The sequence below is a fragment of the Phyllobates terribilis genome, unplaced genomic scaffold (genome assembly GCF_046119375.1).
Source record: "Phyllobates terribilis strain yellow unplaced genomic scaffold, ASM4611937v1 Scaffold_7__3_contigs__length_470593459, whole genome shotgun sequence".
NCBI classification, from domain to species: domain Eukaryota; kingdom Metazoa; phylum Chordata; class Amphibia; order Anura; family Dendrobatidae; genus Phyllobates; species Phyllobates terribilis.
Genome location: NW_027362767.1, coordinates 442127452 through 442271630, shown reverse-complemented (window position 1 = coordinate 442271630; position 144179 = coordinate 442127452).

Genomic DNA, 144179 nt, shown 5'->3' with positions numbered 1-144179 from the left:
GGACATGGTAGTCACTTCAGTACCTTTTACTGGTGGAAATTCAGGCACATCCCGGAGCACTGTAGGGTGAAGGGTGCATATCAGGATCCTCCCCAATGAGCGGGTGTAGGGCCTCCTGTTTCTTGCCTCTGCGTAGTAAGTTTCTGACCTGCCGGGAGCTAGGCCTAACTTTGTCTCTGTCCTGCGCTGGCTGACCTTGTGGTAGGGCCTTCTCTTGGAGTTCACGCTCCCAGTATGCGGGGCCTAAGCGTCTCCTGGCTCTGTTACATATCAGCACCTTAGCGATCCTGGGACTTGTAGTTCTCCAGGGATTCCGGTTATGCCTTACTGGGTCATAGAGATACCGGTAAGCTCGGATCCTGTGTCCGGTAAATGCTTCGGGGTGAGCTGGTTAAGCTCCTGTGACCCTTATGTACTAACTCGCCACTCGCCTTCGGCCTACTCGGGCCCTCACTAGGCTATACACACTAACAGCAGCTTGCCGCACTTCACTGATCTTACGGCAGCGGCACACCTTAAGCTCTATCTGGGCTCCCTGAATCTAGCAAGCAGGAGCCTCGTGCTCCACTGCTGAACTATTAACTGCGTTCTCTAGACTAGACTGAGCTCCACTGCAGACTGACCTCTCTTAGGCTTCTCTACTGCAGGAACTCTTCAGAGGAACTGAACTGCCTAGCTCCACCTTCCCTATTTATATCCCTAACGGGCTCCCTCTGCTGGTCTGAGGTGGAAGGTGGAGATGTGTGAATGTTTATGGGGGCCTCTTGTGGAGGATTCCATCAATGCACTCTTGTAGGATCTGTGATACCAAGCGCAGCGGGGCATCACAGATGCTATTGACGACGAGGTTAGGTTGCGCCTTCCTGAACAGAGACGGAGTACTGGAAGCACGTCAACAACTGCATGCTCAACCACAACTCTGCCTCTGACCACAAGTCGTAGTGGCTCTTCAGGTCACATGGGCTCTAAGCCTTGCATAGCCTGGGCATTTATTCAGATCGATAAGGATGACCCAACTCGTGTTATCTGTAATATTTGTCAGCAAAAGCTAAGTAGAGGCCAAAAAATACAAAGTTTGAGTACTTCATGCATGTACCATCACATGGATATGAAGCATAAGTTGCAGTGGGAAGCTCACTGTGCTACAATGCGGCCTAGCCGGCTGGGCCAACCACCGTCTGCCCCATCTTGTGCATCCGCAGCCTCTTCATCCTCTGTGACTGGGGGGACAGCAGTCACACATGTTTTTGGACGCAGACCTGCCACCTCTTTACCCGCAACAGCCAGTGTGATTGGCAGGTCGTCAGTTCATTGGGAAGTGGAAACACCTGCTAGTGTTGAGCGCTCTCCGACATCGAGAGCACCACCTTTGGATCAAGGCAACCTAACATGTCCGCCTGCATCTTCCTCACAGACCGGCAGTTGCCGGGGACACCCTACTCAACACCGTCTAAGCACAACAGCCAGCCCTCGGTCCCTCAGATGTGGAAAAGTAAAAGACCATTTCCTCCTAGCCATGAGAAAGCTAAGAGGTTGAATTTCACCATCTGCAAGCTGTTGGCTACAGAAATGCTGCCTTTCCACCTGGAGGACACAGAGGATTTTCAAGACCTTATGTCCGTCACAGTGCCCCAGTACCAGATGCCCAGTCGGCACTACTTCTCAAAGTACACAACATCACCGCTTCTTTGAGAAACTCTGTGTGTGACAGGGTGCACTTCACCACAGACACTTGGACGAGAAGGCATGGACAGGGGCGTTACATGTCGCTGACTGGGCACTGGGTAACTATGGTGACAGCAGGACAAGGGGCTGCTGTCCAAGTCTTACCGTCCCCAAGAGTTGTGTGTTAATCCTCTTTATCTCGAACTTCCTCCACTGCTTCTGCCTCCTCAACCTCCTCTCGGTCCTCCACCTGCACCCAAAGCCTGTCTGGTAATGCCACCTGCTTTCTAACTGCGCAGAAGGAATCCTGCACACCTCCTTACTATGCTGGCAGCAGGGCTCAACGCATCAGTGTTTACTTTGAAATGTCTGGGAAATGTGAGTCACACAGCTGAGGAGTTTTGGTCAGCTCTGGAGACCCAGTTTCATGAAAGGTTGTCTCCACTGGACCTGCAACCAGGGAAGGCCATGTGCGACAATGCTGCAAACCAGGGTGCGGCACTTCGCCGGGGCAATGTCACACACGTGCCTTGTATGGCTCACGTGTTGAACCTGGTTGTCCAGCAATTTTTAGCCCACTATCCCGGACTAGATGGCCTTCTGCAGAGTGCACGGTCGCTGTGTGCTCACTTCTGCCGTTCGCATCCCGCAGTTCAATGACTTACATCTCTACAGAAGTCGTTGGGCCTGCCAGTTCACCGGCTGAAATGCGATGTGCCGACACGGTGGAATTCAACTCTGCACATGTTGCAGCGACTGTGGCAGCACCGACAAGCCCTGGTGCAATACGTTCTGACGTATAGCCTGGGCCAACGAGATCCAGAGGTGGGGCAAATCACGCTGGAGGAGTGGTCTCAGATCAGGGACCTATGTACCCTTCTGCACAGTCTTGAAATGGCGACGAAGATGTTTAGTGCTGACGATGCCATTATCAGCATGACTATTACGGTGATTTACATGCTGGAGCACATGTTAAACAGAATTCGGAGTCAGGTGGTGGGACAAGAGGAGGTGGAGGAAGTAGAGGAGGAGTCGTATGCGGAAGGGATAACATCTCCAAGGTCCAGACGGTTGGCAGCACCAAGGCGGCAGGCATGGGAGGGTGGGGGAGAGGGATTAACCAGGGCGCATGGTAGCAGCCAAACTGTTGAGGAAGGTGCAGGAGCCGAGGAAGAAGTGGAGGACGAACTGGCAATGGGCATGGAAGACTCATCAGATGAGGGAGACCTTGATCACATTTCTGTTGTGCGAAGTTGGAGGGAGAGGGCAGAGGAAGGAAGCATGATTCTTACCTCGCTACCAACACAACAAGGACTTGGTCCTTCTGGATGCGCAAGACACATGAGTGCCTTCTTGCTGCACTACCTGCAACATGACCCCCGGATTGTCAGAATTCGAAGTAATCCCGACTACTGGGTTGCCACACTCTTAGATCCCCGGTACAAAAGTATATTTGCCGAAATAATTCCTGCCATAAAAAGGTATTGACGAATGCAGGAGTATCTGTTGCAGAATCTTACATGTGCTTTTCCACAAAACACCAGTGGTGCACGTAGTGAATCTCACAGTTCTAACTTGCCAACGGTGGGACTGTCGAGTCTTATTCACTCAAACAGTAACAGTAACACAGTATCTGCTGGTAACAGCAATTTTGTGGAATCGTTTCACCACTTTTTTAGACCATCCTTTGCAAGGCCACAGGAGACAAGAAGTCTGACACATAGTCAATGCCTAGAGAGGATGGTACAGGAGAATCTCCAAGTGAACATCGAAGCCATGACTGTGTCACTGGACCCTTGCTCATTTTGGTATTCCAATCTTGAAAAATGGCCGGAGCTCGCCACTCACGCCTTGGAGATCTTGTCATGCCATGCAGCCAGCGTTCTCTCTGAACGTGTGTTCAGCGCTGCTGGTGGTGTACTGACAGATAAGCGCACGCGGCTGTCCACTGAGAATGTAGACAGACTCACGTTCATAAAGATGATCAAATCATGGATTCGCAAGGACATTTCTACCCCTGTGTCATCCTTGGGAGACTAAAAGCTTGGGGATTTGGTAAAATCACCTCACCAACCGTTTTAAGCAACAGTGGGGCAATTGATGCCACTTAACCCTAGAACGCATGACCATAAAAATCTACACTTTCACATACCTGGGGCCCTTTAGGCCCATGTGCAAATAACATGGAATAACTCAAACTCAAATGACAAACAACTATATACATGAAGAATACCTAGAGTTTCAAAATTCTAACTAAAGCAATCTTGCAGAAAATAGAAAACAATTAACTGGGCGGGCCTGCAAGGCCACAGGTATGCGTTCTAGGGTTAAGTGGTGTCTGTGCCACAATTTTGGGAGTCCCCTTGCTGTGTCTTATGTGACGTTGGCATCGTCAATTCCAGGTGGGTTGGGTCGCACCCCCCCTTTTTAACTGTAAGAAACTACATACACTATGGCTTGGGGTAACACAGATGGTTGAGTCTGAAGAGCTGTTTACTCAGAGGTCTGCTCCAAATCTTCAGTGTCTGCTAGTCAGCGTAGAATTTTTAACTGCATCTAGCCTAGGCAATACTTTGGGCGTAGTAGCCCAGCTGCGAAGCAAGCTGCACCGCCTGTGTATCTAATAAGAATTTTTAAATTAATCTAGCCTAGGCAGACTGTGGGGACCCCCAACCAAACCTAGATGCTCAGCCCCCCTACCGCCCCCCTTTCATGGACAACCCAATAATGTAACTCTTACAACTGGATGGGTGAGGATCGGTCACAGCTTTATTAACTCTTTATACTCATTCCATTAGAAAGGCATTTTATTTCTAAAATAATTCAGCTTGTTGCAGCATGCCCTGGGTCCCCACTCCGGCAAGTTGGCCAACAAGTGTAACTCTCCAACATGTCCTTTCTATTTCCAGGCCACGGAGGATCCAGCGTACTCGTATGCAGGACTCTGACCCCCACCCATCACTCTTAACGCTTGTTCCACTCCGTCCTGGAGTCCTGACAGGAATATGTCCAGTCCAATATCTATTAAGTGAACACCGTCGGGCCGTATGAGGCCTGCTTTATCTCCTTCCAGTTGTCGGTGTCGTATCACTATACTGCCTCTGTCTCTTCTAAATTTTGCCATCCGAATATTTATTACCCGCCTTGTCCATTCGATGGCCGTGATGTCTCGCGCACCTTGCCATACCGCTATCGGCACAATCTCTGACCATACTATAGCTAATTTTGTGAAAAATTCTCTGAAGCGCTCAGTGTCTAGTTTCATTATTGCCATTAGTTATGCGCTCTTGTGATGACCTAGGTTGTTTTCCCCGGCCTGTATAACTAAGATGACCGGACCTCTTGCCTCTCTCCCTACCTTGATTACCTCCATTAGTACCTGTGGCCATAGCAGGCCTCTAATACCTCTCCAGTTGAAATATGTGTTATGAAACTCTAATTTCCTCCCGCCTGGGTGGACTTTCGCCCTTTTTTGTGCCCAATATATATACGAGTGGCCTATCACTCACACTGTTGGCTTAGCGTCACCTGTAAAAGAAACAAACCACGTTAGGATAACAAGTCCGGTCTTATGTATCTCGCCAAACACATGGATCGCCATCTCCCTATCCTCTGAACTTCCGTTTCTGACAGTCCTGCTCTTGCTGCTTCCGTGGCCGCACCTATGCGGAATGAGTGTGTCCCGTAATCTTTGGGGTGGTTCCCTGCCGATGTTATGCATTTATTAAATATAGCTTGGAACAGGTATCTTGATAATGGCGTTCCATCAATGTGTGATACGAAGAAATTACTTTGTGATCTGATGGTTAGATATGTTTTTACTATTGTTACCCGACTCAGTGTACCGTTTGTGGGTTGTAGAAGTACCCAAGTACCCCTGCCCGCTGGAACCGTTTTCGATTGGTGTATGCGTACACGTATTGCATTATTGGCTATGCCTACTTCCTGGTGTAATAAGCGTCCACTGGTGGTAATTTTGGATTGAGGGACTAATTCGCTTATACATAGCGCCCCGAAGAAGGCGATCACAAATGCAGTAGACATTAGTGTTGCTTCAAATTGTGAGTGTCATGTTAATGGTGTTAGGGATAAGATGTGAGAAATCAGTTTTAGTGACACGGGACGGGACGTCTACATTCCTGACTTGGCTGACCCCTTTTCCATCCTTTTATGGATTGTCTGATGATGAATCTTTGTCACATCTCCCCAATTCAGTAGTTGGAAGTGAAATGCTACTCCGGTCAGACACCGCTGCGCTGACACCCCTGATATGCCCCTCATCATTAGCTGGTGGAGAAATTCTATGGTGACTTGTGATCTGGCTTGTTCACATTGGTCAACCCGTCTGCCTGCTACTAGTCGTGTCCACTCTTCCCATGCCTTACCGTATGCTTGCCACGTTGACGGGGCAACTGACGCTCTGATTAATGGCATCAACTATTCGCCACTAGATCCCATAGGGAGGGTGGGCAACTGTTGCCCGATGGGTGGGCGTTGTGGAAGAGCTCTGTGAAAATCTGCCAATTGAATTGTTATAAAGCGTTAGCAGCAGCTTTATACCCCTCAGCATAGTGGCTCGCGCGGACCCATACATTGTGTTTTAGGCACAGGAATACTAGCCTGCATAGTAGGCCTAGCACTGGGAGAGACGATGATGCCATCTTATTAATGCAGTGCGCTAGGCTGGTGTTTTGTGTTATGAAGCGTATATTTTTGTTAGCCAGGCGCGCGCCCCATATTTCTATTGCTACCACTATTGGGAAAAATTATTTTCAGGGCTAGATGCAGCTAAAAATTATTATTAATTTCAAAGCTGGTGGAGCTTGGTATAGATGGCCTAATACAATGAGTCCCACACACTGCTAGAAGCCCAAATATTTTTTCAGACGTAGATGCAGATAAAAATTATTTTTAATTTGCAACCTGATGGAGGTCAGTATAGATGGACTAATAGAGAAAGTCCCACACACTGCTAGAAGGCTAAATATTTTTTCAGAGCTAGATGCAGATAAAAATTATATTGAATTTGCAACCTGATGGAGGTCAGTATAGATGGACTAATAGAGAAAGTCCCACACACTGCTAGAAGGCCAAATATTTTTTCAGAGCTAGATGCAGATAAAAATTATATTCAATTTGCAACCTGATGGAGGTCAGTATAGATGGACTAATAGAGAAAGTCCCACACACTGCTAGAAGGCCAAATATTTTTTCAGAGCTAGATGCAGATAAAAATTATATTCAATTTGCAACCTGATGGAGGTCAGTATGGATGGACTAATAGAGAAAGTCCCACACACTGCTAGAAGGCCAAATATTTTTTCAGAGCTAGATGCAGACAAAAAATTATTTTGAATTTGCAACCTGATGGAGGTCAGTATAGATGGACTAATAGAGAAAGTCCCACACACAGCTAGAAGCCCAATATTTTTTCAGAGGTAGATGCAGAAAAAAATATATTCAGTTTGCAACCTGATGGAGGTCTGTATAGATGGATTAATAGAACAAGTCCCACACACAGCTAGAAGCACAATATTTTTTCAGAGGTAGATGCAGAAAAAAATATATTCAGTTTGCAACCTGATGGAGGTCTGTATAGATGGATTAATAGAACAAGTCCCACACACAGCTAGAAGCCCAATATTTTTTCAGAGGTAGATGCAGAAAAAAATATATTCAGTTTGCAACCTGATGGAGGTCAGTATAGATGGAGTAATACAACAAGTCCCACACACAGCTAGAAGCCCAATATTTTTTCAGAGGTAGATGCGGAAAAAAATATATTCAGTTTGCAACCTGATGGAGGTCTGTATAGATGGATTAATAGAACAAGTCCCACACACTGCTAGAAGCCCAAATATTTTTTCAGAGGTAGATGCAGATAAAAATTATTTTTAATTTGCAACCTGATGGAGGTCAGTATAGATGGACTAATAGAGAAAGTCCCACACACTGCTAGAAGGCCAAATATTTTTTCAGAGCTAGATGCAGATAAAAATTATATTCAATTTGCAACCTGATGGAGTTCAGTATAGATAGACTAATAGAACAAGTCCCATACACAGCTAGAAGCCCAAATATTTTTTCAGAGGTACTGTAGATGCAGATAAAAATTATTTTTAATTTGCAACCTGATGGAGGTCAGTATAGATGGACTAATACAACAAGTCCCACACACAGCTAGAAGCCCAATATTTTTTCAGAGGTAGATGCAGAAAAAAATATATTCAGTTTGCAACCTGATGGAGGTCTGTATAGATGGAATAATAGAACAAGTCCCACACACAGCTAGAAGCCCAATATTTTTTCAGAGCTAGATGCAGAAAAAAATTATATTCAATTTGCAACCTGATGTAGGTCAGTATAGATGGACTAATAGAATGATGCTTTGCCCAAAAGATTTTACTTCACTAGGTGCAGTAAAAAAATTGGTATTCTATACACAGGTGGTATATCTTGCAACACAGATAGGCTACTCCACTGACTAACACACTCTGCAATAGGCCAAAAAGGATTAGCTTTGCTAGATTCAGCCAAATGCTGTGAAAAAAACTTGCACAGCACTGGCACAGACCTGCCTGGCAAAAACTGATAGGAACTGATGTAACCTAGTCCTGAAAAGGACTCCAATTACAATTATTCTTTACTCCCACAACCTATTTAAGAGCACAGACCTGCCTGATAAAAGTCATAGGAAATGCTGTAACCTAGTCCTTAAAAGGACTGCAATCACAACTATTCCCTGCTCCCAAGCTATCTGTAGACTTGTGCGAAAATTGGCTTGAAATTAACAAGGTATAGCGCACACAGCAACAGCGGTGCCGTCTAACACGCAGCTGCAGCAGTGAGAAAATGGTGGCGACGGGGAAAATGGCTTGGTCTTATAGGGCAAGGACATGTGACATACACTGCCAATGACACATGCCCTTGCTTGTGTGAAAAAAAGCACTTCGCTCCGTGTGTGCGCTGCTGATAGGCTGACAGATTGCACCTCCCCACTGCAAATGCGGGAAAGAGAAAAAAAAATGGAGATCTTCATTGTTCCTGCAGAGATCCATCCCCTGCCCCTCCCCCCACCCCGCTGTACACTCAAACTGCGTATTAACATTAATTTTCATCATTGCTGAGAAAAAATCCAGTTATGATTTTGGTGCACGAACAGTTATTGAACATAACCTCGAACAGCCGAATTTTTCTCAAATTGTTCGTGTTCGCCGAACGGCTCGAACACCGCCCAAAACAGCTCGAATTTGAGATTGGCGAACAGTTCACAAGTTTGGGGAGGGTCTTAAATAGTCAGAAAAGGCTGGCAAAAGAGATCTTTAATCCACACATGTGAAGCTCATTATTCTTGGTGCCTGAACTACTTCTTAATACTTTAGGGGGACCAAACAGAATTCTTGTGGTTTGAGGGGTTGAATAATAAATGACACTCTGAATTAACTTTTAACGTTTAAAAAAAAAATAAATTTGCTGCTGTGCATTTCCCACTTCCAGGCTGATCTACAGTACAAATGTCACAATGCCAAGTTAATTCCGCATGTGTCAACCAGCTAAATCTGCAGGGGGTTGAATACTACTTGTAGGCACTGTATGTAGTAGCGGCTAGGCCTTAGGTGGTCCGCGTTTTGGCGCATATCCTACCTCCTCCGAGGATTGCTGGATGTTTTCCTGCTACTATCCCAGTTCTATGACTCCCGTTTAAACAAAGCTTCAGGTGATAAATGATGGATGAGGTGGTGGCAAAGGAGAAAGAGCAGGAGGAACAGGGACGATTCACATCAATATCAGGCCAGTCAACCAGATATGTCTTGTAGGATATGTTTCTGTAACAAAAGGAGCGGTTCGGCTACACAGTTATAGGGCATACAGTGAGTGCAATGCCTACCAAAAATTTCGAGCCACTCCAATGCCCCTTGGAAATGACATGGAGGTCAGAGGGCGTTAACTAAACCTTTTTTTCGATTTATAGCAACTGGGTCTCCCGTGCACTGTTGGCCTAAGCAGTGAATGGAAGGCTTTCCAAAAATTATGAGGAACTGCAATGCCCCTTACAAGAGCCATGTGTGGCACCCCAGGGGTCTGGTCACCACAGTAATAGAGATATTACGTCGGAGAGCAAGTGGGAGGTTTCCTGGTCAGGATCCCTTAAACATGCAACATCCTCCTGCCCCAGTCCTGGGAGGGGAGAATTCTGCCCTTATAAACTGGATCTGGGGCGGGGTTGAGTGAGTCAGAGAACAGTCAGAGTCAGAGTGAGAGCAAGGGAAAGTAACAGCAAGGAGCTCTGTAGGAGCTAGGAGCTAAAGACCAGGGGCTGGAAGCTGAGCAGAGCTCGCCCTGGCAGAAGACAATAGGAACCGGACACAGGAGTCCGAAGCTGTGAGGACTTATATATCCAGCAGCAGAAACCAGCTGGCAGGGGATTTCAGGTCCTCTGGCCATAGAAGCCCGGAGGCTCAGTCACAAGCAAGGGACCAGCACCGCCGTCGTGGAGCGGAGGCTAACAGAAGGCCCCAAGTCACCAGCCATACGGGTGAGCACTACACGGTACACTCAGGGACGTGGGCTACTTCTACCCGCTTACAGCAAGGTAGCCAGGAAGAGTGCAGACAGACGGGGGGGCCTACAACTCCACCTGGCCAGGGGAACTCCTGCTTGCTCACAGACTGACTAAGCCTCTTATGCTAGCCAGTACTCCCAGGAGGGTCTACCTTATAATCATCAGTAAAGACCCTGAACTGCACTGCAAAGACTCTGAGTCATTCCTGCTGCGCTCGTGCACCATCACCCCCATCATCCACACTCACTGCCCTGAGGCTATACTCCTCCCGAGGGGAGTTATCCCATTCTATGCTGCGCACACAACACCAGCCTCAGCGGTCTGCCTCGCAGCGGTGGTACTCCCTGACCGCAATCCACGGGTGGCGCAGTCGGACAATTAACCTCAAAACCTAAGAAAGACTGCCACTGGTTTGACCAGCCTGAGCCACGGGACCTGGTCACCGCCACGGAGACTACAGACCCCAGAGACCCGGCACCGGGTATCCCACACACGTGTACTCACGGCCCAGGGGGGCGCGTCACATGCAGTACAGCATATTACAAACATAAGTCCCATTATTGGGGAGTGGGTGTCCCATAGTATTTGCTTATGCCTTGCAAGCAAAAGCTGCCAAAAATTAGGACGGAGCAACTTGCAATGCCCCTTACAAGAGCCATGCAGTACAGCATATTACAAACATAAGTCCCATTATTGGGGAGTGGGTCTCCCATAGTATTTGCTTATGCTTTCCCAGCAAAAGCTGCCAAAAATTAGGATGGAGCAACTTGCAATGCCCCTTACAAGAGCCGTGCAGTACAGCATATTACAAACATAAGTCCCATTATTGGGGAGTGGGTGTCCCATGGTATTTACTTATGCTTTCCCAGCAAAAGCTGCCAAAAATTAGGACGGAGGAACTTGCAATGCTGGCACCCTGGTGGTATAGTGGTGGTGGAGGCTGAGGATAAGGAGAAGAAGATTAAACAGCCGAAACGAGGAAGCGTATACCCATGTGTGGGTGTGAAGCGGTGCATGTGAATACACCTCCCGAAATAATACAGTGGATTTGACTTTATGTTACTCTGCTGTCATTTGGTGGTGATGAGAAGTCTGGCCCAATCCAGCCCTTGTTCATTTTGATAAGGGTCAGCTTGTCAGCATTGTCAGTTGACAGGCGAGTGCGCTTATCAGTTATAATTCCCCCAGCGGCACTAAAAACACGCTCCGATAACACGCTAGCGGCAGGGCAGGCCAGGACCTCCAAGGCGTACAGAGCGAGTTCATTCCAAGTGTCCAGCTTGGATACCCAATAATTAAAAGGCACAGAGGAATCACGGAGGACGCTGGTACGATCAGCAAGGTACTCCCTCACCATCTTTTGAAACTTTCCACTCCTTGTGAGAGTACCCCGCGCCTCAGGGCCTGTAAGCTGGGCGGGTGTCAGAAAACTGTCCCAGAACGTTGACAGTGTTCCCCTGCCTCTGCTGGATTGGAATTGCATCTCTCTCGCCTTTACGCCTTGGTTGGGCAACGAACTGTGACCTCTGCCGCTAGCGTGTTCAGATGGGAATTTTTTTAAGAGTTCTGCAGCAAGTGCCTTCTGGTATTGCCCCATTTTTTTAGACCTCTCCACCTCAGGAATAAGAGAGTGAAAGTTCTCCTTGTAGCGGGGGTCTACAAGTGTCACCAACCAGTAATGACTGTCACCCAACATTTTGACAACGCGAGGGTCACGGTTAAGGCAGCGTAACATAAAGTCAGCCATGCGTGCCAGACTGGTAACGGGCAAGATTTCCATGTCCTCTCCAAGATGACGACTGACCATGCTCTCCTCCTCCTCTTCCTCCTCCCCCCTGTCCTCAGGCCACCCACGCTGAACCAACGGTATGACACTTGTACAGGTACTACCGTCTACAACGCATGATAGCAGCTCCTGCTCTTCCTCCTCCTCCTCCTCCTCCTCTGCCTCATTGTCCCCCAATGCACGTTGGGATGAGATGAGGCTGGGCTGTGTGTAATCGCCCACTACGGCTTCTTGATCCATCTCATCATACTATGGCTGCAATGCCTCCTCTTTAATTCTCTGCAGAGAGCGTTGCAAAAGACAGACAAGTGGGATGCTGACACTAATGATGGCGTCATCGCCACTCACCATCTTGGTGGCCTCCTCAAAGTTTGTCAGGATGGTACATATGTCAGACATCCAGGTCCACTCCTGAGGTCTTATGTGTGGAGTCTGACCTGGATATCGACGGCCTTGTTGCAGCTGGTACTCCACAACTGCTCTCTTCTGCTCACAAATCCTTTGCAACATGTGGAGGGTAGAGTTCCAACGTGTGGAGACATCACACACCAGTCGGTGTGCCGGAAGCTTCAAACGTTGCTGCAACACAGCAAGGGTGGCGGAAGCTGTAGCCGACTTGCGAAAATGAGCTGACAGGTGGCATACTTTCACGAGCAGATCTGGCAACTCGGGATATGATTTAAGAAACCGCTGAACCACGAGGTTAAGCACATGAGCCAGGCATGGTACGTGTGTGATCTCACCTCGCCTCAGAGCCGCCACCAGGTTACGGCCATTGTCACACACGACCATGCCGGGATGTAGGTTCAGCGGTCTCAGCCACAGATCTGCCTGCTCTTTCACAGCTGTCCACAACTCACAAGCAGTGTGAGGTTTATCACCTAAGCTTATGAGTTTCAGCACAGCCTGTTGCCGTTTGGCGGAGGCAGTACTGCAATGCTTCCAGCTTGTAACTGATGTGGTGATATCTGAGATGGAGGCTGAACATGAGGAGGAGGAGGAGGAGGAGGATGCGCAGGAGCTGTACACTGTGGGGGCAACTCTGACTGACATAGGGCCCGCAATCCTCGGTGTGGGGAGGATGTGTTCCGTCCCAAGGTCCGACTGGGTCCCGGCTTCCACTATGTTTACCCAGTGTGCCGTCAGAGAGATGTACCGTCCCTGGCCACAAGCACTTGTCCACGTGTCCGTTGTCAGGTGGACTCTCCCAGTAACTGCGTTGTTGAGGGCACGGCAGATGATTTGGGACACGTGCTTGTGTAATGCGGGGATGGCACACCGGGCAAAATAGTGTCGGCTGGGGACCGAGTACCGAGGGACGGCCACCGCCATAAGATTGCGGAAGGATTCCGTCTCCACCAGCCTAAAAGGCAGCATTTCCAATGCAAGCAGACGTGAAATGTGCGAATTTGGGACTGTGGCCTGTGGGGCGTTAGCTGCGAATTTCCGCTTTCGTTCAAAGGTCTGGGATATGGACAATTGAACGCTGCGTTGGGACGTGGACGTGGACGTTGATGCTGTTTCTTGAGAAACTGCCATAACAAGTGAAGACTGAGAGGAGGGGGCATCTTTACATGCAGTATGGACAGGGGATTGCCTTGCACACACAACAGGGGGTTCTATTGCACGCACAACAGTGGAAGAAGCTGTGGTGACACCCGCTGACATTGGTTGTGGACCCTGGGTTTCGCCCCACAAAGTCGGGTGCTTTGCTGCCATGTGCCTGATCATGCTGGTGGTGGTCAGGCTGGTAGTTTTGTCACCCCTGCTGATGCTGGCATGGCAGGTGGAACATATGGCCTTTTTGGGGTTATCAGCAGAGTCTTTAAAAAAATTCCAGACTCTGGAAGACCTACCGCTTGTACTGGCAACGTCCCTCGTGTTGGTGTTACGGGGAACGGTTGCCTGCCTTCTATCTGCGGCCACCACACTGCTTCTTCCTGCCTGTTGGGGTTCTCTGCCTCCCTCCCCCTGTGTGCTGCTGGCCTCACTCTGCATGTCCTCCTTCCACGTTGGGTCAGTTACTAGATCATCCACCACCTCCTCCTCTTCCACTTGCGCACCACGATCCTCCTCCTCACTTCCTGGCAATTGTGTCTCGTCATCGTCCACCTCTTGTGACAGATTGCCAACGTCGATTTCCTGTGGCCGTGGCTGTTCAAATATTTGGGCATCGCAACATGGGATCTCCTCTTCCACCACTTCAAGCGTATCAGGCGAGGGGCCCAAATATGGAAATGGACCAGTGAACAGCTCTTCAGAGTGTCCAAGTGTGGGATCACTTGCTGTCTGACGACACTCGGCATGGTGGGAGGAAGGAGCATCAGGGTGAGGAGGAGTATGCGGTCGAGACTTACGGCTACTAAGAGTTGACCGTGTGGAAGGCAGACCGGAGGTGGTGGTGCCCAGGTAACTGGAAGTATTGTCTGCTATCCAATTAATAACCTGTTCACACTGATCAGTTCTCAATACTGGTGATGTTCTGTGCTTCCCTAGTAATTCGGTCAAGAAGTGGGAGCGAGAAGATGTGGCTGTTGGTTGTGGCACATTTTTACCTTGGCCACGGCCCCGTCCTCTGCACGAACCATCACCAGAACGTCCACTTCCACGTCCATTGCCACGAGCCTTGCCCATTGTAAATTAAGTAAAATAGCTTACACTTGCACTATCAATGGAAAAAGGGTAATAAAGAGTAGATTAGAACCGTGGAAGAGGAAAACCACAGTTATTGTTTACTGGTGTATACCACACTTTTTTAAATAGAGATATTTGCAGCTGAACAGTGAGCGACACACTCAAACTGCTTTTTTTTAAGATACCAAAGGCCCAAAACTGGATAGTACAGCGATTTGACCCGTGGAACTGCGAAACCACACTGGGATGTCGGGCCTACACAAGACTATTTTCAACAGATATATTTTTGTGTCACAACAGTCAGGAGACACTACTGTTTTTCTTTACGGAAAAAACTACCAAAACCTGAATAATAGAGATTTTTTACCGTGGGATGGCAAAACCACAGTTATTGTTTACTGGGGTATACCACACTTTTTTAAATAGAGATATTTGCGGTTGAACAGTGAGCGACACACTCAAACTGTTTTTTTTAGATGCAAATGGCCCAAAAGTGGATAATACAGAGGTTTGAACCATGAAACTGCAAAGCCACACTTGTATTTCTCGGGCCTACACCAGACTATTTTCAACAGATATATGTGTGTCTGAACAATCAGGAGACACTATTTATTTTTTACGGCAAAAAATGTCAAAAGCAGGATAATAGAGATGTTTTACCGTGGAACAGCAAAACCACAGTTATAATTTACTGGTGTATACCAGACTTTTTTGAATATATATATATTTGCGGCTGAACAGTGAGCGACACACTCAAACTGTTTTTTTTAGATACAAATGGCCCAAAAGTGGATAATACAGAGGTTTGAACCGTGGAACTGCAAAACCACACTTGTATTCCTCGGGCCTACACCAGACTATTTTCAACAGATATATTTGTGTCTGAACAATCAGGAGACACTATTTTTTACGGCAAAAAATGCCAAAAGCAGGATAATAGAGATTTTTTACTGTGGAACAGCAAAACCACAGTTATAATTTACTGGTGTATACCAGGCTTTTTAAAATATATATATATTTGCGGCTGAACAGTGAGCGACACACTCAAACTGTTTTTTTTAGATACAAATGGCCCAAAAGTGGATAATACAGAGGTTTGAACCGTGAAACTGCAAAGCCACACTTGTATTTCTTGGGCCTACACCAGACTATTTTCAACAGATATATTTGTGTTTGAGCAATCAGGAGACACTATTTATTTTTTACGGCAAAAAATGCCAAAAGCAAGATAATAGACATGTTTTACCGTGGAACAGCAAAACCACAGTTATAATTTACTGGTGTACACCAGACTTTTTTGAATATATATATATTTGCGGCTGAACAGTGAGCGACACACTCAAACTGTTTTTTTTAGATACAAATGGCCCAAAAGTGGATAATACAGAGGTTTGAACCGTGGAACTGCAAAACCACACTTGTATTCCTCGGGCCTACACCAGACTATTTTCAACAGATATATTTGTGTCTGAACAATCAGGAGACACTATTTATTTTTTACGGCAAAAAATGCCAAAAGCAGGATAATAGATATTTTTTACCGTGGAACAGCAAAACCACAGTTATAATTTACTGGTGTATACCAGGCTTTTTAAAATATATATATATTTGTGGCTGAACAGTGAGCGACACACTCAAACTGTTTTTTTTAGATACAAATGGCCCAAAAGTGGATAATACAGAGGTTTGTACCGTGGAACTGCAAAACCACACTTGTATTTCTCGGGCCTACACCAGACTATTTTCAACAGATATATTTGTGTCTGAAAAATCAGGGAGACACTATTATTTATTTTTTTTACAGCAAAAAATGCAAAAAGCAGGATAATAGAGATTTTTTACCGTGGAACAGCAAAAGCACACTTCTGTCTCTCTGGCCTACACCAGACTATTTTCAACAGATATATTTGTGTATGAAAAATCAAGGAGACACTATTATTATTTTTATACAGCAAAAAATGCCAAAAACAGGATAATAGAGATGTTTTACCGTGGAACAGCAAAACCACAGTAATAATTTACTGGTGTATACCAGACTTTTTTAAATATATATATTTGCGGCTGAACAGTGAGCGACACACTCAAACTGTTTTTTTTTACATAAAAATGGCCCATAGAACTGCAAAACCACACTTCTATTTCTCTGGCCTACACCAGACTATTTTCAACAGATATATTTGTGTCTGAAAAATGAGAGGCACACTTTTTTCTTTTGGGGGGGACACAAAAAGGTTAATAAGATGGGTATTTGGACATTGTGAAGGAGGAAAAAAAAATGAGGATTTAGATAAAAAAAAGGATTTTTCCTGGCCCCTGGGACCTGGAGCTAAGTCCAGCAATTTCAGCAACAGGAGCAGCACACAGGACTGTAATGCAGCGTTTGCTGGTATAACCACTGCGTCTCCTATACAGCCTGCCTGCCTGCCTGATATACCTGGGATGGATATTAGTCCTGATAAGGACTGTTTGTTTGTTCTGACAGCCTTTACAGACCCTACACTAACTATTTTGCAGGATATATCTCTCCCTAAATCAGCAGCACTGTCCCTACACTGTCTGATCCGGAGCGACTGTGTCCAAGATGGCGGCGCCCTGTTTTAAATACTCGAGGTGACGCTGTGCGGCCAGCCAATCACTGTAATGCCCACAAACAACATGGCTGCGGCATTACAGTGACTGGCTGGCAATCCCTGCATGTTCATTGGCTCTGTAAAGAGCGCCAAACATGCAGGGCGGAGACCCGAGCTCCCGCCCGAGTAACCCGAAAATGCTCGGTGCTCGCCGAACATCCCGAGTAGCGTGATGCTCGGGCGAGTACCGAGCAGTGTCGAGCATGTTCGCTCAACACTACTAACCACCCATATTTCCTGACTGCTTGCCCTGGAAATGTTGTCATTTAGGCTTGTGGAGATGAAACTTTCCACAACCTAATGGTGGCGATCGTCCCTCGGAACTCGGTCCCCACCCAACACTATTTCTCCTGGTGTACCGTCCCGACTTACACAAGCACGTGTCTCATAACAAAAGCCATGCCCTGAACAAAGCAGTCACTAGGAAGGTTCACTTTACCACGGACATGTGGATAAGTGCTTGTGGCCGGGGACGCGACATTTCCCCAACGGCACACCGAGGATTGCGGGCCCTAGTTCAATCAGGGTTACCCCCACCTTTTACAGTAGTTCCTGCACCTCCTCATCATCCTCCTCAGCCTCCATCTCTGAGACATCAACTTCAGTCGCAAGCTGGAAGCACTGCAGTACTTCCTCAGACAAGCGGCAACAGGCTCTGCTGAAGCTAATGTGCTTAGGTGACAAACGACACACCACTGCAGAATCGTTGAAAGGTCTAACAGACCAGACTGATCTGTGTCTCTTGCCCCTGAACTTACAGCCAGGCATGGTCATGTGTGACAATGGCTGTAACCTGGTGGCAGCTCTGAAGTTTGGCTGTCACGGGTGTGTCAGATGTGACAGACAGTCGCCCTGCAGTTGGTTGCAGAAGATCTCTTCGTTTGGTGTTACAGACACCTTCTTAGCTCTTTCACTCTAGGACCTAGTGGCTACCTCCTTCCTGCTAATTGACACCCTGACCTGGGTGTTTAAATAGTTCCACTTTGCAGCAGGAAGGTGCCGGTGATACTCACATGTTACCTTGTGAATGCTTGGAGCTCTCAGACTGCTATCTTCCTCTGTGGTGCTATGAGGACGCTTGGCGTTATCTCTCTGAAGTCAGCTAAAGCTAAACTACTTTCCCTCGTGTTTGTCTCCCTTTTTGTCTTTAGTCGATAGTGGGGATCGACTTGTGCTCTTCCCCCCTTCCCTATCCAGGGTCAAGCGCTAGGGAAATACAGGGTTTAGGTTCACATGCGGCGATTGGTGAGGATTCGGAACCAATATAGGGACATTAGTGGAGACAGGGTGATATCAGATCAGCCTAAGAGGTCTCCACTCCCCCTTTCCCTAGAGTCTGGGCTCCCTTCCCCCCTTTCCCTTTGTGTTGCACTTAGTCTTTCACACACCTTGCGTGACATTATCACGAGCCGTGCACATTTAGGAAAAGAAAAAAAAAAACTGACACTTGGGTTTAATTGTGTGGGGTTTTTTCGGGCTTGTTTTTTTTTCCTTTCTCCTTGGTATGGGTTCAGTTGCAGAGCTCGCAGAATGGCTGCGCAGTCTGTCTCTGGAAGTTAATTACCTCCGCTGTGAGGTTCAGCAAAAGCACCAGTGGCTACAGGTCACTAATGTGGGGGTCTCTGCAAACAGGCCTGTCCATCTCAACCCAAGGTTGCCCTCCTGGACAGGTTTTCAGGAGGTAGGGACAAGTTTTTTGTATTCAAGGAGGCCTGCAAACTGTATTTTAAACTTCGTCCTTACTCCTCCAGAAGTGAGGAGCAATGAGTAGGAATTGTGATCTCTCTACTGCAGTTTTCTTTACCGCAGGATTCAGATTGTCTACAATCTGTAGAGTTTTTTTGGGGGCTCTAACCCTCATCTATGATGACCCTTACCGAGTCGCCTTGGCTGAGTCTAGGCTACATCGCCTTGAGAAGGAGAATTAGTCAGTGGAGACGTACAGTTCTGAATTCCGTAGATGGGCAATGGATTCTAAACGGAATGTCTCAGCCCTTAGAAGCCAATTTTATGAGGGTCTTTCTGAAAGGTTGAAGGATGCCTTAGCAATGTATGAAACCCCTCAGTCTTTGGAGGCTGCCATGTCGCTGACCATACTTCTTGATAGACGCCTTCAGGATAGAAGGGTGAGACCACCTTCTCCGGGGCCTTCTAGTCAGGGTTATGTATCTCTGCCGGGGGAGTGGTCTGGTGGTGAACCAGTACTGGGGGAGGTGGAGGAGCCCATGCAGTTAGGGGGTGCCTTTACATCATACATTTCCCCGGAGATTCACAAGAAAAAGGCATATATTTTTTGTGGGAAAAAGGGAAATTTTATTGGGACCTGTCCTTCAATTCCTAAACAAAAAGAGACTTGATTAACTCTTGGTAGTCTGGAGTTGGATAAGCAAGGGGTGTATTTTTTGCCAACCTGCAGTTCCCGGTTTGTCCTGACAGCGGATGTGGTGCTAGAGAGCAAAATCGATAAAATTTCTGTGTTTGTTGACAGTAGAGCCAGAATCAGCATGATTGATGCTGAGTTTGTAAAAACTCATGGTCTTGCTTGCTGTACTTTAGCTAAGCCTATTTCCATCTTCGCCATCCACTTGGCGCCACTTGCACAGAAAGCATTTACTCAGATTGTACATAATGTAAAACTGAGGATGGGGTCAGTTCATTGTGAAATAAGCCCTTGCTATGTCCTGGACAGTTTTCCCACCCCAATTGTTTTGGGTCTTCCGTTTCTGGTGAAACATAATCTGTTGGTAGATTGGCAAGCCGGGGGGATTATTGAATGGAGAGATTACTGCCATGAGAACTGTTTAGATATTTCCCTTGCTACAGTCTTTACTGAAATATTACCTGCTTTTTTGTCTGGGTTTGAGGACATTATTTTCTGAGAGGGGGTGTCAGGATTTACCTCCTCATCATTCATATGACTGTCCTATTAACCTGACCCCCGGAACTAAACTACCGAAGTCCAGACTGTATAATCTTTCTGGCCCTGAGAGACAAGCCATGAAGGATTTCATTGTGGAAAGTCTGGAGAAGGGACACATTAGGCCTTCATATTAGCCTGTGATGGCAGGGTTCTTCTTTGTGAAGAAAAAAGATGGCAGTCTACGTCCCTGTTTAAATTTCCAGGAATTAAATCAAATTACCATCCGAGTTTCATATCCTCTTCCTCTGATTCCTGATTTGTTCAGCCAGGTTGTAGGCGCTAAGGTATTCTCCAAGTTTGATTTGAGGGGAGCCTACAATCTGGAAAGAATCAGGGAAGGGGACGAATGGAAAATAGCATTAAATACACCTGAAGGGCATTTCGAGCTTCTGGCAGGGTTGCTTGTGTTCCTCCACAGTTTGGTGCTGCCACATACAAAAAAACTCTTTTCAGGGCAGATTCAAATCTATTCTATTCTCTACAATATTTTTATATTACCTCTTGTAACTGCAATTTGTGTATGGTGAGCTATCGCATAAGGGATAGCATATTGCAGGCATCTAGTGAGGGGTTATTGCCTTATAGTCGTTGCTCCTGCAACTGAGAAAAAAAAAAAAGTCTATTCTATTCATTTAGTATAAGGACAGGGGCTAGGTATTATCTGCTCAAAATTTGTGTTCATTCTGGCCACATACATCTCTTCCACTGTCAATAATTTGATTGCTTTTTTCAAAAAATGTATTGACAGATTTGTGATTGTTACGATGACCTGTACTCAGAAATTCATCAAAGCAGGCAAAATTAACTGATTTAATGTGTTCATTCACAGTTTCTCTGCAGCTTCTGTATGTAAGAGGTAGTGGTGAGAGACTGTACGCTACTGGAGCTGGAATTACCACTTCAGAAGTCTCAAGTGCTTTGTTTCTATCCATTTTTAGGTGCTTCTTGAAGTATGTTTGTAGTCATTGTCCTGTTGGAAGATCCATGACCTAGGATGCAAACCCTGCTTTCTAACACTGGGCACTATATTGTAAACCAAAATACTTTGGGAATTTTCACATTTCATTATGCCTTGCACACAATCAAGGCACCCAGTGCCTTCATTTGTAGGCCTCATTTCATTTTCAGTAAACAGTTGAATGATGTGCTTCAACAAAAAGTTCTATGGTCTCATTCTGTCCACAAGACGCCTGCTGGCAGTCTAAAAATAGTGGAGGCCGCCTGATGGCACTTTATAAATTTTGAGGGCTGCCTGTTGGACCTCAAAGTTTCAAAATTTACAGAATATATACGAAAAATAAAATTTGACCACCTCAGATGGATACATTATATTGCAGTAGCAAAATATGACTATGCAAAGTATAGCCGGCTGCTGGCCCTCCTAAAATGCTTAGTGAGGGCTGGCTGCTGGTCCTCTAAAAATGTTGAGTGAGGGCCGACTGCTGAACCTCAAAGTTTCAAACCTTACAGAATATATACGAAAAAGAAACTTTTACCACCTCAGATGGATTCATTTTATTACAGTAGCAATATACGGCTATGAAAAGCATAGCCGGCTGCTGGCCTTGAAAAAATGCTTAGTGAGGGCTGGCTGCTGGCCTTCTAAAAATGCTGAGTGAGGACCGGCTGCTGGACCTCTAAAATTTGAGTGAGTGCCGCCGAATGGCCCTTTGACGATAGTGAGGGCCTCCTACTGGTCCTTTAACAATAGTAAGTGCCGCCAGATGGCCCTGAAAAAAAAAGGGACTTTCAGAGTCACTTTTTCATAAATTAAACAAGATGTGTCTGATCATGTCTCAAACACCGCATGGCCACATAAGTTATTAAAAAGTTCAAATTACATTTAGTGGTGAATGATTTTTTTACCATTGAAAGCAATGCAAACTTGCAAAAACGCAGCAAAAACACTACGATTTGCTCGACATAAGTAACGAGAGCCCAAGCATTTTAGTGCTCACCCATTACTAATTGGGAGCACTTCCATAATTTTGGTAGGATATCCCCTACACCTTTTGCAGTATTTCTGGTTTCCTTGCCATGGTCTCTTATGATGTTTTTCCATTTGACACTGAACCCAACTAACATTTTTTTACGCTGGGTGCTGTCTCGACAGTTTGGTAAATAGTACCCATTATTAGTGGATCAAGGAGGCAGCGCAAAATGTGAGTTCATCCACTAATCTCCCAAAAAACGACAAGATGGCACTTCCAGTGCTATGCCGACATACCTACAAATTCTTTTCATATTGCTGCATGACCATTCCCACATTTGTCCACCTCTTGGAGGATCTACCACCTGGGCTTCCGTTCAATAATACAAACATGCCGAGATGTATTTCTGCTGAAGAACGTCTTCTCGTCACCTTGAGGTATGTTCACACTGCCTGAATTATATCAATTTTTGTTGTTTCCTATCTCCGTATCTTCATTGTAAAATATAGACTTCCAAAAACAACACACAATGTGTCTATCTCTGTGTATCTCTGTGTCTCTGTGTTTTTCTCAATACCATACTGCTTATTCATTATTTTATTTTGCTGTTTGAAAAACAGGAGGCATGCTTAAGACTACATCATGAAACAATGTGGCATCTGTGTATTTGCACAAGACCAAATCTCAAAGGTTACCTAATGTTACCCGATGCCACCAAATATTATTTTTGCCAATCCCATTTATAAAAACATCACCCGTATTACTGATGTCACAATGGTCAATGGCATTTTTTATGCATTTTTCAGTTACTAAAAATTTACAAATCTACTTATCTGTATTGTTTTTGTTGATACTCTATAAGTTTCTGTCTATCATATGCCTGCTTACACCTTGAAATCCTCTCCTGGGCAAGTTCACCATTAAGGAAATTGTTAGAAAAACATGTGGTGAGATCTGAACCAAACTCCAACCCATAGTGGTGACAGAGCCCAGGCCTCATGACTGGAAATGGATTTCCATTGGATTTATGGAAAGATGCCAGTTCCCAAACTGCATATGGGCACTGGATGGGAAACACATCTGCATGAAGAAGCTGCCGAACTAAGGTTCCCAATATTTCAAATACAAAATGTATTTTTCTGTTGTGCTGTTACCAAATGTAGGTCACAATTGGCCTTCTTTGCCTTTGGAAAGTGTAATAGTGGGGAGGAATTGGAGGTGGTTATGGAATTTAAATCACAACACTCTTCTCAGTCACAAATGGATGATGTTACCCCTGACAGCGACACCATCAGTTTGTATCAGTGTTCTGCATCAGAATGGTCTGACTGATGACTGACGGAAGTTAATAAGAGAGATAATCTTTAGACCATTGTTAAATTAAACTTGATTAATCTGTCAGTGCGCTTTGTTATGAAATAGTGTCAAGGATGACACCGGAGAGATCACGCAGATCCTACCACTTGCCACCAATTGTCAAGGATTACACTGGAGAGATAATGCAGATCCCACCGCTTGCCACCAATTGTCAAAGATCAAACCCAGGGAATTCACACTGACGCCCCCACACTGTTATCTTTTTGTCACGAACAGCCCTCTGCTACCCCCAATAGTCAGGACAATTATATAATTGGCCGATGATTAGCAGATGAGGCTGCGGCTGTTACCACTTATAGGCCAGTTATTGGAGTACCAACAGTGAGCGTATGGTACATACACCTCCGATTCCAATGCATGGAATATACACACGTGGTCAAAATTGTTGGTACACCTCGTTTAATGAAAGAAAAACCGACAATGGTCACAGAAATAACTTGAATCTGACAAAAGTAATAATAAATTAAAAATCTATGAAAATGAACAAATGAAAGTAAGTCATTGCTTTTCAATGCTGCTTCCACAGAATTTAAAAAAAAATTAAACTCATGAAACAGGCCTGGACAGAAAAGATGGTACTCTTAACTTAATATTTTGTTGAACAACCTTTTGAGGCAATCACTGCAATCAAACGATTTCTGTAACTGTCAATGAGACTTCTGCACCTCTCGACAGGTATTTTGGTCCATTCCTCATGAGAAAACTGATCCAGGTTGGCTTTTCCAGACGGCATGTTTCAGCTCTTTCCAAAGATGCTCAATAGGATTTAGGTCAGGGCTCATAGAAGGCCACTTCAGAATAGTCCAATGTTTTCCTCTTAGCCATTCTTGGGTGTTTTTAGCTGGGTGTTTTGGGTCATTAGCCTGTTGCAAGACCCATGACCTGTGACTGAGACCAAGCTTTCTGACACTGGGCAGCACATTTCTCTCTAGAATCCTTTGATAGTTTGAGATTTCATTGTACCCTGCACAGATTCAAGACACCCTGTGCCAGGTGCAGCAAAGCAGCCCCAGAACATAACAGAGCCTTTTCCATGTTTCACAGTAGGGACAGTGTTCTTTTCTTGATTTGCTTCATTTTTCCGTCTGTGAACATAGAGCTGAAGTGCCTTGCCAAAAACTTCAATTTTTGTCTTATCTGTCCATAGGACATTCTCTCAGAAGCTTTGTGGCTTGTCAACATGTAGTTTGGTAGTTTGGCAAATTCAAGTCTGGCTTTTTTATGATTTTTTTTCAACAATGGTCTTCTCCTTGGTCATCTCCCATGAAGTCCACTTTGGATCAAACAACGAAAGATGGTACTATCTGACACTGATGTTCCTTGAGCTTGGAGTTCACCTTTAATCTCTTAGAAGTTTTCCTGGGCTCTTTTGTTACCATTCGTATTATCCGTCTCTTTGATTTGTCACCATTTTTCCTCCTGCGGCCACGTCCAGGGAGGTTGGCTACAGTCCCATGGATCTTAAATTTCTGGATAATATGTGCAACTGTAGTCACAGGAACATCAAGCTGCTTGTAGATGGTCTTATAACCTTTACCTTTAACATGCTTGTCTATAATTTTCTTTCTAATCTCCTAAAACAACTTTTTCCTTTGCTTCTTCTGGTCCATGTTGAGTGTGGTACACACCGTGTCACCAAACAGCACAGTGAGTATCTGCAGCCCTATATACAGGCCCACTGACTGATTACAAGATTGTAGACACCTGTGATGCTAATTAGTGGACACAACTTGATTTAACATGTCCCTTTTATCACATTATTTTCAGGGGTACCATCATTTCTGTCCAGGACTATTTCATGAGTTTAATTTTTTTTAAAACTCTGTGGAAGCAGAAAAGCAATGTCTGACTTTCATTTGTTCATTTTCATAGATTTTAATTTATTATTACTTTTGTCAGATTCAAGTTATTTCTGTGACCATTGTGTTTTTTTCTTTCATTAAACGAGGAGTGCCAACAATTTTGACCACGTGTGTATATATATCCCGGTACGGTCACTGCTAACTTCACAATAATCCAAGAACTACTCGCTGCCACCACCAGTAGTTTATTAGAGGCCGATTGGACACCTGGGTTCTGGTAGTGTATGGTTTTCAGGAGTGTGGTTTACAAAACAAAAGGAACAGAGCTATTAAATTTTATATTTAATCCAGAACGATAGGCAATGTTTATAAAAAATATACAAAAGATTTTACAAAGGGAACAAAAGAATACAGAATACACTATGTGCAGAATTATTAGGCAAGTTGTATTTTAGAGGATTATTTTTATTATTGATCAACAACTATGTTCTCAATCAACCCAAAAGACTCATAAATATCCAAGCTTAATATTTTTGGAAGTTGGTGTGTTTTTTTTTTAGATTTGGCTATCTTAGGAGGATATCTGTTTGTGCAGGTAACTATTACTGTGCAGAATTATTAGGCAACTTAATAAAAACCAAATATAATCCCATCTCACTTGTTTATTTTCACCAGGTAAACCAATATCAGTGCACAAAATTTAGAAATAAACATTTCTGACACGCAAAAACAAAAAGCAAAAAAATTAGTGATGAATATAGCCACCTTTCTTTATGATGACACTCAACAGCCTTCCATCCATAGATTCTGTCAGTTGCTTGATCTGTTTTTGATCAACATTGCATGTAGCAGCCATCACAGCCTCCCAGACACTGCTCCGAGAGGTGTACTGTTTTCCCTCCCTGTAGATCTCACATTTTATGATAGACCACAGGTTCTCTATGGGGTTCAGAACAGGTGAACAAAGGGGCCATGTCATTATTTTTTCTTCTTTTAGACCTTTACTGGCCAGCGACGCTGTGGAGTAGTTGGATGCATATGATGGAGCATTGTCCTGCATGAAAATCATGTTTTTCTTGAACGATACCGACTTCTTCCTGTACCACTGCTAGAAGAAGTTGTCTTCCAGAAACTGGCAGTAGGTCTGGGAGTTGAGCTTCACTCCATTCTCAACCCGAAAAGGTCCCACAATTTCTTCTTGGCCCATTCTTGATGTTTTATCTTATGTTTCTTGTTCAAAGGTGGTCGTTTTTCAGCCTTCCTTACCTTGGTCATGTCCCTGAGTATCGCACACCTTGTGCTTTTTGATACTCCAGTAACGTTGCAGCTCTGAAATATGGCAAAACTGGTGGCGAATGGCATCTTGGCAGCTTCACGCTGGATTTTCCTCAATTCATGGGCAGTTATTTTGCGCCTCTTTTTGGCCAACACGCTTCTTGCGACCCTGTTGGCTATTTGCCATAAAACACTTGATTGTTCGGTGATCACGCTTCAAAAGTTTGGAAATTTCAAGACTGCTGCATCCCTCTGCAAGACATCTCACAATTTTGGACTTTTCAGAGCCCGTCAAATCTCTCTTCTGACTCATTTTGCCAAAGGAAAGGAAGTTGCCTAATAATTAAGCACACCTTAAATAGGGTGTTGATGTCATTAGTCAACACCCCTCCTCATTACAGAGATGCACATCACCAGATTTACTTAATTGGTAGTTGGCTCTCAAGCCTATGCAGCTTGGAGTAGGACAACATGTATAAAAAGTGTCATGTGATCAAAATACTCATTTGCCTAATAATGCACACAGTGTATACAATTACATAAAATAAAAAGATAAACAAGAAAAACTTACTACGCTGGTCACAGAGATGGTTCAGCTTTGCAAAGGTGGGCACTTTGATTGGAAACATCCAATAAATGTTGATCATGGATTCATTGATATGTAACTCTCTGCATGGAACACAGATCATAATTTACCTTGTCCTTTTATCCGCACCTAAGTAATGCCCACACACCTCCACTTGATGACTCACAACAGGGCTGGTCATGGGATGTGGTTTCAGTTTCTGAAAATTATGATATTCCCAAAATTCACAATATTTTCACTCCTGATGATCACAGGAATTTGATATTGTGGTCAAATTTTTTATCGAGATGTTACCTTTGCATAGATAGGAAATATGGCATGGCTATTGTCAGCGATGCATGTAATATTGATTTGGGTCTTATAGACAGGTGTCACAGTTATCAAAAGATATGCATAATCTTCCCCGATTAGTCCTGAAGTTGAAAAATGTACGTTCAATCAATATCTGATCTATACAAACCCCAATATTCATAACTACACATTTTAGACGCAAAGTCTGGGAAAGTTCTTTCATCATAGCAGCTCATCATGGAGAAGAGCCTACTGCTCCTCCTCTAATCAAACAAACACCAAAATTCATGTCAATTCACACAATAGGTATCTTGCCTTAATTGTTTGGCCGCCACAGGCCGTCCTTACGTCAAAGCAGATTTTAATTTGTTTCGTCACTTCCCATCCATACGTAATTTCCTCACTTACCTATCTTAATTATGTGGTTCTACTTCAAGGAGGCTGGTAGATTGTAAGTTCTTTCTCCTACTGCAGTTCTGTGTGAGAGAGGAGGAGGGTGAATGTCCCCTCGCCAGAGATGTGTTATAGATTTTAATGTTTTCTATGATAAATAGGTTGTTAGTAACTATCTGGTTACCATCTATTTCTAGGGTGACATCACTTTGATTTTACTAAGGTTTATTATTTAAGACTTTAAAGTATTGTGATTCACAGAAAATTATTTCACTGAAAATCAAGTTTTTTGTAAAAATGAACCCAACTTGACAAATTTGAATTTCCAAAATTTGATCATCTCTACTAAATAGGATATTAAGAAAAGCAAAACAGCCTTTCTGATTTAAAATTCCAATTCCTTTTTAATGCTTTTTTTCCTTTTTTTTTCTATTTCAACATACCCCTGAAAAAATATTTTTATAACCTTATAGGGGCAGAAATTGGAAAATAAAGAAAAAAAACAAACAAACGAGAATCTGTCAGCAATGGTTCAATTCACCTGCAGTGCTTCCACAGGGAAAGTGCAGCATGACATGATACCAACTATAATCAACGTTCTGACAGTGATATTTGCACATGTGCCTGATTCCCAGAGAATGTACAAGAATTTTTTAGTTATATAATAAATAACATAATGAGTGTCTCCTCTCCGAGAGTCTACAAGAGAGAAGGAACTTGCTGTCATCTGTCTGATGTGGTGATAGTAGAGAGTCCTGCAGACTCTAATGGATCTACATACAGTACAGACCAAAAGTTTGGACACACCTTCTCATTTAAAGATTTTTCTGTATTTTCATGACTATGAAAATTGTACATTCACACTGAAGGCATCAAAACTATGAATTAACACATGTGGAATTATATACTTAACAAAAAAGTGTGAAACAGCTGAAAATATGTCGTATATTCTAGGTTCTTCAAAGTAGCCACCTTTTGCTTTGATGACTGCTTTGCACACTCTTGGCATTCTCTTGATGAGCTTCTAGAGGTAGTTACCGGAAATGGTTTTCCCTTCACAGGTGTGCCCTGTCAGGTTTAATAAGTGAGATTTCTTGCCTTATAAATAGGGCTGGGACCATCAGTTGTGTTGTGCAGAAGTTAGGTGGATACACAGATGATAGTCCTACTGAACAGACTGTTAGAATTTGTATTATGGCAAGAAAAAAGCAGCTAAGTAAAGAAAAACGAGTGGCCATCATTACTTTAAGAAATGAAGGTCAGTCAGTGCGAAAAATTGGGAAAACTTTGAAAGTGTCCCCAAGTGCAGTTGCAAAAACCATCAAGCGCTACAAAGAAACTGGCTCACATGAGGACCGCCCCAGGAAAGGAAGACCAAGAGTCACCTCTGCTTCTGAGGATAAGTTTATCCGAGTCACCAGCCTCAGAAATCGCAGGTTAACAGCAGCTCAGATTAGAGACCAGGTCAATGCCACACAGAATTCTAGCAGCAGACACATCTCTACAACAACTGTTAAGAGAAGACTTTGTGCAGCAGGCCTTCATGGTAAAATAGCTGCTAGGAAACCACTGCGAAGGACAGGCAACAAGCAGAAGAGACTTGTTTGGGCTAAAGAACACAAGGAATGGACATTAGACCAGTGGAAATCTGTGCTTTGGTCTGATGAGTCCAAATTTGAGATCTTTGATTCCAACCACTGTGTCTTTGTGTGACGCAGAAAAGGTGAACGGATGGACTCTACATGCCTGGTTCCCACCGTGAAGCATGGAGGAGGAGGTGTGATGGGGTGGGGGTGCTTTGCTGGTGACACTGTTGGGGATTTATTCAAAATTGAAGGCATACTGAACCAGCATGGCTACCACAGCATCTTGCAGCGGCATGCTATTCCATCTGGTTTGCGTTTAGTTTTACCATCATTTATTTTTCAACAGGACAATGACCCCAAGCACACCTCCAGGCTGTGTAAGGGCTATTTGACCAAGAAGGAGAGTGATGGGGTGCTACGCCAGATGACAGTCACCAGACCTGAACCCAATCCAGATGGTTTGGGGTGAGCTGGACCGCAGAGTGAAGGCAAAAGGGCCAACAAGTGCTAAGCATCTCTGGGAACTCCTTCAAGATTGTTGGAAGACCATTTCCGGTGACTACCTCTTGACGCTCATCAAGAGAATGCCAAGAGTGTGCAAAGCAGTCATCAAAGCAAAAGGTGGCTACTATGAAGAACCTAGAATATAAGACATATTTTCAGTTGTTTCACACTTTTTTGTTAAGTATATAATTCCACATGTGTTAATTCATAGTTTTGATGCCTTCAGTGTGAATGTACAATTTTCATAGTCATGAAAATACAGAAAAATCTTTAAATGAGAAGGTGTGTCCAAACTTTTGGTCTGTACTGTAAATGGACTCCAAAATGATTCCTGGAAAAGGAAAAATCATCAACAGAGTCCAATACCATTTACTGATGTGGGAGAATCTGCATCAAAGAAGCAACATTGTATAAACCATAAAGGAAGTTGCAACATTGTATAAACCATAGTGTAACATTGTACAAAGAGCAGAATTCTGTACACTGGGATAGATACGAGCTTTACATGAGTATATACAAACAACCCGGACCAGAGTGTTGCCCCAACCACATTACAAGCCAAGGCTGATGTTCTCTCCACACCCCATGTATATGCGAAAATCCCCCTCTACAGCACAGATATTTCCGCCACTGAATACAATTGATACTTAATCCAATGGAGACAAAAGCCGCACATTTCACTTACAGCTATATATTTTTAATAAATGTAATATCTGGGATTCCTTGACACAGCACCATTGTGTCTCCTAAGTCATTAACCATTAAAATTTAATATCCTAAAAACTGAATTCACCTGTATGGGAAGCCTGAATTATATTACACGGAAGTAGAGCGCACATTGAAATTAGATAGATCTCACAAGCCGGCTTAATACAGTCAAATTCTGAAACTTTAATGCCCAGGCTGCATTTTTTCTGAAAATATCTGAGTAATGTCCCCGAGCAATAGAAATTCTCCTTTATTTTCCCCTCCAGGAATTACATCTGTAATCGGCAGATAAAACAAATCTACACCAAGAAGCAGAACCTAATCAGAACTAAAGCCTCCCTCCGGACCAAACACCGGCAATGGACCTGAATGCCGTGATCAGAGTGATACACCATATAGTATACCGCAGTCAGAAGAGATAGATAGGTAGATAGATACAGTGGCATGTAAAAGTTTGGGCCCCCCCCTGATCAAAATGTCTGCTATTGTGAACAGCAGCAAGTTGAAGATGAAATGATCTTTAAAAGGCCTAATTTTAAAGATAATACATTTCATTTATATTTTAGGCAAAAAAAATACATATATTATCTTTTTTTTTTTTTTCATTTTAAAAATTACAAAAACGGAAATGGACCTATGCAAAAGTTTTGGCACCCTTGGAGATTTGTGTGCTCAGATACCTTTCACCAAGGTTTCAGACCTTAATTAGCCTGTTAGGGTTCTGGCTTGTTCACTATCATCGTTAGGAAAGGCCAGATGATGAAAATTTCCCAGCTTTAGAAAAACCTCCGCTAACCTTGTGCCAAAAACCAGCTATGGGTTTTTCTAAGCAGCTGCCTAGTACTATGAAAATGAAAATGGCCCTCACATTAGCCCCCAAACTGTATAATTGCCCCTGAATTAGCCCCCAAGCTGTATAATAGCCTTCATCATATACTCACCAAATCCAGGATCCTGATGACACCGGCGAGGCTCGGGCAGACCAGCGCACTGTCATAGTGCCGATACACGTACAGGACATCAGTTTCTCGTTGCGGCGCAATAATGTCACAGTGCTGGGACTTTGACATCCTGCGCGTGCGTCGATGTAGACCACAAGCTTAAAGCGACCTGCGGTTTACAGAATGGAGAGCAGCAGTGCAGGGACATCGTGTCTTCCTGCTCTACCTCGGGCTGCACGCGCCGATACAGTTAAGGGTAGTGTATGATACAGTTAAGGGTAGGGTAGCTTTGGGTGGGTTTCTCTGAGCGTGGGGTCCGGGGTGATCACACCCTCTGCTCCCTCCCTCCGTAGCTACGCTACTGCTTTGGATGCCATAATACACACCATGTTTGTAGGTCAAAGGGCACTGCATTTCACCCCCAAAACACCATACCAACAATGAAGTTTGGTGGTGAGAACATCATGATGTGGGGCTGGTCAAATGTACCTAGACATTCTTGATAAAAATCTGTTGCCATCTACCAGGATGATGAAGATAAAATGAGTGTGGACATTTCAGCAAAACAATGATCCCAAACATACAGCGAAGGAAACTCTCAATTGGTTTCAGAGATAGAAAATAAATCTGCTAGAATGGCCGGGCCGATCACCGGATCTGAATCCAATAGAAAATGTATTGAAGGAATTAAAGCTCAGAGTTGATAGAAGGAGCCATGGAAGTTTCAGGATGTGAAGAGTGTTTGTGTGGAAGAATGGGCCATAATCACACCTGAGCAATGCCTGCGACTAGTTTCTCCATACAGGAGTTGCCTTAAAAATGTCATCATCAGCAAAGGTTTTTACACTAAGTATTACATTTCAGTAAACGTGTTCAATACTTTTTCACGGTGTCATTTCTCATTATTAGGCATAACTTAATTTATGGACATCTATGGATGATTTATTTGCCTGTGTGGATTGGGTTGCTTGTTACTGACATCTAGTGAGAATTCCATGTAAATAGCACCTTTACAAACACATTTAGCTAGAAAATTGGTGACGTATTCAATACTTATTTCACCCGCTGTAAATAAGATAGGGTAGTTAGTAAAAACAGTTTTTTGATCAAAAAGCGTATAAGCCATCCCACCACTACAAGGTGTACCAAAATCAGGATCGTCCTGTACAATTTCTAATTTTAAAACTTTATCATGTGTCAAAAATGATCTCAATGTGAATAAGGGCAGAGAAGGACCGGACCGTGGACACCCAGCCATTGTAAACTATATATATGTATTGCCCAGCTCAAAGAAAGGGAAAACACACCCTCGTTGTAATGAATATAAGAGCCTAAAGCCAAGCAAAAAAAAAATGAGGCAAAGTATTAGTTGCTATGCATCAACATATAGAAGCATGTTCATACTGGGCATTAAACAAAACAAAACCTAAGATAGAAACAAAATGAGCAAATACCCTGCTGTAAGTAAAAAGTAATAGTACATATAAATAACATAGGGTACTTAGTAAACACTGTTTTTGATGAAAGAAAGAGTAAAAGCCATCCCACCGTGACAAATCCTATACCTGGTCCTATACCAATACTATCTTTAAAATTAAAACAGTGTTTACTAAGTACCCTATGTTATGGACCCATGAACTTTAACATTAGATAATGTGAGAGAGGCCTTTAGTTGTTTACAAATGACCTTGGGTCCCTTTCTGACCTTGGGAACTGTTTTATACCTTGCTCATGGAGTGATTTTGATGGTTAAACACTCCTAGGGAGTGTTAAAATGGTCTTGGATTTCCTCAATTTGTACACAATATGTCTTACAGCAGATTGGTAGAATCCAAAATCTTTAGCTTTAGTTTTGTAACTTTTTAAAGCCAAAAGAGCATCAACAACTCTTCTTCTGAGATCCTCAGAAATCTCATTTGTTTGCGCTGTGATACATTTCCACTCCATCCGATGTTCGGCATTGTGCTTGGTGATGTACGGCTGCATGCAGCTGCTCGGCCATGAACCCCCCAGCTGGGGTGCAGCGTTTGTGCTGATACCAAAGGAGGTCTGGACTATGCGGTTATGGGGTCAGGAGAGCGGTGGTGACTTTTCTGCCCTCGGCTCCTCAGCACTCCGCTCTGTAACGGTACGTGGTTTCCACTTCGTGGCTGAGTTACTGCAGTTCCTTCCACTTCCTAATAAGATCACTCATAGGTGATGAGGGAAGATTAAGGAGGAAGAAATATCATGAACAGACTTTGTTACCCCGGTGGCTCCTATTACAGTGGGCATCATTGAAAAAGCCATAAATTTCAGCCTGGAACAAAAGTGTCCACGTTTTACTAAGTCCTAGTGGAAAATGTCACCCTTGAGGAGCGGCTGTAGAGTTGAGCTTTATATAAGGTTTGGTTTAGTCCTAATTTAAGCCCAAAATATGTTGTTTCGTCAGGACCTAAAATATGCAATCCTTACAGGAAAATCTCCTGTTCCAATGTATCTGAAATGAAGCAAAAATTCCTATTTTGTTCCCGCATGTCAGGATGGGGTTATTTTTTTAATTCTGTTTTGTTGATAATAATAATTAACACGTGTGAAGAACCATTCCAAGGCTGTAAATTTTAATCTTTGCATTTAGGAAGATTCATTGCGCTTTAGCCGCGTCTCCGCGTAGAAGACGTCTCGTCTCCGGTGTAACATTCAGATCTTTACTCTCTTCCGTTGACTTTATTTAAATGCAATTGAACAGATTCATAAGGAAGGAATATGAAATCCTAAGCCCTGGGCGCCTTTACATTTCATTGAGTTTGGTTTCCTTTTAATTTACAAGAATTGAGAAGTTTCGAGTTTTGACAGTTTCTTAGCCCTGAGTACTTTATCAAGTTTGTCATTGCTCGTCTGTTCATTGCCAAATGATAAAGCTTCGCTGTCGTAGCACCTGCCTATAACATGTGTCACCAGATGTTCCCATCTCCTGCATGAATGGATAACCCATTTATCCTTTGGAGGGAGATAATGCTCCACCAATTGCTGCTGGATCATTTCAATGAAGTGTAACAAGCACTTTCCTAAACTGTGCTGCGGTTAAAAGCAAAAGAGCAAGAGCGAGCCGAATATTGATTTCTTTCCTTATTGATTGGAAATATAGATTAATCCAGCCCAGCAATTTCATTAAAATGAAATTATTTTACCTGTGCATGTATTTTTCATTATCTGGATGTTTACTTGGCATTTAAATAATTAATTTCTGTAAATATTTCACAAAGGTTTAGTGCTTCAGAAATTATGATGTAGTAAAGTGGAGGTTCTCCAGATCTGTCCCGCCATCATGGTCCAATAAGATGGCAGATGCACGTGCAGTGGACATGCAATTCTCTGCTATTTATTAGGACTTCAATCCAGGAAAAAAGTTTAGAATTACTGTTTTTTCAGGTTTTTTTGCTACTGCTGTGTTGTCTTTTAGTCTCTTCTGTATAAGGGTTTTCTTACTTTATTAGTAAGATAGTAAAGCATTACCAGCTGTAACTATTGGGGGTAAAGGAGTCAGTACTATCTGTGCTTTTACCATTTACAGGGGCAGGGGGAGAAGACTTTGCTATCTTTACCTACATCATTTCCAGGGAAGACAGGGAGGCAGTTGTATCTATCCCAACATAACTTACATGGAGAGATAGGGAGGCAGTATTATCTGTACATACATCACTTACATGGGGAGACAAGGAGGCAGTACTATCTGTACAAACATCATTTACACGGAGACACAGGAAGGCAATACTATCTGTACCAACTCAACTTACATTGGGGGACAGGGAGGTAGTACTATCTGTACCAACATCATTTACATGGAGACACAGGAAGGCAGTACTATCTGTACCAACATAACTTACATTGGGAGACAGGGAGGTAGTGTGTCACCCAAGGCCTGGATGCCACAAATAATAAAGGCTGTGTCTGAGAGCAGGAGGGAGGTTCCCTGGTTAGGGACAATTAGCATACAGCACCTCCTGTCCCAGGCCAGTAGGGGGAGCTGGCTGCCCCTTTAAAAGCTGGAGCTGGGGGCAGGGTTAGAGAGGACTGGACGACTTAGCTCAGGAGTGAGACTAGTCCCAGAGAAGGAGGGACAGTTCAGCTGTAGCTGAGGAGGTCGTGAGGCAGTGGAGAAGCCACGAGCCAGGGACGTACGGCGCGGAGAGCCTGTGCTGGAAGATAGAGAACTTCCTACCGGACATTGGGGTCCGAGGCTGTAAAGACTCTAAGTCCAGCAGCAGAGAACCAATCCGCGAGGGATTTCATGTCCTTTGGCCTAAAAAGCCCGGAGGCTCCTCCACAACAGAAGGGACCAGCAAAGCCAAGAGAGGTCAGAGGTAACAGGAGCCCAAGTTGCAAGCCATACGGGTGAGAATACACAGCACGCTCAGGAACGTGGGCTATTTTAACACTAAAGGGGGAACTAGTCAGAAAGAGCATAGAGAGCACGGTAGGCCTACACCCTCACCCTGACCAGAGGGGCTTCCCGAGTGTTCTCAGACATCCAGGCCCCCTTCTAGCCGGTACTGCTGTTGGGTCATTACCACCTGTTACAATAAAGACCCTGAACTGTTTAAGCGGATTCTGCATTCTGACTATCGCGGCCGGAACTATCACCCCCCAACATCCACCTACACTGCCCTGGGGTTACACTTCTCCCGTGGGATGTTATACCATTCCTGTGCTGCTCACCAACATCAGCCCCAGCGGTCTGTCCTGCAGCGGCGGTTATCCCTGACTGCAATCCACGGGTCACATGTCCATATATATAAAGAGACTGCCACCATTTTAGCTTGACACCCTGAGCACGGTGCCGGGTTGCCACTACTACCCCCATCAGCACCGCGCAACCTAGAGACCCGGTCTTGAGTACCCCACGGCCCAGGGGGCGAGTCAGTAGTACTATCTGTACCAACATCATTTACACAGAGACACAGGAACGCAGTACTATCTGTACCAACATAACGTACATGGGGAGACAGGGAGGCAGCATTATCGGTATAAACATAACTTACATGGGAAGATAGGAAGGGAGTACTATCTGTACCAACATCATTTACACGGAGACACAAGAAGGCAGTACTATCTGTATCATCATAACTTACATGGGGACACAGGGAGGCAGTATTATCCATACCAACATAACTTACGTGGGGAGACAAGAAGGCAGTACTATCTGTACCAACATAACTTACATGGGGACACAGGGAGGCAGTATTATCTGTGCCAACATCATTTACACGGAAACACAGGAAGGCAGTACTATCTGTATCAACATAACTTAAATGGGGAGACAGGGAGGCAGTATTATCTGTATCTTCATCATTTACAGGGAGAGAAAAGGAGGCAGTGCTATCTGTGAAAACATCACTTACATGGGGAGACAAGGAGTGTCAACACAATTTACAGAGAGAGACAGGGAGGCAGTACTATCTGCATCTATATAACCAATAGGGGCAGGGAATTAGATAGTACTATCTTTAACTACCTAATTTACAGGGTATACAGGCAGGCAGTATGATTTGAACTAGCAGCATTTACAGGGGAAGACAGGGTGGCAGAATTATCTGTGCCAGCATCATTTACTGAGAGAGGAAGGTAAAGCCATATGTACAGTTAGGTCCATATATATTTGGCCAGAGACAACATTTTTCTAATTTTGGTTCTAGACATTACCACAATGAATTTTAAACAAAACAATTCAGATGCAGTTGAAGTTCAGACTTTCAGCTTTCATTTGAGGGTATCCACATTAAAATTGGATGAAGGGTTTAGGAGTTTCAGCTCCTTAACATGTGCCACCCTGTTTTTAAAGGGACCAAAAGTAATTGGACAGATTAAATAATTGTAAATAAAATGTTCATTTCTAGTAGTTGGTTGAAAACCCTTTGTTGGCAATGACTGCCTGAAGTCTTGAACTCATGGACATCACCAGACGCTGTGTTTCCTCCTTTTTGATGCTCTGCCAGGCCTTCACTGCGGTGGTTTTCAGTTGCTGTTTGTTTGTGGGCCTTTCTGTCTGAAGTTTAGTCTTTAACAAGTGAAATGCATGCTCAATTTGGTTGAGATCAGGTGACTGACTTGGCCATTCAAGAATATTCCACTTCTTTGCTTTAATAAACTCCTGGGTTGCTTTGGCTTTATGTTTTGGGTCATTGTCCATCTGTAGTATGAAATGACGACCAATGGGTTTGGCTGCATTTGGCTGGATCTGAGCACACAGTATGGCTCTGAATACATCAGAATTCATTCGGCTGCTTCTGTCCTGTGTCACATCATCAATAAACACTAGTGACCAGTGCCACTGGCAGCCATGCATGCCCAAGCCATCACACTGCCTCCGCCGTGTTTTACAGATGATGTGGTATGCTTTGGATCATGAGCTGTACCACGCCTTCGCCATACTTTTCTCTTTCCATCATTCTGGTAGAGGTTGATCTTGGTTTCATCTGTCCAAAGAATGTTCTTCCAGAGCTGTGCTGGCTTTTTAAGATGTTTTTAGCAAAGTCCAGTCTAGCCTTTTTCTTCTTGATGCTTATGAGTGGCTTGCACCGTGCAGTGAACCCTCTGTATTTACTTTCATACAGTCTTCTCTTTATGGTAGATTTGGATATTGATACGCCTACCTGCTGGAGAGTGGTGGTCACTTGGTTGGCTGTAGTGAAGGGGTTTCTCTTCACCATGGAGATTATTCTGCGATCATCCACCACTGTTGTTTTCCGTGGGCGCCCAGGTCTTTTTGCATTGATGAGTTCACCAGTGCTTTCTTTCTTTCTCAGGATGTACTAAACTGTAGATTTTGCCACTCCTAACATTGTAGCAATTTCTCGGATGGGTTTTTTCTGTTTTTGCAGCTTAAGGATGGCTTGTTTCACCTGCATGGAGAGCTCCTTTGACCGCATGTTTACTTCACAGCAAAACCTTCCAAATGCAAGCACCACACCTCAAATCAACTCCAGGCCTTTTATCTGCTTAATTGAGAATGACATAACGAAGGGATTGCCCACACGTGTCCATGAAATAGCCTTGGAGTCAATTGTCCAATTACTTTTGGTCCCTTAAAAAACAGGGTGGCACATGTTAAGGACCTGAAACTCCTAAACCCTTCATCCAATTTTAATGTGGAGACCCTCAAATGAAAGCTGAAAGTCTGAACTTCAACTGCATCTGAATTGTTTTCTTTAAAATTCATTGTGGTAATGTCTAGAACCAAAATTAGAAAAATGTTGTCTCTGTCCAAATATATATGGACCTAACTGTAACTACATGTATCTACTGCTGCAGGGCGAGATGATAGTAATATCTTTACCTACATGATTTACAGGGAGTGACAAGGAGGAAATACTATATGTGCTAACAACATTTAACCCCTTTACTCCCGAGGGTGGTTTGCATGTTAATGACCGGGCCAATTTTTACAATTCTGACCACTGTCACTTTATGAGGTAATAACTCTGAATGGATCCCACTGATTCTGAGATTGTTTTTTGTGACATATTGTACTTCATGATAGTGGTAAAATTTCTTTGATAGGTCTTGCGTTTATTTGTGAAAAAAACAGAAATTTGGCAAAAATTTAGAAAATTTCGCAATTTTCAAAATTTTTAATTTTATGCCCTTAAATCAGAGAGATATGTCACACAAAATCTATATATATAATCGTATTATCCCATCTGTCTGTCTGTCTGTCTGTCTGTCAGTCTATCTGTCTGTCTGTCTGTCCTGGAAATCCCGCGTCGCTCATTCCATCAGTGCCGTGGGATTTCTGAAAAAAGATGGCGGCCGTTAGCGGCTCATCTGCGGGACAGAGCTTAGCGGCGATGCAGCCGGGAGATGACCGGCACGAGGCGCTCATCTCCCGGCCGGTAGCAGCGGAAGGACCTCGACCGCCGGACCCATCTGCGGGACGGAGATGCAGTCGGGAGATGAGCGGCGCCAGGTGCTTATCTCCCGGCCGGTAGCAGCGGAAGGACCGCCGGCGCCGCTGACCTCCATGCGGAAGGGAGGACCGGGGAGCGGCATTGCGGGTCGGGATACTTCTGCTGCGAGCGCCCGCTCATGTCCCGGGTTCTCGCAGCGGAAGTACCCGCAGAGGCAGCGGCGCTACCCGGTCCTCACCAAGACGATTCGATGATTGGTCGCGGTCTTCAGACCCGCCCAATCACTGATCTTACCGCAAAAGTTAAACACCGCTGTGCTGATTGTTCGCGGATGCGACCAATCAGCACAGCGGTGTTTAAATGTGGAGCCGAGATCGGTGATTGGTCGCGGCCGATATTTAAATTTGGCTCCCAAATCGGTGATTGGTTGCGGGCAGCATCCGCGAACAATCAGCATAGTAGTGTTTAACTTTTGCGGCAAGATCAGTGATTGGTCGCGGGCCAAGACCGCGACCAATCATCGAATCGTCTTGGTGAGGACCGGGGAGCGGCGCTCCCTGTGCGGCTACTTCCGCTGCGAGAACCCGGGACATAAACGGGCGCTCGCAGCAGAAGTATCCCGACCCGCAGCGCCGCTCCCCGGTCCTCCCTTGACACGCTAGCCGCTGATGTCCCCACAGTATCCGCATGGTGTTACAAAGGTCTGGATATTTGTGTTTAAAATCGCTGATTGGTCGCTGGCGCTGCCCGCGACCAATTACTGATTTGGCCGCCACATTAAAATATCGGCCGCGACCAATCACCGATCTTGGCGCCACATTTAAACACCGCTGTGCTAAATTGGTCGCGGACGCTATTTAAATGTTGCGCCCAAATCGGTGATTGGTCGCGGTCTTGGCCCGCGACCAATCACTGATCTTGCCACAAAAGTTAAACACTACTGTGCTGATTGGTCACGGATGTTGCCCGCAACCAATCACCGATTTGGGCGCCAAATTTAAATATCTGCGGCGACCAATCACCGATTTGGGCGCCAAATTTAAATATCGGCCGCGACCAATCACCGATCTTGGCTCCACATTTAAACACCGCTGTACTGATTGGTCGCGGACGCTATTTAATTGAGGCGCCAAAATCGGTAATTGGTCGCGGCCGATATTTAAATTTGGCCCCAAAATCGGTGATTTTTAACACAAATGTCCGGACCTTTGTAACACCATGCGGATACTGTGGGGACATCAGCGGCTAGCGAGTCAAGGGAGGACAGGGGAGCGGCGCCGCGGGTCGGGAAACTTATGCTGCGAGCGCCCGCTCATGTCCCAGCTTCTCGCAGCGGAAGTATCTGCACAGGCAGCGGCGCTCCCCGGTCCTCACCAATACGATTTGCTGATTGGTCGCGCTCTCCACCCGCGACCAATCAGTGATCTTGGCGCTAAAGTTAAACACCGCTCTGCTGATTGGTCGCGGCCGCTACCCGCGACCAATCACCGATTTGGGCGCCACATTTAAATAGCGGCCGCGACCAATCACCGATCTTGCCGCCACATTTAAACACTGCTGTGCTGATTGGTCGCGGACGCCAGCCGCGGCCAATCAGTGAGCTTGGCGCCAAATTTAAACAACAATCTGCTGATTGGTCGCGGACGCCAGCCGCGACCAATCAGCGAGCTTGGCGCCAAATTTAAACAACGCTCTGCTGATTGGTCGCGGACTCCAGCCGCGACCAATCAGCAAGATTGGTGCCAAATTTAAACAGCGCTCTGCTGATTGGTCGCGGCTGGCAACCGCGACCAATCAGCGAGATTGCCGCAAAATATAAACAACGCTCTGCTGATTGGTCGCGGACAGCAGCCGGGACCAATCAGCGAGATTGGCGCCAAATTTAAACAACACTCTGCTGATTGGTTGCGGCCGCCAGCCGACCGCGACCAATCAGTGAGATTGGCGCCTAATTTAAACAGCGCTATGATCTCCCGACGGCAAGTGTGAACGGAGGACCGAGGAGCGGTGCCGCCGGTCGGGATGCTTCTGCTGCGAGCAGCCGCTCATCTCCCAGCTGCTCGCAGCGGAAGTACCCGCACAGGCAGCGCCGCTCCCCGGTCCTCACTAATACGACGCTGATTGGTTGTGGCCGCCGGCCCCGACCAATCAGCGATTTTGGTGGCAAATTGAAACACCGCTCTGCTGATTGGTCGCTACCGCCAGCCGCGACCAATCAGCGATTTTGGCACAAAATTTAAACAACGCTCTGCTGATTGGTCGCTGACGCCAGCCGCGACCAATCAGCGAGATTGGCGCCAAATTTAAACAATGCTCTGCTAATTGGTCGCGGTCGCCGGCCGCGAACAATCAGCAGTATTGGCGCAAAATTTAAATCCCGCTCTGCTGATTGGTCGCGACCGCCGGGCGTGACCAATCAGCGATTTTGGCGCCAAATGTAAACCTCGCTCTGCTGATTGGTCGCGGTGGCCGGCCGCGACCAATCAGCAATTTTGGTGCCAAATTTAAACAACGCTCTGCTGATTGGTCGCGGTCGCCGGCCCCAACCAATCAGCAATATTGGCGCCAAATTTAAACCTCGCTCTGCTGATTAGTCGCAACCACCGGCCGTGACCAATCAGCGATATTGGCGCCAAATTTAAACACCGCTCTGCTCATTTGGTCGCGGTTACCGGTCACGAATAACCAGCATTATTGGCGACAAATTTAAACACCGCTCTGCTGATTGGTCGTGGCCGTGACCAATCACCATTATTGGCGCCAAATTTAAATACCGCTCTGCTGATTGGTCGCGACCGCCGGCCGCAAACAATCAGCATTATTGCCGCCAAATTTAAACCCCGCTCTGCTGACGGGTCGCGTTCGCTGGCCGCGACCAATCAGCATTATTGCGATATAGGCGCCAAATTTTAACACCGCTTTGCTGATTGGTCGCGGTTGTCAGCCTCGACCAATCAGCGATTTTGGCGCCAAATGTAAACACCGCTCTGCTGCTTGAGCCCGGTCGGCCGCATACCTATTCTAGAATACCCGATGCGTAAGAATCGGGCCACCATCTAGTAGTTAGTAAATAACATTTCCCACATGTCTTCTTTACATCAGCACAATTTTGGAACCAAAATTTTTTTGTTAATAAGTTGTAAAGGTTAAAAGTTGACCAGCGAGTTCTCATTTTTCCAACAAAATTTAGAAAATCATTTTTTTGGGGACCACATTACATTTGAAGTGACTTTGAGGGGCCTTTATGACAGAAAATTCCCAAAAGTAACACCATTCTAAAAACTGCACCCCTCAAAGTACTCAAAACCATATGCAAGAAGTTCATTAACCCTTCAGGTGCTTTACAGGACTTTTTGGAATGCGGAAGAAAAAAATGAGCATTTAACCTTTTTCACAAAAATGTTACTTTAGACCCAAATTTTTTTATTTTCGCAAGGGTATCGGGAAAAAATTGACCCCAAAATTTGTTGTGCAATTCCTTCTGAGCACGCCGATACCCCATATGTGGGGGAAAACCACTGTTTGGGCGCACGGCAGGGTTCGGAAGGGAAGGAGCACCATTTGACTTTTTGAATGTAAAATTTGTTTGAATAATTAGCGGATGCCATGTTGTGTTTGGGGAGCCCCTGATGTGCCTAAACAGTGGAAATCCCCAACAAGTGACACCATTTTGGAAATGAGACCCCTCAGGAAACTTATCTAGGTGTGTTGTGAGCACCTTGAACCCCCAGGTGCTTCACAGAAGTTTATAACATTGAGCCATAAAAATAAAATGTTCACATTTTTCCCATAAAAATGTTTTTCAGCCTCCAATTTTGCATTTTCATAAGGGTAACAGGAGACATTGCACCAAGCAACTGGTTGTGCAATTCTTCCTAAGTAAGCTGATACCCTTTATGTGGGGGAAAACAATTGTTTGGGGGCACGGCAGGGTTCGGAAGGGAAGAAGCACCATTTGATTTTTTGAATGTAAAATTTGCTTGAATAATTAGCGGGCGCCATGTTGCGTTTGGAGAGCCCCTGATGTGCCTAAACAGTGTAAACTGCCCACAAGTGACACCATTTCGGAAACTACAACCCTCAAGGATTTTAACAAGGGGTATAGTGAACATTTTGAACCCAGAGGTACGACACAGAATTTGATAACATTAGGTCATCATATTGAATAAGTTGTCATTAGTCTTGAGCGCAAGTGCTCGCTACTTGAGTTTGCATTGGCTACTCGGGTATGCACCAAGTATCGCAGGTGCTCGAGTGACATGCTCGAATCCCCGCCCACACGTTTCTCAGTTGTTAAACACCCAAAAAAAAACATGTGGGGATCGCTCGTGCATGGCAGGCAATCCCCGCAAGATTTTTTTGGCTATATGACAGCTGCATATGGGGCGGAGACTCGAGAATGTCAATCGAGCACCCGCGATACTCGGTGCATACCCGAGCACCCGATGCAAACTCAAGTAGCGAGCACTTGACCTCAACACTAGTTGCCACATCGTCATCATTTTTTTCTCTTTACTGTTGAAAAAATCACAACCTCAACACAACTCCAAACCTAACCCTAGCCCAACCCTAACCCTAGCCCAACCCTAACCCAACCCTAACCCTACCGTAACCCTAGCCCAACCCTAACCCAACCCTAACCCAATCCTAACCCTAGCCCAACCTTAACCCAACCCTAGCCCAACCCTAACCCTAGCCCAACCCTAATCATAACCCTAGCACAACCCTAACCCTAGCACAACCTTAGCCCTAACCCTAGCACAACCATAACCCTAGCAGTTTATTTTTTACGCCTTTCATCGTGCGGTATAAGTGATTAGACGACTTTATTTTTCAAGTCGGTGCGATTACAGCGATACCAGATTGATATTGAGTTTTTATGATTGACAGCTGTCACACACTAAAAAAACAATTTTTTTTGCAAAGACTGGTTTTCGCATCGCCATATTTTGAGAGCTATAATTTTTCAATATTTTGGCCGAGAGAGTCATGTGACAGCTTGTTTTTTGCGGGACGAGTTGGCGTTTTTATTGATAACATTTTCGGGCACATGACATTTTTTGATCGCTTTCTATTCAGATTTTTTGGAGGCAGAATAAACAAAAACCAAAAATTCAGGAATTGTTTTTTTTTTTTTTTTTATGCCGTTCTGCTTTTGGTAAAATTGATAAGGCAGCTTTATTCTTCAGGTCAATACGTTTACAACGGTACCACATTTATATTATTTTTTTATGTTTTGGCACTTTTACACAATAAAAACTATTTTATAGGAAAAATATTTTTTTTGTATCGCTTTATTCTGTGAGCTAGAACTTTTTTATTTTTCGGCTGATGGAGCTTTATGGTGTTTTTTTTTTTGCGGGACAAGAGGACGTTTTCAGTGGTACCATTTTTATTTACATTCGTCTTTTAAATCATGTTTTATTCCATTTTTTGCTTGGCGGTATGATGATCATCATTTTTACTTCTTTTTTTATTTTATTTTTTACCGTGTTCACTAAAGGGATTAACTAGAGGGACAGTTTTATAGGTCAGGTCGTTCTGGACACGGCAATACCAAATATGTGTACTTTTATTGTTTTTTTTTTATAATAATATTTATTTATGGGTACATTATATTTTTATTTTTTTGGATTATTTTTTTCATTTTTTTAAATATTTTTACAATTTTTTTTTTTTTTCACTTTCTGAAACATTTCTTACTTTTACACATTGTCCCACTATGGGACTTTCACTTTTTTCACTCTGATCGCCTAAATAGCATAGAGTAGAGATGCAGCAGCAGCATCTCTATGCTATCCAGGCTGTCAGAGCTGCACAGGGAGAAGATACTTTGATCGTGCACTGCGCATGATCAAAGTAGCTTCCTCCTGTCTGGTGACCCGGATGTCGTCATGATGACATCCGAGTCACCATGGCAACCATTGGGATCCGTCTCAGACAGCGTGGGATGCCAGAGAGGAGGTAAGTATCGGCGCTTACTTCCCCTTGCCACCGGAATTCTGCGATCGACTTCGATAGCAACATTTCGGGGGTTAATGTGCAGGGAGCGGTGCAGGACTGCTCCCAGCACATATCACCGGGTGTCAGCTGTGACAATCAGCTGACACCTGGCACCGATCACCCCGCATCGCTTGTGTGCGGGCGCGATCACTTTCCGCGTAATAGTACGTCCCTGGCCCAATAGGCCCAGGGCACAAGGACGTACTATTACCTCATACGTCAGAAAGGGGTTAAAGAAAGAGCCAGGCAGGCAGAACTATCTCTGTAACTATCATTTACAGGGAGAGATAGCAAGGCAGTACTAGATGTAGCTTCACTATTTACAGGGAGAGAAAGAGTAGCAGCAATATCTGTATCTACATAATTTTAAAAAGACAAGGAGCCAGTACTATCTGTCACTACATAATGTAAAGAATAGACTGGGAGTAGTGATGAGCGAGTGTATTCGTTACTGTTAGCTATTTGCATGAATAGTACGGTATTCGGGTTACTTGTTATTCTGGGAGTATTTATGTACTCGTCTCGCTATATTCAGATGTCCCTGCAGTTTTGGCGCCTCCTTTGCAGCCACGAAACATGCTGGGCTTCTTAACCAATCACAGTAATGCAGTAGACATCTTGGTTGTGGCATTACTGTGATTGGCTGGCCGCCCAGCGTCATAGGGTCTATTTAAGCCCTGCTGCCACCATTTTGTGCACATTGCGTCTGGAGCCTGCGTTCTATAAGCATAGGGAGAGATCGCTGAGCTGCTAGGGAGAGTGTTTAGGCCTCTTGATAAAACAAATGCCCTTTTCAGGGGTACCTGCAGTGTATACTAGTTCAGTGTTTAAAGGAGCTGCTCACTAGCTCCATAATACCACCAAAAAATAGCTCTTTTCAGAGATGAAGACTCACAACAGTCAGAGTACAAGGAGGGAGAGATTGTGTATTAGGTAGGGAGAGGATAAAGTGTTCTTCCAGTGTCCATCTTAAAACAGCTCTTGTCAAAAGCAAAGCAATATTTTCCAGCACAGAAGTTTGATTGTGTGCTGCCTTTTTTTTAGCACTGGTCTATTTTCCCTGCTGTTTTAGGGGCCAGAGCCTGTATTAGTCTATGTAAAAAATCTTTGATTTCCCTGCACAAAGCAGTAGCCCAAACATTTCCTACTGCCTGCTACAAACAAGCACCAGGCCATTTTAACCACTATTTTGGGATGTCAGTGTGGCACCCCAGGGGTCTGGTTACCACAGTAATAGAGATATTATGTCTGAGAGCAAGTGGGAGGTTTCTCTGGTCAGGAGCCCTAAGCATGCAACACGGCCCACCCAGACCTGGGAGGGGAGGAATCTGCCCTTATAAACTGGGTCTGGGGCGGGATTAGGTGAGACAGAGCTTGGAGAGGGAAAGATACAGCAGGAGCTCTGTAGGAGCAGGAGCAAGTGCCAGAGGCTGGAAGCTAGAAAGCTCGCCTTGGCTGAAGACACTAAACCCGGACACGGAGTCCGAGGCTGTGGGGACATCCAGGTCCAGCAGCAGAATCCAACCGGCAGGGGATTCCATGTCCTCTGGCCTTAGAAACCCGAAGGCACGGTCACAAGCAAGGGACCAGCACCGCCATCGTGAAGTGGAGGCTAACGGAAGGCCCCAAGTCACCGGCCATACGGGTGAGCACCACACGGTATACTCAGGGACGTGGGCTACTTCTACCCACATAGAGCAAGGTAGCCAGGAAAGAGTGCAGATAGTCGGGGAGGCCTACAACTCCACCTGGCCAGGGGAGATCCTGCTTGCTCACAGACTGACCAGGCCCCTACTGCTAACCAGTACTCCCGGGAGGGTCTGCTTTATACCATCAGTAAAGACCCTGAACTGCACCACACGTCTCTGTGTTTCATCGCCGCACCAGCACCATTACTACTGGGACGCTCACACCATCACTCCCATCATCCACATTAGCTGCCCTGAGGCAATACTTCTCCCGTGGGGAGTTATCCCAGACTCGGCTGAGCAAACTACATCAGCCTCAGCGGTCTGCAGCGCAGCGGTGGTCCCCACTGACCGCAATCCACGGGTGGCGTAGTCGGACATTTTTATTACTTAAGACTGCCACTGGTTTGACCGCTCTGGGCACGGACCGGGTCACCGCCACACGGAGAACTACAAACCCCCAGCGATCCGGCTCCGGGTATCCCCCTGCACAGCACAGGCCCAGGGGGCGCGTCAACTTTGGCGTAGTCGGCAGGATTTCGTGCCCGCAACCACCGGGTACTGCGTGCCTGAAAAAAGACTTTTATATTTACCTGTGGTGAAGTTTCCCGCCGTCCGGAGTCGTTTCCCGCCATCGGAAGCCATCTTGGACCCTTTCCCGCTGTCTTCTGCCTTCTTCCCGCCATCCGCAGCTGCTTCCTGCCTTCGGACGCCATCTTCGGGACGCCGCGCGGGAAGAAGAGGGGCGTGGATGCCTAAAGCGCGCGAGATCCGAAGCTCCGCCCCACGCTCCGTTCCACGCTCCGACGCTGCGTAAGGTCCTGGAAGGAAGGAAGAGCGACGCTGACGTCATCGCGACGCCAGGTCCTCAACCCCGACGATTGACTGCGGAGCCGCGGCCTACGGAAGAAGAGCATCGCAAGGTTGGCCACGGTCCACTAGGGGGGAAGGAGGATGTCGGACACCGAGGGGAACTCCACCGCCACACCGGCCGCCAGCACAACCGCTGCAGCGGTCATGCCATTCACCATGCCCTATATCCCGGGGGCAACCTGGCTACCCCAGTACTCAGGGGAGTCACATACCCTAAGTGACTTTAGGGAAAGACTTGATAGCCTCTTCCAAGTATTCCCCCTCACAGAGGAGCAAAAAGTGAGCATTCTGGTGGCCCAGTTAATCGGGGCAGCCCAAAGGGAGGTAAAGTCCTTGTCACCTGGGAAGAAGAGGACTGTCAGAGAAATACTAGCCCGGCTGAAAGACACATTTGATACCCGAACCTCAGCCGAGATAAAACTAAGATTTTACGGGTGCAAACAACGGGCACATGAAAGTATAAGAGACTATGTCCTAAACCTACAAGAGGCCCTGAGAGCCATTAAGCAGGCAGACCCTGACAGCGTGGGAAATGAAGACAAGCTGTTGACCGAACAATTTATTGAGGGTCTACTGTGCAATGCCCACCGAACCCAGTTGCGGGCAATGGCCTTACAGGACCCTGACCTGGACTTTGCACAGTTCAAGGACAGAGCCATCCGGGTGCTCCGAGAACCGGCACCAGGTGGCGCTGTGACCCACAGGCGCCCTGCTATCAATTATCACCAGGACGCGGCGCCCTTGTCTGCAGGCCCTGTGGGAGCTGATGCGCAGGCTTTGAACAATAACCCGGCTACAGACCTGCACCATCAGGCCCAAGAGCTGACTAAGAGCGTTGCCGCGCTAACCAGAACTGTGCAGTCTTTACAGGTTTCTTCTCCAGGAAAGATCCAGCTGGCATCCAGACCGGAGGATGTCCCGTGGCGCCGACTGAGGAGGACCCCACCGGCCAGAGGAAGACCCAGCGACCAATACAATGAGGACGGACGACCCATCTGCCGCCGCTGCAATCAACCCGGACATATGGCAAGGTACTGTCATTTAAACGGGCACAACCTGGGGTAGAGGGCCAACCCCCAGGCATAAGATCATCAGGCCCATCAAACTGGCGTGACAAATACGTAGGGGGACGTCCGGTCTTGCCTGTGGTACTGGATGGCATTCCTATGAGTGCCCTACTAGACACCGGGTCGGAGGTCACCACCATCCCGTACGTGCTCTTCAAGCGGTACTGGAATGACTCGGACATAACCCGCTACCCAGATGACGACCTGAGCATTATCGCCAGCAATGGTCAGCCCGTGCCACAGATAGGATTTAAGGAAGTGACCATCAAGGTCGGTAAAGTTGAACTGCCAGCACAAGGACTTATCATTGTGGACATTGACCGTCGCGAGAGTCACCCAAAAATAACACTAGGTACCAACGTAATTGAAAACTGTCTTGCAGAGGTGATTCTTATTTTGCAGCAGGTTGCCAAGAACGCCAGTTCCAGCCAGCAGCGTGTGCTCCAAAAAGAGATCCGGGCACTGATGAAGCGGCAACAAGTGGAATTATCTGGTGGTGAGATAGGTAGCGTGAGAATGTGTGACCCGTTCCCTATTGCCATGCCCCCGAAAAGTGAGATGATGATTTGGTGCAGGGCAGCTATTGGTCTAAGAGGTACAGACTACCAAGCAATGGTAGAACCCGTCTACTCAGACAGTAGGCCCACCATTTTGACAGCACGGGGGGTGGTCGATGTACGCCATGGGAGGGTGTCCGTCCGCATCATCAATATCGGGGAGAGAGAAGTATACCTGCCCCGGTATGCCACTCTAGCCAAATTGTTCACCATAAACCAGAATTCTGTACAGGCCGCGGAACCCTTGCCTCCATCTCAACCAGAGGAAGGTAACGGCTCTAAGAAACCAATGGAGGACTGGTGTCAGCAACTGCATTTGGGTACTGACTCCACTCCCTCACACCAAAAACAGGGAGTCTACCGGGTGGTTCAAGAGTACGAGAGAGTGTTTAGTAAACACCCGCTAGACTTTGGGCGAGTAAAGGGGGTAGAACATCACATCCCCACGGGAGACCATCCTCCCATAAAGGAGAGATACCGACCCCCTGCACACTATCAACACGCCAAGGGGATGCTAAAAGACATGAAGGAGGCTGGGGTAATTAGGGACAGCTGTAGCCCCTGGGCAGCTCCACTACTCTTAGTGAAAAAGAAAGACAACACCATGATAATGTGTGTAGACTACAGGAAGGTCAACCGTATCACACACAAAGATGCGTACCCGTTACCAAGTATAGAAGAGTCCTTAGCTGCATTAAAATCTGCTAACTTCTTCTCTACTTTGGATCTCACTAGCGGGTACTGGCAGGTTCCTGTAGCAGAGGCGGACCGTGAGAAGACCGCATTCACCACCCCGATGGGACTCAGCGAATTTAACTGTATGCCGTTCGGGCTCTGCAACGCACCAGGAACCTTCCAACGGTTGATGGAATGCTGTCTGGGACACCGGAACTTCGAGACGGTCCTACTATACCTGGACGATGTCATCGTCTATTCCAAGACCTATGAGGACCATCTGGAACACCTGGCAGAAGTGTTTGAAGCCCTGGCAAACTATGGCCTAAAGGTAAAACCCTCAAAGTGTCATCTACTGAAGCCAAAGGTTCAGTACCTGGGACACGTGGTGAGTGCTGACGGAGTAGCCCCCGACCCTGACAAGATCACCGTGATTAAGGACTGGCCAAGACCATCCAGCATAAAGGAAGTGCGGCAGTTCCTCGGGTTGGTAGGCTACTACCGAAGATTCATTCCCGGTTTTACCAAGAAGGCAGCTCCTATGCAGGACCTCCTGATAGGCCAGTCCAGGAAGGCCAAAAACCAGAAGCCACCCTTCAAATGGGAAAAGCTGGAAGAGGAGTCCTTCCGCCAGCTGAAGATGGCCCTCACGGGGGATGAAATCCTGGCGTACCCTGATTACAGCCAGCCCTTTATCCTCTACACGGACGCAAGCAACATCGGGCTAGGAGCCGTACTGTCCCAGATCCAGCAGGAGAGAGAATGGGTATTTGCTTACGCCAGCAGAAAACTGCGACCCACGGAAAGAAACCCTGAGAATTACAGCTCGTTCAAGCTAGAGTTCCTGGCAGTGGTGTGGGCAGTAACCGAACATTTCAAGCATTACCTTGCCTCTTCCAGGTTCACCGTGTACACGGACAACAACCTGTTGACACACCTGGACACTGCAAGACTGGGTGCCCTGGAGCAGAGATGGATGGCCCACCTGTCCAATTTTGAGTTCACGATCAAATACCGGGCAGGACGTTCCAATACCAACGCAGACGCCCTGTCCAGGATGCCAAACCTACCGGACGAAGGGGAGGATCCTGAAGAATTGGAAGAGATCGAGCTCCTCGCAGTTCACCGTCATGGGATTACCCAGTATTCCCACCGTGTGAGGGGCCAGCGATCCGCTACATTCAACCACTTACCCCACTACAACTGGGCGGAGACGCAAGACAGTGACCCCGCAGTCCATCTGGTGAAGGAGATGCTGACCCAGGCTGACGCCCGCCTGGACCCAGACGCTCCAGAAGAGACCAAGCAACTGTGGACGGAGAAGAGCAGACTGTTCCTCTACATGGAGAAGTTATGCCGCAGACTGGTCAATTCCCGGACACATGAGCTAATCTGGCAGGTGGTGGTACCGAGACGGGACGCAGCTATGGTGCTGGAGGCCTACCACAATGGGGCAGGGCACTTCGGATGGAAGAAGCTGGAGTTCCTGCTGCGTGAAAGGTTCTACTGGATAGGCATGAGAGGAGCCATTGAGAGGTGGTGTAGAGACTGTGGCCTGTGCAATCTAAGAAGAAGGGACCGTGCCAGCCAGAGGACTCCCCTGCAGCCCATCATCACCAGGCAGCCGCTGGAACTGGTCGCTCTGGACCATGTTAAACTGACTCCAAGCAGAAGCGGGTATGTCTACGCCCTAACCATCGTGGATCACTACTCCCGGTTCCTGGTGGTGGTCCCTGTCAAGGACTTAACGGCTCAGACAGCAGCACTTCCAGCTGCACTTCTGCCGCCCACACGGGTACCCGGACCAAGTGCTGATGGACCAAGGACCAGCCTTCGAAGCGGAGGTCTTCCAGGAGTTCAACAACCTGTATGGCTGCAAGAAGATAAGAACAACGCCCTATCACCCCCAAACCAATGGACTCTGCGAGAAGATGAACCAGGTGGTGATAGATCTGCTAAAAACATTGCCCCTGGAAGAACGCAGTCTGTGGCCTGAGAAACTGCCCGATCTGGTGGACCTGTATAACCACATCCCGGTAGATTCCACGAACTGTACCCCGGCTTACCTAATGCGAGCAAGACCTGGTAAGCTGCCTGTTGACCTGGATATGGGAGTCCTGATACCCGAGGACACCTCGCCAGAGACAGACTGGGATACAGAACGGCAGCAACAGTACCGGAAAGTACAGGAGAGCGTCGAGCGAAGTCTCTGTCAATCAAGAGAAAGGCAGGAGAGGACTTATAACCAACATGCTCCCGCTGTTCCCCTGGTACCTGGAGAGCAGGTCTTGAAAAGAAAAAGGCGGCTCCATAAGTTGGACGACCAGTGGGAAAAGGACCCGTACACCGTACTGCCCTCAAGCCACAATAATCCAAAGGTGTACGTCATCAGCAAGGATGGAGGAGAAACCACAGCCACTGTCTCCAGAGACCACCTGAAAAAGTGCCCCGAGAAGTTGCAAAGCACGGATGAAGATCAGGAAGACCCTCAACCCGTAGAGGAAAAGGAGGAAATGATCAGCACCGTACACGGAGACTTTCCCCGGTCCTGGACACAAGTAAACAACGCTATCGTGGTGCCCGTCCTCACCTTTCTCCAGCCAGCCCCTCAAGTGCCTACAGAAGACCAGGTAGAGCTGGAAGAGCAGCCGGCCCAGGAGGCAGAAGAGTCCACACCAGCAGCACAGGAGGATCAACCCTCTGCTAGTAGTGAGCCTGCCGTGCCCCTAGTGAGCCAAAGAGTGCGCAGACAGCTGCCCAGCTTGCCCATAACACCTCCTACACCTTGTAGTGCAGGACCAGTTAGTGAGCTCCGTAGGTCCACTAGAGTCACTAGAGGTCAGATGCCCGCTCGCTGGAAAATCTAAACTAATGCACTGTGAATTTATCTGTTTAACTGTTTATGGTATATGTTTGTTGCCTGTTATTAATTATGTTTCTCAGTTGCCCTGCAGATTTCTATGGACTAACAGGTTATGGACACTGGATAACCGGAACAATTTTGTACATAGTTGCACCTTGGTGCCTCTTGCGAAGACGGCCGCGGAAGAGAAAACCTGTCTGGCGTGGCCTACTTTCGGCCCAAAGTAGCTAGTTCCAGCCTTGCAGCCACGCCCAAGGCCAACGCAAGGGGTTTGCTTTGGACAGGTCCCCTACTTCGCTTAAAACTTCACCTTGGGTGATATGGACACCCGGTTGCGGACACGCCGTGACCTTTAAAGAAATAAAGCTTCTTGTAAATATGTTTTTGTGTTATTGTTATACCCTGCATTTATGTTTCTTTAAAAAATGTGTTTAGTCCCGGAGTACTAAAATTTACTAGGGGGGAATGTGGCACCCCAGGGGTCTGGTTACCACAGTAATAGAGATATTATGTCTGAGAGCAAGTGGGAGGTTTCTCTGGTCAGGAGCCCTAAGCATGCAACACGGTCCACCCAGACCTGGGAGGGGAGGAATCTGCCCTTATAAACTGGGTCTGGGGCGGGATTAGGTGAGACTGAGCCTGCAGAATAAGCAGAGCAGTCAGAGCCTGGAGAGCAAGAACCAGGAGCTCTGTAGGAACAGTAGCTGAATACCAGGGGCTGGAGCTGAGCAGAGTTCGCCCTGGTTGAAGACACTAACCCGGACACGGAGTCCGAGGCTGTGGGGACATCCAGGTCCAGCAGCAGAATCCAACCGGCAGGGGATTCCATGTCCTCTGGCCTTAGAAACCCGAAGGCACGGTCACAAGCAAGGGACCAGCACCGCCATCGTGAAGCGGAGGCTAATGGAAGGCCCCAAGTCACCGGTCATACGGGTGAGCACCACACGGTATACTCAGGGACGTGGGCTACTTCTACCCGCATAGAGCAAGGTAGCCAGGAAAGAGTGCAGATAGTTGGGGAGGCCTACAACTCCACCTGGCCAGGGGAGATCCTGCTTGCTCACAGACTGACCAGGCCCCTACTGCTAACCAGTACTCCCGGGAGGGTCTGCTTTATACCATCAGTGAAGACCCTGAACTGCACCACACGTCTCTGTGTTTCATCGCCACACCAGCACCATTACTACTGGGACGCTCACACCATCACTCCCATCATCCACATTAGCTGCCCTGAGGCAATACTTCTCCCGTGGGGAGTTATCCCATACTCGGCTGCGCAAACTACATCAGCCTCAGCGGTCTGCAGCGCAGCGGCGGTCCCCACTGACCGCAATCCACGGGTGGCGTAGTCGGACATTGTTATTACTTAAGACTGCCACTGGTTTGACCGCCCTGGGCACGGACCGGGTCACCGCCACACGGAGAACTACAACCCCCAGCGATCCGGCTCTGGGTATCCCCCTGCACAGCACAGGCCCAGGGGGCGCGTCATCAGCCTGCCTTCTGTATGTATCAGTCTACGTAAAAAATCTTTTAACCACTAATTTGGCAGTGACAGCTAGCTTGGCTTGTGCCATCAACATCTGAAAATCTTTCAACAAAACCCAAAATGTCAAAAAAAACTGTTGTTAAGGGACGTGGATGTGGTGTTGACTGTGGTGCGCAAGAAGGCACTCAGTCTGTGTCAGGTCAGAAGAAGCTTGATGCATTCACTATGTTCCTGGAAAGAATTACCGGTCTGGAACGTAAACGTGTGTGGAAGCCAGAAGAGCGAGAGCAGATTCTGTCTTGGATAGCAGACAAGGCCTCTACGCATTTGTCAAGCAGCAACAAATCTTCCACGACCACACAGTCTACTGTGGATACACAGAAGGCTGGCCCATCCAATCCTGAAGCTGGTTCTCCTTCCTACCGCCATTATCAGTCACAGGAGACATATGACCCCAAGCTTGGTCACTCCGAGGATCTGTTTGGTATGTATCCTTTGGTTGGCTCTGGCCTATCACAATGCAGCATTGAAGAAGGTCAAGAGGAGATGGCATGCGTTGATGCTCAAGTATTTGAGGACCTACGGACAGAAGAAACCAACTTGGCGGAACGTCATTTACTGTCTCCAGAGGTGGAGGCTGATGATGATGAGACACAGTTACCATCAGGTCAGCCTACAATGTCAACTGGGAATTACGATGAGATGGAAGACGAGGTGGTCAATGATGAGTCCACTGATCCGACTTGGACCATTGGCATGCATAGCCATGAGAGCAACACAGAGGAAGATGGATATGTAGCATAAACAGAGGCACCAAGGGGTCGTGGTTTTCCCAGAGTGAGTACTGGGTCAACTGTTCCCAAGAGCACCCCCGCTGTGCGCCAAGTTAGGGCAAGGGGGCGTTCAACTGCTGTATGGAATTTTTATTTTCTGAAAGTCCTACAGAGAAAAACATTGTAATCTGTAGCATCTGCCATAGCAAGTTGAGCAGAAGCCAGGGCAAAGGCAACCTAAGCACCACCAGTATGCAAAACCACATGGCAGCCAAGCACCCCAGAAGGTGGGCAGAACACCAGGGTACCAAATCTGCATTTGCGGGTCAAACCAATGCCGTGTCCCCAGGGCTATGTTCTTCAGAATCTGCTGTTCAGGAAGCAGGCGCTCATACCTTCTGCCAACAAGCTGCGGTTGCTCACTCACCACAAATATCAACCACATCCACTTCCTTGTCCCAGCAAAGTGTCCAATTGTCCGTGCCTGACAGCTTGGAAAGGAAGCATAAATACTCAGCCACGCACCCACAGGCACAAATACTAAACTCGCAGATTGCCAAATTGCTAGCTGTGGAGATATTGCCATTTAGGCTTATGAGAGCACAGTCTTTCCATGATCTCTTGGCTGTGGCTGCCCCACGATACAATGTTCCTAGCCACCACTATTTTGCCCGGTGTACGTTACACAAGCACGTGTTAAACAATCTGAACCGTGCTCTCAACAACGTCGTAATTGGGAAGGTACACCTAAGAACAGACACCTGGACAAGTTGTTGTGGACAGGGACGATACATTTCTGTTACGGCACACTGGGTGAACTTGGTGGAGGGTGGGACAAAGGCGCAAACTGGAACATCACACATCCTACCAACGCCAAGAATAGTGGGCCCAACTTCTGTCAGGGTTTCCACCTCTTTGTATTCCACTTCCTCTCTCCCCTCCTCCTGCTCCTCATCCTCTGCTGAATTACCCTCCCCATCACTGCCAAGCTGGGACCTGTGCAGCAGAGCATCAGCAAAGCGGCAACACGCTCTGCTGAAGCTAATCTGTTTAGGTCAGAAAGCACACACTGCAGCAGAGCTGTGGCAAGCTTTAAAACAACAGACCCATCAGTGTCTCTCCCCGCTGCACCTCCAACCTGGTCTGGTCGTCTGCGATAATGGGCATAACCTGGTGAACGGCTTTAAAGGTCGGCAAACTGGTACATGTGCCATGCATGGCTCACGTGCTGAACTTAGTTGTTCAGAAATGTCTGGAAACTTACCGTGACTTGCCGTTCCTACTTGAGAAGGTGCGCCGTATTAGCGCCCATTTCCGCCATTCCTCTACCACTTTTGCTGCTCTTACAGAGCTGCAAAAGCGCTTGAATTTGCCAAGTCACCAACTAATTTGCGACCTGCCCACGCGGTGGAACTCAACCTATCATATGTTGGCGAGGATTAGTGAACAGCAGAGGACAGTAGCTGAATACCAGATTCAACATGCCCTTCAGACTGAGAGTCAGCCACCACACATAACTGTCGAGTGGGTGTGGATCGCTGACATTTGTGAGGTTCTTGAGAACTTTGAGTACTGCACCAACCTGGTGAGCGGTGATCATTTTATTATCAGCGTAACCATCCCACTGCTGTGTCTCTTGAAGCAATCACTGCAAAATCTCAAAGAGGAAGCTTTGAGTGCCCAGTATGTTGGTATGGAGCCAAATTTCCCAATGGGTGATACTACCCAGCCTAGCCAATATTCTCAGGCAACATTGGATGATGAGGAGGAAGATGAGGAGGATGAGGAGGGAGAGGACTTGCTTTTCTGTTCTACTTAGGGGACTCGTAATGCTACAGAGAGGACACCCAACCCAAGCTTCATGTCTGTCCAGCCTGGATGGGTTGGAGAGGAGGAGGTGGAGGAGGAGGAGGAGGCCAGTCAGCGTGAGGAGAGGATGGGTAATGTTTCTACTGTTGGGGACACAGAACATTTGCCTTTTTGCAGCTTGGCCCACATGGCATAGTTCATGTGTAAGTGTCTTTGGCAAGACCCTCGCGTGATACACATTTTATCCAACAACCTATACTGGTCGGCCACCTTTCTCGATCCACAGTACAAGGAGAAATTTCCTTCTCTTTTTTGGAGTCACCAAAGAGTTTTACAATGGAATTGTTCAAGAGGACCGTTGTAGATCAGCTGCTGAAAACATCACCCTCAGACAATGCTGGTGGCAGAGGTACCGACTCTTTTCAACACCAAGGGATAATGGGGAGGGACACAAACACCAGCTCCAACAGAGGTGGGGGGAAAATGTGCACAAATTGGGAAATTTTCAATAGACCAGCACAGCAGTAAAGGCTATCTGTGCCTGTAACAATGCCAAGGAGGGATAAGTTGCAGAACATGGTCAAGGGGTACTTAAGTGACCATACATGCGTCCTTTCTGACGCTTCAGTTCCCTTTAATTATTGGGTGTCTAAGCTGAACACTAGGCCCGACCTCTCCCTATATGCCTTGGAGGTGCTGGCCAGCCCGGCTGCTAGTGTGGTGTCTGAGCATGTTTTCAGTTCCGCTGGGGCAATCATCACTGATAGGCGCACACGCCTCTCCACGGAAAATGCAGACAGACATACTCTGATTAAATTCAACAAGGACTGGATATCTCCACAGTTTGTAATCCCTCCAGATGACAGCAAGCCAACCTCAATTCACCAAAAATGCAGATTCATGCTACTGCTGTTAACATCACCCCCTTCCCATAAAAAATCGTTTCCTTCCTTCGTCAACCATGACCCAGCCCATAGGACTAATTTTTAGAAACCCTATGCACATTGTGCAGTGGACAAACCAGGACAGTATTCCTACTCCAGCCTAACTACTATTTGTGATTGGAGGCCCTTGGGATGGTGGCTTCCTGCTTCAACCATGACTCAGTCCAGAAGGCTAATTTTTAGAAACCCTATGCACATTGTGCAGTGGACAACCCAGGACAGTATTCCTACTCCAGCGTAACTACTATTTGTGATTGGAGGACCTTGGGATGGTGGCTTCGTGCTTCAACCATGACTCAGACCAGAGGGCTAATTTTTAGAAACCCTATGAACATTGTGCAGTGGACAAATCTGAAATGTAAGTGGTCCTACCAAACTAATATTTGTCATTGGAGGCCCTTGTCACAGGTTGTGCCACATTGTGACTGAGATAGGGAATACATATTCAATAGAAATTTACACTGACTGTTGATGACCGACTGATGGCCCTCTGAAAATTTGAATTGAGGGCCACAACTACTACAGTACTCCATCGAACATAATGTTTGACAAGGGAGGCCCTTGTCATGGAATCTCCCTGCACCTATGACACAGCCTCCAGGAGTAATTTTTGGAAATACGATGCTGCACATTCTGCACTGGACCAAGTAGTACAGTATCAAGAAGTCTTCTCTTCCTATATAATCGGTGGAATATTGACAATCAAAATCTCTGAGCCATTTGGAGAAGCTTTTCCAACCCATCCTGGTGGGGGGCACCATATATCCTTTGTCCTTTGACTTGCACAAGTGATATATTTGATATAGCATTTTTGGCCTGTTACATGCAATTTAGGTTAGGTTTGGTAGTTGCTCTTGTGTGTCTGTAAAAGTGGCGACAAACTTATTCCCAGAAACCATATGTGAGTCAGAAATGCATGCAGGCACATTCTCCAGGCTCTTCCCATTCTCTTTCATCACTTTCCCATCCTTTTCCTCAGGCCCCCAGACCCATTTGTAGGGTCCAGCAGAAAATTACTCGCATTTCCCTTTGACTTACATTGTACTCGCTATTCAGAACGAATACGCGATTATTACAAAGTACTCGTTACAAGTATAGCGATTACCATAATTTTTAATATTTGCCAAATGCCAGAATAATGAGAGTGAGAGAATGTTTTAAGGCATTTTTTTACATGCAGTAAGCTTATTATGCCTTTAACCCCTTCATGATGTGGTACGTAAATATATGCACCACGTCATAACCCCTTGTTCGGTGCGGACTCATTGCTGGAGCAGGGGGTTATGACGTGGTGAGCGATCTATACAGCTGACATGTGCCCGCAACATCCGCGGGTGGAATCGCGATGCACCCGAGGATGTTAACTAGTTAAATGCCGCTGTCAATCTCTGACAGCGGCATTTAACTTGAGCAAACAAGATGCGCGTCACTTATCCCACCCATCGGCGACTCCATCACATGATCGCGGGTCACCGATGGGTTGGCATGATAATACGGGAGACCCGAGACCCCTGTGGTTTTCACTGCCAGATTGCTATAAGCCCCACCCAGTGGTTGGCGCTCATGGCAAGTGAGCAAATATGTTACACAGAGTCGATCTTCTCATCGCCTGTATGTAGCAGAGCCGATCAGGCAAGTGCTGCTTCTAGTCTCCTATGGAGACTAATGAAGCAAGCAAAAAGTGTAAAAAAAAATGTTTTTAAAAACATTAAAAAAATATAAAAGTTTAAATCACTCCCCTTTCGCCTCATTCAAAATAAAACAATAAAAAAACCACACATATTTGGTATCGCCCCATTCAAAGTCGTCCGATCTATCAATATAAAAAAAGAATTAATCCGATCGGTAAACGTCGTAACGAGAAAATAATTCTAAAAGCCAGAATTACTTTTTTTTGGCCACCGTAACATTGCAATAAAATGCAATAACGGGTGCAATAAAACATCAGATCTACCCCAAAATGGTATCAATAAAAATGTCAGCTTGACACGCAAGAAATAAGCCCTCACCCAGCCTTAGATTCCGAAAAATGGAGACATTACGGGTCTCGGAATGTGGAGCCTTTAATTTTTATTTTTTTTGCAAACTTTGGATTTTTTATTCACCACCTAAATAAAAAAGAACCTATACATGTAAGGTGTCAACAAACTCGTAATAACCTGGAGAATAATAATGGCCAGTCAGTTTTAGCATCCAGTGAACGTGGAAAGAAAAAAAGCAAAAAACAACTGTGGAATTGCACTTTTTTTGCAATTTCACCGCACTTGGAATTTTTTTCCCATTTTTCAGTACATGATATGGTAAAACCAGTGATGTTGTTCAAAAATACAACTCGTCCCGCAAAAATAAGTCTTCACATGGCCATATTGACCAAACAATAAAAATGTTATGGCTCTGGGAAGAAGGGGAGCAAAAAACGAAAATGCAAAAATGGAAAATGCTCCAGTCATGAAGGGTTAAAAAATTCAGGACTGCCCATATGATGGTGTCATGTGTTTGGAAGCTTCTGATAGGTTTTTTGGCAACATCTGAGTTAATTAGAGACACACCTGTGGATGTATTTTAATGCACACCTGAAACACACTGCTTCTTTGTGTAGCATCATGGGAAAGTCTAAAGAAATCAGCCAAGAGATCAGGAAGAGAATTATGGACTTGCACAAGTCTGGCTCATCCTTTGGTACAATTTCAAGATACCTGAAGGTGCCTCGTTCATCTGTACAAACAATTATGCGCAAGTACAAACAAGATGGGAATGTCCAGCTATCATACCGCTCAGGAAAGAGACAGGTTCTGTGTCCCAGAGATGAACATTACTCCAAAAGAAACATAAAAAAGCCAGATTAATGTTTGCAAATAAACACCGGAACAAAGACCTTAGTTTTTTGAGACATGTCCTGTGGTCTGATGAAACTAAAATTGAACTTTTTGGGCATAATGACCATCGTTACGTTTAGAGGAAAAAGGGAGAAGCTTGGAAGCCTAAAAACACCATCCCAACTGTGAAACACGAGGGTGGCCGCATCATGTTGTGGGGTCTGGTACACTTCACAAAATACATGGCATCGTGAGAAAAGAAGATTAAGTGGCAATACTGAAGCAACATCTCAAGACATCAGCCAGGAAGTTAAAGCTTGGGTGGAAATGGGTCTTCTAAATGGACAATGACCCAAAGCATACTGCCAAAATGGTAACAAAGTGGCTTAAGGATAACAAAGTCCATGTTTTGGAGTGACCATCACAAAGCCCTGATCTCAATCCTATAGAAAATTTATGGGCAAAGCTGAAAAGACTGCGAGCAAGACGACCTACAAACCTGGATCAGTTACACCAGTTCTGCCAGGAGGAATCGGCCCAAATTCCACCAACTATTGTGAGAAGCTTGTGGAAGGAGATCCCAAACGTTTCACCCAAGTCATTCAGTGTAAAGGCAATGGTACCAAATACTAATGAAATGTATGGAAACTTCTGACTTCGCAGTAAGTAATAAAAATGCCTTAAAACATTCTCTCTCTCTCATTATTCTGGCATTTGGCAAATATTAAAAATGATGGTAATCCTAATTGACCTAAAACGGGAAAGGTTTATTCTGATTTCATGTCAGATATTGAGAAAAACATGCAGATGTGTCTTATTATATAGTGGATGGAAACTTCTATTTTCAACTGTAGATATCAGAACGGGAGTACAAACCTTAACAAATATACATCAGGTAGAGTTAAAGACAGGGGCGGAACTACCACCCGTGCACCCGGTTCATTGAATGGGGGCCCCGAGGGAGAGGGGGCCCCTCCAGCCTTCAGCAGGGCCGCCATCAGGGCATGACTGCCCTGACTCCAGTATGGGGCCCGGCCGGTAGGAGCCCCCTTGGAGCCCCCCTCTTGTGCGTCTCTCTCCTCATGGGGCCCCCGGCCCCATGCAAAGCACCGGGTCCAGGACATCTCATAATTCCTCTGACTTCCGATCATGTGACGGCGCCGTCACATGACCGGAAGGCAGGAGAACCTGGTGTCAGCGATTTGGACGAGCGCCAGGATTCTGCAGGGATCGCATGGGGGTAAGTATAACAAGTTTTATTTTTTTTTTAATACAATTAACTAGGAGTGGGGGGAATGGGAGATGCACATGGGGGGAGGGGAGAGATGAGAGATGCACATGGGGGAGGGGAGAGATGAGAGATCCACATGGGGGGGAGGGAAGAGATGAGAGATGCACATGGGGGGGAGGGGAGAGATGAGAGATGCACATGGGGGGGAGAGGAGAGATGAGAGATGCATGTAGCACCCTGAGGATTCGGCTGCTACAGGGGTATTGCACCTCAACCCAGAGGTGTGATATTCCACTCCCGGGCAAGGATGGAGAGTGGAACTGAGCTCGGTAGGCTGCATGCACTACACACATCCCATTTCCGAGGAGCAGACCGACGGTACTCCCACTTAGAAATGTGCAGGTACGACCGAGTCTGTTCCTGGCTGGAGTGGGAGGGGGGTGGTACATCCCAAGTAGTGTAGGGGCAGATAGGGGGAGCAGCCTGGGTAAAGATAGGAGCTCATTGGGTGCTGGTCACCTGAGCTCACACATAGAGGGTGTATATAAGGTGGGCACCAACTAAGATCAGGGTCAGATGCAGAGAACAAGTCAGCAAGCAGAGGAGAAGAGAGACCCAGAGTGAGAGAGGAGAAGAGAGACCCAGAGGGGGAAACAGAAAAGAGGACTCCAAGAACCCAACTTAAATCCCCGGGTGAAGAGTCGGCACAGGGTACCGGATCCCAAACTGGCGGGGGCAGAAAACACACCCTAGCCAGAGACCGGAGACCGTGGGCAGCGTTTGCCACGGTCACCCACCACATCCACCAAGAAGGCATACCACGTGGAGGGTCAGGGAACCCGAGGCCAAGGGTCTCCCAACAGAAGGCCCGAGGGAGCTGGACCTGGGTGGATCAATAGTGGGGACGGCCAGAGAACGGGACAGAAGGAGAGCTCAGGGCCACGCTCCGGACTTGTTTGGGGGTTGGCTGGATCCAGGACCTGGTGGACGCAGCACGGCTCGGGTGGTCACTCGAAGCTGGAGTGACCAGTACAACATCTGCAGTAAGTAAACACCCTTAACTGCACAACCCGACTCTGTCTTCATTGCCGTCTGCACTGCACCACCACAACCCCCATCCTCTGCACCTGTCCCCCCTGAGGCTATACCCCTCCCGTTAGGGGTTATCCCACCAAGCTGCGCACCCACCATCAGCCTCAGCGGACCCTGCTGCAGCGGCGGCCACAGTGACCGCATCACAACGGGTGGCGTAGTCGACACAAAAGAACTCTTAATAACATCTGTAGGACTGCCACATAACACTGAGCTTGACGCCCTGGGCACGGGCCGGGTCACAGCCGCTCGGAGACTACAACCCCCCATCTGATCCGGTGCCGGGTATTCCCCTCAAAAAGGAATATGTCCCAGGGGGCGCGTCAAGTTTGGCGTAGTCGGCAGGATAACGTGCCCGCAACACCCGGGTACTGCGTGCCTGAAGAAAAGAACAAGTTTACCTCAAAAAGAAGTCTCCCGCCGGTCCCGGAGGGTCCCCGCCATCGGACTCCATCACAGATCGATTCCCGCCGGTTGTCCGCCATTAACAGCTTTTTCCCGCCATCTGCAGAGTTTCCCGCCACTGGGAGACGATTCCCGCCATTTCCGAAGATTTCCCGCCTTGGAAGAGCGGACGCCATTATGGGCGTGCCAGAGGGTGGCAAGAGGCCGCCTCCCATCGTGGGCCAGGACCGAAAATGGCGCCAAAAGTGGAAACCGCCCCCACCAACAGAGACTGTGATGCTAGAGGTGTCTGTCAGCGTGAAAGAACTGCCCCTGGAGCTGACAATCACCAAGTGGCCCCGGGATCGCCCTCGAAGTGGGAGGACTGAGAACAAGAGAGCAAAGATGGGTGTCGCCTGGAGCAGTCTGGAGCGAGCGCACCCGGAGACAAGAAGTCTAACGAGGAGTCTGGAGCGAGCGCACCCGGAGGCAAGAAGCCTGGAGAGGAGTGGCGGAGGAGCTTGCCCGGAGATGGAGAGAAAGCAGAACAGCACCGGCCCGCTGGCCAGGAGTCTGCTAGAGACCGAGGAAGGAGAGCAGATCAGCACCGACCCGTTGGTCAGGAGCCTGCTAGAAACCACGACCCCACTAGGCCTAGTGGAGGTCCTTGCACAGCTCCCCCGAGACCGGGAGTGTGCACAGACTGCCCTGGAGGGCCTCGCACGGAGGATGGCCCGGGTACAGCGAGAGACATTGGCGGAATGGAGCCGGGAGATGGCCCAGCAAGCTGAGACCAGTCAACGGAGCACGCTACCCTGGAAGAGGAAACAGACCGCCTCTGAGGATGGCGCGGGAGGACCAAAGGCCGGAGACGGCGCCGAGAAGGGAGCCGAACGCATGGAGGCAGGTAAAGGGGACGCCTATACCCCAAGCCGGGAAACCGCCCACCTGCCCCAGCTCCCCGTCGCAGAGCCCGAAAGTCCCCCTGCTGTGCCCGTAGCCGCCATGTCACCGCTATGGACTAAGCCCCGACCGGAAGCCGCCGCAGCGACCCCTGTGACGTCACGCGCCTCGACCCGGAGCGTGACAAAGCAGGAAATACCACCAGCCTGGTCGCAAGGCCTAGTACCCCCGGGCGCCGCATCACCAACAGCGCCCCCTACCTCCGCGGAGCCTCCGGCCTGGCCGCAAGGCCAGGTAGCCCAGGGCGCCGCCGTCCTAACGGTGCCCTTCACCTTCCAGGTGCCCCAGGCCTGGCCGCAAGGCCTGGGCAACCAGGGCGCCACCACCACCGCGCCCGCGCCCGTAAAACCAAGGGTGCCACACCTGGGGGAGGACTTGTTCAGCCAGCTCACATGGCCGGACGGGCGGCCCTTCATCTGGCCCGAAGAATTCCATGAGCTGGAACGGCAGCAGAGACTAGGGCCCTTGTGTGAGCCCCTGATTCCGGCTCCGAAGCCCGTGGCACGGATCTCGCCCCCGCTTGAAGAGGCCCAATTTGAGTGGGACCCCACCGGAGAAGACCTAATGGGGTTCACTCAGGAAACCAGGGCAGCTGCAGCGGAGCGTGCTGAGTGTTGCCGACAGCAGCTCGAAGAGTTTGCGAGGGAGCGGAGAGAGAGGCGGGTCCGGGAACAGCAGGCCCAAGTACGGAGTGCCGAGCAGAAGAGCCGGACCAGGAGGGACCCCCGTGCAGCGCATTGTCCCCGCACCATCGGGACAGTGATCAAGTTCAACCAGCAGCATGGGTGGGGCTTCATCCGGGACAACAACACCCCCGGCGACGTCTTTGTCACGCGCAGAGACGTGGAGTCCCATCTGCCGGAGGGGCACAGAGGTCGTGACCTCTACATCGGAGACGAGGTCACCTTCACCCGGCACAAGTGTGCCAAAGGACCTTACGCCCTCCACGTACACCGCCTGACGGAGGAGGAGTTGCGGTGCGAGGAGGAGGAGCAAGAGGACCCGGACGGGTCTGAAGTTACAACCAGCTACAAGCAAAGAGCAGGAGGAAGACGCCGTTGAGTGCGGCAGAGCAGTAGATGTAAATAGTTACCTGACCGGGTACCAAAGAAACTGTTGCTTCATATATATAGTCCCCGTTGGGACCAGCATGAGTGAACTGTTTACCCGTTATTCCGTATCCATACCAGGCTGAGGACTGTGAGCAGCCATTCCCTTCCCTTTACCTGGCCGAGGACTGAGAGCGGCCAACTTCCCCTGTATATAGTTGCGCTTCCTAAAGCGCCCCCTACTGGTTTTATAGGAAAACCAGTTTTCCAGAGAGACTGTCGCACTTTACCCGGTCACACGTTGCACAGTGACCGGAGGAGGAGCCAGAGGCGACGAGAATGTTTTATTTGCTAATATATGTTGTTTTATATGTTTATGAAAAAAAAATGTATGTTTTGGTGTTATGTCTTACAGCCCGAGGACGTGCTGTGATTTACCAGGGGGGAATGAAGCACCCTGAGGATTCGGCTGCTACAGGGGTATTGCACCTCAACCCAGAGGTGTGATATTCCACTCCCGGGCAAGGATGGAGAGTGGAACTGAGCTCGGTAGGCTGCATGCACTACACACATCCCATTTCCGAGGAGCAGACCGACGGTACTCCCACTTAGAAATGTGCAGGTACGACCGAGTCTGTTCCTGGCTGGAGTGGGAGGGGGGTGGTACATCCCAAGTAGTGTAGGGGCAGATAGGGGGAGCAGCCTGGGTAAAGATAGGAGCTCATTGGGTGCTGGTCACCTGAGCTCACACATAGAGGGTGTATATAAGGTGGGCACCAACTAAGATCAGGGTCAGATGCAGAGAACAAGTCAGCAAGCAGAGGAGAAGAGAGACCCAGAGTGAGAGAGGAGAAGAGAGACCCAGAGGGGGAAACAGAAAAGAGGACTCCAAGAACCCAACTTAAATCCCCGGGTGAAGAGTCGGCACAGGGTACCGGATCCCAAACTGGCGGGGGCAGAAAACACACCCTAGCCAGAGACCGGAGACCGTGGGCAGCGTTTGCCACGGTCACCCACCACATCCACCAAGAAGGCATACCACGTGGAGGGTCAGGGAACCCGAGGCCAAGGGTCTCCCAACAGAAGGCCCGAGGGAGCTGGACCTGGGTGGATCAATAGTGGGGACGGCCAGAGAACGGGACAGAAGGAGAGCTCAGGGCCACGCTCCGGACTTGTTTGGGGGTTGGCTGGATCCAGGACCTGGTGGACGCAGCACGGCTCGGGTGGTCACTCGAAGCTGGAGTGACCAGTACAACATCTGCAGTAAGTAAACACCCTTAACTGCACAACCCGACTCTGTCTTCATTGCCGTCTGCACTGCACCACCACAACCCCCATCCTCTGCACCTGTCCCCCCTGAGGCTATACCCCTCCCGTTGGGGGTTATCCCACCAAGCTGCGCACCCACCATCAGACTCAGCGGACCCTGCTGCAGCGGCGGCCACAGTGACCGCATCACAACGGGTGGCGTAGTCGACACAAAAGAACTCTTAATAACATCTGTAGGACTGCCACATAACACTGAGCTTGACGCCCTGGGCACGGGCCGGGTCACAGCCGCTCGGAGACTACAACCCCCCATCTGATCCGGTGCCGGGTATTCCCCTCAAAAAGGAATATGTCCCAGGGGGCGCGTCATGCACATGGGGGGGGAGAGATGAGAGATGCACATGGGGGAGGGGAGAGATGAGAGATGCACATGGGGGAGGGGAGAGATGAGAGATGCACATGGGGGGGAGGGGAGAGATGAGAGATGCACATGGGGGGAGGGGAGAGATGAGAGATGCACATGGGGGGCAGGGGAGAGATGCACATGGGGGGAGAGGAGATATGAGAGATGCACATGGGGGGGAGGGGAGAGATGAGAGATGCACATGGGGGGAGGGGAGAGATGAGAGATGCACATGGGGGGAGGGGAGAGATGAGAGATGCACATGGGGGGGAGGGGAGAGATGCACGGGGGGGATGAGAGATGCACGGGGGGTGGATGAGAGATGCACGGGGGGGATGAGAGATGCACGGGGGGATGAGAGATGCACGGGGGGGATGAGAGATGCACGGGGGGGATGAGAGATGCACGGGGGGTGGATGAGAGATGCACGGGGGGGTGAGAGATGCACGGAGGGGGATGAGAGATGCACGGAGGGGGATGAGAGATGCACGGGGGGTGAGCTGCACATGGGGGGGTGAGAGATGCACATGGGGGGGGGTTATGTTTACATAACTTTGTTGCCTTATGAAGGGCGGGGGGGCCCCCAAAAATTTCTTGCACAGGGGCCCACTACAGTCTGTGTCCGCCCCTGGTTAAAGAGACACTATTACTGTAACCTTATCATCATCTACAGGGAGAAACAAGACTATTAGTATCTACAAATACAGGATGGCAGTGCAGTGTGTAACTACTGTACATCATTATCAGGCAGAGACAAGGAGACAACACTACCTGTGACTGCATAAATATTAGGAGAGAAAAACTCAGGAGGCAGGACTATTTGTAGGTACTTCCCTTTACAGGGAAAAACATGGAGACAGTACTATCTGTATCTATATCATTGACAACAACAGATACGAAGTCAATACTAAATGTACTGCATTGTTTACAGGAAGAGACAGGGAGGCAGTACTATCTGTAACTGCATTGTTTACATTAAAAACAGAACTGTAGCACTCTCCTTAGCTATATAATTATCAGAAAGAAACAAGAAGGCAGTGCTATCTGTATTTACCTCAGAGGAAGATGCAGCGAGGCAGTACTATCTGTACTTACCTCAGATATAGGGAGAGACAGGGAGGCAGTACTATCTGTACTTACCTCAGATATAGGGAGAGACAGGAGTCAGTGTTATCTGTACTTACCTCAGTTATAGTGAGAGACCGGGAGGCAGTACTATCTGTACTTACCTCAGTTATAGTGAGAGACCGGGAGGCAGTACTATCTGTACTTAACTCAGTTATAGTGAGAGACCGGGAGGCAGTGCTATCTGTACTTACCTCAGTTATAGGGTGAGACAGGGAGGTAGTACTATCTGTACTTATCTCAGTTATAGGGAGAGACAGGGAGGTAGTACTATCTGTACTTACCTCAGTTAATGGGAGAGACCGGGAGGCAGTACTATCTGTACTTACCTCAGTTAATGGGAGAGACCGGGAGGCAGTACTATCTGTACTTACCTCAGTTATAAGGGGAGACCGGGAGGCAGTACTATCTGTACTTATCTCAGTTATAGGGAGAGACAGGGAGGTAGTACTATCTGTACTTACCTCAGTTAATAGGAGAGACCGGGAGGCAGTGCTATCTGTACTTACCTCAGTTATAGGGTGAGACAGGGAGGTAGTACTATCTGTACTTATCTCAGTTATAGGGAGAGACAGGGAGGTAGTACTATCTGTACTTATCTCAGTTATAGGGAGAGACAGGGAGGTAGTACTATCTGTACTTACCTCAGTTAATGGGAGAGACCGGGAGGCAGTACTATCTGTACTTACCTCAGTTATAAGGGGAGACCGGGAGGCAGTACTATCTGTACTTACCTCAGTTATAAGGGGAGACCGGGAGGCAGTGCTATCTATACTTACCTCAGTTATAAGGGGAGACAGGGAGGCAGTACTATCTGTACTTACCTCAGTTATAAGGGGAGACCGGGAGGCAGTACTATCTGTACTTACCTCTGTCAGAAGGGGAGACAGGGAGGCAGTACTATCTGTGCCTTGCTAATTTCTGGAGAAATGATTGGATACAACTTTACAGCACTATCTTCTGTATTCTTTACATGAGGTTACTAGAGCAGGATCTTGATACATCTGCACTGAGGCCGGATCCTGTAGACTGTCACCTGCAGGGGCAGGGTCCTCCTCCCTCTGTACCAGTCTACCCTTGTTAGCTCAGTTACTATAAGTGACATCTGTATCTGGTATGTAACCCCTTCTCATGTACAGCACCATGGCATCGATGGCGCTATAGAAATAAATAATAATAGTAACAATAACAATAATAATGTGAATGCAAAATGGGAATTTCACAATTGACTTGTTCTGAAGACAAATATTCTGAGATTCGCTCAGGTGTCGCGTCTGTGATTACTTTCTCTGGTTATTGCTGAGCAGCTCCCGGTGAGCGGACACAGTCAGCAGGTTGGTATCACAGACCCCGGACTTACATAGCTTTGCACATTTTGCATTGTCACATTATGTAGGATCTACTAGATTCGAGTAATTTCTGCTCTGTACAAGGAAATTGCTGATTGACGCCTCCATAAACAGGTGAATTTTGGTACAGATATTCCTGGCTGCAGACAGAAGACTTCACAACCCTCCCTCCCATCATAGCTTCCATTACAACGTTTGCGATGGTGTCCATTTACCGCGTTCGGCCCCCATACATCTCCATAACTGCGACCGTAATCATTCCATTGACTTTCTAAACGCGAATCGCAAAACTTTCCTCCACATGTAGCAGCGAGCTTTCCGGAAACACATAAATCAAAACTCAGCTGAGGCGGCTTTACAGAAAGTGACAGCTGTTTATTTAAATTACCCCGGCCTCCATGTAATTTCATTTCCATTTGACAGACATCTGTTCCATTATTGCAGCAGAAATAAATTCCCATATTGTCTGCCATACTGTGCTAACAGGGACGGGGGCCATGCCAGTTGCAGCAGCAGCAGTTGTGCCGGGCGGTGGATATATTTAGTGATGGCTCTGTGATGAGATCGGTTATGTGACATTATGAAGGTTGTAGATGAACGAGGATGAACCGCTCCTCATGTCTCCTCATTAATACACCGCGCACAAAGCTAAAACCTCCTGCAGGAGAGGCTGAGGCCGGAGAAGGCGACGGCTGAACGTGCAACAGTGATTATAGCTTTATATCAGAGGAGCAGATACACCGCAGTGCAGGCAGCAATGGAGTGAAGAGCTGATCCTCCTGGAGACTACAGGAGACGCAGTGTCACCGAGGAGCAGTCCTATCACATCATCCATGGTCAGAGCCAAAATACCGATCACCCTGAGAGCACGCACCAACCCACGGGGTACAGGACACTGGGGGTACAGGATAACGGCGCTGACACTCAGGGTACAGGACACTGGGGGTACAGGATAACGGCGCTGACACTCAGGGTACAGGACACTGGGGGTACAGGACACTGGGGGTACAGGATAACGGCGCTGACACTCAGGGTACAGGACACTGGGGGTACAGGACACTGGGGATACAGGACACTGGGGGTACAGGATAACGGCGCTGACACTCAGGGTACAGGACACTGGGGGTACAGGATAATGGCGCTGACACTCAGGGTACAGGACACTGGGGGTGCAGGACACTGGGGATACAGGACACTGGGGGTACAGGACACTGGGGGTACAGGATAGCGGCGCTGACACTCAGGGTACAGGACACTAGGGGTACAGGACACTGGGGGTACAGGATAATGGCGCTGACACTCAGGGTACAGGACACTGGGGGTACAGGACACTGGGGGTACAGGTTAATGGCGCTGACACTCAGGGTACAGGACACTGGGGATACAGGACACTGGGGGTACAGGTTAATGGCGCTGACACTCAGGGTACAGGACACTGGGGGTACAGGACACTGGGGATACAGGATAACGGTGCTGACACTCAGGGTACAGGACACTGGGGGTACAGGATACTGGGGGTACAGGATACTGGGGTACAGGACACTGGGGATACAAGATAACGGCTCTGACACTCAGGGTACAGGACACTGGGGGTACAGGACACTGGGGGTACAGGATAACGGCACTGACACTCAGGGTACAGGACACTGGGGGTACAGGATACTGGGGGTACAGGACACTGGGGATACAGGATAACGGCGCTGACACTGGGGGTACAGGACACTGGGGGTACAGGACACTGGGGGTACAGGATAACGGCGCTGACACTCAGGGTACAGGACACTGGGGGTACAGGATACTGGGGGTACAGGACACTGGGGATACAGGATAACGGCGCTGACACTCAGGGTACAGGACACTGGGGGTACAGGATACTGGGGGTACAGGATACTGGGGTACAGGACACTGGGGATACAAGATAACGGCTCTGACACTCAGGGTACAGGACACTGGGGGTACAGGACACTGGGGGTACAGGATAACGGCACTGACACTCAGGGTACAGGACACTGGGGGTACAGGATACTGGGGGTACAGGACACTGGGGATACAGGATAACGGCGCTGACACTGGGGGTACAGGACACTGGGGGTACAGGACACTGGGGGTACAGGATAACGGCGCTGACACTCAGGGTACAGGACACTGGGGGTACAGGATACTGGGGGTACAGGACACTGGGGATACAGGATAACGGCGCTGACACTGGGGGTACAGGACACTGGGGGTACAGGATAACAGCGCTGACACTCAGGGTACAGGACACTGGGGGGTACAGGATACTGGGGGTACAGGACACTGGGGGTACAGGATAACGGCGCTGACACTCAGGGTACAGGACACTGGGGGTACAGGATACTGGGGGTACAGGACACTGGGGGTACAGGATACTGGGGGTACAGGACACTGGGGATACAAGATAACGGCTCTGACACTCAGAGTACAGGACACTGGGGGTACAGGACACTGGGGGTACAGGATAACGGCGCTGACACACAGGGTACAGGACACTGGAGGTACAGGATACTGGGGGTACAGGACACTGGGGATGCAGGATAACGGCGCTGACACTGGGGGTACAGGACACTGGGGGTACAGGACACTGGGGGTACAGGATAACGGCGCTGACACTCAGGGTACAGGACACTGGTGGGGGTACAGGATAATAACACTGACACTCGGGGTACAGGATAATGACACTGACACTCGGGGTGCAGGATAATGTCACTGACACTCGGGGTGCACGATAATGACGCTCACACTCGGGGTACAGGATAATGACACTGACACTCGGGGTGCAGGATAATGACACTCAGGGTACAGGATAATGACACTTACACTCAGGGTGCAGGACAATGACACTGACACTTGGGGTACAGGATAATGACACTGACACTCGGGGTACAGGATAATGACACTGACACTTGGGGTACAGGATAATGACCCTGACACTCAGGGTATAGGATAATGACACTGACACTCGGGGTACAGGATAATGACACTGACACTTGGGGTACAGGATAATGACACTGACACTCGGGGTACAGGATAATGATACTCGGGGTGCAGGATAATGACACTGACACTTGGGGTACAGGATAATGGCACTGACACTCGGTGTGCAGGATAATGACACTGACACTCGGGGTACAGGATAATGACACTCGGGGTACAGGAAAATGACACTGACACTCGGGATACAGGATAATGATGCTGACACTCGGGGTACAGGATAATGACACTCGGGGTGCAGGATAATGACACTGACACTCGGGGTACAGGATAATGACACTGAGACTCGGGGTACAGGATAATAGCACTGACACTCAGGGTACAGGATAATGACACTGACACTCGGGGTACAGGATAATGACACTCGGGGTACAGGATAATGACACTGACACTCAGGATACAGGATAATGACACTCGGGGTGCAGGATAATGACACTGAGACTTGGGGTACAGGATAATGACACTGAGAATCGGGGTGCAGGATAATGATGCTGACACTCGGGATACAGGATAATGACACTCGGGGTGCAGGATAATGACACTGAGATTTGGGGTACAGGATAATGACACTGAGAATCGGAGTACAGGATAATGACGCTGACATTGGGGTAAAGGATAATGACACTGACACTCGGGGTACGTCAGGGTACATGATAATGACACTGGGGGTACATGATAATGACACTGACACTCGAGGTACAGGATAATGACACTGACACTCGGGGTACAGGATAATGACACGGGGGGAATCGGATAATGACGCTGACATTCGGGGTACAGGATAATGATACTCGGGGTACAGGATAATTACACTGACACTCGGGGTACAGGATTATGACGCTGACACTCGGGGTACAGGATAATGATGTGACACCTTGCCCTCCCTGGGATCTTGCGGTACTTGGAGCCGGGTCAGCGTAGGGGTCGCGGGAGGGATGCAGTCGTGGCCTAGACCCCGTTCGTGCCCAGGGCAGTCACATAAAAGATGTAATGGGCTATTCAAGGGTGAGTGGTATTTTCGACTACGCCACTTGCGTTTCCTGGTGATGGACACCAGTGCTGCTACAGTCCACTGAGGCTTGTGTTAGGGGCAGCTAGGATGGGACGGCTCCCCGCAGGCGGAGCAGGCCTCAGGGCAGTGTGAGAAGGAAAGGTGGGTGCAGTGCCGCGCAGGAAATAACGAGCTGAGACGGTGTATGAAGTCATCCGGGTCTTTACTCACTTCTGATGAATTTTCAGCCGCAAAGCTTCTCTCTGCTACTCTCGGTGTACTGCGGCCACCGGGAAGGGGCTCCAGCCCTCCCCAGGTAGATCAGGAGCAACAGTCGAGACCCCGCTGGTGTGTGTTCCTCTCCTTGGTGAATTCTCCCACTGAGTCTTCTCCTGAGTGTGTGTGGTTAGAACGAGGTGTAAGGCTGGGTCCCACTGGATAAACGCATGTAGAGAGGTACAGGTGGTGTATGCCGCTCCGTCCGTATCCCTCCTGGGATCCACTAAGCCTCCGGGCTTTTCTGACTGAGACGTGAAGTAACAAAGTCAGATAACAGGGGCTGGTCACCCCTTCAGCAGGAATCCCTCTGACTAGGCCAGAGTAAAGAATACAGGCGTAGGCCGCTCTGTCTGTATCCCCCTGAGATCCTTTTGCCTGTGGAGCCTATCTCCTCCGCTCCCCTCCAAGGCCTTCTTAGGTCAGGACCTTGACCGGGTAGAGACAGTGGTTAACTCTGACCCGCTCCTCGTCTCAAGGCCAGAGTACGAGGACCGCGAACCTTCCGCCAGCTACATCCTCTTGCTGGACCCTGACAGAAGACCCTCAATCAAAAGACCTTGAACTTAAGATGGCCGTAGATTAAATATGAATGAATATGTGTTTATTTAGGCCCCCTACAGGACAGGAGTGGCGTAGTGTTGAATGGTGAAGTGGGGTCCTGAGAGATGCTCCATCCTTACCTGGAAGAGGAGATACCACACCTCAATCTGAGGTGCAGTACCCCCTGTGGCGACTGAACCCTCAGGGGCGCCACATTCCCCCCCGGTGAAACACAGCACGTCCGCGGGCTGCAATAGAGTAAAGAGTTGGTACAGACATTCAAATTGAAAAAGTTTTTGTAAACATGGAACAATTTTCCCTTTATGGGAGGTTAGGTCACTTTTAACGTTGCATGATATATATAATATAAATATAGAAAACATCAAAGAGACATTATGCATATCCGGAAAGCATTAAAGAGGCATTATGCATGTAGACAGTTCTGTAGAAAATACGGTAGAAAGTGTCAGTTCAGCAGCATGAGGGACCTGTCCCAAACCTTCAACGTAGGCCCTGGGGTGGCTGCAAGGCATGGAGATCCCGAGCTGGACCTCCAGTAGAGCCACTCCAGACAGGTTTTGCTTCTGAGGTCTGAGGTAGAAGTGGTTTTGCATAAAACCAATAGGGAGCACCTAAATAGATGCAAACTATATACAAGAAGTCAGTCTGTCTACTGCCAGCGTCCGCAGGGACAAATGTCTCTTTCAACAGAAATCTGGGTACAAAAGGAAAACCAAAAACAGTTCACACAACAGGGAGATGCATCTCCCGGGGCTGCTTAGAAGTGGTATCCCCACCGGGGAAATGGCTCATCTTTCCCGACGGAGCCTGACCGTCCTCTGTGGGCAGGTGAGTGGGGGCATCCTCCTTGAACACCCTGTGGATGTCCTGGGCATACCAACCACGCTCCCCGTGGTGGCGGGTGTAGGACACCAAATCGCCCGGGTAGAGGTTCCGGCCAGGGTGGCCCTGCTCCAGCCGCGGCTCAACATCCCGCCGGTTAACGAACACGTCCCGATTGAACTGTGGGCTGCGGATGAAGCCCCATCCTGCCACCTGGTGGAAGCGCATGATAATGCCTTCTTCCCGGGGGCTTGGACGGGTGGCCTCCGCCTGACGGGCCTGCGCTTTTGCAGCCTTGGCGCGCACCTCCAGACGCTCACTGCGGACCCACTTCTCCCGTCGCTCCTTCTCATACTGGAGGAGTTCTTTGCGGCAGGTCTCCTCCCGCCTCCGCGCTTCGGTCTTGGTCTCTCGGGGGAAGCCCATCAGGTCGCCCCCCCTGGTTATCCCAGGCAAACTGTTCTGCCGCTCGCCCTCCCTGGGATCTTGGGGTACTCGGAGCCGGGTCAGCGTAGGGGTCACGGGAGGGATGCAGTCATGGCCTAGACCCGGTCCGTGCCCAGGGCAGTCACATAAAAGATGTAATGGGCTATTCAAGGGTGAGTGGTATTTTCGACTACGCCACCTGCAGTTCCTGGTGATGGACAACAGCGCTGCTACAGTCCACTGAGGCTGGTGTTAGGGGCAGCTAGGATGGAACGGCTCCCCACAGGCGGAGCAGGCCTCAAGGCAGTGTGAGAAGGAATGGTGGATGCAGTGCCACGCAGGAAATAACAAGCTGAGACGGTGTATGAAGTCATCCGGGTCTTTACTCACTTCAGATGAATTTTCAGCCACAAAACTTCTCTCTGCTACTCTCGGTGTACTGCGGCCACCGGGAAGGGGTTCCAGCACTTCCCAGGTAGATCAGGAGCACCTGTCGAGACCCCTCTGGTGTGTGTTCCTCTCCTTGGTAGGTTCTCCCACTGAGTCTTCTCCTGACTGTGTGTGGTTAGAACGAGGTGTAAGGCTGGGTCCCACTGGATAAACACAGTGTAAGAGATACAGGTGTCGTAGGCCGCTCCGTCCATATCCCTCCTGGGATCCACTAAGCCTCCGGGCTTTTCTGACTGAGACGTAAAGTAACAAAGTCAGATATTGGGGGCCGGTCACCCCTCTTGCAGCAGGAATCCCTCTGACTAGGCCAGAGTAAAGAATACAGGTGGCGTAGGCCGCTCCGTCTATATCCCCCTGGGATCCTTTTGCCTATGGAGCCTATCTCCTCCGCTCCCCTCCAGGGCCTTCTTAGGTCAGGACCTTGACCGGGTAGAGACAGTGGTTAACTCTGACCCGCTCCTCGTCTCAAGGCCAGAGTACGAGGACTGCGAACCTTCCGCCAGCTACAGCCTCTTGCTGGACCCTGACAGAAGACCCTCAATAAAAAGACCTTGAACTTAAGATGGCTGTAGATTAAATATGAATGAATATGTGTTTCCTAAAAGAGTGTCCTCCACCCTCACCAACTACATGGTTCCCCCTATCTTTGGTCCCCCCCCATCTCCTCTATCCCGGGCCGGGGCAGCACCCTGGTGCATTTAGGCCCCCTACAGGACTGGAGTGGTGTAGTGTTGAATGGTGAAGTGGGGTCCTGAGAGATGCTCCATCCTGACCTGGAAGAGGAGATACCACACCTCAATCTGAGGTGCAGTACCCCTGTGGCGACTGAACCCTCAGGGGCGCCACAATGACATTGACATTCGGGGGAAAAGGATAATGACGCTCAGGGTACAGGATAATCATGATAACACTCGGGATACAGGATAATGACTCTCGGGGTACAGGATAATGATGATAACACTCGGGGTACAGGATGATGACATTTGCGGTACAGGATAATGACACTGACACTCGGGGTGCAGGATGATGACACTGACACTCTGGGAACAGGATAATGACATTTGGGGTACAGGATAATGACACTGACACTCGGGGTGCAGGATAATGACACTGACACTTGGGGTACAGGATAATGACACTTGGGATACAGGATAATGATGATAACACTCGGGGTACAAGATGATGACACTGACACTCTGGGTACAGGATAATGACATTTGGGGTACAGGATAATGACACTGACACTTGGGGTACAGGATAATGACACTTGGGGTACAGGATAATGACACTCGGGGTACAGGATATTGACATCACGGTTTGTTGTTTTCGTTATGTTGCGGTCGTCCTGATTATTTCTTTGCATCGGTCAATCTCTCATATCTTTGTGTTTCAACATATAAAATATTAGAAATAAAAATGCGATCAATCCATTAGATTTTCTCGGGACGGCGTGATGTAACTCATCCATCTTTCTTTGCTGACCATGTACTTAACAAATCTCCACAACTCTATGAAAGTTACAGAACACGCCATCAATTCTGCTGTTTTCCTTTTTAGCCGTTAATATACCAGAAGTCAGGGGATTCAGCGAGACGCGCCGCGGGCACCGGATCCCGCAATGCCATTACGAAAAAATATAAAGTCCTTAAAGGACAAAGTAAGTGGCTGATAGGAAGTGACGGGCTCATTTATCAGATTTTCTGATTGAGCAATGCTTTACAACTTAAAAACCTTCTCTTTTATCAAAAAAAGAATTTGTAACGTTAACAAGAACAAAAAGTGGAGCGGTCGGACTCATTACTGATTCTGGATCTGACCCGCCGGCCCCTCAGGTCGTTCAGATTCTCGGCCTCTTGTTTTCTGAATCCGCAAAAAATGAGGATGAAAAATGACACTGTAACAAGTTATCGAACCATTTTCCTTTAAAATATGTCTGATCCGGCATCAATGGGTCGGAATAAGCGGCGGATTATAATATACTCTGGATCCTTGGACTGTTAGAGAATTGAAAACTTAACACGAGGGCGGAGAAGCTTCAGGAAAAATCACAAAATAGCAATTTTAGCAGGATCTTGTCATTGGTCTGCTTCATACATGGTATAACAAAATGTTTCCCCGAATGTCTTTTCATCCCTTCCACGACATTTCATACAAGAGAAGACATTATGGCACAGTGATGGTGCGGGATCAGGAGCAGTTGACATCCTGCCGCTATGGTCTACATCGAAAATTTCTCCAATCCAGACTGTTTGTTAAACCCTTAGATGCCGTGGATAACAGACATGCCAGAATCTAAACGGTTTAGACTATAGGAATTCACCAATGTCTTTGTCTACATAATGTCATCATGGTCACCAATGGGTTGTGGAGGCCATGAGCCCAATAAAGTCCCATACGACCACCCTGGTGCACCTATTAGGCTCTGTCTCACTTAAGGTTTTAAGACATGTTCCATTTTGGACATAGGATATCAATAGGATGTGCTTTAATTGTGCATTAGATGCAGGTCACATCGCAAAATAAAAGACATAAAAAAAAAATAATCTAAATTTGAAGAAAAAATGTAATGAAAAGTAATAAAAAAGAGATCTATGTACACCAAAACATTACAGTTCCTAAAACATGTAGAAAAAGGAGGAAACATAAGAAAAAACTATAAAATTTTGTATCAACATAATCGTACTGTCCCACAGAAAAAGGAAACAGGTTATTTGCCATCTGCTGATGGTGCAAATTTAAAAATTTTAAAAATTGACCAAATTGCTGTGTTTTTTTTTCTTTTCCTCCCAGAAAGAGTTGATAAAGTTTAATTAATAAGTAAAATATTCCCCAAAAATCATGGTGTTAAAACTTGCAACGTGTTTAGTTAAAAAGAAATCCTCATACGTTTAAAAGTTATTCTATTTTGTTAAATGACAAGTAGTTATCATTATTGGGGTCATTATACCACAATAATGGGGTGGATTGTTGGATGTTGGTCATTATACCCCAACATCCACCAATAGAAAATTTATGGCACTTCAAATCAATAGAAAACACTAGCTCAGACTAAATGTAAAGTTGGAGTACCTAAGAGATCCATGATAATAACTATTTTTATTGAGACATTTAAACTAAATGCAAAGTAAAAAAGCATAATGTCCCACAGGGGATGTCCCCAGAAGAAGCTGATGGAGAAACACGCGTCGGGGTGAGGGGACGTTTCGATTGGCCATCCTTACTTCTTGGAGGATTCTCTCCCATCACTACACACAGGTACTATTGCTATCATCTTAAGAACTATTATCATTATTAGAATCACCTTCTGATTTAGATACAGTTATATGAAAAAGTTTGGGCACCCCTATTAATCTTAAGCTTAATGTTTTATAAAAATTGGTGTTTTTGCAACAGTTATTTCAGTTTGATATATGTAATAACTGTTGGACACAGTAATGTTTCTGCATTGAAATGAGGTTTATTGTACTAACAGAAAATGTGCAATCTGCATTCAAACAAAATTTGACAGGTGCATAAGTCTGGGCACATCACCAGAAAAATGACATTAATATTTAGTAGATCCTCCTTTTGCAAAAATAACAGCCTCTAGTCGCTTACTGTAGCTTTTAATGATTTCCTGCATCCTGGATGAAGGTATTTTTGACCATTCCTCTTTACAAAACAGTTCAAGTTCAGTTAAGTTTGATGGTCGCCGAGCATGGACAGCCCTCTTCAAATGATCCCACAGATGTTCAATGATATTCAGGTCTGGGAACTGGGATGGCCATTCCAGAAGATTGTAATTGTTCCTCTGCATGAATGCCTGAGTTGATTTGGAGCGGTGTTTTGGATCATTGTCTTGCTGAAAGATCCATCCCCTGCGTAATTTCAACTTTATCACTGATTCTTGAACATTATTGTCAAGAATCTGCTGATACTGAGTGGAATCCATGCGTCCCTCAACTTTAACAAGATTCCCGGTGCCGGCATTGGCCACACAGCCCCAAAGCATGATGGAACCTCCACCAAATTTTACTGTGGGAAGCAAGTGTTTTTCTTGGAATGCTGTGTTTTTTTGCCACCATGCATAACGCCTTTTTGTATGACCAAACAAATCAATCTTGGTTTCATCAGTCCACAGGACCTTCTTCCAAAAAGAAATTGGCTTCTCCAAATGTGCTTTTGCATACCTCAGCCGACTCTGTTTGTGGCGTGCTTGCAGAAACGGCTTCTCCCATACAGCTTCTCCTTGTGCAAAGTGCATTGTATAGTTGACCGATGCACAGTGACACCATCTGCAGCAAGTTGATGCTGCAGCTCTCTGGAGGTGGTCTGAGGATTGTCCTTGACTGATCTCACCATTCTTCTTCTCTGCCTTTCTGATGTTTTTCTTGGCCTGCCACTTCTGGCCTTAACAAGAACTGTCCCTGTGTTCTTCCATTTCCTTACTATGTTTCTCACAGTGGAAACTGACAGGTTAAATCTCTGAGACAGCTTTTTGTACCCTTCCCCTGAACAACTATGTTGAATAATCTTGCTTTTCAGATCTTTTGACAGTTGTTTTGAGGAGCCCATGATGCCACTCTTCAGAGGAGATTCAAACAGGAGAACAACTTGCAAGTGGCCACTTTAAGTAGCTTTTCTCATGATTGCATACACCTGGCTATGAAGTTCAAAGCTCAATGAGGTTACAAAACCAAAAAACTGCTTTGGTAAGTCAGTAAAAAGTAGGTAGGAGTATTTAAAACAAGAAAATGATAAGGGTGCCCATACTTATGCACCTGTCAAATTTTGTTTGAATGCAGATTGCACATTTTCTGTTAGTACAATAAACCTCATTTCAAGGCAGAAACATTACTGTGTCCAACAGTTATTACATATATCAAACTGAAATAGCTATTGCAAAAACACCAATTTTAAGAAAACATTAAGCTTAAGATTAATAGGGGTGCCCAAACTTTTTCATATAACTGTATACTTATAACTGACAGCGCTTTGTCTATCTTGGTATGCACATCTTCCCTTTACTTTGTACTGACTGGGTTGGTCTTATTATTATCATTGGTATATGTGACTAGCATCATTACTACAGAATCAAATTGCGTCTCTTGGGACTCTACCATGACCCATGACCCCTATGGACTTTTTGTGCTCCCACATGTAACACTGTGTTATCCGTTGATGCATTGGCTTTACATTTCTATCTTTTTGATTTACAATGTAGATGTTGTTCTATTGATATGTAATTGCAGTATTTGATTTATTTATTTTTTATTTACATGGTGTTTTTACATTCCTCTAGGGTAATTTGCATACTATCTATATACTGGCCTCTCCAGCGTCCCCTGTTGAACATTCTGATTTTTTACTTTGCATTTGTTTTAAATGTCTCGATAAAAATTGTTTTCGTCATGGATCTCTTTGGTACTCCGACTTTACATTTAGTCTGAGCTAGTGTTTTCTATCAGTATTGGGGTGTCTGCTGGTGTCCGTTATGATGCAGAACCAGCACTTTTCCTAATTTTATTGCACTTCTCATATGACAAAACAGAACTAAAGAAAGAATTAGTGCTGATGTGAACAGCATTCTATGATAACTGGAGCTTTGGCTCCAGCGCCGGGTCTTGATTCCTTCCTTTATAGCTGACTACCTCTGTGCTTTCTTTGCCTGGTTACTGTGGTATTGATTTCATCACCCAAGGCTTTCTCAGGCTGGTTTAAATACTCAAGTGTGCTGGAATATTTGGAAAGAATTGTTTTCAGATACCATGTATATTGCCAGGCGTTTAATTTATCTCTACTTGGATCAGTTCAAGCCAGGTGTCTAATTTTCTCCTCTGCTACTCCTGACTTCCATTCTAGTACCAACTTTATTTCCAAGCTAATGACAGCTTGTCTAAGAGTAGTTCACACTCTACAATCAAGATTGCAGGTTACTAACTTCTCATAACTCTTCATACCTTAATCTCTGCTATCAATGTAAAGAGTCTCTGTAAGTGAATTACCAGTTTGCCAATACATTTCTTCTATTTAATTGAGCACCGCACCTCTGTAAGCAATAGAGATGAGCGGTGTTCGACTAGAACTGTTCGCCAATCTCAAATTCGAGCTGTTTTGGGCGGTGTTCGAGTTGTTCGACGAACCCGAACGATTTGCAAAAAATTCGGCTGTTCGAGGTTATGTTCGATAACTGTTCGTGCACCAAAAGCGTGTCCTGCATGTCTGGCGCTATTTAGAGCACCAATCATGCAGGGATTGTCTGCCACTCACTGTAATGCCACAGCCATGGTGGTTGTGGCATTACAGTGATTGCCCAAATCGATGGGAACAGTGCCAACAGTGAAACATGAAAAGCCGGCAATTCAGCAGCGGCATACACCTGTACCCGACAATTTAGAACCGAAAGAATAGAGCTTCACACATAGATTAGATAGATATAAACATGTCAGCCACATATATACGAAGTACAGTGAAAGTGCTGCTTACTGTACTTGTCATTTAGCGTAAAGGATTTATCAAAAAAAATAATAGTGTTTTCATGCACTGTCTCTTTAAAAAAGCCGGCCGGCAATTCAGCAGCGGTACCCGACAATTTAGAATAGAAAGAATAGAGAATCACACATAGATTAGATAGATAGAAACATGTCAGTCACATATATATGAAGTACAGTGACAGTGTTGGTTACTGTACTTGTCATTTAGTATTAAAACAAAGGATTTATTATTAAAAAAATTGGCGTGGGGTTCCCCTTAATTTTAGGCTCTAGCGGAGGTTAAGCAGACGGCTGGGGCAGATGTTTGAAGCCTGGGAAGGGGGTAATACCCACGGAGCTTCCCAGGCTACTAATATCAGCCCCCAGCTGAATACATAGCCTTTACTAGCTATTAAAATGGGGGACCCCCCCAAAAAAATGACGTGGGGTCCCCCCTAATTTAATAGCTAGCAAAGGCTAGGCAGACAGCTGGGGGCTGATATTAATAGCCCAGGAAGGGAGCCATGAATATTGGCCCCCTCCCAGGCTAGAAACACCAGCCGTCAGCCGCCCCAGAAATGGCGCATTCATAGGATGCGCCAATTCTGGCACTTAGCCTCGCTCTTCCACGCTGCCCTGGTGCGGTGGCAGGGGGTAATAGGGCTGGGGTTGATGTCAGCTTATAATGCCAGCTGACATCAAGCCCAGGTTAGTAATGGAGAGGCGTCTATAAGACACCCCCATTACTAACCCCATAGTCAAAGTTAAAAAAAACACAAACACCCAGAATAAAGTCCTTTAATTGAAATAAAGACACAATCCTTTATTGTTCTAAATTAAACCATACTTACCGTCACGCCCATTCCAGCTGAAGCCAACGATCTCCTGCAATAAAAGAAAAATAATAAAGCAACCTCATCCTTACCTTTCCATGGTTCCCACGACAGCTTCAGCTCTGCTACATCGAGATGACAGGCTGGACCGCAGCAGAACGCTGCCATCCAGCCTCTCATCCCGCAGACACTGAGAAGCGCAGGCTTGCTTGCGCTGCTCAGCGTCTCTCTGTGACGACATCCAGATGAGCCGAGTTCATGTCCAATGAACTCGGCTCACCTCATGCACTTCACTGACAGCGTGGGAAAATTCTCACGCTGAAGCGGTGAGTGCAGGAGAATTCTCCCACGCTGTCAGTGACTTGCATAAGGTGAGCTCATGTCCAATGAACTCAGCTCACCTCCTGCACGTCACTGACAGCGTGGGAGAATTCTCCTGCACTCAGCGCTTCAGTGTGAGAATTCTCCCACGCTGAAGCGCTGAGTGCAGGAGAATTTTCCCACGCTGTCAGTGACGTGCATAAGGTGAGCTCATGTCCAATGAACTCAGCTCACCTCCTGCACCTCACTGACAGCGTGGGAGAATTCTCCTGCACTCAGCGCTTCAGTGTGAGAATTCTCCCACGCTGAAGCGCTGAGTGCAGGAGAATTTTCCCACGCTGTCAGTGACGTGCATGAGGTGAGCCGAGTTCATTGGACATTAACTCGGCTCATCTGGATGCCCTCACAGAGAGACACTGTGGAGCGCAAGCAAGCCTGCGCTTCTCAGTGTCTGCGGGATGACAGGCTGGATGGCAGCGTTCTGCTGCGGTCCAGCCTGTCATCTCGATGTAGCAGAGCTGAAGCTGTCGTGGGAACCATGGAAAGGTAAGGATGAGGTTGCTTTATTATTTTTCTTTTATTGCAGGAGATCGTTGGCTTCAGCTGGAATGGGCGTGATGGTAAGTATGGTTTAATTTAGAACAATAAAGAATTGTGTGTTTATTTCAATTAAAGGACTTTTTTCTGGGTGTTGTGTTTTTTTTAAATACTTTACTAGAAATTCATGGTGGTCATGTCTAATATTGGCGTGACCCCATGAATTTCGGGCTTAGGGCCAGCTGATAATGCCAAGCTGGCCCTAACCCCTTTATTACCCAGTGAGCCACCGCATCAGGGCCCTGGATGAGTTGGGTACAGCGCCAGAAGATGGCGCTTCTATGAACGCGCCATTTTCCGGGGTGGCTGCGGACTGCAATTTGCAGCGGGGGTGGCCCAGAAAGCTTGGGCCTCCCTGCGCTGCGGATTCCAGCCCCCAGCTGCCTAGTTGTACCTGGCTGGACACAAAAACAGGGCGAAGCCCCACGTCAATTTTCTTTAAATTATTTCATGAAATAATTAAGAAAAAAAGGGCTTCCCTATATTGTTGTGTCCGGCCAGGTACAAATAGGCAGCTGGTGGTTGGGGGCAGCCCGTTCCTGCCTTCTGTACCTGGCTGGACACAAATATAGTGCGAAGCCCCATGTCAATTTTTTTTAAATTATTTCATGAATTTCCTGAAATAATTTAAAAAAATTGAAGTGGGGCTTCGCACTATATTTGTGTCCAGCCAGGTACAGCAGGCAGGAACGGGCTGCCCCCAACCACCAGCTGCCTATTTGTACCTGGCCGGACACAACAATATAGGGAAGCCCTTTTTTTCTTAATTATTTCATGAATTTCATGAAATAATTAAAAAAAATTGAAGTGGGGCTTCGCACTATATTTGTGTCCAGCCAGGTACAGCAGGCAGGAACGGGCTGCCCCCAACCACCAGCTGCCTATTTGTACCTGGCCGGACACAACAATATAGGGAAGGCCTTTTTTGCTTAATTATTTCATGAAATTCATGAAATAATTAAAAAAAAAGTACGTGGGGCTTCGCCCTATTTTTGTGTCCAGCCAGGTACAACTAGGCAGCTGGGGGCTGGAATCTGCAGCGCAGGGAGGCCCAAGCTTTCTGGGCCCCCCCCGCTACAAATTGCAGTCCGCAGCCACCCCGGAAAATGGCGCGTTCATAGAAGCGCCATCTTCTGGCGCTGTACCCAACTCATCCAGGGCCCTGGTGCGGTGGCTCACTGGGTAATAAAGGGGTTAGGGCCAGCTTGGTATTATCAGCTGGCCCCAAGCCCAAAATTCATGGGGTCACGCCAGTATTAGACATGACCGCCATGAATTTCTAGTAAAGTATTTAAAAAAAACACAACACCCAGAATAAAGTCCTTTAATTGAAATAAAGACACAATTCTTTATTGTTCTGAATTAAACCATACTTACCATCACGCCCATTCCAGCTGAAGCCAATGTCTTCTGCAATAAAAGAAAAATAATAAAGCAACCTCATCCTTACCTTTCCATGGTTCCCACGACAGCTTCAGCTCTGCTACATCGAGATGACTGGCTGGACCGCAGCAGAACGCTGCCATCCAGTCTGTCATCCCGCAGACACTGAGAAGGCAGGCATGCTTGCGCTCCTCACTGTCTCGCTGTGACGGCATCCAGATGAGCCGAGGTCATGTCCAATGAACTCGGCTCACCTCATGCACGTCACTGACAGCGTGGGAAAATTCTCACGCTGAAGTGCTGAGTGCAGGAGAATTCTCCCACGCTGTCAGTGATGTGCATGAGGTGAGCTCATGTCCAATGAACTCAGCTCACCTCCTTCACGTCACTGACAGCGTGGGAAAATTCTCCTGCAATCAGCGCTTCAGCGTGAGAATTTTCCCACGCTGTCAGTGACGTGCATGAGGTGAGCCGAGTTCATTGGACATGAACTCGGCTCATCTGGATGTCGTCACAGAGAGACGCTGAGCAGCGCAAGCAAGCCTGCGCTTCTCAGTGTCTGCGGGATGACAGGCTGGATGGCGGCGTTCTGCTGCGGTCCAGCCTGTCATCTCGATGTAGCAGAGCTGGAGCTGTCGTGGGAACCATGGAAAGGTAAGGATGAGGTTGCTTTATTATTTTTCTTTTATTGCAGGAGATCGTTGGCTTCAGCTGGAATGGGCGTGATGGTAAGTATGGTTTAATTTAGAACAATAAAGGATTGTGTCTTTATTTCAATTAAAGGACTTTATTCTGGGTGTTTGTGTTTTTTTTAACTTTGACTATGGGGTTAGTAATGGGGGTGTCTTATAGACGCCTCTCCATTACTAACCTGGGCTTGATGTCAGCTGGCATTATAAGCTGACATCAACCCCAACCCTATTACCCCCTGCCACCGCACCAGGGCAGCGTGGAAGAGCGAGGCTAAGTGCCAGAATTGGCGCATCCTATGAATGCGCCATTTCTGGGGCGGCTGAAGGCTGGTGTTTCTAGCCTGGGAGGGGGCCAATATTCATGGCTCCCTTCCTGGGCTATTAATATCAGCCCCCAGCTGTCTGCCTAGCCTTTGCTAGCTATTAAATTAGGGGGGACCCCACGTCATTTTTTTTGGGGGGTCCCCCATTTTAATAGCTAGTAAAGGCTATGTATTCAGCTGGGGGCTGATATTAGTAGCCTGGGAAGCTCCGTGGGTATTACCCCCTTCCCAGGCTTCAAACATCTGCCCCAGCCGTCTGCTTAACCTCCGCTAGAGCCTAAAATTAAGGGGAACCCCACGCCAATTTTTTTAATAATAAATCCTTTATTTTAATACTAAATGACAAGTACAGTAACCAACACTATCACTGTACTTCATATATATGTGACTGACATGTTTCTATCTATCTAATCTATGTGTGATGCTCTATCTTTCTGTTCTAAATTGTCGGGTACCGCTGCTGAATTGCCAGCCGGCTTTTTTAAAGAGACAGTGCATGAAAACACTATTATTTTTTTAAATAAATCCTTTACACTAAATGACAAGTACAGTAAGCAACACTATCACTGTACTTATTATATATGTGACTGACATGTTTCTATCTATCTAATCTATGTGTGAAGCTCTATTCTTTCTGTTCTAAATTGTCGGGTACAGATGCTGAATTGCCGGCCGGCTTTTTTAAAGAGACGGTGCACGAAAACACTAATATTTTTTTTAATAAATCCTTTACACTAAATGACAAATGCAGTAACCAACACTGTCACTGTGCTTCTTATATGTGTGACTGACATGTTTCTATCTATCTAATCTATGTGTGAGGCTCTATTCCTTCTTGTCTAAATTGTCGGGTACCGGTGTATGCCGCTGCTGAATTTGCCGGCCGGCTTTTTTAAACAGAGTGTCTTCTGAGCAGTTTGTCAGCTTTTGGACACCTTTGCAGGTGTTTTCTATGTGTTTCTATGTGTTTTTGTTTGCCTGCCATTGGTTTTAACGGTGTTCGACGGTGTTCTAAGGTGTTCGACGAACAGTTCGACGAACAGTTCCTCGAACATCCCGGTGTTCGACGAACCGAACCGAACCCGAACACTACGGGGGTGGCTCAACACTAGTAAGCAAGTTACTAGTTTGCCGATACATTACTGCTGTCCTGCAGTTAACCATATCCTTGCTGCAAGTTCTGGATCTCTTTTACTTTTCTTTTGTTTCTGTGTTTGACTGTCCTCCAGCAGCATTAATTGCTTTTGTGTTCACTTTCCCTCCTGCTGTTCTTCATACTCTGGTATCCTGGTCCTCACCGATCTATGTGCTGTGTTTTTCATTACCTCCAAACCTTAAGCTATGGCTTAGAGAATCAACTTGACCAGGTGAGCATATAAAAAAAAATTACTTGAATCTAAAAGTCTTTAGGATAATGCTACTTTGTTCAATGTATGCAAAATCTATATCCTCCAGAAGCAAGAAAACTGTCTCTCTAGTGCCACCTATAGGTAGAATTCAGTTCTTTTTAGAGTAAGTTCTGAACATAAAATAAAGTTCCGTAGTATAGAAGTAAAGTTTAATAACTGTTTGATTTATGACTTATCATTGATAAACCTCATGCAATATTTGCATTTTAAAGAATGTGGTCATGGGAAAAATTTATGATTGTTACATATGCAAGTGTAATTTTCAGTCTGTAATTTTAATTTCTTCATTCATTTTCACATCCCCTGATATGCAGTTTACAGTTGGATCCTGGAGTCACACATTTCTCTTGTAGGAGTGTCCCTTCCTGTAATACATGCTGGATTTGAGGACTCTGTATCTATGATGCTCCTATCTTCTCTGCCTCTCATAAATCCATATAGCTTCATTCTTGGAGTATTTTTTACATGTCCTTTTCTCCCTATATAAATCTTGTTTTTTACACTGTCCCTGAGGATATACATATTCCACCCCCCCCCCCCATCTCCATGCTCTGATTTGTGTACAACCCCCACTGGGAGCTCTTGCGGATTTGGATCAGAAATTGACTGGTGGCAGCAAAATAGTAGAAATTTTGGAATGAAAATTGTTTAGAAATCTGCTGCGTTTTGTTTTTAAGAAGTAAATGAATAATAAAAAACAAAACAGTGTAACTATGTAGATCGCTTTTAAAACTTTGGACTGGCCTCAGTAAACTTTTGGTTAATGGCTGTAATTTCAAAATCAGGCCACAATCAAATGTGAGAGGCTACGGGGGGCTAGATGTGTCACTTGACGTTTAGAAGAAATCCATAGGCGTCCTTTCCCTTTAAGAACGCAAAGTCTCATCCAATAAGATAAATTAATCGTTTCATGGGCAATTAAGTCAACTATTTTGTAATAATAATTAATTTGCTGCTGTTACAACTTATTTGTTAGCGCTGCAGTAACATCGCTTGGTGACTTGTCACAATAATGAATAAAAACATAAGGCTCCTCACGAGGATGGGAGAAATAAAGAGGTGAGAAAGGAATCACAAGGTGTGCGAGAAAAGAGGTACAAAAAATAGGTTACCTGCTCCAACGGTGATGCAAACAACTAATGAACGGATACATTTAGTAGCTATGATCTCCAACCTGTGGTTCACCAGCTGCTGAGAACCACAAATCCCAGCATTCTAGATGCCAGGTGTCTTATGCAATAGCCAGGAAGCCACTGGTGGGAGACCACTGGAATCACTGGTATAATGTGGTTATTGTGGGTTCACCTTATGCCCAATACTATCTGGATTTATCAACCAAATTTGCACTCAAAATCCACAGTAAATTACATTACAATACTTGTGAATAGAATTCTTGAAATCAGAAGTAGCAGGAGATATCAGCACTGATTTTCCAGATCGGCGGAATGAGAAATCTGCTGCAGAATTCACTGATCATGGATTTTACTTTATCCTATTCAAATCTTCAAATAAATGTACCCCTTTATATATGTTGTGTACATATTTTATTGTGTTGAGCTAAGTGGTGATATGATATCTGGTGGACTCAGCCTGATGACATCATACTGGAGGCCATTGTCACTAAGACCTCCACTAGGGAATTTGATGGAGGTCCATAGCGGGTCACCTTTTGGGAATTTGATGGAGGTCCATAGCGGGTCACCTTTTGGGAATTTGATGGAGGTCCATAGCGGGTCACCTTTTGGGAATTTGATGGAGGTCCATAGCGGGTCACCTTTTGGGAATTTGATGAAGGTCCATAGTGGGTCACATTTTGGGAATTTGATGGAGGTCCATAGCGGGTCACCTTTTGGGAATTTGATGAAGGTCCATAATGGGTCACCTTTCAGGAATTTGATGGAGGTCCATAGCGGGTCACCTTTTGTGAAATGACGCAATGGAACAATAGTCAGGTGGGTAATATGTGCACCCATACAAGGGGTTAGGAGTAAGGTGTGCCTTGCAGTTGGGCAAAACTTGGTGAGTATGACATGAAACCTCTTGCTTAAGAGAGCTTACCCCAGGGAATGATGTCCTATATCGGTGACCGTGGTTCCAGTGCGTCGCTGTGAAAGATCTGGGACAAATGGTCGAGGCAGATGAAGATCGGAGTCTGTCTGCACCTTGGAGCAGACAAGCGCAATTGTAGGGTTGAATTGTATCAGACATGATACATCAGCAACATCCAATCTCCATCAATGATAAGTTCAAGTAGTCAGTCATCATCTGGAGGAGTAACAGAAGAGCTTCCATCACTAAAGCAAAGCCTGTTCTCCCAACATGATTTGCCCAGGGTCTGGGAAACCTATTGCCTGATTACTCACTCTAACGTGTCCATCTAATATGATTACATTATTTTATTATCTGTTCTATCCCATCGAGTTGAGTTACCCCATGTGTATGTGATTTCCATGTAGCTGCACTGAAGTAGAAGCATCTGGAAAAGTGGTCAAGACTCTATAGTTCCAAACTATAAGATTGTCATATTGAATTCATCTTGTCAATTTGGTTTACTTTACTAAATGTCCACACCATCCTCTGATTGGTAGCATTTGTGGAGTTTCTATGACTTTGTCTACATACAGACAATCGGCTCGTCATTTTATGCTTCCTGTGATCGGATGATAAGATGTGGCTGAGATTTCCTGCTGGGAGAGGGGCAGAGAGAGCAGCCGACCTCACAGTCTTGAGTCCAGTAGTGGGATACTTGAGACTGAATACTTTTGTCTCAATATTTTATCTTTAAGTGTAACAGTTATTTTGTATGTATTGCATCTCCTGGCAGAATGTATGTTTCCTTTTGCTTTATTTTTTTCTAATTTTAGCACCACAAGGGACAATTTTTAAAACATTTGTGTTAAGCTCACTTAATCAGATGGATATACTATGCCACAGGTCAGGACATTGGGAAACGTTAGTCAGCAGGATGGAAAGCAGAAAAAAAACAGAATACTCAAAGCTGGGGAAGAAGACAAGCACAGGAAGTGAAGATGTTCATTCAGTAGGAAATGCTGCAGTGTATGTAATGTGATCAAGCCCAGAGGATAGTTCGTTATACTTACAGCAAACACAGGGTTAAGCAGCAAACAAATAGATAGCCACAGAGATTAAGAGAGGCAAACTTGTTCATAGAGAAGATACAGCAGAGTTTCTGGTATGAACAAGTCCCGGGAGGCGTTTGTTCTGCTTACAGCAGATAAAGGTTTAATCAGCAGTTCGGAGTAAGGAAGTAGATGTAGGTTGTAGGGACTACAGGAGTTTGTGGAGAAGAAAATCAGCTGGGGAATTGCTGACTCTACCACTGAAGTACATAGCAATGAGCACAAAGTTTACTCTATACTTAGATATGCATGGGTGAGAGAGTCGGCCTTAAGTGATGATGTTAATTGTAGTTCACCAGGCAACTGATGAAACCCAATGTGGAGCACAGCAAAAGGAGCAGCCATAGTGGAAGGGAGCAAAGCCCAGTCCTGGAGCCGAGACAGGTGAGTAACAATGTGTAAGCAGCAGACAACAATTTTGATGTTTCTGAGACTTGACTAAATTCAGAAGTTTTTAATCTCTGGCCAGTGTTGATTTGACAATGCTTCTATTATAAGCCACATCCCTGTTTTGTCCCTTTAATGGGTGAGAGGACACCAGAGAACAGTCTAATAATGAAGTATCCCTACTCCTTACACAGCAGTGACTGCTGCTTTCTGTAACATCCCTGGCGGTGTGCTTGCATAGTGCACCACCTCCCACTATGCAAGACCGCAATCTTACCTGTCAGTCCAGCCTGCAAACCGTGCTCCAGTTCATGCTGTGTGCATGTCTCTTGACTGACTGCTTAGGGCGGTGGCCCGGTTATTTCCTGATTCTTATAGCTGCTGTGGGCACACCCCTAATGCGTCTCCAGCCTATTGCTGTGAGTCACTGGATATTTAAACCCCCTCCACCCAGTAGGAGGGGCCTGAGCAACACTAACATTCAGTGTGCTCCTTGACTCTGAAGTTACCAGGTCCAGTTCTGCTTCTTGTCTGTTTCCGCCATCTCTGGGGGCTGCATACCCAGACCTGTTATCTGTGACTTCTGTCCGTTTCTGCCATCTCTGGGGGCTGTATACCCAGGCTCGTTCTTGTATCTCATTGTAGTAGCAGTTCCTGTCTGAACTGTATCCTAGCCTGTCACCTGTTTGTCTCTATGTCCGTACCTTCCCTTTTCCTGCAGAACCTGCACCTAACTCCTACTCGTTGTCTCTGTACTTCTGTTTGTGAGTTTTGTGTTCACTCGCTATTTCATAGGAAGTACCTTGTGTGTATCTGGTTCTGCTTATCCCTTTTTCCTTCCTCCGTATCTTTCTGTATTTTCCAGTGTGATCCTTGTGAACAGAGCCCTGTCCTCTCTACATTGCCCACCGCACCTGCGGTTTCGCTCCGCTCTGTCTTGCCCACCGCTCCGGCGGTTTCTCTCTGCTCTGCCTTACCCACCACTCCGGCGGTTTCTCTCTGCTCTGACTTGCCCACCGCTCCTGCGGTTTTCGCTCCGCTCTGCTTGCTCACCGCACCAGCAGTTCCTCTCTGCTCTGCCTTGTCCTCCGCTCTGGCAGTTTCACTTTACTCTGCTTGTCTACCGCATCTGCGCTCCAACCTGCTAGTACCTCCCGGTCTGCACTCCAGTTGTGCTTGCCAGTATCTCCCTGTCTGCATACCAGCCATGCTTGCCAGTGCCCACCTGTCTGCATACCAGCCGTGCTTGCCAGTGCCGACCTGTCTGCACACCAGCCGTGCTTGCCAGTGCCCACCTGTCTGCATACCAGCCATACTTGCCAGTACCTACCTGTCTGCATACCAGCTGTACTTGCCAATACCTATCTGCCTGTATGCCAGTCTAACCTGCCTGTTCCTGTATTCCCCGGTGTGGGTCAACAACTGTGACCGGGGTCTGACCTTTAGTCACACCTGGTCCCTCTGCTTGGTTCCTCCTTGGTCCACAGAGTTGACTAGCCGCCATGCGACCTTGACCGGGTTGATAATTAAAAAAAAAAAAAACAAGCAATGTGAACTGAGGTCTAAGATGGTAGACATGCAAGAAATAGGAGCATGTTCACACTAGCAAAAAGAAGCAAAACCTACAAAAGACAAAAATATCTCATACCCTACCATCATTATATATAAATGTAAAGCAAAGTTGCATAATAAATATAGGGTACTTAGTGAACTATTTTTGATCAAAAAAAGTATACAAACCGTCCCACCAGCGGCAAGGTGACCCTAAATTGGGACGGTACCTATACTGTCTATATTAAAAACCTTACTGTATATCAAAGTTGAAGTAATGCATATAAAAGGGTAGACAAATAGGACCGGGTCCCAACTCCAGACCACCCAGGCCCGTGGTAAGCTACATATATACTAATCAGCTCAACAAAGGGGATGCCACACCCTTAAATTGCACAGAATGCAAACAAGACAAAAAAACCAAGCAATGTGAACTGAGGTCTAAGATGGTAGACATGCAAGAAATAGGAGCATGTTCACACTAGCTAAAAGAAGCAAAACCTACAAAAGACAAAAATATATCTCATACCCTACCATCATTATATATAAATGTAAAGCAAAGTTGCATAATAAATATAGGGTACTTAGTGAACTATTTTTGATCAGTTCACATTGATCAGTTCACAGTAGACCTCAGTTCACATTGCTTGGTTTTTTGTCTTGTTTGCATTCTGTGCAATTTAAGGGTGTGGCATCCCCTTTGTTGAGCTGATTAGTATATATGTAGCTTACCACGGGCCTGGGTGGTCTGGAGTTGGGACCCGGTCCTATTTGTCTACCCTTTTATATGCATTACTTCAACTTTGATATACAGTAAGGTTTTTAATATAGACAGTATACGTACCGTCCCAATTTAGGGTCACCTTGCCGCTGGTGGGATGGCTTGTATACTTTTTTTGATCAAAAATAGTTCACTAAGTACCCTATATTTATTATGCAACTTTGCTTTACATTTATATATAATGATGGTAGGGTATGAGATATATTTTTGTCTTTTGTAGGTTTCGGGTTGATAATTAGTTACGCCCCTCCAGGCACTCCTCGGTTCATGGTACAGTGGTATCACTAATAACGCTGACGCCAGTCAGTCCGGGCGCGAGCGTAACCCTTTCCATCAGGCTCCATGAGGATTTTTATGCCATTTGGAAGATTTGCCAACTCTTCCAGGACACTGGATGGTCTTTGCTTTTTCAGGAAGGAGTTCCCATAAAAGTTGGCAGATGCTGTATCGTTTACAGTGCCCATTCGTATCAATAGTCTCTCTATGTTGTGAGAGACAAAATTTTCAACTTTATATTCCAAAATAAGATATAAGAAAAGAGTTATTCCAAGTGACAATTGTGTGAGTCACGACTCTTTGCTGTTCACTTCTTCAGGTAATTACTCAACTGATCAATTACTTTTCTCAGAAAATAAATGCTGAGTTCAATGCCACTGAGTAAATCTGCTAACTACCTGCTGGGGCACATTACTCCGCTCCGACTCCTCTCTATGTCTATAGAGCAGGCGGCTCCAACAACTATGAGCAATTAGAGAGTCAAACATCTGACATTATGTAATTCTACCATGATGACGGAGACAATCGCGGATATTCCTCTCCTAGACAGCAGCTGTGATATGGAAGCATTACCAATTGCCACAACTCAGTAAATTAAAGCTGTGATTGTAAATTAGAATATACTCTGATATCAGTGATTAATTACCAACTGACTGGTAGACACTGATGTATTTCTAGCTACTGGGGACATCCAGTTACACAAATAGAAAAAGCTTTTTTATCTTCTGCCAATTCAGACAGGTTGTCCTCCTGGTTTTTGCCTGAAAGTGTCCATCTTGTGACCTCTGCGATAATAGTGGTCACTACTGCAATCGCTGATTAGCCCTGAGCCATTATGATGGATTTTGAACTCTGCGGCCACTGATTGGAGGTGGTCACGTCTTGGACGCTTGGCATGACATCCAGGGCATCTGTGCTGTACAAGCAAGAGCTTAAAAAGACAAATACTGTTTCTTATTTTGTTACAGCATTTGTTGCTGTTAATTTATTAGAGGCCTGATAGTACTTGTACCATGAAAGTTGTGTCTTTACAGAATATCTGAGCTTCTGCCCCTGAAATAAGTGTTTTAAAGTGGTAATTTAAGTGGAGTCTAAAAACTTGCAGGGTCATTATAGAAACATTTAGGAGAATGATACTGTTACTCACCAGTCTTGGCAGCAGGACCGGGCTTTGCTCCCTTTCTCTATGGCCACCTCCTTTGTTCTGTTCCCCGTCAAGTTTGAGAAGCTGCCCGGCATGCCTCAATTACATCATCACCCAAAGCTTTTTAAGGCCTTGAGTATTAAGCAAGCTTTGTGTTCTGTTACCTTGTGCTTTGGAGTTCTTTCTCAACCTTTCTCACAGCTGGGAATCATGTTTGCAAACTCCTATTTGTTTATCTCAATCTGCATTTACTGCCTTGCTCAGAATCTGCAATCAACCCTTTGTCTGCTGTAAGCATACCAGACACATCTAAGAACTTGTTCACATTTCAAACACAGCCTCTAGTCCTGTACTGTCTATAAGTCCCCTGTTCCTGTATTTTTGTCACTCCTGGATATATGTAACCTGTTCCATTTGTTTGTTTGCTGTCCTGTTTTTTTGCTGTTCCACTAGCCATCTGGCAAGTCTCACTCACTGGGCTATTGCCTTCAGATTTTGTTGTCCATCTTAACATGTAGCTTATAGAATGCACCCCTAAAAGATACCCATGTTGTTGCTGAAAATGTGGAGAAGATGGAGACCAATGCAGATGAACACCAACTATGGAAAAGTGTCGGGAGCCAGTTTAAGCTGTCTCTCTATAATATTTTCCCATCCTGGTATATATGTTCCCCATCCCGGTGTATATGTCCCTTATCCTGGCTCCATCCTGATATATACAGTGGAGGAAATAAGTATTTGATCCCTTGCTGTTTTTGTAAGTTTGCCCACTGACAAAGACATGAACAGTCTATAATATTAAGGGTAGGTTAATTTTAACATTGAGAGATAGAATATCCCCCCCAAAAAATCAATAAAATCACATTGTATAAATTAGATAAATTTATTTGCATTTTGCAGTGAGAAATAAGTATTTGATCCCTCTGGCAAACAACACTTAATACTTGGTGGCAAAACCATTGTTGGCAGCACAGCAGTCAGACGTTTTTTGTAGTTGATGATGAGGGTTGCGCACATGTCAGGAGGAGTTTTGGTCCACTCCTCTTTGCAGATCATCTCTAAATCATTCAGATTTTGAGGCTGTCGCTTGGCAACTCGGAGCTTCAACTCCCTCCATAGGTTTTCTATGGGATTAAGGTCTGGAGACTGGCTAGGCCACTCCATGACCTTACTGTGCTTCTTTTTGAGCCACTCCTTTGTTGCCTTGGCTGTATGTTTTCGGTAATTGTCTTGCTGGAAGACCAAGCCACGACCCATTTTTAATGTCCTGGTGGAGGGAAGGAGGTTGTCACTCAGGATTTTATGGTACAAGGCTCCATCCATTCTTCCATTGATGCGGTGAAGTAGTCCTGTGCCCTTAGCAGAGAAACACCGCCAAAACATAATGTTTCCACCTCCATGCTTGACAGTGGGGATGGTATTCTTTGGGTCATAGGCAGCATTTGTCTTCCTCCAAACACGGCGAGTTGAGTTAATGCCAAAGAGCTCAATGTTTGTCTCATCTGACCACAGCACCTTCTCCCAATAACTCACAGAATCATCCAGGTATTCATTCACAAACTTCAGACGAGCCTGCATATGCGCCTTCTTGAGCAGGGGGATCTTGAGGGCACTGCAGGATTTTAAACCTTCAAGGTGTAATGAGTTACAAATGGTTTTCTTGGTGACTGTGGTTCCAGCTGCCTGGAGATCATTAACAAGTTCCCCCCGTGTAGTTTTAGGCTGATCTCTTACCTTCCTCATGATCAAGGATACCCCACGAGGTGAGATTTTGTATGGTGCCCCAGATCAATGTCGATTGACAGTCATTTTGTATTTCTTCCATTTTCTTACTATTGCACCAACAGTTGTCTCCTTCTCACCCAGCATCTAACTTATGGTTTTGTAACCCATTCCAGCTTTGTGCAGGTCTATGATCTTGTCCCTGACATCCTTAGAAAGCTCTTTGGTCTTGCCCATGTTGTAGAGGTTAGAGTCTGACTGATTAATTGAGTCTGTGGACAGGAGTCTTTTATACAGGTGACTATGTAAGACAGCTGTCTGTAATGCAGGTAATGAGTTGATTAGTAGCGTCTAATTGGTCTGTAGGAGCCAGAACTCATAATGGTTTGTAGGGGATCAAATACTTATTTCTCACTGCAAAATGCAAATAAATGTATCTAATTTATACAATGTGATTTTCTTGATTTTTTTGGGATATTCTATCTCTCAGTGTTAAAATTAACCTACCCTTAAAATTATAAACTGTTCATGTCTTTGTCAGTGGGCAAACATACAAAACCAGCAAGGGATCAAATACTTATTTCCTTCACTGTAAGTATATGCATTGCATCAAATTTATTGTGCATTTTAGATATTTTGTTTGACTCGTCTAAGAGGGGGCTGTGTATTCAAGTAAAGAGCCATGGCCTGAAAATGCAACAGTGTGCACCAACAGTGGTTTAATTTGTGATGTAAATTAGGTCAACCAATAAGTGGTATATGGACTGACTAGACCTGCACCATGCTTATTAAACAGCAGGAGCCATTGTGATACGTTTCCACATTTTTTAGACTATCTAATTCGAGTTTGCACTGTCTAAAATTAGACAGGGTTAGTAAATCTGCCCCATTGGGTCTTGAAAGTCTCTATTGTTTCAGTTTGCGAATAGAAACAGACATTTCCAGCACTTATCATTCGCATAACATGGAAGTTTTATGTTTTACACTTAGGGGAATTGTACACCAAGAAATGACCCAAAACGATTACTAATATTGTATCTGTGAGAAGGTGGACGTTTTGCACAGTGGAACATCATGGATAAGACACTTTTCTATGATATTAACACATTCGAATACACAGGAAATAATAATTAGTTAAACGAGTATCCAACATGCCACAAAGTAAACAACAGGATTTCTCCATTAGACCCCATCTGTCAACCCCACTGTACTAGCCCACCGCTGACCCACCATTGACCCACCGTGCCGCCTGTCTCCTACATCCTCCATTGCTCTAGAGATAAGGATCTAGATTCTAGAATTGTTTGTAGGTTTCCATCTGGGACTCGACATAGAAGACACTGAACTCACATCGTGTAGAACTATATTGCTGTGAAATAGTGGAGACAACTTTTGTTTACAAATATGTTGACTTACGCTGAGCGTTACCATGTCCCCGATCGCTGGCTAATTGCTCACATCACTTGTGCGCTTTCCCTCATTACCGCCTATACGTGAGTTCAATTAGCCACTGCCCTGCAGTTACTTGCAGTTTGTATATATATATATATATATATATATATATATATATATATATATATACCGTATATATACTGTATATATATATATATATATGCAGTGGCATGTAAAAGTTTGTGCACCCCTGGTCAAAAATACCGTTGTTGTGAACAGTTAAGCAAGTTGAAGATGAAATGATCTCTAAAAGGCCTGAAGTTAAAGGGCATCTGTCACCTCCTGGGACTCTTTTAGGCTATTAATAAGGGCATACAGGTTATAGCATTGTTACAATAGTCCTACCTGTATGCATCATAGCTTCTGTCTTGTTGTTGAGAAATAGACTTTTAATCGTTTATATTAATTAGTTCTTCCAGGCTCCGGGACGAGTCTTCACCGATCTGTGCAAGCGCTGGTGAGTCACTGAAGTAGGAGCGGCGCCTGCGCACAACAATGGTGAAGGCACTGCCCATGGCAGGGTGGAAAAGGTACGCATAATCGCGTGAGTGCAGGCGTGGGATTCCGGAGCCACAACGCTACGTCACACGGCACTGTGACGTGCAGGGGAGTGGGGTGGTACGCAGATTAACACAGGAGGCAGAGTTTTCTTCCAGGCACCACACGCCGCGGGGTCAACAGATCTGTATCCCTCCAGATGGGGCTGTGGTCCCTTAAGCTGGCATCCTGTACATTGTCAAATCTGTGTGTTGAAGCCATAGTTCCCTGGCAGCTGTTCTGTAGAGTCTCTCTGCAGAAGGATAGAGGTCCACATTTGTCCTCCAAGTCATCATCCACAGATCAGGAGGAAGGTGGGATGAGGTCAACTCTCATTGTTTGAGTATTCAATCAGTCTGCATAGTTTGTCCTTCAATGTTTGCAAGTCAGCAAAGCTGCATGGACTGATACAATGGGTAATCAACATACAGTACAGACCAAAAGTTTGGACACACCTTCTCATTTAAAGATTTTTCTGTATTTTCATGACTATGAAAATTGTACATTCACACTGAAGGCATCAAAACTATGAATTAACACATGTGGAATTATATACTTAACAAAAAAGTGTGAAACAACTGAAAACATGTCTTATATTCTAGGTTCTTCAAAGTAGCCACATTTTGCTTTGATGACTGCTTTGCACAGTCTTGGCATTCACTTGATGAGCTTCAAGAGGTAGCCACCGGAAACGGTCTTCCAACAATCTTGAAGGAGTTCCCAGAGATGCTTAGCACTTGTTGGCCCTTTTGCCTTCACTCTGCGGTCCAGCTCACCCAAAATCATCTCGATTGGGTTCAGGTCTGGTGATTGTGGAGGCCAGGTCATCTGGTGTAGCACCCCATCACTCCCCTTCTTGGTCAAATAGCCCTTACACAGCCTGGAGGTGTGTTTGGGGTCATTGTCCTGTTGAAAAATAAATGATGGTCCAACTAAACGCAAACCGGATGGAATAGCATGCCGCTGCAAGATGCTGTCTTAGCCATGCTGGTTCAGTATGCCTTCAATTTTGAATAAATCCCCAACAGTGTCACCAGCAAAGCACCCCCACAGCATCACACCTCCTCCTCCATGCTTCACGGTGGGAACCAGGCATGTAGAGTCCATCCATTCACCTTTTCTGCGTCGCACAAAGACAAGGTGGTTGGAACCAAAGATCTCAAATTTGGACTCCTCAGACCAAAGCACAGATTTCCACTAGTCTAATGTCCATTCCTTGTGTCCTTTAGCCCAAACAAGTCTCTTCTGCTTGTTGCCTGTCCTTAGCAGTGGTTTCCTAGTAGCTATTTTACCATGAAGGCCTGCTGCACAAAGTCTCCTCTTAACAGTTGTTGTAGAGATGTGTCTGCTGCTAGAACTCTGTGTAGCATTGACCTGGTCTCTAATCTGAGTTGCTTTTAACCTGCGATTTCCGAGGCTCGTGACTCGGATAAACTTATCCTCAGAAGCAGAGGTGACTCTTGGTCTTCCTTTCCTGGGGCGGTCCTCATGTGAGCCAGTTTCTTTGTAGCGCTTTATGGATTTTGCAACTGTACTTGGGGACACTTTCAAAGTTTGCCCAATTTTTCGCACTGACTGACCTTCATTTCTTAAAGGAATGATGGCCACTCGTTTTTCTTTACTTAGAATTTGTATTATGGCAAGAAAAAAGCAGCTAACAGTCTATTCAGTAGGACTATCAGCTGTGTATCCACCAGACTTCTGCACAACACAGCTGGTGGTCCCAACCCCATTTATAAGGCAAGAAATCCCACTTATTAAACCTGACAGGGCAAACCTGTGAGGTGAAAACCATTTCCGGTGACTACCTCTTGAAGCTCATCAAGAGAATGCCAAGAGTGTGCAAAGCAGTCATCAAAGCAAAAGGTGGCTACTTTGAAGAACCTAGAATATAAGACATATTTTCAGTTGTTTCACACTTTTTTGTTAAGTATATAATTTCACATGTGTTAATTCATAGTTTTGATGCCTTCAGTGTGAATGTACAATTTTCAAAGTCATGAAAATACAGAAAAATCTTTAAATGAGAAGGTGTGTCCAAACTTTTGGTCTGTACTGTATTAACAAACATCGATTGTTCAATTATCCTTTACCTTTGTTTTCCAAGGATAGCATACAATAATCTGCAGGGATGGATGTAATATGTAGTCAACAAGCATCCGACAAATTAGCAACCATCAATTCAAGAGTCAACGTTCAGGCTCATATGAACAATGGCCAATGTCTCCTGACCTACTGAAAAATACGTCTGGCCTAATTAAGAATAAATGTTGTGTAGTCACAAACGTCAATAGTTCTTTAATCTTTGATCTATAAAACAACAAGCAAGGATGTTAAAACCGACGTGTTTTTGGCAAGTCACTTGCCATTAATCATGAACCCATCCTTAAGGGCGAGTGACTCTCTCCAAAGCAGTGCACATGATTAAGGTTATAAATCCAACCAAAGAGACCCAGGGCTATGTAATGGTAATGCCTCTTACTGAGGATTCAATGTTGAGTTGTAGAGTAACCACATTGAGAAACGTGGATGAGAAGCTACTCAGCACGTGACCGCAGATGTGCACATCTCATACTTATGGTAATGTCACGGCTTCCTGAAAAAGAGTAAGCAGACAGAATCCTACCATTGTGTATATCATCATAATTTACAGTACAAAAGTGGTGCAAATAATGACAACAACGTAGTACAGTCCCAGAATGGAGTCCATTTCCTATTCTGGTGCAATGCAGATGGAAAATGTGCAAAATTCGTTAGGAGGTGCATGCTTCTAAATCAGGGAGAATTGGGTTCCTAATCTGCTAGAATATGGCAGGTATAGTACCCCTATCCCATTATGTGGCATTGCATCTCCATGTTCAGGCTGGGACATGTGCGCAATCGGCAGGTCTCATGCAAATGTTCCATTTCTTTCAAGAGGCCCAGTGCACAATACCTGGCGATCGTCCATCCATCTTAGCAGGAATGTGGGGATGTGATGTCATTGGCGCTGTCCACCTCTTGGTGCAGTAGTGAGCGGTGCTTAACATCCCTTTAAATGAACATAGCACCAAGCAACTGTGCAAAATAACAGTTCAATCCAAGCAGTGGCGCTCAGTGCACCCTGAGCATGGTCGAGCAGAACAACGCACCTTCCCACCTACTATCCATCTATATCTGTCCCTCTAAAGCCAGAAAGTGGTGACCAAGAAAGTGGGTGGGAAGGTGCAATGAATTGTCAGTGACACCATGGCTGCACTGAGCGCCTGAGCTTGGTTTGAACAGTCACTTTGTGGTGAGAGAGTTCCTTCATATTGCAATGTGCGCTATGTAAGTTTGCACCCCCTGCTGATGGGGCACTGCGGGGATGAACGAAGGCGCAATTACGTCTACAAGCGCTGAGTGAGCCCACTGCAGAGAAACAAGTTAATACGGGAGCGTATGTGTAATACAATATTACAGGACCCATAATGCAGTGACAGGATGACATAACGAGCATCTCCCTAAACTTATCTTTCTTTGTTGTGTAGGTATACAAATGTAAATTTATACAAACAGCAGTTTGCAAACAGAAGTGATTTAGCTTTTTGCCAACATTATCAATCAAGAAAATAACTTGGGAAAATTGTTCTGCATATAACACGGAGAAACGCGTTTAACGCCGAGACGCGGCCTGAAAACACAGGGGAGGAAATAAAGAGAGGAAATGTTTACTATGGACAAACACTGCCCCCTGCAGGAGAAAAGCGAATCTCCTCGCAAGTGAAGATGGAAGGAAAAAGCTTCACTACGAAAGAAATGTGTTTATCACAGATAGTAGTGATCTCTGAGGGTAAAGATGGAAATATTGGGGGCTGCGCAGGGGACACTGTGATTCTACAATGGAAAAGGAGTGAGGACCGAACACCTTCTATTCTATAGTATAACATTCATGTTACACACGTGGTCAAAATTGTTGGTACCCCTCGTTTAATCAAAGAAAAACCCACAATGGTCACAGAAATAACTTGAATCTGACTAAAGAAATAATAAATTAAAAATCTATGAAAATGAACAAATGAAAGTCAGACATTGCTTTTCTGCTTCCACAGAATTTTTAAAAAATTAAACTCATGAAATCGACCTGGACAGAAATGATGGCACCCCTGAAAATAATGTGACAAAAGGGACATGTTAAATCAAGTTGTGTCCACTAATTAGCATCGCAGGTGTCTACAATCTTGTAATCAGTCAGTGGGCCTGTATATAGGGCTACAGATACTCACTGTGCTGTTTGGTGACATGGTGTGTACCACACTCAACATGGACCAGAGGAAGCAAAGGAAAGAGTTGTCTCAGGAGATTAGAAAGAAAATTATAGACGAGCATGTTAAAGGTAAAGGTTATAAGACCGTCTCCAAGCAGCGTGATGTTCCTGTGACTACAGTTGCACATATTATTCAGAAATGTAAGATCCATGGGACTGTAGCCAACCTCCCTGGACGTGGCCGCAGGAGGAAAATTGATGACAAATCAAAGAGACGGATAATACGAATGGTAACAAAAGAGCCCATGATAACTTCTAAAGAGATTAAAGGTGAACTTCAAGCTCAAGGAACATCAGTGTCAGATCGCACCATCTTTTGTTGTTTGATCCAAAGTGCACTTCATGGGAGACGACCAAGGAGAACACCATTGTTGAAAAAAAATCATAAAAAATCCAGACTGGAATTTGCCAAACTACATGTTGACAAGCCACAAAGCTTCTGGGAGAATGTCCTATGGACAGATGAGACAAAAATGGAAGTTTTTGGCAAGGCACATCAGCTCTATGTTCACAGACGGAAAAATGAAGCATATCAAGAAAAGTACACAGTCTCTACTGTGAAACATGGCGGAGGCTCTGTTATGTTCTGTGGCTGCTTTGCTGCATCTTGCACAGGGTGTCTTGAATCTGTTCAGGGTACAATGAAATCTCAAGACTATCAAGGGATTCTAGAGAGAAATGTGCTGCCCAGAGTCAGAAAGCTTGGTGTCAGTCGCAGGTCATGGATCTTGCAACAGGATAATGACCCAAAACACACAGCTAAAAACACCCAAGAATGGCTAAGAGGAAAACATTGGACTATTCTGAAGTGGCTTCTATGAGCCCTGACCTAAATCCTATTGAGCATCTTTGGAAAGAGCTGGAACATGTCGCCTGGAAAAGGCAACCTTCAACCACCAGACAACTGGAGCAGTTAGCTCATGAGGAGTGGGCCAAAATACCTGTCGAGAGGCGCAGAAGTCTCATTGACAGTTACAGGAATCGTTTGATTGCAGTGATCGCCTCAAAAGATCGTTCAACAAAATATTAAGTTAAGAAGAAGAACCATCATTTCTGTCCAGGCCGATTTCATGAGGTTAATTTTTTTTAAATTCTGTGGAAGCAGAAAAGCAATGTCTGACTTTCATCTGTTCATTTTCACAGATTTTTAATTTATTATTACTTTTGTCAAAAATTCAAGTTATTTCTGTGACCATTGTGGGTTTTCCTTTCATTAAACGAGGGGTACCAACAATTTTGACCACGTGTGTGTATCATTGGTGTATGCAACACAGAAGGGAGAAATCAGAAGGTACAGAAAGTGTGCAAAATGTAATAGCCATAATGTGCTGACCTGCAGTCCTATGTAACACAGATAACACAGTGATAACTCTCTAAGTACAGATAGTGTAGTAGATGTCACCTGCAGTCCTATGTAACACTACAGATAACACGGTGATAACTCTCTGAGTACAGATAGTGTAGTAGATGTCACCTGCAGTCCTATGTAACACCACAGATAACACAGTGATAACTCTCTGAGTACTGGTAATGTAGTAGATGTTACCTGCAGTCCTATGTAACACCACAGATAACACAGTGATATCTCTCTGAGTACAGATAATGTAGTGATGTCACCTACAGTCCTATGTAACACCACAGATAATGACGCGCCCCCTGGGCCAGTGTTGTTTGGGGGATACCCGGAGCCGGATCAGATGGGGGTTGTAGTCTCCGAGTGGCGGTGACCCGGTCCGTGCCCAGGGTGTCAAGCTCAGTGTGTGGCAGTCCTACAGATGTTACTGGATGTTCTTTAGTGTCGACTACGCCACCCGTTGATTTGCGGTCACTACGGCCGCCGCTGCAGCAGGGTCCGCTGAGGCTGGTGGTGTGTGTGCAGCTCAGGTAGTATAACCCCCAACGGGAGGGGTATAGCCTCAGGGGGTCAGTTGCAGAGGATGGTGGTTGTGGAGGTGCAGTGAGGATGGTAATGAGACTCAGAGTCGGGCTGTGCAGTTCAGGGTTTTTACTTACTGCTTTTGTTTGGTCACTCCGGCCTTGAGTGACCGCCCGAGCCGTGCTGCGTCCACCAGGTCCTGGACTCGGCCAACCCCCAGGTGATTCTGGAGCGTGGTCCTGAGCTCCCTTTCTGACTTGTCGTTCTCTCTGGCCTTCCCCACCAGGGATCCACCTATGTCCGGCTCCCTCAGGCCTCTTGTTGGTAAAACCCTTGTCTCTGGGTTCCCTGACCCTATTCACGGTTTGCCTTCCGGGTGGATTTAGTGGGTGGTCGTGGCAGATCCTGCCCACGACCTCCGGTCTCTGGCTAAGGATTAGTGCCCTCCACCAGCTTGGGATCCGGTACCCTTGTGCCAACTCTTCACCCTCTAGTCTAATTTTGGGTTCTTGGAGTTCCCTCTTCTCCCCCTCTGGGTCCTTCTTTCTCCTCTCTCTCTCTCTTGGCCTTGGAGCTGCTCTTCTCCTCTGCTCTCTTCCTCTGACTCTGCAAAAAGACCCTGATCTAAGATGGTTCCCACCTTATATACTCCCTCTATGTGTGAGCTCAGGTGACCAGCACCCAATGAGCTCCTAGCATTACCCAGACTGCTCCCCCTATCTGCCCCTACACTACTGGGATGTTCCACCCCCCCTCCCACTCCAGCCAGGGACAGACACTGTCGTACCTGCACATTTCTCTAGTGGGAGTACCATTGATCTGTCCCCCGGAAATGGGATGTATGTAGTGCATGCAGCCTACTGAGCTCAGTTCCACACTCCATCCTTACCCGGGAGTGGAATACCACACCTCTGGCTTGAGGTGCAATACCCCTGTAGCAGCCGAATCCTCAGGGTGCTACATTCCCCCCTGGTAAATCACAGCACGTCCTCGGGCTGTAAGATATAAAAACATCCAAAACATACAATTATTTTTCATAAACATCAACATATAAACATATAAAACATCATATATATATCAGCAATAAAACCTTTTCATAAATAACATTCTTGTAAACATTCCTGTCTCTGGTTCCTACGGTCACGGTGCAACTTGTGACCGGGTAAAGTGCGACAGTCTCTTGAAGAAAAATGGTTTTCCCATAAAACCAGTAGGGGGCGCTTTAGGAAGCGCAACTATATACAAAGGGGATATGGCCGCTCTCAGTCCTCGGCCAGGTATTAGGAACTAGGGACACACGGGCATCAGTTCACACTTTGTCCCAACGGGGAACATATTTTAAATAAGTAACAGTTCTTGGTACCCCGACGGGCAACTTTATACAGTCTCTCTCTACCGTACTTCAACGACGGCGTCCTCCTGCTCTTTCTTGTTGGTTGGTTTCAGTTTCAGACCCGTCCGGGTCCTCTTGCTCCTCCTCATACCGCAGCTCCTCCTCCGTCAGGCAATGTACATGGAGGGCGTAGGGTCCTTTGGCACACTTGTGCCGGGTGAAGGTGACCTCGTCCCCTACATACAGGTCACGACCTCTGTGTCCCTCCGGCAGATGGCTTTCTACGTCTCTGCGGGTCACAAAGACGTCGCCGGGGGTATGATGGTCTCTAATGAAGCCCCACCCATGCTGCATGTTGAATTTTATCACAGTCCCGGTGGAAGGGGAACCATGAGCTGCACGGGGATTCCTCCTGGTCCGGCTCTTCTGCTCCGCGCTCCTTATCTGTGCTTGCTGTTCCCGGACCCGCCTCTCTCTCCGCTCCTTCTCGAAGACCTCGAGCTGCTGGCGGCAGCACTCTGCACGCTCCGCTGCGGCCGCCCGAGTCTCCTGAGTGAACCCCATGAGGTCTTCTCCGGTGGGGTCCCACTCAAACTGTGCCTCCTCCAGCGGGGGTGAGGTCCTCTTTACAGGCTTCGGAGCCGGAATTAGGGGCTCGCACATGGGCCTTGCTCTCTGGAGTTCCAGCTGAATGTACTCCTGGGGCCATATGAAGGGCTGCCCATCCGGGCACGTATGCTGGGCGAACAGGTCCTCACCCAGGTGCGGTACTTTAGGTGTTATGGGCGCTGTGGTGGTAGCGGCGCCCGGGTTGACCAGGCCTTGCGACCAGGCTTGGGGCACCCTAAAGGCAAAGGGCACCGTAAGAACGGCGGCGCCCGGGGTTACTCGGCCCTGCGACCAGGCCGGTGGCTCCGCGGAGGTAGGGGGCGCTGTTGGAATTGCGGCGCCGGGAGGTACTAGACCTTGCGACCAGGCCGATGGTATTTCCTGCTTCGCCGCGCTCAGGGTTGAGGCGCGTGACGTCACAGGGGTCGCGGCCGCGGTTTCCGGTTGAGGCCTAGTCTGCGGCGGTGACGATGCAGCGACGGGCACGGCAGGGGGAATTTCGGGCTCTGCGACGGGGAGCTGGGGCAGGCACGCGGTTTCCCGGCTCGGGGTAGAGACGTCCCCTTTACCTGCCTCCATTCGTTCAGCTCCCTTCTCGGCGCCGTCTCCGGCCTTCAGTCCTCCTGCACCATCCTCAGAGGCGGTCTGTCTCCTCGTCTCGGGTGGCGTGCTCCGCTGACGGGTTTCGGTCCGCTGGGCCATCTCTCGGCTTCACTCCGCCAACGTCTCTCGCTGCACCTGGGCCATCCTCCGTGCGAGGTCCTCCAGCGCAGTCTGTGCACACTCCCGGTCTCGGGGGAGCTGTGCCAGGACCTCCACTAGGCCTAGTGGGGTTGTTGCTTGTAGCAGGCTCCTGACCACTGGGTCGGTGCTGCCTGACTCTCCCTCCATCTCCGGGTAGGCTTTCTCTGGACTCCTCTCCAGACGTCTTGTCTCCGGGTGCGCTCTCTCCAGACTGCTCCAGGCGACACCCATCTTTGCTCTCTTGTTCTGTCTCCGCCCACATTGAGGGTGGTCCCGGGGCAACTTCAGTTCCAGGGGCAGTTCTCTCACGCTGATGGACACTTCCAGCATCACAGTCTCTGTTGGTGGGCGCGGTTTCCGCTTTTGGCGCCATTCTTCGACCTGGCCCACGATGGGAGGTGGCCTCTTGCCACCCTCTGGCACGCCCATAATGGCGTCCGCTCTTCCAAGGCGGGAAATCTTTGGAAATGGCGGGAATCGTCTCCCAGTGGCGGGAAACTCCATGGATGGCGGGAAAAAGCTGCAAATGGTGGACAACCGGCGGGAAACGACCTGTGATGGGGCCCGATGGCGGGGACCCTCCGGAACCGGCGGGAGACTTCTTTTTGAGGTAACGGTGAACTTTTCTTCAGGCACGCAGTACCCGGTTGTTGCGGGCACGTAATCCTGCTGACTACGCCAAAGTTGACGCGCCCCCTGGGCCAGTGTTGTTTGGGGGATACCCGGAGCCGGATCAGATGGGGGTTGTAGTCTCCGAGTGGCGGTGACCCGGTCCGTGCCCAGGGTGTCAAGCTCAGTGTGTGGCAGTCCTACAGATGTTACTGGATGTTCTTTAGTGTCGACTACGCCACCCGTTGATTTGCGGTCACTACGGCCGCCGCTGCAGCAGGGTCCGCTGAGGCTGGTGGTGTGTGTGCAGCTCAGGTAGTATAACCCCCAACGGGAGGGGTATAGCCTCAGGGGGTCAGTTGCAGAGGATGGTGGTTGTGGAGGTGCAGTGAGGATGGTAATGAGACTCAGAGTCGGGCTGTGCAGTTCAGGGTTTTTACTTACTGCTTTTGTTTGGTCACTCCGGCCTTGAGTGACCGCCCGAGCCGTGCTGCGTCCACCAGGTCCTGGACTCGGCCAACCCCCAGGTGATTCTGGAGCGTGGTCCTGAGCTCCCTTTCTGACTTGTCGTTCTCTCTGGCCTTCCCCACCAGGGATCCACCTATGTCCGGCTCCCTCGGGCCTCTTGTTGGTAAAACCCTTGTCTCTGGGTTCCCTGACCCTATTCACGGTTTGCCTTCCGGGTGGATTTAGTGGGTGGTCGTGGTAGATCCTGCCCACGACCTCCGGTCTCTGGCTAAGGATTAGTGCCCTCCACCAGCTTGGGATCCGGTACCCTTGTGCCAACTCTTCACCCTCTGGTCTAATTTTGGGTTCTTGGAGTTCCCTCTTCTCCCCCTCTGGGTCCTTCTTTCTCCTCTCTCTCTCTCTTGGCCTTGGAGCTGCTCTTCTCCTCTGCTCTCTTCCTCTGACTCTGCAAAAAGACCCTGATCTAAGATGGTTCCCACCTTATATACTCCCTCTATGTGTGAGCTCAGGTGACCAGCACCCAATGAGCTCCTAGCATTACCCAGACTGCTCCCCCTATCTGCCCCTACACTACTGGGATGTTCCACCCCCCTCCCACTCCAGCCAGGGACAGACACTGTCGTACCTGCACATTTCTCTAGTGGGAGTACCATTGATCTGTCCCCCGGAAATGGGATGTATGTAGTGCATGCAGCCTACTGAGCTCAGTTCCACACTCCATCCTTACCCGGGAGTGGAATACCACACCTCTGGCTTGAGGTGCAATACCCCTGTAGCAGCCGAATCCTCAGGGTGCTACATTAACACAGTGATAACTCTCTGAGTACAGATAATGTAGTATATGTCACCTGCAGTCCTATGTAACACCACAGATAACACAGTGATATCTCTCGGAGTACAGATAATGTAGTAGATGTCATCTGCAGTCCTATGTAACACCACAGATAACACAGTGATCACTCTGAGTACAGATAATGTAGTAGATGTCACCTGCAGTCCTATGTAACACCACAGATAACACAGTAATAACTCTCTGAGTACAGATAATGTAGTAGATGTCACCTGCAGTCCTATGTAACAACACAGATAACACAGTGATAACTCTCTGAGTACAGATAATGTAGTAGATGCCACCTGCAGTCCTATGTAACACCACAGATAACACAGTGATAACTCTCTGAGTACAGATAATGTAGTAGATGTCACCTGCAGTCATATGTAACACCACAGATAACACAGTGATAACTCTCTGAGTAAAAATAATGTAGTAGATGTCACCTGCAGTCCTATGTAACACCACAGATATCACAGTAATAACTCTCTGAGTACAGATAATGTAGTAGATGTCACCTGCAGTCTTATGTAACACCACAGATAACACAGTGATAACTCTCTGAGTACAGATAATGTAGTAGATGTCACCTGCAGTCCTATGTAACACCACAGATAACACAGTGATATCTCTCTGAGTACAGATAATGTAGTAGATGTCACCTGCAGTCCTATGTAACACCACATATAACACAGTGATAACTTTCTGAGTACAGATAATGTAGTAGATGTCGCTTGCAGTCCTATGTAACACCACATATAACACAGTGATAACTCTCTGAGTACAGATAATGTAGTAGATGTCGCCTGCAGTTCTATGTAACACCACAGATAACACAGTGATAACTCTGTGAGTACAGATAATGTAGTAGATGTCGCCTGCAGTCCTATGTAAGACCACAGATAACACAGTGATAACTCTGTGAGTACAGATAATGTAGTAGATGTCGCCTGCAGTCCTATGTAAGACCACAGATAACACAGTGATTACTCTCCGAGTACAGATAATGTAGTAGATGTCTTCTGCAGTCCTATGTAAGACCACAGATAACACAGTGATTACTCTCTGAGTACAGATAATGTAGTAGATGTCGTCTGCAGTCCTATGTAACACCACAGATAACACAGTGATATCTCTCCGAGTACAGATAATGTAGTAGATGTCACCTGCAATCCTATGTAACACCACCGATAACACAGTGATAACTCTCTGAGTACAGATAATGCAGTAGATGACCCCTGCAGTCCTATGTAACACCACAGATAATAGTGATAACTCTCTGAGTGCAGATAATGTAGTAGATGTCACCTGCAGTCCTATGTAACACCACAGATAACACAGTGATGTCTCTCTGAGTACAGATAATGTAGTAGATGTCACCTGCAGTCCTATGTAACACCACAGACAACACAGTGATGTCTCTCTGAGTACAGATAATGTAGTAGATGTCATCTGCAGTCCTATGTAACACCACAGATAACACAGTAATAAATCTCTGAGTACAGATAATGTAGTAGATGTCGCCTGCAGTCCTATGTAACACCACCGATAGCACAGTGATAACTCTCTGAGTACAGATAATGTAGTAGATGTCACCTGCAGTCCTATGTAACACCACAGATAACACAGTGATAACTCTCTGAGTACAGATAATGTAGTAGATGTCAACAGCAGTCCTATGTAACTAAACAGATAACAAAGTGATAACGCTCTGAGTACAGATAATGTAGTAGATGTCACCTGAAGTCCTATGTAACACCACAGATAACACAGTGATTACTCTCTGAGTACAGATAATGTAGTAGATGTCACATGCAGTCCTATGTAACACCACAGATAACACAGTGATAACTCTCTGAGTACAGATAATGTAGTAGATGTCACCTGCAGTCCTTTGTAACACCACAGATAAAACAGTGATAACTCTCTGATGTGGTATTGTAAGGTGCCTCAGCGAGGTAGTCGTGGGCGAGCTGTAGCCCCCTCTCGCTCTGGCACCCTACAGACAGTTTGTGTCATTCCTCTGACTTGTGGCTGTGTATGTGGGGCTCTCCACTTACTTCAAACCATCCGATCGCGGCTGTCTCCAGGCATTTCTCTTCTGGGACCAGGGCAGCAATAAATTCAGAGGACACAAGGTTCTTAACCATAACTTGGACTTTACTTGGGGAAGAGGAAGATATACAGTATTTACAGGCAGATATAATGGATAAGGCCCAACAAGTTATTATCTCTCTCACAGGCGCTGGCAACATCTTCAGCCCTGGTTCCCTCTTTAAGTGAAGCATCTCTGTGACTCTAATCTCTAGCCCAAGAGACTCTTCTGCAATATCAACAGTGTTCCGGATCTGATATCTCCCCCACGTCTTAGCCTGGAGTCCTATTTATCTTCCTCTGCTTCCTGCAGACTAGAAGTGCCCCGGGTCCTCAACACCTCTATTGAGTTTCTCCGGCCGGTTAACAGGACTCTTGCTCTTGCGTAGGGAGACTTTTACACTGGTGATCCCACTGTCTGAGGGTATGGAGCTCCCGTCTACCCTAGCAGCCACTATGTAGTCAGGCTGCCCGTACACTTCACTGTCCTATCTCTTACTGAATATAACTTCCTGCTTCTGGAAACTAAGCAGGGATTTTCCAAAAGTTCCCACCCTCTGTGAGCTGTCATCACTCAGCATTAACCCCATCACTGTCTGTAACAATGCTAGCAGACTTAACCTAACATCTGCACCCAGGATAGTGGCATCTTGTGGCTGATTACAGGTACTGCAGCCCACAAGGCATTATGTCAGGATCAAGCTCTATAACACTCAAGGCTTGGTCAGGGCACTAGGTTCCCCCCTCTTCTCTACTGACTGGACCACTGATGCTAACCTCTTAGCTTAGCCTACCAACAGTCCTGAAGGGTTTAACTACGGGAACACTCCCTTTAACTACTTCAGTGCCAAGGGAAGGCTACTCCTTTCCCCACTATTACATTCCCTCACACTTTAATGTTGGTCGTCCCCGACCACACTAAACAATCAGTACGTATCAGCAGCTATGGCATCATATCACATTACTACATTTACTAAAACATTTTAGTACACGACTGGTCCTGAAGTCTTTTTCTTAAGTAGGAGACCGGCCCTTCTCAGTTAAGGGCCCCGGTACTGCAATTCAGGACAGTCCATTATCAACTTTCAAACTTCTCAAAAGTACCGGTCCTTCTCGGTAAGGACCCTGGAAACACAATGTCCATGTCCATATTTTTAAGACAGGTCACACAACAATAGCCCTCAATTTCCTTTGAAGGCTGCATTCTGAGGCACACGGTCACAGGGAGCACCCCGTAAGTCACTTTCTTCTTGGCCCTAGCGGAGGTCACCGGTACTTCCCGCTAGGCCGCAAGTCCCTTAGATTTAGAGGACAGTCATCCTCACAGTGGGCCTCAGTGATTCAAATTCCAGCAGAAAAAGGCACAACAAGCTCAAAAAAAATAAAAATAGAAGTAAAAACAAAAAGAGCAGCTCCCTTGGGCACACAACTTTAGTGCTGCTTAAGGCCTTCCTGGCCTGGGAGGTAGGGGAACAGTCCTCCATTTTTTTTACTTTTCTTTCAACTTAACTTTTCATGGGGCATTCTGCCCCCCATTGGGAAACTGTCCCGAACCAGAACTACCGCCGATAGATTCTCAGGTGCGGCAAACAATAAGGTCAATGGACCTTTTTAGCAAGCCAGCTTACTTCTTCTGGGCCTCCCTCCGCTCCCTCATGAAGGCGGCCCAGGCTGCGAATGAAGGTGGCTTCCTCCACCTCCAAGGTTGATCGGGATACTTGGTAGGCCCAGGGTCCTCATCCAAGGACATGGCGCTGCCGCAGCCAACTTGGGTGGGGCCATAGCTGGTAACGGCAAAGTTGTGAACGACATTACTGGCACCAGCTTGGATTTCCCCAACAGCTCTCGCAGCCCCTCCTGGGTATTTTGGTGCCGACTCCTCCTCCGGCACCTCACTAGGGGAATCAGCTTCCTTGCAACTTGCAAAATCTTCCTCCTCATCGCTTACAATCTCCCCCCACTGCCGCTTCCTGGGATCCTCTGCTGGCGGAGCACCGTCCTTAGGTGGGGGCAGAAACCCTTTAGGGGCTTCCCTAGCCCAGCGCTGCAGGGCCTCCCTCTTGGCCCTCCTTCTGAAGACCTCTTCGTCCTTTTCCAGGACATCTTTCCACTCATATGGACGGGTGAGCGCAGCCGCTTACCACCCCCGGGAACACTCACATTTAACAAAATGGACTATGTCCCCCACACGTAGGTTGTGGAGATGGTCGGGCAGGTAGTCGCGCTTGATGACTTCATGGTTGACGAATACCTCATGTCCGGTCCACTCCTCCTCTAAGAACCCGTACCCCTCACGGATATGGAACTCGAGGACTCGCCCCCGAGTCTGGGATGCCTCCACCCACTCTCTCCGCGTCGTGTTGGACCCTTCCAGCCAGCCTCTCAGGAAGGTGTCAGTCCATCGACGCTGCTCCCGGGGCGTCATTGGGGTATTTCGGGTAGTCCACCTCAGACTCCCGAGCTCAGCGTAGCACTTTGCCGAGGGGTTGCTCAGGGCCTCTAGCGCCGCCTGCCAGAAATTCTCTTGCGGGGCCCTCTTTCGGGTAGGCCTCGCCTCTGCACCACCCCTTTCAGGCCTAGGGGCCCCTGTGGCCGCGGAAGCTGTCGCGGCAGGTGCCGCAGGCGGAACCGGCCACTGGGGTATAGGCTGCTCACCTCCATCAAGCCCCGCTGCAGTTGTTGCTCCGTCCCCACCGGGATGTTCTCCACCCTCGGCCGAGGGGGACGTGTCTTCCGGCATCCGGCTCCAGCACCACATACGAAACTCTTGGACGAGCAGGCCCAACTCCGGATCGGGCCTAGTGGACCACTGGACAGCCACTGGGGCAAAGACTCACGGGCAGCGTCCGCGGGTGAGCGACTTCCGATTGCGGCCCCTTGGGTAATCAGCTCTAGAATTTCCCCCTCGCCGCTCATCTCGGACAGATTATACGATCCTCCGGCTGCCATCTTTTTGAAGCGTCCACTACAGCACCTCCTTCCTCTCATACGCTGAGCAGAAAATGGCACTGGTCATTTACCGGTGACATGCGTCCTGCGCGTCCAACTCCTCCTCTTCCTGGACCAGCCTTCTGACGCGACCGCCGTGTCACTCGTCGCTCTCGGCAGCTCCGCCTTCAGCTGCGCCCCTTCTCTGCGCGCGCTGATACTCACGGGGACGGAACTCCACCTTGCGTCGCGCCCTCTTCCTCACTGGACGTCCCATCCTGGGGCGCATCTTCACTGCTGTGCCCATCCTCCTTTGGGCCGGAACTCGCAGGGGCTGGACATCTTTGCGCGCTCTCCGGCACCGTCCACTACCATGATAGGCGGTTCTTCTCCCAGACTTTACCGCCACTGTCACCATCTTGGAATCCATGCTTCTGGCCGCCATCTTGGGCTGCATGCCTTCCAACACTTTCTCCTCAGTGTTCTGCGTCGGCTCTTCCCCGCTTTCTTCATGCGAGGAGCTCGCTTCCTGACGACTACGCCAAATGTAAGGTGCCCCAGCGAGGTAGTCGTGGGCGAGCTGTAGCCCCCTCTCGCTCTGGCACCCTACAGACAATTCGTGTCCTCCCTCTGATGTGTAGCTGTGTATGTGGTGCTCTCCACTTACTTCAAACCATCCGATCGTGGCTGTCTCCAGGCGTTTCTCTTCTGGGACCAGGGCAGCAATAAATTCAGAGGACACGAGGTTCTTAACCATAACTTGGACTTTACTTGGGGAAGAGGAATATGTACAGTATTTACAGGCAGATATAATGGATAAGGCCCGACAGGTTATTATCTCTCTCACAGGCGCTGGCAACATCTTCAGCCCTGGTTCCCTCTTTAAGTGAAACATCTCTGTGACTCTAATCTCTAGCCCAAGAGACTCTTCTACAATATCAACAGTGTTCCGGATCTGATATCTCCCCCACATCTTAGCCTGGAGTCCTATTTGTCTTCCTCTGCTTCCTGCAGACTAGAAGTGCCCGGGTCCTCAACACCTCTATTGAGTTTCTCCGGCCGGCTAACAGGACTCTTGCTCTTGCGTAGGGAGACTTTTACACTGGTGATCCCACTGTCTGAGGGTATAGAGCTCCCGTCTACCCTAGCAGCCACTATATAGTCAGGCTGCCCATACAGTTCACTGTCCTATCTCTTACTGAATATAACTTCCTGCTTCTGGAAACTAAGCAGGGATTTTCCTAAAGTGCCCACCCTCTGTGAGCTGTCATCACTCAGCGTTAACCCCATCACTGTCTGTAACACTGCTAGCAGACTTAACCTAACATCTGCACCCAGGACAGTGGCATCTTGTGGCTGATTACAGGTACTGCAGCCCACAAGGCATTATGTCAGGATAAAGCTCTATAACACTCAAGACATGGTTAAGGCACTAGGTTCCCCCCTCTTCTCTACTGACTGGACCACTGATGCTAACCTCTTAGCTTGGCCTACCAACAGTCCTGAAGGGTTTAAATATGGGAACACTCCCTTTAACTACTTCAGTGCCAAGGGAAGGCTATGCCCTTCCCCACTATTACAGTAGGACGACTCGCTCGGCCACTTCCAGAAGTAGACTCAGGAACCCGGGTTTTCTTTGCAGCCTTTATTAGCAGTATAAAGCTCTGCACTCCAGCAAAATAAATACAGCCTTACTTGGCTAAACCACAAAAACAAAAGATAAACTATAGCATATATGGACTATGTGTGTGTGCGGGTCGCACACACAGGTTATGTCCAACCTTCAGCTCCCTCCTGAGCTATGGCTGTCCAGTCTGGAGACCTTGCCTCTCCAAACACAACTCAAAGAAAAAAAACCAGGACAGAACATTTAAACGTTGCTCAGCCACACCCTGAGGTGGAAGTATAGGGAATGACGTCCCTCCCATCTCTATGTCATTCACCTAAAACCACACCCTTTAAGTGAGTTAACCCACCAGCATATAACATGCTGGCAGAAAGTTCATTGGTTTCAGTTCACACAGGCTAGCAACCTGTGCGACACATACCTCCCCTCATTATATCATACCAGTGACCCTGTCACATATCCCCCCCCCCTCTGCCCAAAGCCGGGGGTTTGGGCACCTTCCTATACCAGACAGGGAATTTTAGAAAGGGCATCAGCGTACCTGTTTAACTTCCCAGGCCTATGCTGTACTGTTACAGATCCGGGTGCTGGAACCTCTGCGCTGCGGTGCAAGGAGGGACCAGAGGGGCGTAACTAGGTATCAAATCGGACTGACCAAGGTCGCACGGCGGCTCAATTGACTCCGTGAACCAGGGAAGGACAGAGCAGAGGGACCAGGTGCTACTCTGGACCAGTTCTTGTATGAGAGCAGGTGACTCCCACGGGTCAGAAGGCAGGGACTGACCGGTACAGCAGATGAGCACGGCAGGCAGGCTGACAGGTGATCCGGGAAGACAGACTGGCAGACACCACGGGTAACTGACAGGAGCCTCCAGGTAGGCTGGCTGGTAGGCATGGCAGGTAACTGGTATGTTCTCCGGGTAGGCAGGCAATCCTGGCCCATAGCCAGAGTGGCGGGTTAGGACCGTAGGCAGACCGTCGGGCTGGAGAGTGTACTTGAGTGGCGGACACTGGTAGTTAGGCTGGCGGACTGGACTGGTAGTCAGGATGGCAGACTGGACTGGCAGTCAGGCTGGCGGACTGGACTGGTAGTCAGGCTTGCAGACTGGACTGGTAGTCAGACTAGCAGCGGGACCTGAGGGCTGAAGCAGAGTTTAGAACACAGAGCTACCTTACACGGGCACCTCCATTTTGGAGGAGGTGCCTTTTATATGAGAGGTCCTCCGGCCATTGGCCGGGGACTCATTAGGACGGCGCGCGCGGCCCCTTTAAGAGGGAGGGAGCGCGCGCGCCCTAAGCACAGTGCTCGGGAAGCTGTGTGCGCCGGCAGCAGCAGCAGGAGGGCCAGAAGATTCCGGGCCAGGAGCGCGGCGGTAAGGGGGACGGCGTCTCTGCCCCTTTACGCCCCCTCATTTTTAGGCCCGAAATTTTTTTTTAAGAAGAAGCGGGGCGTGGTTGTTCTCCCTGGGTTCCCAAGTTCTCTCCTCTGGACCAAACCCCTTCCAATCCACCAGAAAAAAGGTTTTTCCTCTTACCCTCTTGGTGGCCAGAATGTTCTCTACCTCATAGACGTCCTCAACGGAGACTGGAGCTTGAGTGGTACCTGGATCGTCAGAAAAAGAATTAAGAACAACCGGTTTGAGGAGAGATACGTGGAAGGAGTTGGGCATCCGTAAGGTGGCCGGGAGTTTTAACTTGTAGGCCACTGGATTGATTTGCTTGAGGAGTTCAAATGGACCGATGAACCGTGGGCCCAACATATAGGAGGGTTTTTTAAGATGAACATGTTTGGAGGAGAGCCAAACCTTGTCTCCTGGACGGAATTGAGGCGGATCCAGATGTCTCTTATCAGCATGTCTCTTCATCCACTCGGAGGATTGAAGAAGTACGGATCTAGTGTCCTTCCAAATGGTGGAAAATTCACTGACCAGAGACTCCGCGGCAGGATTGTCCACTGAAGCGGAGACGGGAAACGGAATCCGGGGGTGTTGACCATAGACCACAAAGAACAGGGACTTGGAAGAAGATTCGCTCACATGGTTATTATAGGAGAACTCTGCCCATGGTAGGAGCTCTACCCAATCGGTATGGTGAGCATTGATGAAATGCCGGAGGAAGCTGGTAAGGATCTGGTTGATACGTTCCACTCGGCCATTGGACTGAGCATGATAAGCAGAGGAGAAATCCAGAGAGACATCCAGCAGCTTACACGTAGCTCTCCAGAAGCGCGAAGTGAACTTGACCCCTCAATCAGACACAATGTGGAGGGGTAGGCGGTGGAGACGAAAGATGTGATGGATGAAGTCCTTAGCCAGCACAGATGCAGACGGGATACCAGGCAGAGGGATAAAGTGGGCCATTTTAGAAAAGCGGCCAGCGACCACCAAATGACAGTACAACCAGCAGAAACAGGGAGATCAGTAATAAAGTCCATAGCAATGTGTTGCCACGGGGCAGCAGGTACGGGAAGAGGCAGGAGACGGCCGGCTGGAAGATGTCTGGAAACCTTGTTGCGGGCACAGGAAGAACAGGCCGAGATGAAGTCTACAACATCCTTGCGCAGGGAAGGCCACCAGTAATGCCGGGTAATGAGCAGGAAGGCCCTCCGCTGGCCAGCATGGCCGGCTAGTTTAGATGAATGACCCCAGTGAAGAACCTTCTTACGATCCGGAACCGCTACAAACGTCTTACTGGGTGGGAGACGAAACAGGTCAAAGGGAGCCACATTCATCACTTTGGAGGGATCGATGACATGCATAGGCTCCTCCTCTTGATCGGAAGACAGGAAGGATTGGGACAAAGAGTCGGCTTTAACGTGCTTGTCCGCAGGGCGGTAATGTAGGGTAAAGTTGAAATGGGAGAAGAACAAAGACCATCGGGCCTGACGCGGATTGAGTCTTTGGGCATTTTGTAGATATGCCAGGTTTTTGTGGTGCAGAGCCCCCTCTAGCAGGTAGCGCCACTCCTCCAGTGCCAATTTGATGGCCAGCAGTTCTCGGTCTCCTATGGAATAGTTGCGCTCGGACGAGGAGAAGAGCTTGGAGAACAAGCAGCAGGTTACATTTCTCCCGAACGGAGATTTCTGAGTGAGCACCGCTCCGGCTCCGGAAGAGGAAGCATCGACCTCCAGAAGGAACTGTTTGTTGCAATCCGGACGGTGCAGCACCGGAGCAGAAGAGAAGGCTTGTTTTAAGGAGAGGAAGGCCTCCTCCTCTTCAGACATCCATTCCTTAGGATTAGCACCCTTACGGGTGAGTGCAGAGATGGGTGCAGTCCGGGAAGAGAAATGCGTGATGAAGACGCGGTAATAGTTAGCGAAGCCCAGGAATCGCTGAATCGCCTTCAACCCCTCCGGTCGGGGCCACTTTAAAACAGCAGAGACCTTCTCGGGGTCCATCCGTAGACCACTCTTAGAGATAATATAGCCCAGGAACGGAAGAGAGGTCTGCTCGAAGAGGCCTTTCTCAAATTTTGCATACAGGTGATTCTGCCAGAGCCTAAGCAGGACCTGACAAACATCCCTCCGGTGTGTGGGTAGATCCGGAGAGAAGACCAAGATGTTGTCCAGGTACACCACCACGCATGAATATAAGAGGTCACGGAAGATGTCGATAACTAGTTCTTGGAAGACAGCTAGAGCATTACAGAGGCCGAAGAGCATCACATGGTATTCATAGTTGCCGTCCCGGGTATTGAATGCCGTCTTCCACTCGTCTCCTTGGCGGATCCGGACCAACTTATACGCCCCATGAAGATCGAGCTTGGAGAAGATCTTTGCGCCTTTAAGGTGGTCAAACCGCTCTGAGATGAGTGGCAAGGGGTATTTATTTTTGATAGTAATCTGGTTAAATCCCCTATAATCGATACAGGGGCGTAGTGAACCGTCTATCTTTTTTCAGAAGAAGAATCCAGCTCCAGCCGGGGAGGTAGATTTCTGGATGAATCCCCTAGCCAGATTTTCTTCAATGTACTCCGACATGGCCCGGGTTTCGGCCAGCGACAAGGGGTAGATATGCCCACGGGGTGGAGTGGCACCGGGTACCAGGTCCATAGGGCAATCATATGGCCTATGAGGTGGCAGTGTCTCTGCCTCCTTCTTGTCGAAGACATCTGCATAGGACCAATAAGGTGCCAGTAGACCGGTAGATTAGACGGGGTAGACGGAGGTCGAACCGGGCGAACAGGAACCAGGCAGGTCTCATGGCAATCCTGCCCCCAACGGAGCACCTCACCGGATTGCCAATTCAGAACGGGTTCATGTCTCTGTAGCCAGGGTAGACCTAGCAAAAGGGAGTGAGAGAGTCCGGATAGCACATGGAAGGAGATCCCCTCCAAGTGCAACATTCCCACCTGAAGGGTTACAGGCTCTGTGACGAGCAATATGGTCACCGGAAGGAGTCTTCCATCCACGGAAGCGACTGCCAATTTTTCAGCCAGAGGTTTGGTAGGAATCTGATACTTCTCTACAAGGGACTGAGAAATGAGATTCCCGGCGGCTCCGGAATCCAGGTGGGTGGTTTCAAAGAAGAGGGTCTCTCCACAGGAAATAGAAACGGAGTCAAGAACGGAGAGGATTTACTCTTGCCTAGGATGACCTCTCCGAGTGGTCCTAGACACTGGAGTTTCCCGGCTTCTCTGGGCAGGAACGGATCAGATGCTCCTTACTACCACAGTAGAAATAGCTCCCCTCAGCACGGCGTATTTCTTGGCGAGACTTGACCATCTTGGTCTGGTCGATCTGCCTGGGTTCGGGTCAGCGTGCCCAGGGAGTTTCAGGTTGGGAGGCAGGTTTCTGGAAAACAGGAGCAAGACGAGGAAATCTTCTCTCCCGGGTAGTCTCATTAGCTCGTTCCAGGAAACGGATGTCAATCCGGGTAGCTAGAGACACCAGGTCATCCAGGGTGTTAGGAATGTCCCGGCTGACTAGCTCGTCCTTGATCCGTCCGGAAAGACCCTCCCAGAAGGTGGACACCAGGGCCTCGTTTTTCCAGGCAAGCTCAGAAGCGAGGGTACGGAATTGTATGGCATATTGGCCCACGGTGAGACTCCCTTGGCGGAGTCGGAGCAATGAGGAGGCAGTAGAAGTCCTTCGTCCGGGCTCATCGAAGACCTTCAGGAAGGCAGTGAGGAAAGCCAGAAGATCAGACACCAGGGGATCCCCTATCTCCCATAGAGGTTTTAGCCATGCCAATGCTTCCCCGGTGAGGTGGGACATGATGAACGCGACCTTGGCCCAGTCGGAGGGAAACTGATGTAACAGTAGTTCAAAGTGCAGTGTGCACTGGTTCAGAAAACCCCGACATAAGACGGGGTCACCCCCAAAACGAGGAGGCGCAGAGAGCTGGGGTCCTGATCTGGATGCCGTGGCACTGGTAGGCAGAGGTGCCGCCGGAGCGGGAGTCGCTCGGCTCGAGGCAGATACTGGTGGGACGGACAGCGTGTCCAGGTGAGAGTTGACAGACCGCAGGTAGGTCAGGATGGTTTCCTGTTGGGATCTCTGACGAGAAACCTCCTGGTACAGGTCAGCAAGCGAAGGAGCCTGGGGGCCACCGGGTTCCATGGCCCGTGCAAACTGTTACGGATCCGGGTGGTGGAACCTCTGTGCTGCGGTGCAAGGAGGGACCAGAGGGGCGTAACTAGGTATCAACTCGGACTGACTAAGGTCGCATGGCGGCTCAATCAACTCTGTGAACCAGGGAAGGACCGAGCAGAGGGACCAGGTGCTTCTCTGGACCAGTCCTTGTATGAGAGCAGGTGACTCCCACTGGTCAGAAGGCAGGGACTGACCGGTACGCAAGATGAGCACGGCAGGCAGGCTGAAGATGTTCTGGCAGACACCACAGGTAACTGGCAGGAGCCTCCAGGTAGGCTGGCTGGTAGGCATGGCAGGTAACTGGTACGTTCTCCGGGTAGGCAGGCAAGCCTGGCCCATAGAAAGACTGGTGGGTTAGGACCGTAGGCAGACCATGGGGCTGGAGAGCGTACTTGACTGGCGGACAAAGGTAGACAGGCTGGCTGACTGGACTGGTAGTCAGGCTGGCGGACTGGTAGTCAGGCTGGCGGACTGGACTGGTAGTCAGACTAGCAGCGGGACCTGAGGGCTGAAGCAGAGTTTAGAACACAGAGCTGCAACCTTGCTCGGGCACCTCCATTTTGGAGGAGGTGCCTTTTATATGAGAGGTCCTCCGGCCATTGGCCCGGGACTCCTTAGGACGGCACGCATGGCCCCTTTAAGAGGGAGGGAGCACGCATGCGTGCGCCCTAAGCACAGTGCTTGGGAAGCGGCGTGCGCCGGCAGCAGCAGCATGGAGGGCCGGAAGACACCGGGCCAGGAGCGCGGCGGTATGGGGGACGGCGTCTCTGCCTGTCAGTGGGCAGAGACACAGATGCTACATCTACGTGAAAGTTGAAGTTCTGAAGAGCTAGGAACCATCTAGTTACCCTGGCATTTTTACTCCTCTTTTCCCTCAACCACCTCAACGGGGCATGGTCTGATACCAACTTAAACTTTCGGCCTAATAGGTAGTATCTTAGTGTATCTACGGCCCATTTTATGACTAGACACTCTTTTTCTACTATTGCGTAGTTTTTCTCGCAGGACGAAAGCTTCCGGCTCAGATAGAGAATGGGATGTTCTTCTCCATTTATCTCTTGAGAGAGTACGGCTCCTAGACCAACCTCTGAAGCATCTGTCTGGACCACAAACTCTTTCTTGAAGTCTGGTGCGACCAGGACCGGCTGTTTACACAGTGCTGACTTCAATAGTTGAAACGCAGCCTCTGTTTCCTCCGTCCACTTCACCATAGTTGATCTGGCGCCTTTTAGGAGGTCCATCAGTGGCGTGGCCATCATGGCAAAATTTGGGAAAATCATTACAAAACCTCCACTCTCCGTTGAGTTTTGGCACGAGGATGATGGGGCTCGACCATCCACTCTTTGACTTCTCTATCACACCGAGGTCTAACATCCTCTTCACCTCAGCCAAAATCACCTCCCGGCGTGCTTCAGGAAACCTGTAAGGCTTCAGGTTCACCCTTATATGCGGCTCTGTTAGCACATCATGTTCTACCACGTGGGTATGCCCCGGCAACTCTGAGAACAGGTCCCGATTCTGCTGGATCAGTTCTCGACACTGTTGCTTCTGGGCTGGCGAAAGGGTCTCCGCTATCGTGACATCTTCCACCTGGCCTTCGGGAGTGGCTCCCAGGCAAGGAGTTCCCACTGGTTCCCGATCTCGCCACGGCTTGAGCAGGTTTACATGGTACACCTGGTGTGGCTTTCTTCGGCCAGGCTGGTGGACTCTGTAGTTCACTTCACCGAGCTTCTCCACCACCTGATATGGGCCTTGCTACTTGGCCAGAAACTTACTTTCAGCGGTGGGAATAAGAACCAGGACGCGATCCCCAGGTTGGAACTGTCTTAGTCTTGCCAACCGGTTATACACCCTCGCCTGGGCTTCCTGCGCCTGGAGGAGATGTTGCTTCACGATGGGCATCACCTTCGCCATTCTCTCCTGTAACGGGGCGACATGTTCGATGATTCTCCGGTGGGGCGTGACCTCGGCCTCCCAGGTTTCCTTGGCGATGTCTAGGAGACCTCTTGGATGCCGTCCATACAGGAGCTCAAATGGAGAGAAGCCAGTGGAGGCTTGAGGAACTTCTCTGACAGAGAAAAGCAGAAATGGGAGCAGGTAGTCCCAGTCTTGCCCATCCTTTTCAACGACCTTCCTGAGCATCACCTTTAAAGTCTTATTGAAGCGTTCCACTAAGCCGTCCGTCTGCGGATGATAAACTGAGGTCCGAATCTGGGCAGTCTGAAGGACTCTGCATAGCTCCTTCATCACCTTGCTCATGAAGGGGGTTCCTTGGTCTGTCAAAATCTCTTTTGGCAGACCTGTCCGAGCAAAAATATGAACTAGCTCTCTGGCTATACTTTTACTGGACGAGTTCCTTAGGGGTACCGGGTCGCATAGTTCATGACCACAAGGATGTATTGGTGTCCCTGGGCTGATTTAACTAAGGGACCCACAAGGTCCATGGCAATCCTTTCAAAGGGAACCTCTATGACAGAATCATAGAATCATAGAATGGTAGAGTTGGAGGGAACCTCCTGGGTCATCTGGTCCAACTCCCTGCTCAAAGCAGGATTCACTAAATCATCTCAGACAGATGTCTGTCTGGCCTCTGTTTGAAGACGTCCATTGAAGGAGAACTCACCACCTCTCATGGCAGCCTGTTCCACTCATTGATCACCCTAACTGTCAAAAAGTTTTTTCTAATATCTAATCTGTGTCTGCTCCCATTCAGTTTCATCCCATTGCTTCTAGTCTTTCCTTGTGCAAATGAGAATAAAGATGATCCTTCTACAATGTGACAGCCCTTGAGATATTTGTAGACAGCTATTAAGTCTCTTCTCAATCTTCTTCTTTGCAAGCTAAACATTCCCAAATCCTGTAACCGTTCCTCATAGGACATGGTTTGCAGACCGGTCACCATTCTGGTCGCTCTTCTCTGAACTTGCTCCAGTTTGTCGATGTCTTTTTTAAAATGTGGTGCCCAAAACTGGACGCAGTATTCCAGATGAGGTCTGACCAAAGAGGAGTAGAGTCTGATAATGACTTCACGTGATCTAGACTGTATGCTTCTGTTAATACATCCCAGAATTGTATTTGCCTTTTTTGCTGCTGCATCACACTGTTGACTCATGTTCAGTCTATGATCTATTAGTTTACCTAAGTCTTTTTCACATGTACTGTTGCTTAGCTCAATTCCTCCCATTTTATATATGCTTTTTTCATTTTTATTGTCCAGATGTAGTACTTTGCATTTTTCCCTGTTAAAAAACATTCTGTTAGTTACTGCCCACTGCTCCAGTTTATTTAGGTCTTTTTGAATCCTCTTTCTCTCTTCTCTAGTATTAGCTATCCCTCCTAGCTTTGCATCATCAGCAAATTTAATCAGTTTACCCTCAATTCCTTCATCTAAATCATTGATAAAGATGTTGAACAATACAGGTCCCAGGACAGAGCCCTGTGGTACCCCACTTGAGACATTCATCCAACTGGATGTGAAGCCATTTACGACCACTCTTTGAGTCTGATCACTAAGTCAGTTATGAATCCACCTAACAGTTGCCTTGTCCATTCCATACTTGGTAATTTTTTCAATAAGGATGGTGTGAGATACTTTGTCAAATGCTTTACTGAAGTCAAGATATACTATATCTACAGCATTTCCCTGATCCACCCAGTCAGTGATTCTGTCATAGAAGGAAATTAAGTTAGTCTGACATGACTTGTTAGTTACAAACCCATGCTGACTCTGGTTAATCACTTCATTCTTATCCAGGTACTTACATACATGTTGTTTAATAATTTATTCAAAGATCTTTCCTAGTATAGAAGTCAGACTCACCGGCTTATAGTTCCCTGGGTCCACCTTCTTCCCCTTTTTGAAGATAGGAACAACAGGTAGTGGTAGATAGGACAGGTAGTGGAACTAATGGACTAGGGAAGTGGGAGGTGGGTGCGGTTATCTGGCAGGTGGGGCAGGACCTACAATAGTTTAAGATTTCCCGATGACATCCTGGCCAATAAAACCTCCTTATAATTCTCTCCTGGGTTTTTTCAACCCCTAGGTGTCCCCCCAGAATATGTGAGTGTGCCATGTTTAATATCCTCTGACGGTATGAACCTGGAACTAACAGCTGTTCCATTACCTCTTCACTTTTTAGTTTGGTCACCCGGTATAATAGCTCCCCCTGAACTGCAAAGTGTGGGTACCTGGTGTCCGCCCCCGGCTCTTGAGCAACACCATTACAAACAGTAACATTATCCCACGCCCCTTTCAAGGTCAAGTCCCGAACCTGAGCTGTCCCAAAGTTCTCTCCAGGCACCTCTAATTCAGGAAGGTCGACCACCTCAGACAGTCTCATCCTCATCGCCGACAAGGACACATACTGGGAACTCATCCACTTCCGATGTCGACCGGGGTATTTCTCTAGGGTCCTGGCTTTTTTTCACGGGACTCTGTCTGGATCCCTTCCCCCACAAGTCCCAGAAAAAGGGAAAATCGCGCCCCAAAATGACGGGATGTATCAGGTCCTTGACCACCCCGACCTCGTGGGATTGGGCGCCACAAGTCTGTTCCGACTGGTCACCGGTTAGTTCTTGGCGTCCCCATGTATGCAGCGGACACCCACAGATTTGGTAGGGATCAGCTGGTGGGGAATGGTGGCACTAATTAAAGTTACCAGACTCCCAGAGTCCAACAGCCCCAGGACCATCACTCCGTTAACGATACAGCACATGCCTGCGGCCCCTCGCCGGGTTGACAGTCCACACTGCAGACTGGGTAAGCATAGTATGAACAACGTCTGCCTTGGCTGCAGTCCATTGGCTCAGCAGATGTATGACACTGGGCGGCTACGTGTCCCGGATTGCGAAACCGCCAACAGATCACATCCTTAACAACAGTCATTGCGGCCCCTTCAGTGGAAGTGGGACACCCCCCAGTTGTGGCTCTGACCCCCTTCCGTGGTGAACCCACCCTGTTTTGGGCACTCCAGTACGGGGGGAGGTGATTATATCGGGTTTCCCTAGGGATTTTTCGACCACTTGGTACCTCTCTACCAGGCCAACAAGGTTGTCCGCATTCCGAGGGTCACCCTGGGCAACCCAGGTCTGCACTGGCCTGGGTAGGGAATGAATGAACCTGTCCATCACCACACACTCAACCATCTGGGCAGGAGAGGAAGACTCTGGCTGCAGCCGTTTCAGGACTAGATGTAACAAGTCGAACATCTGTGAGTGTGGAGGTTTGTCGCCAGCATACGCTCAGTGGAGGACCCTTTGCGCTCTGACAGACATAGTCACTCCTGAGCGTGCCAATATCTCGGATTTTAATTTTGCGTACTCCTTTGCGTCTTGTAAAGTCAGATAATAATAGGCCTTCTGCGGCTCCCCGGTCAAATACGGCGCCAGAACCTCCGCCCACTGCTCCTGAGGTAATCTCTCCCGTTCCGCCAGCCTTTCAAAAACAGTCAGGAACGCCTCAACGTCAACCCCCGGGGTCATCTTCTGTAAGGTTCTCCTTACTGTTTTCCTGACGTGTGCATCCTCACCTGGATCTGGGGGTGGAGCGGATGTCCTGCCACGGATCTCCGCTGCTAGGAGCTCCATCTGTCGTTGCTGCTGCTGGATTTGTTGTATCAGGAGTTTGTCTCCTGCTGCTGCTCCCGTTGCTGCTGTAGCTGCTCCCGTTGTTGCTGTAGCTGCTCTCGGTGCTGCTGCTGAATGCTCTGCTGGGTCTGCAAGTGCAGTTCCCTCCTGAGCTATGGCTGACCAGTCTGGAGACCTTGCCTCTCCAAACACAACTCAAAAGAAAAAAAAACAGGGCTGAACATTTAAACGATCCTCAGTCACACCCTAAGGTGGAGGTATAGGGAATGTCGTCCCTCCCATCACTGTCATTCCCCTAAAACCACACCCTTTAAGTGAGTTTACCCACCAGCATATAACATGCTGGCAGAAAGTCCATTGGTTTCAGTTCACACAGGCTAGCAACCTGTGCGACACATACCTCCCCTCATATACCATACCAGTGACTCTGTCACACTGAATACAGATAATGTAGTTGATGTCCCCTGCAGTCCTATGTAACAGCACAGATAACACAGTGATAACTCTCTGAGTACAGATAATGTAGTAGATGTCACCTGCAGTCCTATGTAACAGCACAGATAACACAGTGATAACTCTCTGAGTACAGATAATGTAGTAGACATCACCTGCAGTCCTATGTAACACCACAGATAACACAGTGATAACTGAGTACAAATAGTGTAGTAGATGTCACCTGCAGTCCTATGTAACACCACAGATAACACAGTGATAACTCTCTGAGTACAGATAATGTAGCAGATGTCACCTGCAGTCCTATGTAACACCACAGATAACACAGTGATAACTCTCTGAGTACAGATAATGTAGTAGATGTCACCTGCAGTCCTATGTAACACCACAGATAACACAGTGATAACTCTCTGAGTACAGATAATGTAGTAGATGTCACCTGCAGTCCTATGTAACATCACAGATAACACAGTGATAACTCTCTGAGTACAGATAATGTAGTAGTCAGTCTTTGTGTTATATCTGTTGATATTGATACATTTGTTTCTGTTTGTACACATTGTATTCTTTATGTTGTGGTTCAGTGTTTATCATTGTGTGTAACATAGTAACTAGTGTTGAGCCACCCCCGTAGTGTTCGAGTTCGGTTCGGTTCGTCGAACACCTTCGAACACCGTTAAAACCAATGGCAGGCAAACAAAAACACATAGCAACACATAGAAAACACATAGAAAACACTTCAAAGGTGTCCAAAAGCTGACAAACTGCTCAGAAGACACAACTAACACATGGAAAAGTGACAAGTACATATAGTCATGCGAAAAGAAAAGGGGTGGAGGAGTTAAAGGAGGGGGAGACACAGATATAGGCAAGTCATGCCCTTCTAAACCCAAAAAAGTGCGAAGCCGACACTGCCAGTCCGTTCCTGCCCGTGCGACCTCCGTGTCGCCGGGTTTGTGCCAGAGCTGCGGTGGACCCTGATGGCCAGCCCCCCTCTCCCAATACTGGTGCCTGTCCGCTGGTGGGTCGAGCGAGCCCCCCTGCGGTTGAGGCAGGTCTAAGCTTTTTCATTTAAATTGTCTCTCTAATTTGAATGAGTACACTTTAAATCCTTTTACAAGGATCTATTGGAGGGCAAGTCTGATGCCAGCAGCCGCGGTAATTCCAGCTCCAGTAGCGTCCACTAAAGCTGCTGCAGTTAAAAAGCTTTTATAAGGATCGAGCTTGGCAGTCCACCGCAAGGCGTCCTACCGCCAGTCCCAGCCTCTGTGCCTTGGGGTGCCTCCCGATGCTCTTCACTGAGTATCCCGGGGGCCCGAAGCATTTCCTTTGAAAAAATTAAGTGTCCAAACTACAGGTGGTGTAGCTTGCTTAACAGCTGGGATAATCCGCTGACTAGCAGACACTGCTACTAGGCACAAAGTATTTCCTGGGCTAGATGCAGTTAAAAATTTGTAATTAGATACTCTCGTTGTATGCTGAGAAAGCATTCCATAGAGTCTCCTGGCATGCCATATATTATTCTCTTAAAAAGCTTTGGGTAGGGGTCTAGGGGACCCGTTTATAGCCAAAATCACGTCCCTGTATCGCAATACGTCACCTAGGCTGAAGATGAATGGAACTGTAGCACCCCGAGGGCTTGGTTGCTGCAGAGGTATTGCACCTCACCCAGAGGTGTGATATCTCACTCTCAGGTAAGGATGGAGTGTGGATCAGGACCCCGACTCCTGCATGCATTACACCACATTGCCGTGGGGCAGGGCGACCAATATGCCCCTGAGACGGGCATGACAGTCCCTGTCCCTGGCTGGAGTTGGGGGAGGGAACACCGAGGAAGGGGAACCCTGTAGTGCAGGAGCAGGGAGGAAGCAGTTCCTGGGTGCATTGAGAAGGTGTAGCATCGGCATCTCTGCCTCCCGCTAGGCAGAGACGCCGTTCCCCTCACCTCTCTGCTCCGTGCTTGGCGTCCTCCTCCCGCGCTGCTGGCAGCGCGCGCTGCTTCCCTGGCACTGTGCTTAGGGCGCGCGCGCGCTCTCTCTCTCTTAAAGGGGCTGTGCGCGCCGTCCTAAGGAGTCCCCGGCCAATTGCCGGAGGATCTCCCATATATAAGGCACCTCCTCCAAAATGGAGGAGCCCGAGCAAAGTTGTTTGCATTGTGTCTTCCTGTGCTTCAGCCCTCAGGTCCCGCTGCTAGCCTGACTTCTCGTCCTGCCTGCCAGCCTGTTATCCACCAGTTACCTGCCTGTTACCTGCCTTGTCTGTCAGACCGCTCACCTGGGAGCGTCCACCAGTTACCTGCCTGTCACCTGCCTTGTCTGTCAGACCGCTCACCTGGGAGCGTCCACCAGTTACCTACCTGTCACCTGCCTCGTCTGTCAGACCGCTCACCTGGGAGCGTCCACCAGTTACCTGCTGTCTCCGTCAACCCGCTCACCTGGGAGCGCCCGCCAGTTACCTGTCAGGTATTCGCCTCGTCTGTCTGCCCGCTCTCCTGGTAGCACCTGCTTGCTTTCTGCCAGCCTGCCTGGAGATCCCCGTCACTTGCCGTGACCACCTGCCTGTCTACCCAGAGACTGTCCCCGTCACTTGCCGTGACCACCTGCCTGTCTACCCAGAGACTGTCCCCGTCACTTGCCGTGACCACCTGCCTGTCTACCCAGAGACTGTCCCCGTCACTTGCCGTGACCACCTGCCTGTCTACCCAGAGACTGTCCCCGTCACTTGCAGTGACCACCTGCCTGCTTACCCATAGACTGTCCCCGTCACTTGCTGTGGCTACCTGCTTGCCTTCCCTGGGAGTCACCGCTTCCTTACAAGGACTTCCCCTTTGTATTGCAGCTCAGAGGTTCCACCTCCCGGCCCCGTTACAGTTTGCTCGGGCCATGGAACCTGGTGGCACCCAAGCTCCCTCACTCTCGGACCTATGCCATGAACTATCCCGTCAGAGGTCCCAACAGGAGTCCATCCTGAGTCACCTGCGTAGTGTTAACTCCCGCCTGGATACACTGACTGCCTCATCGGGAGCTGCATCCACTCGCACAACTACTACCCCGGCAGCGCCGCTGCCCATCAATACCATGGCATCCCTTCCCGGTCCCCACCTTTCCGCCCCGCCTCGTTTTGGTGGAGACCCCGGCCTGGCATGGGGCTTCATTAACCAGTGCACCCTGCACTTCGAACTTTTGGCACACCAGTTCACCGCCGACCGGGCCAAGGTGGCCTTCATCATGTCGCATCTCACTGGGGAGGCACTGGCCTGGCTAAATCCTCTATGGGAGAGAGGAGACCCCCTGGTGTCCAACTTGCCAGCCTTTTTCACGGCTTTCCGGAAAGTCTTCGACGATCCAGGACGAAAGACCTCTTCTGCCTCCTCTCTGCTACGCCTCAGCCAAGGGAGTCTCACAGTGGGCCAATATGCCATACGGTTCCGTACCCTTGCTTCCGAGCTTGCCTGGGATAACGAGGCCCTGGTGTCCATCTTCTGGGAGGGCCTATCCAGCCGGATTAAAGATGAACTTGCCGGTCGGGACATTCCAACCACCCTGGATGACTTGGTGACACTTGCCACCCGGATTGACATCCTGTTCCAGGAGCATACCAAAGAGGTCACCCATGAGAGGAAGTTTCCCCTCCTTGCTCCTACTATCCAGAGACCCGTCTCTTCATCTGTAACTCTCCGGGCGCACTCGCCAGAGCCCATGCAGGTCGACCAGACCAAGATGGTCAAAACCCATCAAGAGTCACGCCGTGCCGAGGGGAGCTGTTTCTACTGTGGCAGTAAGGAGCACCGGATCCATTCCTGCCCAGAGAGGCCGGGATACGCCTGTGTCTAGGATCTCTCAGAGAGGTCGTCCTAGACAAGAGTAAACCCTCTCCATCTCTGATGCTGTCGGTCTCTATCATCTGCGGGGAGAACCGTTACTTTGAACTAGCTCAACTTGATTCTGGAGCTGCCGGAAATCTTATTTCTCAGTCCCTGGTAGAGAAATACCGCATTCCCACTAAACCTCTGGCTGAACCCTTACCTGTCGCCTCCGTGGATGGGGGCCTCTTACCGCAAACCATCCAACTCATCACCGAACCCATAACTCTGCAGGTGGGAATGCTGCACTCTGAGAGCATCTTCTTCCATGTTCTACCTGGACTCTTTCACGCCCTTTTGTTAGGCCTACCTTGGCTCCAGAGACTTGCACCCGTGCAGAATTGGCAGACTGGAGAAGTCCTACGCTGGGGGCAGGACTGCCATAAGACTTGTTTAGTTCCTGTTCGTCCTGCTCGTCCCTCTCCTTCTCCAGCCAATCTACCCGGCCCACCGGCCCCTTATTGGTCTTATGCTGATGTTTTCAACAAGAAAGAAGCAGAGACATTACCCCCTCATAGACCATACGATTGCCCAATCGACCTGGTACCCGGCGCTACTCCACCCCGTGGGCGTATTTACCCGTTGTCCGCTGCCGAGACCCGGGCCATGTCTGAATATATCGAGGAAAATCTGGCCCGGGGATTTATCTGGAAATCTACCTCCCCGGCGGGAGCAGGCTTCTTCTTCGTTAAAAAAAAGGATGGTTCACTCCGTCCCTGTATTGACTATAGAGGTCTTAACTGGATCACGGTGAAGAATAAATACCCCCTTCCGCTCATTCCTGAATTATTTGACCGTCTGAGGGGTGCCAGAATCTTCACCAAGCTGGATCTCCGTGGCGTGTATAACCTGGTCCGTATCCGTCGGGGGGATGAATGGAAGACGGCATTCAACACCCGGGACGGCCACTATGAATACCTCGTAATGCCCTTCGTCCTCTGTAATGCTCCCGCCGTCTTTCAAGAGTTGGTCAATGACATCTTCCGTGACCTTCTCTACTCCTGCGTGGTGGTGTACCTGGGCGACATCTTGATCTTCTCTCCGGATCTTCCCACACACCGGAGGGACGTTCGTCAAGTCCTGCTCAGGCTCAGGCAAAACCACCTCTACGCAAAATTTGAGAAGTGCCTCTTTGAGCAGACCTCGCTTCCATTTCTGGGCTACGTCATCTCCCAGACCGGCCTACGAATGGATCCTGAGAAACTTTCTGCCATCCTGAAGTGGCCCCGACCGGAGGGGTTGAAGGCTATTCAGCGGTACCTGGGCTTCGCCAACTACTACCGCCTCTTCATTCCGCACTTCTCTTCCCGGACTGCCGCTATCTCTGCGCTCACCCGTAAGGGCGCTAGTCCCAAAGAATGGCCGCCCAAGGCAGAGGAGGCCTTCCTTTCTTTGAAACAAGCTTTCTCCTCCGCTTCTGTGCTGCACCGTCCGGACTGCAACAAACAATTCTTCTTAGAAGTAGATGCTTCCTCCTCCGGAGCCGGAGCGGTACTCACCAAAAAGCCGTCATCCGGGAGAATGGTAACCTGCGGCTTCTTCTCCAAACTCTTCTCCCCGTCTGAGGACAATTATTCTATAGGAGACCAACAATTGTTAGCCGTTAAGTTGTCACTGGAGGAGTGGTGCTACTTGCTCGAGGGGGCTCTTCATCCGGTAATAATTTATACGGAGCACAAAAACTTGGCTTACCTCCAGAGTGCCCAAAGACTTAACCCGCGCCAGGCACGGTGGTCCTTGTTCTTCGCCCGCTTTGATTTCATTCTTTATTTCCGCCCGGCAGACAAAAATATCAAAGCCGATGCCTTGTCCCGATCCTTTTTGTCCTCCGATCTTGAGGAGGAGCCAAAGCACATCATCGACCCCGCCAAGGTAATGCAGGTGGCCCCCGTGGATCTGAATCGTCTTCCACCCGGTAAGACGTTCGTGACAGTACCTGATCATGAGAAGGTTCTGCACTGGGGACATTCGTCTAAGCTAGCCAGCCATGCTGGCCAAAAGAAGACCCTCCAGCTTATTACCCGGCATTACTGGTGGCCTACCCTGCTCAAGGAGGTAATAGACTTTGTCTCGGCCTGTGCGTCCTGCGCTCGCAACAAGGTTCCTAGACATCTGCCAGCCGGCCGCCTTCTGCCTCTTCCCGTTCCTGCTGCCCCGTGGCAGCATATAGCCATGGACTTTATAACGGATCTCCCTGTCTCTGCTGGTTGTACGGTCATTTGGGTGGTCGCTGACCGCTTCTCTAAGATGGCTCACTTCATTCCTCTGCTGGGTCTTCCGTCTGCATCTGAGTTGGCTAAGGACTTTATTCATCATATTTTCCGTCTCCATGGTCTTCCTCTCCACATCGTGTCCGATCAAGGGGTCCAGTTCACCTCTCGCTTCTGGAAAGCCACGTGTAAACTGCTGGGGGTCACCTTGGACTTCTCTTCTGCTTGTCACCCACAGTCCAATGGTCAAGTAGAGCGGATCAACCAAATTTTAACCAGTTACCGCCGGCACTTTGTTAATGCCCACCATTCCGACTGGGTGGATCTTTTACCGTGGGCCGAATTCTCCTATAATAATCACGAGAGTGAATCCTCTTCCAAATCCCCGTTTTTTACAGTCTACGGTCAAAATCCCCGGATCCCGTTTCCCGTCTCCACCTCCGTGGACAACCCGGCCGCGGAGTCTCTTGTTAGCAAATTCTCCTCCATTTGGGAGAGTACCAGATCCGCACTTCTTCAGTCCTCCGAGCGGATGAAGAAACAGGCTGACAAAAGACGTCTGGATCCACCCCAATTCCATCCTGGAGATAAAGTCTGGCTCTCGTCCAAATATGTCCGTCTCAAGATTCCTTCCTACAAGTTAGGGCCCTGGTTCATCGGCCCACTGGAAGTTATCAAGCAAATCAACCCGGTGGCCTATAAATTGAAACTCCCGGCCAACTTGCGGATCCCCAACTCCTTCCATGTATCTCTCCTCAAACCCGTGGTACTTAACTCTTTTTCCAAGTCTACAGGTATGCCTCCTGCTCCGGTCTCCGCTGAAGACGAGTTTGAGGTAGAGAGCATTCTGGCCATCAAGAGGGTAAGAGGAAAGACCTTTTTTCTAGTGGATTGGAAGGGGTTTGGTCCTGAGGAGAGAACATGGGAGCCCCGGGAGAACATCCATGCCCCGCTCATCCTTGATAAATTTCTCTCTGGCCTAAGAAAGGGGGGGCCTAAAGGGGGGGTACTGTAGCATAGGCATCTCTGCCTCCCGCTAGGCAGAGACGTCGTTCCCCTCACCTCTCTGCTCCGTGCTCGGCGTCCTCCTCCCGCGCTGCTGGCAGCGCGCGCTGCTTCCCTGGCACTGTGCTTATGGCGCGCGCGCGCTCCCTCTCTCTTAAAGGGGCTGCGCGCGCCGTCCTAAGGAGTCCCCGGCCAATTGCCGGAGGATCTCCCATATATAAGGCACCTCCTCCAAAATGGAGGTGCCCGAGCAAAGTTGTTTGCATTGTGTCTTCCTGTGCTTCAGCCATCAGGTCCCACTGCTAGCCTGACTTCTCGTCCTGCCTGCCAGCCTGTTATCCACCAGTTACCTGCCTGTTACCTGCCTTGTCTGTCAGACCGCTCACCTGGGAGCGTTCACCAGTTACCTGCCTGTCACCTGCCTTGTCTGTCAGACCGCTCACCAGGGACCGTCCACCAGTTACCTACCTGTCACCTGCCTCGTCTGTCAGACCGCTCACCTGGGAGCGTCCACCAGTTACCTGCTGTCTCCGTCAGCCCGCTCACCTGGGAGCGCCCGCCAGTTACCTGTCAGGTATTCGCCTCGTCTGTCTGCCCTCTCTCCTGGGAGCACCTGCTTGCTTTCTGCCAGCCTGCCTGGAGATCCCCGTCACTTGCCGTGACCACCTGCCTGTCTACCCAGAGACTGTCCCCGTCACTTGCCGTGACCACCTGCCTGTCTACCCAGAGACTCCCCGTCACTTGCCGTGACCACCTGCCTGTCTACCCAGAGACTGTCCCCGTCACTTGCCGTGACCACCTGCCTGTCTACCCAGAGACTGTCCCCGTCACTTGCCGTGACCACCTGCCTGCTTACCCATAGACTGTCCCCATCACTTGCTGTGGCTACCTGCTTGCCTTCCCTGGGAGTCACACGCTTCCTTACAAGGACTTCCCCTTTGTATTGCAGATCAGAGGTTCCACCTCCTGGCCCTGTTACAGAAGGGAGTATAAAAGGTTGGCACCATCTTAGTTCAGTGCAGAGAAGTCTGAGCAGAAGTGACAGGGAGCAGGGGGTCTGCATGAGCTCTGCTCCGGAGGCGGGCCTAGTAACAGAGGCCCAGGCCTCAAGAGGGAGAAGGAAGGAAGAGGAGCGGAGAAGGCTCCAGGAACGAGGAACGAAGGGATCCCAGGGGTGCGGACGGGTGAGTCGCCACCGCACGCCCGATTCCACCTGCGTGGAGGGGTCAGGCCAAAGGGGGAGACTGGTCCCCGAAATTAGTGGAGGCGGGAAACGACCCTCAGCTATAAAACGGAGGCTGTGACATTTTATGTGACGCAGCCCCTCGCTACACCCGCTAGGAAGGCACCACATAGGGTCAGGGAAACTGGCGCCAAGTTTACCAAGAGGAGGCCCAAGGCAGCCGGAAAGAAGCGTGGTCACTGGTGGGGTAAGAAAGGCCAGAGAAAGGACACACAAAGGGGGTCCTGTGAAACGCTCCAAAGTTATCTGGGAGTTGGCCGAGCCCCTCACCTGGTGAGCACAGTACGACGTGGGCAGCCGTTACCTGCAGAAGTGGTCTGGATAATAAGAACTGTGATCACTGGACTGCATCACTGACTCCGTGTCATTACTGCTGCTGCCCTGCACCATCACCCCCATCCTCCGCATACACTGCCCTGAGGCTATACTCCTCCCGTGGGGAGTTATACTACTCTCTGCTGCACCCACAACACCAGCCTCAGCGGTCTGCCCTGCAGCGGCGGTTCACTCTGACCGCAATCCACGGGTGGCGTAGTCGGATATTTAAACATCAAAACCACATAAATAGTTCCGCCACTGGTTTGAACTCCCTGAGCCAAGGAACCGGGTCGCCGCCACGGAGACTACAACCCCCAGCATCCACCAAAAAGGATCCGGCTCCGGGAGTCCCAAGGCACAGGGGGCGCATCAGAACATTTTCATCACCTTTCATAATCACCAATTGGACAAGGCAGGGATGTCCTCTGTCCTCTCTCTCATACATCCTAGTGACGGAGCACCTGCTCTCATCAATTCGCTATAACCCCAATATTAGGTGGATTGAGGTGGGAGGCACCGAGTACAAGTGCTCTGCATTTGCTGATGATGTCCTAGTATATATCACTCAATCACATATATCCATCCCTGCTGTTATGGCTGAAATAGATCACTTTGTAACATGGTCAAATTTTAAAATGAATGCAGCAAAGTCTGAGGCCCTCGATGTTTCCCTCCCCAAATCCATACAGGATTCCATCCAGTCCAAATTTCCCTTTGCCTGGCCCTCACAGGGTATCAAATACTTAGGAATTCGTATTCATAGAGACCTCTCCTGTCTATGTTATCTTAATTTTGGGCCCTTTATTGAACAACTCCATACAGACCACGGTTGGCAAGTTAGAACTGTAAGATTCACTACGTGAACCACTGGTGTTTTGTGGAAAAGCACATGTACACTGTGTTCCAAATTATTATGCAAAAAGTGTTTAGGAGTGATAAGGTAAGAATTTTTTTGTTTGTCAGTTAAACTCATTGATGGTGATGTGTGTCAGGGCTCTTTATATCACTGTAAGCAATTGCAGACACCTGTGCTAATTAGTTTGGCAGGTGTGTCCAATGAAAGGCAAGACTACTTAAGAAGGCTGTCTCACATTATTAAGCAGCCTACATTTTCTGCCAAAATGGGAAAGAAAAAGGATGTGTCGGCTGCTGAGAAGCAACAAATTGTGGAGTGTTTTGGTCAAGGCATGACTACAGTCAACATTGCCAAGACTCTTCATCCTGATCATCGCACAATCAAGAAGTATGTAGCTGATTCACAGTACACACGTGTGCGTGCTGATAAGGGAAAATTGAGGACTCTTTCCTACAGGCAATTACGTCAGGTTAAAAGAGCAGCAGCAAAAAAGCCTTGTCATAGCAGCAGACAAGTTTTTGAAGCTGCTGGTGCCTCCAACGTCCCCCGAACAGCAAGATGCAGGGTCCTTCAGAGGTTTGCAGCTGTGCGTAAGCCATCCTGTCGACCTCCTCTATCCACTGTACACAAGCAGAAACGGCTCCAGTGGGCCAAACAATACATGAAGACTGACTTCAAAACTGTTTTGTTCACCGATGAGTGCCGTGCAACGCTCGATGGTCCAGATGGATGGAGTGGAGGATGGCTGGTTGATGGACACCCCATGCAAACACGGCTACGGCGCCAACAAGGAGGAGGTGGAGTAATGTTTTGGGCTGGAATCATGGGGAGAGAGATTGTCGGCCCCTTTAGGATCCCTGAAGGGGTAAAGATGAACTCCATAATGTATGTGGAGTTTCTCAAACAGCACTTCCTGCCATGGTTCAAGAAGAAGAACCGTGTATTTCGCAGCAAGATCATTTTCATGCATGATAATGCCCCGTCTCATGCTGCACATAACACATCTGCATCTCTGGCTGATATGGGCATAAAAGGGGACAAACTTATGGTGTGACCCCCATGCTCCCCTGACCTCAACCCCATTGAGAACCTCTGGAGCATCATCAAAAGGAGTGTCTATGATGGCGGGAGGCAGTTCACATCTAAGCAACAGCTCTGGGAGGGTATTCTGACCTCATGCAAAACAATTGAAGCAGAAACCATCCAAAACCTGACAAATTCAATGGACGATAGAGTTCAGAAGCTCCTTTCGAACAAGGGGTCCTATGTGCAAATGTAACATCACCTAGAATAAAGTTTTGAGTTGAAAACTGTTTGATTTCAGTTTCTAATAACCTGCTAATGCTTATAATTTGAAAAATGACCATTTTTTTGTTGTTTATTAAAATGAAAAGGTTGATCAAAGAGTGTGGGGGATCTAAGAGTGTGGCAACCCAGTAGTCAGGATTATTTCGAATTCTGACAATCTGAGGGTCATGTTGCAGGTAGTGCAGCAAGAAGGCACTCATGTGTCTTGCGCATCTAGGGGCCCCAAAATTATTTTCCGTGCTAGATGCAGCTAAAAATTGTTATTAATTTGAAAGCTGGTGGAGCTTAGTATAGATGGCCTAATAGAATCAGTACTGCAAACTGCTACAAGGCCCAAATTATTTTCCAGCCAAGATACAGATAAACATGATTAGTAATTTTAAATCTGGTGGAGTTTAGTATAGATGGCCTAATAGAATCAGTACTGCAAACTGCTACAAGGCCCAAATTATTTTCCAGCCAAATACAGATAAACATGATTTGTAATTTTAAATCTGGTGTAGTTTAGCCTCGCTCTTCCACGCACCAGGGCAGCGTGGAAGAGCGAGGCTAAGTGCCAGAATTGGCGCATCCTATGGATGCGCCATTTCTGGGGCGGCTGACGGCTGGTGTTTCTAGCCTGGGAGGGGGCCAATATTCATGGCTCCCTTCCTGGGCTATTAATATCAGCCCCCAGCTGTCTGCCTAGCCTTTGCTAGCTATTAAATTAGGGGGGGCCCCACGTCATTTTTTTTGGGGGGGTCCTCCATTTTAATAGCTAGTAAAGGCTAGGTATTCAGCTGGGGGCTGATATTAGTAGCCTGGGAAGCTCCGTGGGTATTACCCCCTTCCCAGGCTTCAAACATCTGCCCCAGCCGTCTGCTTAACCTCCGCTAGAGACTAAAATTACGGGGAACCCCACGCCAATTTTTTTTAATAATAAATCCTTTATTTTAATACTAAATGACAAGTACAGTAACCAACACTATCACTGTACTTATTATATATGTGACTGACATGTTTCTATCTATCTAATCTATGTGTGAAGCTCTATTCTGTCTGTTATAAATTGTCGGGTACAGAGGCTGAATTGCCGGCCGGCTTTTTTAAAGAGACAGTGCATGAAAACACTATTATATTTTTTGATAAATCCTTTACACTAAATGACAATTACAGTAAGCAACACTGTCACTGTACTTCGTATATATGTGGCTGACATGTTTCTATCTATCTAATCTATGTGTGATTCTCTATTCCTTCTATTCTAAATTGTCGGGTACAGATGCTGAATTGCCGGCCGGCTTTTTTAAAGAGACGGTGCATGAAAACACTATTATTTTTTTTAATAAATCCTTTGCAGTAAATGACAAGTACAGTAAGCAACACTGTCACAGTACTTCATATATATGTGACTGACATGTTTCTATCTATCTAATCTATGTGTGAAGCTCTATTCTGTCTGTTATAAATTGTCGGGTACCGCTGCTGAATTGCCGGCCGGCTTTTTTAAAGAGACGGTGCATGAAAACACTATTATATTTTTTAATAAATCCTTTACACTAAATGACAAGTACAGTAAGCAACACTGTCACTGTACTTCATATATATGTGACTGACATGTTTCTATCTATCTAATCTATATGTGATGCTCTATTCCTTCATGTCTAAATTGTCGGGTACCGGTGTATGCCGCTGCTGAATTGCCGGCCGGCTTTTTTAAAGAAAGCGTCTTCTGAGCAGTTTGTGAGCTTTTGGACACCTTTGAAGGTGTTTTCTATGTGTTCCTGTGTGTTTTTGTTTGCTTGCCATTGGTTTTAACGGTGTTCGACGGTGTTCTAAGGTGTTCCACGAACAGTTCGACGAACAGTTCCTCGAACATCCCGGTGTTCGACGAACCGAACCGAAAGCGAACACTACGGGGGTGGCTCAACACTAGTTACTGTTGCTTTAACACCTACCCCACGGACACAACCTTTTTTTCCCTTCCCAACACGCCTATTCCCCTTTCCACCAGCAGCAGGCCTTTTTCCACTCATTTTGGTGGTTAACTAATTGACAACTCTGGAGTTGTTTGCACAAAAAACAATGGATGGGAACCGAGCAGAGCTGAGTGGCCAAACTGTGGTATTAGCCCAAAAGTATTGTCTGGGTTAGATACAGAAAAAAATTATTTTGAATTTGCAACCTGGTGGAGGTCAGTATAGATGGACTAATAGAATAAGTCCCACACACTGCTACAAGCCGAAATATTTTTTCAGAGCTAGATGCAGATAAAAATTATTTTGAATTTGCAACCTGATGGAGGTCAGTATAGATGGACTAATAGAATGATGCTATGCCCAAAAGGTTTTACTTCACTAGGTGCAGTAAAAAAATTTGTATTCTATACACAGGTGGTGTAGCTTGCAACACAGATAGGCTACTCCACTGACTAACACACACTGCAAGAGGCCAAAAAGGATTTGCTTTGCTAGATTTAGCCAAATGCTGTGAAAAAAACTTGCACAGCACTGGCACAGACTTGCCTGGCAAACAGTGATAGGAACTGATGTAACTTAGTCCTGAAAAGGACTGCAATTACAATTAGTCTTTACTCCCACAACCTATCTATTTAAGAGCACAGACCTGCCTGATAAATGTCGTAGGAAATGCTGTAACCTAGTCCTTAAAAGGACTGCAATCACAACTATTCCCTACTCCCAAGCTATCTGTAGATTTGTGTGAAAATTGGCTTGAAATTAACAAAGTATAGCTCACACAGCAACAGCGGTGCCGTCTAACACGCAGCTGCAGCAGTGAGAAAATGGTGGCGACAGGGAAAATGGCTTGGTCTTATAGGGCAAGGACATGTGACATACACTGCCAATGACACATGCCCTTGCTTGTGTGAAAAACAGCACTTCGCTCCGTGTGTGCGCTGCTGATAGGCTGACAGATTGCACCTCCCCACTGTAAATGCGGGAAAGAGAAAAAAAATGGAGATCTTCATTGTTCCTGCAGAGATCCATCCCCTGCCCCTCCCCCCACCCCGCTGTACACTCAAACTGTGTATTAACATTAATTTTCATCATTACTGAGAAAAAATCCAGTTATGATTTTGGTGCACGAACAGTTATCGAACATAACCTCGAACAGCCGAATTTTTTTCAAATTGTTCGTGTTCGCCGAACGGCTCGAACACCGCCCAAAACAGCTCGAATTTGAGATTGGCGAACAGTTCGAGTCGAACAACGCTGATCTCTAATAGTAACATAGTAACATCGTTTTTAAGGTTGAAGGAAGACTAAGTCCATCTAGTTCAGCCCATAGCCTAACATGTTGATCCAGAGGAAGGCAAAAAAACCCATGTGGCAAACACTAAGCTCCACATTGGGGAAAAAAATTCCTTCCCGACTCCATACAACAATCAGACTAGTTCCCTGGATCAACGCCCTATCAAGGAATCTAGTATATATAACCTGTAATATTATACTTTTCCAGAAAGGCATCCAGGCCCTTCTTAAATGTTAGTAGTGAATCCCTCATTACAACATCATGCGGCAGAGATCTCCATAGTCTCACTGCTCTTACCGTAAAGAATCCCCGTCTGTGATTATGATTAAACCTTCTTTCCTCCAGACGTAGAAGATGCCCCCTTGTCCCCGTCTCCGGCCTCAGAGTCAAAAGATCAGTAGAAGGTTCTTTGTACTGTCCCCTCATATACTTGTACATAGTAATAAGATCACCCCTAAGCCTTCTTTTTTCCACAGTAAATAGCTCCAAGTGTAATAACCTGTCTTGGTATTGCAGACCCCCAGTCCTCTAATAACCTTGGTCGCTCTTCTCTGCACCCGCTCTAGTTCAGCTATGTCTTTCTTATACACCGGAGACCAGAACTGTACACAGTATTCTAACTGTGGTCGCACTAATGACTTGTATAGAGGTAAAATTATCTTCTCCTCATCAGCATCTATGCCTCTTTTAATGCATCCCATTATTTTATTTGCCTTTCTAGCAGCAGCCTGACACTGGCCACTAAACGTGAGCTTTTCGACCACCAATACACCCAGGTCTTTTTCAGTGACAGTTTTGCCCAGTGTTTTACAATTAAGCATATAATTATACATTTTATTTCCTCTACCCAAGTGCATTACCTTACATTTATCCCCATTAAAGCTCATTTGCCATTTATCAGCCAAAGCTTCTAGTTTACATAGATCCTCCTGTAATATAAAATTGTCCTCCTCTGTATTGATTACCTGGCAGAGTTTAGTGTCATTTGCAAATATTGAAATATTACTCTGTATGCCCCCTACAAGGTCATTAATAAATATGTTAAAAAGAAGGGGGCCCAATACTGACCCCTGTGGTACCCCACTGTTTACTGAGACCCAGTCTGAGTGTTTTCCATTAATAACCACCCTTTGTTTCCTATCACTGAGCCAATTCTTAACCCACATATATATATATTTCCCCTATCCCCATTGTTCTCATTTTATGTATCAACCTTTTGTGTGGAACCGTATCAAAAGCTTTTGAAAAGTCCATATACACAACATCCAATGCATTTCCTTGGTCCAGTCCAGAACTTACCTCCTCATAAAAACTGATCAGATTAGTTTGGCAGGAACGGTCCCTCGTAAACCCATGTTGATATTGGGTCATGAGGTTATTCTTCTTCAGTTACTCTAGTATAGCATCTCTTAGGAAACCCTCCAGGATTTTACCCACAGTAGAGGTTAAGCTTAGTGGCCTAGAATTTCCAAGTTCGGTTTTTGTCCCCTTTTTGAATATTGGCACCACATTTGCTATACGCCAGTCGTGTGGTACAGACCCTGTTATTATGGAATCTTTAAAGATTAAAAATAATGGTCTATCTATGATGTTACTTAATTTCTGCAGTACTCGCGGGTGTATCCCATCCGGGCCCGGGGATTTGTC